General features: G+C 35.4%; 16 protein-coding genes, 1 long non-coding RNA gene and 3 other non-coding genes across 38 annotated transcripts in view; 12 read left to right on the top strand and 8 right to left on the bottom strand.

Annotated features, from left to right (window-relative positions):
- Window positions 1-59, top strand: part of LOC109718627 (vacuolar protein sorting-associated protein 45 homolog) — an 8,938-nt gene extending 8,879 nt beyond the window's left edge. Inside the window, exon 15 of one of the 2 annotated variants that reach the window (XR_002218486.1) lies at window positions 1-59. This exon is cut by the window's left edge and continues 276 nt beyond it. The gene's annotated coding sequence lies outside the window, so the exon portion shown is untranslated. The other variant, XM_020244946.1, reaches the window with a different exon arrangement.
- On the bottom strand, window positions 1,052-5,795 carry LOC109718556 (protein TIC 56, chloroplastic). The gene is made up of 7 exons (XM_020244842.1): window positions 5,216-5,795; window positions 4,579-4,814; window positions 3,734-3,931; window positions 2,908-3,190; window positions 2,448-2,610; window positions 1,568-1,785; window positions 1,052-1,474 (listed from the first exon to the last, which is right to left on the bottom strand). Exons 1-6 carry the CDS (start codon window positions 5,653-5,655, stop codon window positions 1,573-1,575), a joined length of 1,533 nt encoding a protein of 510 aa, XP_020100431.1. The 5' UTR covers window positions 5,656-5,795; the 3' UTR covers window positions 1,052-1,474; window positions 1,568-1,572.
- On the top strand, window positions 5,944-6,015 carry TRNAG-UCC. Its single transcript has one exon. It is a non-coding gene; the product is annotated as a tRNA-Gly (tRNA).
- On the bottom strand, window positions 6,483-21,247 carry LOC109718555 (clathrin heavy chain 1-like). The gene is made up of 30 exons (XM_020244841.1): window positions 20,956-21,247; window positions 20,511-20,715; window positions 19,937-20,025; window positions 19,756-19,834; window positions 19,470-19,597; window positions 18,524-18,622; window positions 18,307-18,415; window positions 17,737-17,816; window positions 17,421-17,648; window positions 17,123-17,188; window positions 16,626-16,742; window positions 15,873-16,070; window positions 15,641-15,757; window positions 15,449-15,508; window positions 15,279-15,365; window positions 15,023-15,106; window positions 14,521-14,655; window positions 14,367-14,429; window positions 14,180-14,284; window positions 13,985-14,097; window positions 13,637-13,889; window positions 12,716-12,852; window positions 11,571-11,849; window positions 10,179-11,181; window positions 9,282-9,767; window positions 8,737-8,907; window positions 8,460-8,645; window positions 7,706-7,828; window positions 7,393-7,503; window positions 6,483-7,109 (listed from the first exon to the last, which is right to left on the bottom strand). Exons 1-30 carry the CDS (start codon window positions 20,998-21,000, stop codon window positions 6,927-6,929), a joined length of 5,139 nt encoding a protein of 1,712 aa, XP_020100430.1. The 5' UTR covers window positions 21,001-21,247; the 3' UTR covers window positions 6,483-6,926.
- On the bottom strand, window positions 23,513-26,890 carry LOC109718553 (circumsporozoite protein). Of its 4 annotated transcripts, none has more exons than XM_020244836.1 (3): window positions 25,977-26,890; window positions 24,538-24,614; window positions 23,513-24,291 (listed from the first exon to the last, which is right to left on the bottom strand). In XM_020244836.1, the coding sequence occupies exons 1-3, from the start codon at window positions 26,778-26,780 to the stop codon at window positions 24,168-24,170; spliced, it is 1,005 nt and encodes a 334-aa protein (XP_020100425.1). In that variant the 5' UTR covers window positions 26,781-26,890; the 3' UTR covers window positions 23,513-24,167. The 4 variants fall into 4 exon arrangements, 3 of the variants coding, with proteins under 3 accessions (XP_020100425.1, XP_020100426.1, XP_020100428.1); XM_020244837.1 differs by having other exon boundaries at window positions 26,022-26,890; XM_020244839.1 differs by having other exon boundaries at window positions 24,538-24,608; window positions 26,022-26,890.
- On the bottom strand, window positions 27,433-30,835 carry LOC109718554 (selT-like protein). Its single transcript, XM_020244840.1, is given in 5 exon segments — window positions 27,433-27,744; window positions 28,761-29,076; window positions 30,330-30,397; window positions 30,517-30,621; window positions 30,623-30,835. Coding segments are annotated over 5 exon segments (705 nt in total). The 5' UTR covers window positions 30,722-30,835; the 3' UTR covers window positions 27,433-27,627.
- On the bottom strand, window positions 31,408-40,369 carry LOC109718550 (multiple inositol polyphosphate phosphatase 1). 4 transcript variants are annotated; one of them, XR_002218474.1, is made up of 13 exons: window positions 40,121-40,369; window positions 38,886-38,973; window positions 37,577-37,879; window positions 37,289-37,447; window positions 36,948-37,088; window positions 36,800-36,856; window positions 36,222-36,360; window positions 34,426-34,530; window positions 34,127-34,320; window positions 33,508-33,549; window positions 33,313-33,421; window positions 32,392-32,457; window positions 31,408-31,859 (listed from the first exon to the last, which is right to left on the bottom strand). XR_002218474.1 is itself a non-coding variant. In XM_020244834.1 (12 exons), coding segments are annotated over exons 1-12 (1,473 nt in total). In that variant the 5' UTR covers window positions 40,255-40,368; the 3' UTR covers window positions 32,067-32,455. The 4 variants fall into 4 exon arrangements, 3 of the variants coding, with proteins under 3 accessions (XP_020100423.1, XP_020100424.1, XP_020100421.1); XM_020244834.1 differs by lacking the exon at window positions 31,408-31,859 and having other exon boundaries at window positions 32,067-32,457; window positions 40,121-40,368; XM_020244835.1 differs by lacking the exons at window positions 31,408-31,859; window positions 32,392-32,457 and adding an exon at window positions 32,521-32,806.
- On the top strand, window positions 41,488-47,387 carry LOC109718689. Of its 6 annotated transcripts, none has more exons than XM_020245043.1 (5): window positions 41,488-41,559; window positions 41,642-41,849; window positions 42,711-42,854; window positions 43,466-43,604; window positions 46,914-47,387. In XM_020245043.1, the coding sequence occupies exons 1-5, from the start codon at window positions 41,501-41,503 to the stop codon at window positions 46,991-46,993; spliced, it is 630 nt and encodes a 209-aa protein (XP_020100632.1). In that variant the 5' UTR covers window positions 41,488-41,500; the 3' UTR covers window positions 46,994-47,387. The 6 variants fall into 6 exon arrangements, with proteins under 6 accessions (XP_020100632.1, XP_020100637.1, XP_020100636.1 ...); XM_020245048.1 differs by lacking the exon at window positions 46,914-47,387 and adding an exon at window positions 44,466-45,818; XM_020245047.1 differs by lacking the exon at window positions 46,914-47,387 and adding an exon at window positions 44,471-44,549.
- On the top strand, window positions 45,224-45,294 carry TRNAG-GCC. The gene has a single exon. It is a non-coding gene; the product is annotated as a tRNA-Gly (tRNA).
- On the top strand, window positions 52,975-58,405 carry LOC109718848 (zinc transporter 8-like). The gene is made up of 3 exons (XM_020245292.1): window positions 52,975-53,780; window positions 56,700-56,849; window positions 57,948-58,405. The coding sequence occupies exons 1-3, from the start codon at window positions 53,103-53,105 to the stop codon at window positions 58,251-58,253; spliced, it is 1,134 nt and encodes a 377-aa protein (XP_020100881.1). The 5' UTR covers window positions 52,975-53,102; the 3' UTR covers window positions 58,254-58,405.
- LOC109718846 (protein trichome birefringence-like 33) lies at window positions 60,346-65,423 on the top strand. The gene is made up of 6 exons (XM_020245290.1): window positions 60,346-60,866; window positions 61,405-61,595; window positions 62,578-62,749; window positions 63,391-63,590; window positions 63,895-64,053; window positions 64,872-65,423. Exons 1-6 carry the CDS (start codon window positions 60,657-60,659, stop codon window positions 65,209-65,211), a joined length of 1,272 nt encoding a protein of 423 aa, XP_020100879.1. The 5' UTR covers window positions 60,346-60,656; the 3' UTR covers window positions 65,212-65,423.
- On the top strand, window positions 69,575-75,215 carry LOC109718844 (protein DETOXIFICATION 44, chloroplastic). 5 transcript variants are annotated; one of them, XM_020245287.1, is made up of 12 exons: window positions 69,575-70,054; window positions 70,461-70,610; window positions 70,868-71,022; window positions 71,558-71,693; window positions 72,056-72,152; window positions 72,302-72,402; window positions 73,026-73,189; window positions 73,621-73,630; window positions 73,725-73,837; window positions 73,948-74,043; window positions 74,472-74,593; window positions 74,666-75,215. In XM_020245287.1, the coding sequence occupies exons 1-12, from the start codon at window positions 69,703-69,705 to the stop codon at window positions 74,715-74,717; spliced, it is 1,548 nt and encodes a 515-aa protein (XP_020100876.1). In that variant the 5' UTR covers window positions 69,575-69,702; the 3' UTR covers window positions 74,718-75,215. The 5 variants fall into 5 exon arrangements, 4 of the variants coding, with proteins under 4 accessions (XP_020100876.1, XP_020100877.1, XP_020100878.1 ...); XM_020245288.1 differs by having other exon boundaries at window positions 73,725-73,841; XM_020245286.1 differs by having other exon boundaries at window positions 69,576-70,054; window positions 73,559-73,630; window positions 73,725-73,841.
- Window positions 75,433-77,414, bottom strand: LOC109718137. The gene is made up of 2 exons (XM_020244160.1): window positions 76,409-77,414; window positions 75,433-76,205 (listed from the first exon to the last, which is right to left on the bottom strand). Exons 1-2 carry the CDS (start codon window positions 77,251-77,253, stop codon window positions 75,566-75,568), a joined length of 1,485 nt encoding a protein of 494 aa, XP_020099749.1. The 5' UTR covers window positions 77,254-77,414; the 3' UTR covers window positions 75,433-75,565.
- Window positions 78,852-89,204, bottom strand: LOC109718209 (SCAR-like protein 1). The gene is made up of 11 exons (XM_020244298.1): window positions 88,763-89,204; window positions 87,097-87,260; window positions 86,594-86,717; window positions 86,205-86,334; window positions 85,821-85,888; window positions 84,434-85,335; window positions 83,904-84,320; window positions 80,403-83,464; window positions 80,194-80,280; window positions 79,686-79,790; window positions 78,852-79,387 (listed from the first exon to the last, which is right to left on the bottom strand). The coding sequence occupies exons 1-11, from the start codon at window positions 88,915-88,917 to the stop codon at window positions 79,334-79,336; spliced, it is 5,268 nt and encodes a 1,755-aa protein (XP_020099887.1). The 5' UTR covers window positions 88,918-89,204; the 3' UTR covers window positions 78,852-79,333.
- On the top strand, window positions 98,598-103,462 carry LOC109718785 (protein LURP-one-related 1-like). 3 transcript variants are annotated; one of them, XM_020245185.1, is made up of 3 exons: window positions 98,598-98,877; window positions 101,955-102,098; window positions 102,197-103,462. In XM_020245185.1, the coding sequence occupies exons 1-3, from the start codon at window positions 98,773-98,775 to the stop codon at window positions 102,233-102,235; spliced, it is 288 nt and encodes a 95-aa protein (XP_020100774.1). In that variant the 5' UTR covers window positions 98,598-98,772; the 3' UTR covers window positions 102,236-103,462. The 3 variants fall into 3 exon arrangements, 1 of the variants encoding a protein (XP_020100774.1); XR_002218517.1 differs by lacking the exon at window positions 102,197-103,462 and having other exon boundaries at window positions 98,794-98,877; window positions 101,861-102,092; XR_002218518.1 differs by lacking the exons at window positions 98,598-98,877; window positions 102,197-103,462 and adding an exon at window positions 101,130-101,791 and having other exon boundaries at window positions 101,861-102,092.
- Window positions 105,201-107,177, top strand: LOC109718784 (protein LURP-one-related 15-like). Its single transcript, XM_020245184.1, has 3 exons — window positions 105,201-105,497; window positions 106,353-106,580; window positions 106,697-107,177. The coding sequence occupies exons 1-3, from the start codon at window positions 105,264-105,266 to the stop codon at window positions 106,838-106,840; spliced, it is 606 nt and encodes a 201-aa protein (XP_020100773.1). The 5' UTR covers window positions 105,201-105,263; the 3' UTR covers window positions 106,841-107,177.
- LOC109718782 (target of Myb protein 1-like) lies at window positions 109,770-114,863 on the top strand. Its single transcript, XM_020245182.1, has 9 exons — window positions 109,770-109,978; window positions 110,705-110,783; window positions 111,060-111,158; window positions 111,640-111,750; window positions 112,308-112,474; window positions 112,582-112,663; window positions 112,786-112,871; window positions 113,279-113,494; window positions 113,839-114,863. The coding sequence occupies exons 1-9, from the start codon at window positions 109,869-109,871 to the stop codon at window positions 114,599-114,601; spliced, it is 1,713 nt and encodes a 570-aa protein (XP_020100771.1). The 5' UTR covers window positions 109,770-109,868; the 3' UTR covers window positions 114,602-114,863.
- Window positions 115,001-118,439, top strand: LOC109718783. Its single transcript, XM_020245183.1, has 4 exons — window positions 115,001-115,522; window positions 116,215-116,356; window positions 116,971-117,046; window positions 118,079-118,439. The coding sequence occupies exons 1-4, from the start codon at window positions 115,258-115,260 to the stop codon at window positions 118,217-118,219; spliced, it is 624 nt and encodes a 207-aa protein (XP_020100772.1). The 5' UTR covers window positions 115,001-115,257; the 3' UTR covers window positions 118,220-118,439.
- On the bottom strand, window positions 116,351-130,159 carry LOC109718787. The gene is made up of 2 exons (XR_002218519.1): window positions 126,167-130,159; window positions 116,351-116,734 (listed from the first exon to the last, which is right to left on the bottom strand). It is a non-coding gene; the product is annotated as an uncharacterized LOC109718787 (long non-coding RNA).
- Window positions 118,527-118,607, top strand: TRNAL-AAG. Its single transcript has one exon. It is a non-coding gene; the product is annotated as a tRNA-Leu (tRNA).

Below are 139,868 nucleotides of genomic sequence, written 5' to 3'. Positions count from 1 at the left end.
TTTGTTTTTTAAGTTCATGGATACTCTAGTATGTGTCTTTTGGATGGAGTGGAATGGTTTTGTGATGGTTGTATTGCTAATATTATAAATGAAGCTTTGTTATTTTGTGTTAATTTCTACTTGTTTTGTTTTGTGATGGTGGGTAATTTTTTTAATTAGTTTGTCTCCATGTGTATTTTTAAAATATCCGAAAGATTATTCATTGTTCATGCTATCTAATATCCTCTCCCGCATAAAAAGCAGATTAAACCATCTCTTTCCAAAAGAAAAATTGAATTGCTCTACTAGCCATAAATCATGAAATTTAGTTCTGCTTGTTAAAAACTCACTAAAATAATTAAATTTGATTAAGTCGTTGACAAATTTGGGAAAAAAATTATTCCTAGATAGGTTGATTAAAAGAAATTAATTCAAAAAATAATCAAAAGTGAAAGGGCAATCAAAAAATAATAGTAATAATAATGAGAGGGGTCCAATGCAAAATTGTGTATGTTTGAGGGGTCACTGTTAATTTTCTCATGTTAAAGCTCCAATTTTCTTGGCCCATTATGGTTTGGAACTACACATCGCATCGTATTACCTGTCCAAAACTGAAAAATTTCTATTTTAGGCCAAAAACGAGACGCTCCAAAAACACACTAATCAAAAGACGCGAATTTGGGCCTTTAATAGGCCAAATGGGCCGGCCCACTAATGGCCCATCCGTGTATATTCATGTCCCACATAACTAGTTGGACCGAGTAGCGGCCCACCTGAAATACGGTGTAAGCCCAACATGAGATGGGCCTCGACTACTTGGTGGGACGGGAGTAACAAAGGCCATAGCCCTTTTGAAATGGGTCCCTTCGCACTTTCCATTAACAACGCCATCTACTTGCGTGTTTTTTTAAAAAAAATTTAATTTGCATTAAGTTTAGCCCATCGAATTAGAATTTGCATTACATTTAGTAGTTTCGTTAAATTTTTAATGATTTTGATTGCTTTTTATGTAAGAATTTGTATTACTTCTGCTACATAACCAAAGAAAAAGACGAGAAGAGACAAAAGAACCTGATGATGAAAAGAAGCTTTTTAGCATTACAATCACACCTCTCTTGATTACAGAAGCTTTCTCAAATACGGCGTACCACAAAAGAAACTATCGAATTCAAAGATCCAAATTTCTAATTTGATAATGTAATACTCAGCCATTAAGGAGAGCGCAAGTAGGGATATACATATGCTAAGGTGATTAATCTCTCAGCACCTCACAGAGGATCCTAGGAAAAGAACACAAGCTATTCGTCCATCTGCAGAGAACTGGCTATTTGCTTGCTAAAGCAATTATGAAGTCCACATTAGCGAAAGGAGGCGAAGAATTGCATTCGATCGTCGGCGCATCAACCGTAAAGAAATAACTTTTCCTCTTCCATCTAAAGAAGGCATATCCTGTTAATCCGGATGTTCTCAACTCAGACAGCATCAAATCTCGGATCTATATCAACAAACATCACGGCTTTTCTGTGATTACTGCTTATTATTGGATAGAAAGAAAACATTTAAGAAAAAAAGTGAGAGCATGATTTACCTTCTCTATGGAGCAGGATGATCAGATGTCACGCGCCGTCCATAGATAGCCTCCTCGGCTTCAGCTCTTTTTTCTGCTTCCCTTTTAGCCTTACGCTGCGCATCTCTTGCGGCTGAATCAGCCCGCACTTTCTCCATAACTACATTGAAGCCAGGGATAGTACGCTCCAACTTGTTGTACACTCTGTAGCTCAGGTTGTAAAAGATTCGGAACAGCCTCTGTTGGAAAAGAAAACATGTAGCTGAAAGTAAGGCCTCATTCCACATCTGCGGTACTGTTTTTTCCAATGCCCGGGCTTCTAACACCACAGCCCTAGGCTAGGCTGTAGTGTAACAGTAAGTAATCTTCTGATGCATTTTTCTCAAACAAGTACCTAATTCTTTAAAGAATCTTCACTTACATATACCCGCACTTGCGCGCGTGCGTGTGCCCCTCGAAATGACAATTTGCACGTACACCTTTTAAAGGTAGTTCATATTTATGTGTATATGGTCAAATGTTCCAATTTTGTGCCTATGACTCTATACATAGTCCATATTTGTGGATATGCCCCTATGCATGAGATCTTTTCATAATGAATAGATGGATATTCACAGTAAAAGAAAAATTCATCAGGCAGAATGTTCAGTTTCCACTGTTGCATTTTCAGTACCAAAGCTCTCAAGAAATGGGGAACACGTGCATCTATGTCATCTTTATAGGCTATGAATTATAGCTTTTGAGTGGCATAAATAAAAATATGGACTAGATTTAAGGGTACATAGGCCAATTGTAACGTTTGCTTGGTCTAAAAGCAATATGAATTGTTAGGGTTATAGTACACAAAAATCCGAAATTTTAATTATTTCATATCCACACCATAAGTATTTACAGGAATTACCTTAACATCTTTGTTCCAATGCCTGATATACGGTGGACCTGTCGTATAGGAGCCAAGAGGTTCACGATACCACTCCCCGTCATAGGTTATTTGATCCATGGCTTGCTCTACACTTAGAACCTCCCATGGCCTCAAACCGGGTATAATTTTTGCAAGACGATCCCTGCCAGAAAAATAAAATAAAATAAAACTCAACTTCCTTTCAGTTACTTAGATGAAAATATCAAGAAAGTGCAACAACTCTAATGAGTAGATAGCAATAGTATGGAAGGACATGAAATAGAAACTTCACTATAGTTTAGTTGAGGCCCTGATTTCAAAATGCACAATAGTTTTGTTAAGATCTACACATTTTTACCAGAAAATTTCAAATCTAATGCTGAAATAAGCTAATTAGATGGCATGTGGATGAAAATGAAGAAACTAAAAATAGAAAGGTATGCATAGTGGGAGACAACACCTTAGTTCTTTGGAGATATATTTATTCGGCATGTGATCCTTTTGCAAAATGGTCGTCATTTCAGATCCACTAGCCCAAAGGAATAGCGCATGGCTAGGGGTTCTTACACCAGGCCATACACCGCCATTGGCTGCAAGAACAGCCATGTCACGCTTCTTACTTTCAATAGCTTCGTCCTGTAATTGCTTGTATGTTTTCTTCTCAAATCCCTTAAGAGGTTTCCAAGGAGGTGTTCCCTTCTGTAATTTGTGAAGACAGGCCGTTGCAGCAGCACCCAATCTGACTGTAAAACAATGAAAAAGGGTTAATGGGTTATGATTCTCTTTTTTGGGGGATTTTACATATATGGCCCTTAAAATCTGCGCGTTTTTTCTATGAGCTTGAAACTGCAGATTCTTACAAAATTTTCCTTGTCACAAAGTGAGTGAATCATATCTAATTCATGGATTTGTATTAGAAACAGTTTTTCCCACAACGGGCATTCCTCTAACTCAAGTGTATCTGTAAGAAAGCAAGTTTGAAAAGGGCATACCTCAAATTTCAGATTTTGCAGGGATAATGAGTAAATTGATTGTTTTTAAGGGTTACATATAATCATCACAGATGATTTTAGAAGGGTAGTTATATAACAAGATATGTAACTGTCTCTTGTATCCTCCGTATACGAATTGTCTTTGCTTAGTTAGAAATTTAAAAGGCTAATTTTCATTATGAATGATATCAAAAGATTATCTAAATAAAACGCGAGAGTTCAAGCTAATGAGCAGATAAGATATTCATGGGTCTTGTATTAGCAAATAATGAATTAAGTAATGATAAGCCATACCTTCCCAAGTGGCAATTGCTTTCTCTAGGCCATAAACCATCCCAATAGGTGCCCATTCATCCATATCCTCACCCCAAATGAACGTGTGTGTATCAATTATTCCACCAGCCCAAGCTGTTTTAAGAGTAATCAGCTCTAGCGGTCCTCTAGTACGCCCAAGCCGATCCTTGTAATACCAACCGCCACTTCTCATAATAACTGAAAGAATTAATTAAGGAATTAACATCAGACCAGATGGATTATTACATTACTATGTAAGACAAGAAAACCTTTCACATAGAAGAATTTGGTAAGCAGCATCTCATTTTTCTTTACTACACCTCACAATTGCAGATTGAACTAGACATTACCGATATTTCTTTTTAAAACAAAAGAGAGATATAAGATAAAAATTAATTCAGTGGGGCAAAAGGGAAGTATATCACGTGAAGTAGAATGGCATGAGTGATTAAGTATGTTCTCAGCAGAAAAACAACATTATTGAATAGCCAAGAACAAGATAACCTAGATATGCATATTATATCTCCCAATTCCTAAGCAAAAGAAATATTTATAAATTGAGATTTAAACATAGAAAGAAGGAAAATATCAATTCAAAAGAAATGTGCAAGGAAGATTCAAACACTCCAACATTTTCCATCGATAAATTTCCAATTGCCAAAAGAAATATCAATTTCAAAGTTTACTAACTTGACTAATTTCCTCTCTCGGACTAACCCTTCATCTTAAAGGTTATTTGTACATACAGCAGTAACCAAAATAGAAAGCAAGGTAACAACTTAACATAATTCACAAACAAAATCATATTAAAGAAAACAAAGTGCTTGGTAAAATGCTCAACTCACAGTCATAGTACCGCTTCTCCAACCGCTTGTACCCAATGGCCTGTGCAACATCTATCGGCCGGCCGGGAGGGTACGGCCTCTGCCTGAACCCCCACAATCCAAAGAAGAACTGCCGTGTGAAGTCCCAGAACTTATCGTCCGACTCCCTTCTCGTCTTGATCGCTTTACGCGGCATGGGACGGCCGTCCAGCCCTGGCACATGTGGCAATGCCTTCCACAACTTCCTGTCTTCCCACCTGCATAGTCACAAGTTTAACATTCGGCATAAATTTAGTTAGGTAGTAAAGTTCTGTATTTGATAAAAATCTGATAGATTCAGGGAAAAAAAACTCTGGAAATACTTAATTCGATACATGCATGCACATCCGCATATATTCAACATCAAAAAAAGATTTAGAAATGGGTGTAATTATCACACTTCCTTTCACTAGAGTAAACAATTCGAAAAAGATATTAACATTCCTCTAAAACGAAATAACAGCATAGAACTTCTGAATTATTTGGGAATAATTGAACCTAATTGATTAGTTTCTCGCAAACTCCAGTAAACACTGATGTACTAATAAACAATTCTTCTTATATCCCTCCTAAATTTTTCCACAACGGAAAAAAAGGAGAGTATTGCATCAACACAAACCTGTAGGGATTCTCGTTCTCCTTGAGCTCCATCTCGTTGAGCTTATCCGCGATCACCTCGGCGCGGCGCAGGAACTGCACCACGGGGCTCTCATTGAAACCCTCCCACCACAGCTTGGCCTTCTCGACCTCCTCGGGGCTAGGGTCTTCCTTCTTCTCGAAGATGGGGTCGTCGGCGAGGATCCGCTCCACCTCCGGCGTGTGGCGATAGTCGGGGCGGTGCTCGCACTCCCAGAAGTACTGTTCCAGCTTCTGCGACAGCTTCCCGGGGGCCTCATCGGTTGGGGCAGAGGAGGAGCTAGGGTTTTTAGGGTTGTTGTTCTTGCCGAAGAAGAGGTTACGGGCGCCGAGGAAGGCGAAGTTGGGGGGGGAGTGAGAGGGTTTGTGGGGCTTGGGGAACCAGCTGTCGCCCCCGAACCAGCCGAGGTTGATGGACGCCATGGGACAGGGCGGAGGGGTGTTAGGGTTAGGGTTAGGGTTTTGGTGGGAGAGGGGAAGGGCTTAGAGGTGGCGGGTAGTGGAGAGAGAGAGCATTTTGGAGGAGGAGATAGGAGAATAGTGAGGGAGCGAACAAACAGGACGGAGAACGAGAGAGCGTGGGAAAGGTTATTGTTCTCGTGGGCCAAACTGGGCCGGCCCTCTCATTCGGCAGACGAAAACATGGGCCAATGTGGGCCAGTAAATTGTTTTTTTTATTTATTTAGAATTTTAGATCAAAATCTGCACACGGCGTTTGTAGTCCAACGGTGAGGATAATTGCCTTCCAAGCAATAGACCCGGGTTCGACTCCCGGCAAACGCAATTGTTTTTTAGTATCTCTCTTTTTATGGTTGGCAGTAAGGGCATATATATTATTATAATATTACAACACTATCCTAGAACGATATTCAATTACTTTTACTAGCAGGTGTTGTTTCCGTGTGTGTGTTTGAAGCGCGAGAAAAGTTGTTAACATGACTGCTACAGATTGCAGCAGAAACGTATTTACTTCAAGTAGGTGATTTTGATTTCCCGAGTCATATATTTTTTATCATTGAAGAATGCTATCTACATTTTAAAGAATAGATATAAATTTTATTCTTCCTCATCTAGGGTCATTATCATATCCATGCCTTGTGAGCTTTCTTGTTCAATAATACTACAAATTTTGAAACCTTTCTCAATCCTATGATGTGAGGTGTAAAATAACTACCCTTTTTATAGGTAAACAACTAGCATTTTCCTTCGATCATTTCACTATAATGAACAATCCACAGACGGGGGAAAAATTACATATTGGTTTATTTTTGTGTTATAAATAAGATATAAAGTTTAATCATGCCAGCATCGAGAATTCTCACAAGCACAGGTACTAGAACAATATGAAACACAATATAAACTAAAGCTAATGATACAACCGAATCATGTCTCACTGTAAATCACCAAAACCTAAGGCTTAATAGACACATAAAATATACCTATACAAATGATACAAAAAGTTCGTACTTCGTACCTAACCAGAACCTATTTCAAAAACCCACTCAAGTTGAACCTCAGTAAGGTAGCCAAAATTCGGTCGAAAGTTGTCCCCTGCATTAAAATCCAAGTAGGAATATGGAAGCTTCACAGTCAGTGTCATAAGAAGAGTCAAAAGCACACCTCGGGCTCTCTCCTCTCTCTGACAATCTCTCTCTCTCTCTCTCTTCTCACATTGTGAAGCAGAAATCGATCTTTTAGTAGGTTCCCATAGGAGGCATGCCAAAAGGGGGCATTGGCATTGGCATTGGCATTGGCGGCATCCCCATCCCACCCATTGGCGGCGGAGCTGTGAAGGGTGCGGTCATGCCGGGCCCACTGCCCATGCCAGGCATTGGTGGGGCCGGCAAAGCAAGAGGAAGCAACTGTGCATACATATTCTGCAAAACAAGAAGAACGAAAGAAAAAACAATGCCGTTATCCTGTGTGCAATAGAAAAGTGGTGTGTTTATCAGGTATGGCTTTTCAAACAGCTTTTGTAATCTAAGACACAGCAGCAAGACATTCGGCAAAAAAAAACATCCGAAACTTTTGCCTAACAAAGCATAAGGCTGCTATTAGGGTTGGAAGACAAAGCAATTCAGATGCAATTTCAGCTGAAGCTCACTTCAGCCCAAACAGCTTAAGCCATGAAGACAACAATCCGGATGCAATTTCAAGTACCTGTTGAGCGACCAGATCCTTTTCTTCCTTCTCTTTAGCTTTCACTTCGCTTTGTGCTTCGATCTTGTCCTTCATTAGTTCGTCAACTTTGCCAGTGTACTCGCGAATAAACTGAAGATAGAAGTCATTTTCTCAGAAAATTTACTGCTACTAGATTACGTACAGGTTTAACGGTAGATAACAAAAAAAAAACCACCAAGTATTGGAAGTAAAGAGTTATTGTTTATATATCGCTATGATATTATATATTTGCATCTATGTTCCAGCAATATTTGCAAAATAATCTGCCCCACGGTAGAAACTCAAAAGTTACCTGCAAGAGGTATGGAAAAGCAAAGTCGATCATATTGTTCATCCATGCGAGTTCAAGGGCAACATCAGGCCGGATCAAGTCATAACAAATGAAGAGGCACGATGCGAAGCATTCCTTCTTTCCCTGCAGTGCAAAATCAGGAAAATCACTAGATGCTTCTTGAAGAGTAAAGAATAGCGTTTAAGAGAGGACCATATTGATAATTTCTTCAACAAGAAAATTCAAACAAAATAATCTTATGAGTATTTATGGTGACAGATGCTGCAAGAAATGTTTCCTCATCAGAACATTCACATGTTTCCTAAATGATTCACCTTTCATTCCGTAAGGAAACAGTGAACCACTGGACCAACTGCAACATACTACCATTTTCACTTTTGAGTGGTTCAAATGTAGTTCTTTACAAAACTAACTGAAGCAATTTCATCTTTTTCTAAATCAGTCAGGACTATTGCTGTTTAAAATGTCAGCAGATGCATAGTACCAATACTTAATTTTGTATATAAGAACAGCAGAAACTACATTTTCAAGAAGTAGCATTTAACCAAAAAGGTTTTACCAACAACTTTCAACAATGAAACATCTTTTTCAAGAAGTAGCATTTAACCAAAAATGTTTTACCAACAACTTTTAACAATAAAACATCTTTTAAAAAAACTTTTATATCTCACTTGAGAAGCATACTACATAAAAAGCTGGAATATTCTTAAAGTTCAATATGCACTTGCCCATATAGTAGCAAATAAAAGCATACCTGCTCAATGAAGTAAACAAGCAACTCCTCAGAGAGCTCGCGGTCACCAGATTGGGAGCATGTCTCCATGGCATCTTTGTACAAGTTGTCTTTCTTGGACAGAGCAATGGACTGCTTCCACCTCCCGGCTTTCTTGTAGATATATGCAGCAATGCGCCTCATTTCGAGAAGCTCGTGTTTTTCAATCTAGAAACAAAAGAAGATGATTATGCAATTTGTTATGATACCTCGATCTCAAATGCAACTAGAAAAATTGCCAAACTTGTGGCAATTTTACCTTTTGTGACAGGCCTATCTGATCAAAGTTATCGTGCATATCGACTGATTCACGTAGGCGTTCATAGTCCTCCTCCTCTACGTAGATTTCATTCAATGCTTCGTTGACAGCAGCCACGTTGTTGCTTTGTACTGCAACCATGTATGGCTTCACCAGATGTAAGTGACCAGCCTGAAACCAAAAGAAAAAAAGAGTGACAGAAGTTAAACTCGAGATGTGGCAGGAACGATAACTCCTAGTGCGCATTTTTCTGCCTAGCTTTTGAAACAACTTCTTTACTTTAAAAGCAGAAGCTTTCAAAAAGCCACAATTTGCTAACAACGTTTCAGGGCTTCTTCCATAGAGAGAATAAAATGAGCAATTAGGGCCCCAATAGCAGAAGCTCCAATTCGAAGCTTCTGCTTATGCTGAAATAAAAGGCAAGAAGTTGCTGATGCAATTTCATAAAATGCTTTTAGTACTTCTTTGAACAGCTCTATGCAAACAGAACTCCGGAATCTCTAGGTGGACCAAACTGGTAAACAATCTTAAATTCCTAAACCAACCTTACGCATTATATCCACGACACGCGTATGGTCCACACGAAGAGCAAGGACATTAAGAAGATCGTTAATTAAATCTGGATGCTCCTGCAAGTAGAAATGCACCGCCTTGTAGTATAACTCAACATTTGCGACTTTAACTGCAACATCTTTGAACTGCATGTGGTCCCATGCGTCGGGCGAATGGTTCATAATAGTGGTCGCCGCATTGTCAAATTCATCATACTGAATATACAGGTAAGTGAGCTCCTTCCAATGTTGTTGCTCATCACAAGCACGAATAAGTTTAGGAATGTTGAGACGGGTTGAGAAGAGTTTAATGTGTTCCATTAGCTTCTCAGGGCGATAACGAGCATAGAGAACTCCCAACTCCGTAAATATGCCCATGTGGGCCCGTTCCAACCCTAGGCCGCTCTCCATGAGAGAGATTAGCTCGTTAAAGCATCCTCTGTTTTGGTAGTAATCACTAACCTCTTCCAAGTCATCAACCTAGAACACACAGATCAACAGATTATGATACAATTTAGCTAATCAGGTCCTTCATACATACCCCTATAAACTTATATAGTTTTACATTAGTGTAAGCCTGCAAAGTTTAAAAATTTTCATGTATGCACTACCAAAACTTAATTTCTTATATATACCCTTGAACTTACAAAGATGCCCTCTTTAAAAAACACATTCTAATATGGAACCAGCTTTTCTCATGAATTGGATGAATCCCCAACTCAATATCTTTTTTTTTTTTTAAGAAAGTGCTAATGAATATTAAGATTTTACAGGTGCATATATATCAGTAAATGATTTTGCAGCAATACATCGATGCAAATACCCTATAATTAATCTAGAGATGAGGCATCAAACGTGATAAAATATGTAGAAAGAGGAAAAAGAAGATACCTGTACAATTATATTCAAACCACATATTTGGGCCAGGCGGAACTCCTCAGCATCAACACAAGCAAAGCAAACCTCTTTCCACGTCTTTGAGCTGTTCGCTTTTCGAGCTGCATCCACTGCACCTTGGAACTGCTTCAGCTTAACAAGCGTGCAAGCCAACTTGGCCCAATTAGAGATAAAAGCAAATATGATCTTAGCTGCTTCATAAAGGCCATCATCGAACAACCGATCACCGACACTTTGTAGATTAGCAACGTTCGGCATAAGGATAAATTCTTCTATTTCAGAAAGCCTATCGATCTTCGCATATGCATAAATTAATTCACCATCCACCTTCGGCTCCTTTGCCTTTTGCCTCACCATTAGCAAATACTTTACCAAGTCGTGGTAGACATTCGCACCCTCAGCAGCACTAATAACATCGAGGAACTGTGTAGCATCATCTGCACGAATGAAAGATTCAATAGCGTCGCTTACTAATCCTTCTCTTAACTGAGCTTTTGCCACCTGGCTCCATACAGCTTCTTCCTCTACTCTAAATGCGAATTCTACTGCTCGCTCTATGCTTTGAATGTTATCCAAAAGGACATTTACTGCTTGAACGTTTAAGTTGAACTTCTTAAAAATGGCAAAGGCTTCTTCGTAAAGCTGGGCTTCAACGGCGACTTCTCCAACTGCAGGCCCATCGAAGTTGTCGAGGCGATTAATGTAGTCCATAACCCTCGAAGGATCGGCTTTAATGGCGGTAAGAATAAGCAGGTTTTGCAGGTTGAAATTCCCACTAAAGGCAGAGTTTTGAAGGACAATCTTTTCAAGGAGCTCAATCAGTTCGTGTGGAAGATCAGCAGTCATGAAGGCTTTGACGGCAGCAGAGACTTGTTCAGGGCTTTTGCTTTCGGGTAAAGCAGTGGAAACAACTTGATCAATCAGTTGTCTTCTGTATTCATTCTCGGGTTGAAGAACTTTCTCCCACAGATCACCATCCATTCTTTCCACCACATATCTGTCATTGATTTGATGAAATCATTAGTGATGAAGATTGTCAGAAGTTTGGATGTTCGGCCAAAATTCAGTAAAACTGGAAAAATAGGAAGCAGTCTGGCTGATAGAAAAGAATATATTAAACTAAAATGTTTGATATAATCATCTTATCTTACAAGTGAACAATTGCTAAATGTCTCTGGTTACTTGAAACATGCATAGACAATTCATAATGTTTTGTGAATTTTTATTCAACACTCACTATCAAATAGCTCGGACAATTTTTCCACCAGTCAAATCAGAGAGCTGTTACAATTTTTTAATTAAAGAAAAAAGAAAAAGAAGATATTGTGACTACGGTCTCAATTGTGGGGGTGGGGTGTGCTGCGGGGGGAAGATAGTTTTACATACCGAGCCTGCAACTTGAACAACGAGTTTTTGTTGGTGACATCTATTAGTTCATCATCACACTGTCCACGTCTATAAGCAACAACAGCAAGGGTAGGATCCCGCTTTTCACAATATTTTCCCACAACACGCGAATCATAGTAGGGATTAGTAGTGAGAAAATGCTCAGGATTGTTGTTGCTGTCTATGATAATCTTCCCCAGAGCATTATGGACGTGCACATCCTGGCTCCCTTCACTCACGAGATGCTCCAAGAATTGGGTAAGTAATCTCAGTCGATTCCTGTACCAAATTTAGCGAAGTCAAAAAAAGTATTACACAAGAGAAGTTGTTAGCTAGAAATACTAAGTATGATGGGCAAGAAAACCAAATGAACCAAGAAAACAATGAACCTGATTTGAAATCTTCCATGAATTTATGATATTTTTATATTACAGATTAAATTGCAGTACACTAATTTCGAACCTTAGACTCTTAGGAGGCAAAGGGAGCACAGACACTAAAAGCACTTATAGGTCAAAGATACTGAATTTTTTTAATTTACCCGGAAATTGAACCGAGTGATATAACTGAATATTCCAGTTTCATATTGAGTTTAGTTTCCATATATGCTCAATTCTGTTTCAGTTCAGATTTTATACAAAGAGAAAATCACAGTTTGATTCTACTTTTCCTCAAAATCCAAACTGAACTGCACCCATTTAATAAGCTGAACTGTAATGGGGTTCGGTTGGCCCATTTCAAGATTAAAACATCAAGGTTTTAAGTTCCCGTTGAACGGGTCGTGCCAACCGTGCCGACAAGATATCAGCACGATATGACTCCCCCCATGCCGATGGCATGACTCAACATCATCTTTTCTTTGAAATTAACAAGTTATCTCAATGAAATACAAAAATGGCTTAACATATACAGTAAGCAATTAAAATATATTAGTGCCAAAGAAAATAAATACTTGACGTCACAATGTGTCAGCACACAAGCATTTTTATGACCGGCACACATTGGCATAGCACAGCACACATAGTGCCATTAAGTTCTCGGCACGGCCCCATACCACGGCACTTAAATCCTTGAAAAACAGTCCCAGCCTTATAGGCTCTAGGATGGTCCAGGCCAATTAGCAGCACTATGTAAGATCCACAAACCTCTTCTCACATTCTTCCACAAGTGGCTCAACTGGAAGGAGAGAACGGACAGAAAGAATGAGGCCTTTAATGAAGTCTTCAGGGCACTCATCATCGAGCAGCTGGCCTACGACCAAAGGAGCATTGCCAGGGTTCACCTATACAAGCAGTAAGAGTTAACAACTTCGAACTCTATGTGGAATAGTTGTTAGTTATCATCTTAGTGCCTTTTTTAACTAGTTTATGGAACAGGTTCTGTATTGGAGAAGCAGTAGTCGGGCTTTTGTTGAAACTAGGGATGTCAATGGATACGGATACCCAAAATTTTATCCGAACCCGAATCCGGAAGGAGCGGATTTACCCGATGCTAAACGGATATGGTTTCGGATATGGATATCAAAAATAAAAACCCGACGGATATAAATTCGGATATGAATTTTGACTATACCCCACCCAACCTGAACCCGAATTTATTTTTACATTATATATACTATGTATATAAAACTTTGATGTTATATTTGAATGTGTATTTTAAAATTTTAGATTTAATGTAATATATTTTGAAATATTGAAAAAGAGAAATAATTGTTTCGGGTTCGGATTTTTGGGTTCGGGTTCAGGTCCGGGTTTCGGGTTTCGGGTTTTTGGTCGGATTTGCGTTCGGGTTTTTGAAAATCTGCCCCGAATCCGACCCGTTGACATCCCTAGTTGAAACAGGCTTTGGCATTCCTAAAAGAAGTTGTGGTAACACAGGGATTTTTTTTATGGATTGAAAAAAGATGTTGGTGCTTCTCCAAATAACTCTACTCAAACATCAATCCTGCAGAAGCAACAGGCCACACAGACCCTTAACTGAGCTTTTTGACTTAATTTTAAGAATTGAATATGCAGTATATAAAAAATGACAGAGTTCCCAAAAAAAGAAAAAAGTAAAATTCTTACCTTTTGTACATAGCCCTCAATATACCGAAGCATGTTATTGGTATACAAGTAGTGTGTCAAATCAGGAACAAAACCAAAACGATCACAAACATTTATGAGAGGCCGTGCATCGGGGAGTTTTGCTTCCATTAGAAAGTTCTTTGTTTTCTCAGGGTCATAGAAATTAGATTCCCTTGTAACCCGTTCAACTTCTTTAATTTGTCCAGTTCTTGCTGCCGCCTCAATGTACTTAAAATGGATCTCTGGATCTTCACTGTTAGGGCAAAAGAATAAGAAAAAGATAATATAAATCGCAGTGCCTAAAAAGAAAGTGACACCAAGGAAAGTTTCACTTGCAGACAAATGTACCTGGAACTCAAATATGACCCCAAGAAGAAGTAAAGACCTTCATAGGACTTAAATTGCTCAAATAATTTTATGCACGCGTCCACACCCAACTGCTCAGAGTATTCTTTGGCAGTCTGAACAAAATATGATATTACAACCAGATGTCCAAAAGGTGACCGGCATTACCATTTGAACAACAGTAAGAATAAGGCTTGCCTGAACAATTATTTGTAGATTTCCTCTCAGATTGACTAGTAAAAGGTCCTTCATGCACTCTAATGCCCACTCCCTCGACAGGGTACCAAAAAACTCCACCAAGGCCTACAAAATAAAGTATACATTATTTAGAGCAGAAAATGAAGGAAAAAAAGGAAAAAAAAAATTGTAATCTGAGATAACAAACCTGTGGCTCAATGGCATGAGTATTCACAATAACACGTTTGATATCTGGGAGCTCTGTATAATGCTGCAAAATAAGAATGAACAATTTAAATAAATAGTCATAGAATATAAAAGCTTTACACAATATTATAAGTAATGCAGGAAAACCATATGACCTGAAGGGCTCGCAAATATAAGCCAGCCTTTTCACACAGCTGAGCTATACGCGGGCGATCATAATGGCTGAACATCCCGTTAGCTAAAATAGCATCAGCAACATTCGGATATGTAACTAGATTGATCTCTAAAACCTGAAATATCAAAAAAGTAAACATAGAAAACAAGTTGGGTAATATCCAATATAAAACATAATTAGTGCCTGTTTGGCCTTTCTAGCACAGCTTTTCAATTTCAGGAAGCAGAAGCTTCTGAAAGCAAGCATTTGCTAGACATATGGTCTAAGATTCTACAATATGGTGGGAGGCTAAAATGAGCTTTTGGACATTACAAGCAGAAGTTCCAATATATGAAGCTTCTGCTGCAGCGAGAAGCTGTTGAAGATATTTTGGTCAAAAAGGCTATTGCATGCTTCTTGAATAACTCTACTCAAAGAACGCTTCTGTAGAAAATTCAGCTGGGAGGAACAGGCCCATATATTGGGGAAAAAATATGTGTTACCTTGGTTTGAAGAAAGGCGTGCTCAGGCAGGTTTGGCTTCAACACATCTAATAAGAAGGCTGTTGCTTCTCTGATCATGTTTCTCTACAGTCCCCCCAAAAAAAGAAAGAAAGAAAGAAAAGTTTTAAAAAAAAAGAAAAAAAAAAAACCCAAAAAGGAACAAGTTAATTTGGAGAGTCAACATCCCGTTTGTTCATGGACTAAATGGTTGACCATCTATATAACTATAAATTATTATTTCAGAATGTGAACTCACCTGAAGAAAGAGATCAGTGATTGTATTATAATCCACTGGACAACCGCCCTCCATTTGTGACATCATAAGAGCAAAGTTAACAGCTCCCTGCCATACAATCTTTGGTTAGCAAAAAAAGCTAAAAGGATTCAACAAATAATTTATCTATGAAATCCATATTTAACAATTACCTGGGGATCTGACCTCAGAATAGTCTGGAGAAGAAAAAGATAATCCGGAGTGTACCCAACCTGTATCATAGAGAAGTCAAATTTTCAGGGGTTACCGTTGGTAAAGCTTAATACCTGCAATTTAACGCTAACGTTTTTTTAACGAGTAACAAATGGAAGACCATAACTACTTGTATGATAATGGAAGACAACCTGCTTGGAGTAAATAAGAATCTTGTCAAACTCCCTTCGTTCAGCGAAAGCAGCAACGACTTTTGGAGTAGCCCTTGCTTTTATGTAAATTTTCAGCGCAAGATCATTGTCCACAGTCTACAAACAGAGAAGTTTCCGAGTACAAAAACACGTCAACCATAGCCACACAGAAGAAATGATGAATGAAAAAGTGAAACAAAATAAGTGCTTTCAGCAAAACTGGCAATCATACCTTGACAAGATCTCCAAGTTCTTCACTGCACTCAAGCTTGTCCTCAGCCAACCAATTCTCCAACAGATTCTTTTTGTTTTGATTCACAACAAGGCGCGATAACTCTAAAGACTCAAAAGCATTTAGCTTTCCCTTAGTTAACAATGTTCCAAAATACTGCAATAGAGGCGGAGTTTGTCCAGCTTGTACAGGAACACTCTGCATCAGGTATAGAACATTAGCTTTCAATTAAGTTATTTTCGAGATTGAGACACTGTTAAAGTTAAATAGAGATAGCAGCTTCTTTACTTGTGAAGAGTATGCAGAATGAAACTCCTAAGCATAGTAAAACTACCTAGAAATGACAGGATTCGGTTTCACTTACTTTTTCTAGCTTAATTGAGCTTCAAACATGAAGACAAAAAGAACAATATTTTGCAACCTTCGAGGCAGATAAGTTCCATGGGGCCTGGTATATTTCATGGGAGTATCCTCTCTTGCATTATTTTGCTATGGCCTCCTGAAGCATTTTCTAAATAGATAGATACCAGGATGACAGTTGGTTATAAACATTGTGTTTGTTTTTTCCACTATTCAGTTTGATCTCTAGCCACCTCATATTGCCCGAAAAAAATTGGGAAACAATGTCGAGGAAAAATTAAATCATACTAGATGCCAAGAACGTAGCTGCTTTGCACGCTACTAAGTTTACTAACTGAAAATATGCAGAAACGAAGCCAAAGAAGAGCACAAAAGGGAAAGGAAGGTAGTTGCCTGAAACTTTGCAACCGTCTCAGGTGTCCGAAGTATGCCCTGTGGAGATTCTGCAGCAAGCTCGGCAGCTTCCTTGTACTTTGTCTGTGAGAACAGTTCCTGGAATCTCTGCACAACCTGCTCACAGAAAGCAAGGGTGGAGTTCCAATATTACATAAACACTGGAGGTAAGAAAATGCACAAAAATGTATTATAAAAAACTATAATTCTCCCTATAAATAGTAAAGCAAATAATAAGAATCATAGGAAGCAGGTATTACAAACAAAGAAGTCCAAAAGACATGTAATAAGTAGTTTATTAAGTAGCATATGCCATCAATTATTGAAGAATTCTTCTTTAAATCTTGTAGAAAACGAAAAAAACAAGAAACAGACAAGGAAAATACTATACCACATTAATTTAGGCATAATATAAATACTTCATAATGAGTAGCTGAAAGAAAAATAAACAAAAAAAAGAAAGACAGAAAACAACGTAAAAATGGAGATATTTTTACCAGGTTCTCTGCTCCTGGAAGATTCGCTCGTTTGGCAATGTTCACAGCAAGCTCCAGATTATTCAACTGAAATTGGCATAAAAATCATAAATGACCTCTTATAATAAGACATTGTTAATAACCAAACTAGTTACAAAATGTGTATAGTGTAGGCAACACCCAACCATATGTCATTTAAGTATAGGTCCCTGAACTTCAATTTGTTGGATTTGAAATAAAATAAGTCCAAATGACTGATAGTTGGGGGGTGTGCCCATATATTTCAACCAACACAAAGATAATTTGCCAGCATACATACTTGACCGCTAATGAAAGGCACAATAGTGGCATCATTGACAGTGGCAAGCAGAACCTGTCCCCTCCTATTAATAGCATAAAAGCCACCATTAGCTGAAGCTTCTGCAGTCAAAAATATAGGATCTGGACTGATACGGTTTCTGTAGACTGCTGCTGCTGTCTCCAAATCATACACAAATAAAAGTCCAAGCTTTGTGATCACAAATATCAAACTGTACTTCTGTGAGATCTGTGAAATAAATTATCTTGATCAATAATGTGATCTTAAGGAGGTAATCTTTCATTTAAAATACAATAAAGTAGGGTGAATTTTCTACCTGCATTGCAACAGGGAAGTCATCAGCAAAATCTGGTGGGAAGAACAGATCTGCTTGTTTCTTCGTAAAACCAGGCTTCCCTAATAAAAAGACAATTTACCTTGAGAATAAGAGGAATGAGGAGGGTAAAAGGTGACGAGAAAGATTCACTTGAATGATCTGAAAAGATTATTTAGCTAATTACCTGGTAGCAAGTGAAAAAGCATAAGAATATTTAAGATCTATTCTCACCAAAATGATGGAGAAGAAGCAAAAAATAATTTTAAAAAAATCTAATACAAAAAACAGAGGGGAAATTTATAGTGAAGTCCCTGACTACACAGGAGTTTCAAGAAATTCCCTAACTTTTCATCTTTTCACATATATCTTTAAGCTATAAATATGTCGTTTGTAAGTGTACCTATGTATAGTCTTTTATGTAAGAAAAACTCAAAAGTGAAGTGGATTTATATGAAAAGATGGAAAGTTCAAGACTTTCTTGAAATTGCATGACAAGTCAAAGAGCTGCACAAAAAATTTCCAACAAACTAGTCTATATTTGAAACACACGCAAGCACACACAATACAAACCTGGTTGTGCACCAAGTTCAATGACATGCAATTTTGAAGTAATCTGTCCAGCGTTGCTGGTCTTTGAGGCAAAACAAATTAGAACAGAGGGTTTCTCGTTGCCAGCAACCTGAATAAATAAGAGGGTGTGCAGCCAACACTGGATGCATAAGAATATGTACCTCAAAGTGCAAAAACCCATCAAAGCAACAAGCAGAAAGGAAGATTCTAATATCACCTTGAATGTAGCAAAGGATGCAGCATGTGCTTCAAGTGCCTGACTGCGCTGCTGGTCGACAGAAAAGAGCTGCATGCTTCCTTTGACCAGTTGTGGTCTCTGTAGTTGACATCCAAACTCATGAGATTCATTGAACAAGACAAGAAAGATCGACAATGGACAAATAAGAAGGTAAATGGCTTGAGTAGCATAAGACTAAGATGAGGAAGCATCAACTATAAAGTAAGCAACAAAAGCAAAAGGCAGCTGTGCAATAAAAAATACGCATCAGAAAGCTCCAAGAACTGACAAAGAAGAGTGGTAAATTGACTTTTCACCTGCCAAATGATTTAAGTGCTTACGAGGCGGAGGGGTCAATTGACCTTGTCAAATGATTTTTAAGTGTTTACAACCAAATATGATAAACTGTCGTGAAGTATGTCCAACCAGTAACTATCAGGCAATAGCCAAATGATATTACGATAAATATTAAAATTTGACCTTGTCAAAAATGTTCAAAAATTCTTGCTCATAAACTGATCAACTTATTGAATCATAGAAAATAAACACGAACAGGGCTACCAGCAGTTCGATTACTACATACCACAGTCTGTATCTCTCATTATAGATACAAAATGATATGGAAAGTTTTGTTGTTACCAGGATTTGTTTTAAGTGAGTATTAATGTTTTTTTTATATTGCGATAGTGCGCTTCAGCATTTATTGGAGTGAAGTTTTAGATCAAGTGAAGGTCTTACGGATCTTGACTACCAATTTCATGTGATAATTTTATGCGATTCTTTTATATGTACAGACATATAGCAGCACGGCTTGATCAATGTTAAGATTTTGTGATCTATAATAAAAGTAATTGCTCACAGAAAGTTCTTGTCGTTGCCATTAAAAAAGTTCCCCTCAAGAATGATGCCGTGTGTCACTCAAAAAATAAAGTTAATATAAGCATACCTCAGGAGCACCTGGCGCAATTCCAATTAAAACTAGCCATTTTTCTGTGGGGTCACAACGGTAGTTGATGATCTGATTATTTGCCAGATTAGCAGTCCTATCGAACATTTTAACAGGTTCTGAATCTCCTGTATATAAGATTTAATAAACCTTTAGTAACATTACTCTAAAAAGTAACTAAAAATCTAGCATGATGATACTGATCATCAAAGTGAAAAAGAAAGAAAACAGAGATTTAGCTTAAACAACGAAAAAGGTAGTGCATGTACTCCAAAAGCTGGCATACCTTCTATTGACCAATGGTACACTGAGGTTTGTGTAACCAGCCCTAACATCTTTGGGGTAATCCACTTCCAAAATACAACCTACACACCAGAATAACAAATCAGTCCGCTGACTAGTGAATTTTTTTCTGCAGAAAAAAACGATACTATTACTCTGTATATTTAAAGTTGTAGCAAGCTTACCTGCTCAGGCATCTGATGAGATTTCACTTTAGTCTTCATTTCAATATTAAAAATTTGTAGGTGATCCTGAACAGTTCCTGGTATTTGAGCTGCAAAATTCATAAAGGATGAGATAAGGTAACCATCCCTTGGATTGAATATTCTCTGATCCATGTATTGTATTGTGCCAACATCAACTTTTCACAGTATTGCTCAATACTTCATCCCTGTCAAGCTAATAACTTATGAAGTGGAAATAACCATAACGCTATTAGGCCGTTTAAATATGTATTTGGTGGTGCCAATCACTGTGTGAAGGATAAGACATGATGTAGTTAATTCACAGCATATATGGAAACAAATCATAATAGCATGTGCGGAAGATACTCGTAGTCGTAGGTGATTCAAATCCTACAAAATTAATCTAAACTATCAAATGCTATTTACTAAGTATCAAAGGGAGACGAAATAGCACAAGACCGAAAGCATTATAAAGTACAAATGAACTCCTTAATCAGTGCAACAGAAAGGAAATAAAACTAGAACAGAAAAGAGAGAAAATGAGCAGACAAAGAAAGAGAGATCAAATCGAGACCTTTAAGAGCTAGAATCCTGCTATTCGGATTCATCAGCGCGGAATCCGCCGTGATAGGCCTCCTCAGCGGCTGCATCGGCATGCTCATATCAATGATCACCACACTGTTTTGGGGCGAGGTCTCCCTGACACAGATATACTTCTCCGATTCCATCGTGACATGCGTGAAGGTGATGAATTGCGGGTTTATGCCGACGCTCGGAAGCTGAAACCAAACAGAGAAGAATCATCACAATCAAAAGAGACGGATCACGATCTCGAAGCTCTTCGACCAGATCAGCATGATGCAAGCTAGAACTCGAGATCAAAACAGCGGCGACTATTCAGAAACCCTATCTCCACCTCTCAACCTCCAATCCGACTTAAAAATCCAAGCCGAAGAGGAAGGAATCGAAGAGAGACAGAGAGAGAGAGCAGTGGACAGTTAACGAGGGGCGATACTCACCGTGAGGGCCTCTCTCATGGCGATCGGGGCGTTGGCCGCCGCCATGGCGATCGCGAGCTAGGGCTTCGGCGAAGGCGAAGAAGGAGATCGCCCCTGGATCTGAGGCTTAATCGCCCCTCAGCGATCGCTCGAGATCGAGATCGAGATCGATATCGAGAGAGAGAGATATCTCAGGAAAAGGAGAGAGCAATGAATATAATAATATCGAAATATTTAAAGCAGAGGAGTGGCAGCGTCTTCTTCTTCTCCCTTTTATTCCGTCGACGGAGGGAGTGAGGACGAGCGTGAATGAGCTGGAAACGGTGGGGTGAAAATGAAAATAATAATAATAGAAAAAACGGTGCGAGTGTCGGTTGATCTGGACCGTCGGTCGAGTTTCGTCACTAGGGATTCGGATTGGGCTTCGAGATTGGGAATACCGAGGTGGTGTGATCGCACCAGTGTCGAATGTCCTGGCTTTCATATGTGACTCAGGTAGCCCACTAGTCCATATTTTCCAACAAATATAATAAAATTGTCCACTTAATAATTTATTAAAATTTGAAATTTGAAATTACTGAGTTTAAAGTTTATTTTTTATATATATATACACGAGAGAAGAAATACTATTCTTAACAAAATTTCTTTCTGATTATTTTTTACTTTTAAAATACGATTACTGTGCTATTATGAGTACGGCAGTTCTCATGTTCATAACTTTCTAGTCATCCATCAAAATTGATAGGTGGTTAGAATAAGAGAGAGAAGAAATTGAGCAGAAATTGGATATCCCAACTTCTCTTCTTTTGAATTTATCTTCAATTTTTTTTTTCATCCATCAAAATTGACGAATGGTTAGAAAGTTAGAACTATAATGACTGTCATGTCTAATAATACAGTAGTCCTATTCTTTAACTCTATAATTATATATATATATATATATATATATATATATATATATATATATAAAATAAAAGTAATCTTATATATATATATTCTATTTCACTTATATTCTGCTAATCTTGCACAATAAAATTTTTTAAGTATAAATAATAGTTTTAACTGCAAAAATATTAGCTTACAGTAGTTAACTAGCCAAAACAAGTCTATAATACTTAAAATATTAATTTAGATTCGTAAGTTTGAGAGTTTAAAATTTATAAAACTAAATTAATAATTCCAAAACTTTACTTGTCCAGCTTTTTATAAATATCTAAAGTGATTCCAAAAATGTATATTTTATTGCTTCCAAGTTAAAGCGACAGCATGGCAAGCACGCGACTCCTCGCTTATTATACGCGACAGTTGAGAGAAAAGTGGGTATGAAAGTAATTAGAAGGGAATTTTCTTACATTTAGGGCATGTTCATCCATTTTAAATTATACGAAATCAAAATAAAGTTTATTGATTTTGATAATTATCATTTATTTGATAGAAATTAAATTTTGATTTCTATTCCACTCCGGAATAAAAATGGTTAAATCCATTTATAGACCAAATCCAACTTTGAATTATAAATTAGCCAATTTTAAAATAAATTATTCACAATCCTCTTTCAACAACACATACTTCCACTCCTTTCATCACTTTCATATCTTTTAATCAAAATTCTTTTTTAAAAATTTTAAATTTTTATTTTGATTTCCATTTCAATAATGAACCAAATATTTTTAAATAATTCTTCATTCCATTTTTCCTTCCAAAGCAATCCGAATTTATTTTTTATTTCTATTCCAATCACCAACCAAATATGCTCTTATTCACTACTCAAATTCTATATATATATATATATAGAGAGAGAGAGAGAGAGACTAGGGATACTGTACTCTTATAAGTCTAAATCCTTAAGCACTTATACGTTTTCGGTCATTAAATAAAAATATATACAATTAGAATGACGGTAATCTTCTAGGAATGAGTGGATAGTTGATTAAATAGTATAATCTAACGGATGGTTGAATAATATAATTTAACGGATGAAAATGATCAAAAGAATAAATCTAACGACCAAAAACTCATAAATACAAAAAAAAAAAATTATACTCACAAAAATATAATTGCTGGACTCTCTTTCTCTCTCTATACATATAAATAGGAAAAACTTCAAAAAAACCTCATGTGGTTTCATAGTTTCTCATTTTGCCCTCCTGTGATTTAAAATATATTAATTTGCCCCCATATAGTTTTTTTTTCTTTTTTTATATCAATTTCATTATTTTTTTTTTTAAATCAGTAATAAAGTTAAAATTAAATGGTACTAAAGTGAATATTTAATAAATCTAGATGAATATCTAAAGTTTTTTGTATATAATTTAATAAAATATTAACAAAAAAGCTATCGAAAAAATAAAAACGAAACCACAGAGAGGCAATTTGATACATTTTAAATCACATGAGGACAAAATAAGAAACGACCAAACCACAGGAGAGTTTTTTAAAGTTTTCCCTATAAATAATACATATGCGCGCGCGCGCCAGCGTGCATACATATTTTTCTAATACTCATCTACTCTTCAAAAAAGAACAAAAGAGTCATTATTATTACATGAATGAATGGTTTGGAGATGCATCTCTTTCCTGATGACCTAAAAAAAAGGGCTCCGTACATTGAAAAGAAATTCAGCGTTACTCGTACACAGTAACTGCACTCTCTCACTTTCCCATCCTCCATACGAGGGTTTGAACCAGTACAACGTAAAAATTACTAGTACTAAAGCATTTAAGTGAAACAATAATACCAGAACCAGGTCACAATAACTACAGGGACCCTGGAGCTTATCTTGGTTGTTGCAATCAAAGGTGGAAACTTAATAGTTTGATGGCTCAAAAACGAATAGCGAAGAAAATAAAAGAATTTAAATTAAGAAACTGATCCAAACAGAAAAGTAGAGGCATGCATGAGCCTTTACAATTACCAACCTCAATGTATTGTATCCGGCACGGGTATACTTACAATTACCAATGCCGGAGGCGAATGGGGTTTTCTCCTCATTTTTCTGCTGGCGATTTGGAGAGAGTGTCAGGGCCAAAATAGAGAACGAATTTCACATTCTCATCCTCTCCAAGGCAAAACTAAATAAAGCACTTCGAGTTGAACCTCGCTTTCAAATCCTATCTCTCCAGTTTCCACCGGAAAACTTTAAATAAAGCACTTCAAATTGAACCTCGCCACCCCCCTTCAGACGAAATCTACGAGGTTTCAATCGCAGAAAAGGAGGACTTCGAAGCGGCGTTTATCCCTTGTGAGGGCCTTTATTGAAGGATGCCGCGCTGTTCTTCCCCACAGGAACAACTTGCATACGGAGAAGAGACGACTTTTTAACTGCCGATAACCGCGGTGATCTAGAAAATTTTGGCCTGCAATGAGCAAAAAATAATTCATACAAAAAATAGGTAGAGATCAGAAGCAGAAGCTGTTCTTTGATGCTTCTGTTTGAGACAATAAGGAGAAGTGAGACGCTGCACCCAGTTGCAGAAGCTTATATTGGAAACTTCTGCCTTAAGTCATAGGAGGGCTTTCAATCATAAAGCAACAAGTGCTTCTTCGAGCAAACACTTTTTCAGAAGCTCCAGTAGGGCCAAACCGGCACCAAGGGCAACTACCTCTTCACAGGGATTCGTGTTCGATCGTCTGAGACTTTTAAGGTGTCTCCATCTTTGGCACGAACATTTTCCTGATCCTGGAAAGAGAATACATTAGAACAAAGTAATCAACATCAAGTATGCAAAAGTAAGAAATCACTATGATTTCAAGGAAGTAGCCCCGTATTGCTACACAAAAAGAAGACAACCAAAACAGAATATCTTAGTTATCACAGCCATGGCAGTGGCCAAACTTTCAACCTATGGAGACCAAAATCTATTGGTTCAATGTTAGAAACTAGAGTTCAGTAATAGTTGGTGATGAACTACAGAGCATAAATTGTTGGAAATCTCAATAAATGCTTAATCTAATATTTTATCATAGGTTGAAATAGCAAATTTGTAAAGCCGAAAAAGAAATATGAAACGGATGAGCAAAGATGATATTGATATGCAATGTTCTCATTTCTCTAAGCAATCTGTATATTTATATCACAATCAAGTAAAATGTTAGCGCACACAGTAGGAAAAAACGAGCAACTTTCGCATAACTGTATTCATCTTAAAATTTGCACTACAAATCAGAGGGTACGACGCAACACTTCAACAATTACATAACATGTTAGACTTCACCAGTTAGTAAAATCGTCAAGGCATTCAATCAGTTGAACTTTCAGATTCCCACATAACATAACACTCCAAGGAAAACATGTTTCAATCAGCAGGGTAGAAATAAAAACATGACCTTAAGTAAAAATTAGCAGATACACAAAATAACAACCCCTAAAAAATTGCCAACAAAAGAACTTATTAAATCTCGAGAAGTTAGAAATCCTTGCCTTAAAAGTGACTATATTGATGGAATGATCTCAAAGGAGGCACTAGATTGAAAATTGGGCATTACTAATGCATTTCAAGATATCACAATTTTTTGAAAAACATGCTTTCCTTCTTAGAATTTTTTTTTTCTGGGTAATCACTAATCGTTGTTAGAACTGATCTACGCTTCCTAACTTTGCATCTAAACAGAGAGAAAAGTTGATGGTCAAACTTTCCCTCGGGAGAGTCTGTAGTGCGATCATATAGGAAGCTTATGGATGGCCGAGAAATGTCTCCAACCCCTTCCATGTCCACAGCAGGTCAGTAGGACTTGGCTTTTGGTTCTTCAGTTCTTTTAACCACTTATGGATATAAATTATCAAGGTATAACCAATGTGAGTAGAAGAAAATATTAAGAAGAGCATTTAATGTTTGGTTCATGTTTGGTATAATTTAGGGGCTACAGAGTTTCTAGCTTGGTCGAGAAGCCTAAATAAGCTTCTATGCCTCAAAAGCAGAAGCTTCTCTGCTTCTGCTGCAGCAAAAAGCTGCTCAAGGGGATATCTAACAAGTTCTTAAGAGATGATGCATTTCTGAGCAAGTATAAAACATCAGAAGAAATTAAAGATGAGGGAAAAAACCCTCAGTTGATCCAAGGATGCGGAAAACTCCTTAAGATCCAGCACCTTCGATCCGAGCTTCGATTGCTCCTTCCCTTTCTCGCCGACCAACCCCACCGTCCTCTTCTTCTTCTGACATGCATTCCAATGCTTCTTCACCCGCACCTTCCACTCCTTCCCCTTCCTGTATATAAGCTTCACCGATTTCCACCCCGGCGAGCTCGTATCGATCACCGTCACATCCGTCCTCCGATACCCGGCGAGATCTGAATCCTTCGACGGCCCCTCGGCCGCGGCCCTCTTCTTCTTCAAACCCTTCGTGGCCTCCTCCGCCACGCTGTTGTCGGCGCTAGACGGAGCACCGCCACAGGCGGCGCCATCGGCGGCCGCGCTGGCCGACGCCGACGGAGGGCAAGCCTTAGGGTTCGCCTGCTTGCGAGAGCTCTTCTTCTTCTTCTTCCTTCTCTCCCCTGGGGTTCCGATCGCCTGCGACGGCGATGGTCCTGCCATGACGAAGAGCTCCGCGAGGACGCTGCTCATGAGATCGAAGAGCGGAGGGTTCGCGGCGGGGGCTGGGCGCCGCCGCCGCCGCCGCTTGGTGGGGGGGTCGGGGAGGGTCGCGTTGCGGGGAGAAGGAGGGTTAGGGTTAGGGTTAGGGTTAGGGTTAGGGTTGGGGTTGGGATTGGGGTTGGGGTCAGGGTCGGAGGAGGAGGAGGCGAGGAAGCGGTCGAGGTCGAGATCGGCGGAGATGGAGAAGCCCTTGGAGGCGTGGAGGCGATCGAGCCAGTTGGAACTCGACTTCGGCGGCGAGAGGGAGCATTGCATTTCCGCTCCGAACTCCACTTCCGATCACTTCGGAATCGAATGGAAACACGAGGAAGAGGAGGATAGAGAAATGGGAAAAAGAGGAAAAAAAAGAAAAAAATGAGAAGAAGATAAAAGAGAGTTGACTAGTTGAGTGAGTGCCTCGGTGGTGATCCGTTAGAAGGAAATTTGAAACAAGCCCATCCATTAAAATTTTCCTTTTTCCCATTTTAATTTTTTTTCTATTTAAATTATATTTTATTTAACTTAGATATAAATATTTTATTAAACTTAATGAGTTTATTAGTTACAGCCATTGATAATGATACCTCTAGCATTATTTGTTGTAAAATTTAGAAAAAATATTTATATAATATTAAACTTAATAAGAATATAAAAAAAAACAGATACCTAATTGCAGTGGACTATACACAACAAAACCATCAACTCCACAATCCAAACCAATACTTCATGCATTTAGTTCAATTAAAATCAGGTTTTTTTTTTTCATAAGTTGGTTTGCTCTTGATTTGAATTTATATATATATATATATATACAAATCAAAAGAGTATAGCAGAAAAACCAGAAATTAATCAATAACTGGCCCTTTTTTTCCCCGAGTAATACACAAGCAGCAACTAAAACCGATTTTGGAGTAGACGACATATGATGTAATATATCAAAGGAACAGCAAAAATTGTTACCATAAGTAAACCAAATTCAGAAACAAATAAAAAGGTCTCCTTTTACAGCCAATTATCTGCAGTGTTAAGAGTAAGCATAATAAAATAAGCACATATCTCACTTTAGTATGTTCAACATCATGCCAAGATGTAGTCTTAATTTCAAAAACTTAACCCTAACCCACTAGGACCAAACTCCTCCAATATTCTTCCCAAACTGAGAATCAGGCAGTCTACTCTTAATGAGTTCTCTCAATTCATACTCGCTAGGGAATCTTTGCTCCTGCAATTTTGAGAATACCTGCAAAAGAGATTTGAAATACAACAAATCAGTACAGAGGGCAAGAATCAAATCGACAAACTACTACCCAATTATGTTTAGTAAAAATGCATCGACTCACCTGAACTACAGTGCATTTTCAAATAAGTACTTAAATTGTGAAGGTTTCGATTTTACTGCCAAACCGTACAGTATGCGTGGTTTATGTTTAGGGCAAAACTGGAAACATCTATAGCAATAAAGACAATCAACAAAGACCTTATCATAAATATATTCTATATCTCATTCAGACGATTGATGGGAAGAAAGCAATCCAGGTAAATAAAGTGTTTAAGGCAACGACAGCAACTGACATTGGGACCAGTTTTTCAATTATCTTTACAAACAGAATATTCATGGCATTCTTCGGAGCATACTCTACCACAATATGAAAACACAGTAGGTTTTAATAAGACAATATATTGGAATTAGTAGCTAATCAAGGCCATCCATTTTTATAGCAGATATCTAGTAATAGATAGGAAGCCAACAGGAGAGATTTAATGAATCCACCAAATAACAAGGAGAGAGTATTCCTCATTGAGGAGAATAATAAGTCAACCATCACTTTCTTTCATTCATATCCAGTTAGACAACAAAGATAGGCACCTATAGTTTCAACAGGATACTTATACACAGAATCATTAACTAAAATTGCTAATCTCTTTGTCAGCATCAATACCTTAGATTGAAACTTTAACCATAAAAAATCACGCAGTCTAGAACAACAAAAAGTGAATTTAAAACTCATTTCACACAAAGCATGAACAACATACTTAAAAAGTGCCCTTGTAACTATCGTAAATGCCCTTCAAAATTTGTGTCAGATTTATCATAAATGCCCTCCAAGAAGAGCATTTATGAAAGTTGAAAGATTAAGTAGTAATCTTCTAAAGTGCTGAGGGTATCGACAATATATTCAAACCTTTTGGGGGAATGATTAAAATTAATCCAAATATGTAAAGAGTCAAGAAAAAAGAATGCAGAGATCTTTTTACCAAGTCACCATTGCAGTAAACTTCGAATGCACCCGAACTCTGAAGGAAGTTCTGTAGGAAATTGCCTAAAAGCCAAGTTGAGGCAATAGCTCCAAATTTATTGGCTTGCAAGGAGAAATACCATGCAGGTGGTGCCATTCCCAATCTAGGGAATATCTGATCGCCGGCCACTATAACGCCAATAGCTCCCATTTGAAGAACAGGGACTAACTTGCCAAGCAAGCGTTTTGGAAGGGGTGGAGGATAATTAGTAAGAATTACATCAATCCCAGGAAATGAAGCTTCCAGCATTTTCTTCATCGTCATTGCAGTTCCCCTGAAAAAAATTAATTAAGAAACAAAAATCATGTGATGATCTTCTTTACAAGACAAAATTCCTGCAGAGAACAGAAAATTTGAATTATCAGTCCCCTGGAAGGGAAAAATTGCCGTCTACAACTAGTCCAACATATCAGCCCATGCACCACCGAGTGAATCTGCTCTCAGTTCATCTCATAATTCAATTCAATCCCCACCATACAGTGAACTGCAGCAACATCAGCAGTGCATGAGCTAACATGGCGCACCAACCACAGACAATAATGCTTCCTCGGAAAGCAAATAACATACAGTTTTAACCCAACACAAATATAGGACCGCTACAAAATTGAGGACAAGAAAAAAAACGTGATGGCATTGTCGACTGGTTAATTTTGGGTGAACTGAACTATATACGCACGATAGAGGAACAATTGTTTGTAATTATTATCCTCACCGGCCTGCGATGATTGGTAACAAAAATCATCTACTACAGTCGACAATAGTATCCATCCCTTGAAACCTCAATCAAAATCCTTTATTACTAGATAAATATTTACTAATCCTGTTGTTGTGACAGCAACAATTTTTCTCTAAAAGCTGATGCTAATAGATTAATATTCGCACCCAAATGCTCTCCACCACAATTTTGTGACAACACATGAATTTTTAAAATAAATGAGACGAAATTAGATAAAACATCTAGAAATATTTGAACTCAAGGCCTCCACTCAGATACCACACGAAACAACCGCTTTTGATTCATTAGAAAATTCATCTGAAAACACAGTTTCAAGCGCAATCCTAGTTTAAAACGAATTCATTCTCCATTAAAACCAAGTAAACAGTAAACAACAATAAGAAAACTATTTTTTAAAAAAATAGTAGGTAAATATGTTCAGAGATCATCTTAATTTTAGGTCTTTTTGAAATAGAACCCCAAACTATTCTTTCCTCTTAGCTTTTAATTCTTTTTACTAAGTTATTTCCATCAGTTAAATTGGCGATTTCATTAAATCCGACGGCAATTCTATTAAATTTAACAGTTCAGAAAATGATTTCAGTTGACGGAACTGCAGATTGCAGATTTGGTTAAATTGTTAGTAGATAGAATCTTACGGATACTTTAATTTTAACAACTCCTCAATTCAATCTTCAATAAAAAAAACAAACAAACAAACAAACTCAAATCAAAATGGTGTTCCAAAATGGCCTGTAATTGATCGGTTCTCCATAAATTTTTGCCCAAAAAGCAACGATGCGAAAACTCACCTGTAAGAGCAAGAGGCGCAGAACTTGAGCTCGACGGTGGTGCCGTAGCCCACCGCCCCCACTCCGATCTGCGGATTCCACAAGCAACAGAGCCCATACAAATCACATGAGAGAGAACGAGAGAGAGAGAGAGAGAGGATTGGGAAGAGGAGAAGATTCTACAAGAAGAAGAAGAAGAAGTATAAACCTGGTGAGGGGAGGGGAGATCGGAGGGGGATTGGAGGAGAGAGGGCGACGACGCCGCCGCCGACGACGACGACGAGGGGTGTTGGTGAGGGTGGGGGTGGGGGTGGGGNGGGAGGGGGCGGCGGACGAGGGGTGAAGAGGTTGACGGCGTCGGAGAAGAAGAGGTAGAGGGGTAGCCCTAGAAGCAGCAGCTGCAGCCGATCCATCGTCGTCGCCCTTCCACTTCTCTCCTCCGAGACAGAAAGAGAGAGAGAGAGAGAGAGAGAGAGAGAGAGAGATTTTACAAACACGTTCGAGAGTTCTGAATCTACTGTTGATGGGGTAAGTGCAAGTGAGACCCGATAAAACTAAAAAGGTCGGCCCAATCCGGCCCAGATTTGGGGCCGGTTACCCCAAAATACAGTACATTTTTATAAAATAACTATTTAAAATTTTATAATTTGCGAAAAAATCCCACCAAATTTATATTTGGTAAACAAACTCTCTCTCCGCCACGTAGGAGCCACGTAGATTTTTCTTCAAAACGTGGTAAATAATTCACCGCATTATGAAAATCTCATCATTCACCGCATTTATTAAAACGATTAATGATTATATGGGATATAAAAAAAAAGTGAGATTGTTAGATGAAAAATAAAAAAAACTGAAATTGTTAGGATTATACATGAATTATTAAAATTTTTATTTAATTGTTAGGATTATATGGATAGATTATCACGTTGTTAAGATTATATGTGATTTGTTAAAATTTTTATTTAGTTGTTAAGATTATATATGGGATATAAAAAAAATAGAAAATAAGCATATAAAAAAAATAGAAAATAAGCAAAAGACGGCGGTGAATGAAGAGAAAATTCCAACTGTAACTTTTATATGGTGAAAGAAGGATTAGTTTGCCAAAAAAAATTTCATAGAGTTAGTTATCCAATTAAAAAATAATCCTCTCTCCAGTATCAAGTTGTCTTTTATGAAAGAGCTTACATATATCGACCATCGACTAAAATTTACTAGGCTCGATCTTAGAGTTTTTTAAGTCTTTGGAAAAAAAGAAAAAAGTAAAATTTGTAATTTAGAGCTCTCCCAATGGATCTACTTGTCGAACATCATCGTATAAATTTGATTTGCGCTCTTTTCCGCGGACAAACTGCAGTATAGCTTTTCGTTGGCTGGCCCGATCACAGCCCCCGCGGCTTCCGGTTGTCGAGGGTGTGCTGAATTCTGCGGCGGCCGGCATCTTAATCTGCACGTCCCTCATCGACTTTCAGAGCAGACTTCACGGACCCCACAGTGCTTATGACTGTCAGTCGATCTCTGTTTAGTTCTAGGGTGCCCTACCGACCGTCCCTAGCGCAAGTGGCAAAAAGGCTTGGTGGTCGGTAACAGAGACCCAAGTTCGAATCCTATTTGATTCACATTTCTAGCTAAGTTTATTTCTAAATGAAATAAACGAAGCGAATAGCATGCTATTTTTCTCTCAAAAAAAAAAAAAAAAATTCTAGGGTGCCCTTAGTTGTTCTCTTCTTCCTCTTCTTTTTCTTCTTCTTCTTTTTGTTTTTTTTTTTTGGTTCTGTGGAGTGCAAAACTTGTCATTATATCTCTATACTAACGCTCTGTTTGGACTGATAGACCCGTCTAGGTAGTAGTACATTCACTAACAACAAGAGCTTCACTAGGAATGGCAGTGAACAAATTTCGATCATGTAGCTAAATTCATTTGCTAAATAAATGAAGTGAGTAACGTGCTATCTTTTTCTCAAATAAAAAAAACAAATTTCAACCATACTACCAAATAAAAGGAAAAGAGAAGAACTCTGAAACAGCCCCAACTTTTGGGCAAACTTGAAATAACCAAACTTGGAAAACAACAAATAGTTACCAGAATAGTTGAACACAAAGCCCTATGGAGGTGTCTTTCTATAGCAAAAGCAAATTTCTTGGTTTCCTGTAACAGTACAGCAGCTTACGGTGAGAATCATCATTGTATAATCTCTGTTGAAGCAAACTAAGTTTTGCCGTAATATTCCTCTAATTGAATTTCAAAGCAATATGAAATTGATTCAACATAAAAAAAGAAAAAGAAAAAAAGAGTAGTCATTGGTTTAGGCGATAAAGGCCGGCAAGGATTGAATTTATTTAATTTAACCTCATACTCTATCATATGCGATATTCTGTTTGAATGAATGAAACATATTTATTTATATATGAATAAGACTAATAACCGAGTTTGCTTAAGACTTATTACTTACATCTTCAACAGATAGTTTGTTTGCAACGATCAATCATGAAGGATTCTGTTTTATCAAACAAATAAACTATAAATCTCCAAAAATAGTTTTTATAGTATAATACTAAAGAAATTTCCAATCCTGAATCAAAATCAATTATTAACCAAATAAGCTATTCCAATGATACAAACAGTAGAGAGATTTTTTTTTTGTTTTGGTTGATAACAAAGATTTCTCACACTTCTAATACCAATCAAGAAAAGAAAAAGATGAAGTTAAAAAAAAAAAATCTCGTGTTAGGTAAAATTAAGTTCTTTACATAATTCTTTCTTCCATCTAAAAGATAAAATCTGAATCAAGAATTAGAGCATGATCTTCTCTTATCCATCAAATACAACGAAGAGTTCTTACCTTAGCAGGTGTAATTATAGATATCTAAAAAATAACAGATCCTTTTCGCTTAACCAAGTAATGAGGAATAACAGAGCATTACAACTCAGTGTTCTTATATTTGGTTGAGGGATTTGATCCTTTTCGGAAAAGAATTCTACGAAGAAAATGCCAGAACTTACAAAAGAAGGACCGAGATTCGGCTGTCTCCACACTGGTATCTTCTAGCTCCAGCTTTACATTGCAGACAGTATCAAAGTCGTGTTTTAGATGGGGATTCACAATTTTTTCCTGCATATATTATTACTTGTTACAGTTAATATAACATATATCATTCCTTGCACAGATATATAAAGAGTAAGATCCATAAAAGATACCTTGAAAACCTCAATCGGGCAGAAATCAGTGTTGCCACAACCCTGGATTCACATGAACAGTACATACATTGGCATAAACAATCACACAAAGTCACACAGGAAGTGCTAATAAGTGTAAAATAAATAAACAAATAAATAAGGAGGACTGCAGGAACAATGTAACATGATTCAACGCGAAAAGGAAAGGGAAAAAAAACACGTAAAAAAATCCTACTTGAACAATAGCACAATTTAAAATGGGAACACGAAGTTTAAAAATTTTGATCACTAGTAATCTTTAGGTCACAGAATATTCTGTGGAAAATGTTGCACCATAAAATTTCGACAAAGTTACTTAAATCAAACAGACCATGAAGTTGGTAACTCAAATCAAAGTTTGCACATATCCAACAGGTTAATGTTTTGGTAGTTTCTGTATGTTTTTACCAACCAAAACAAGGTAGTGCACGATTTTGCTTCTAATACTTATTTAACAATCAGAAGCGAATGGTTTTTAACTTGTCCTGCTATCATATTTGGATACTTGCAAAGAGAATTTTAGAAAGAAAAAAAAATAATAAAAAGAAGGAAATGACACAATAGTACGGAAAAAAGTTAAGAGTATGTCGACAAATCTTACTGGCATTGGAACTGGAACTTCATTGTGTAGGACTTGAACATAGTATTCACTTCTGGAATTATTGCCCGGACATTGAAACAAAACCAACATATTATTTCCAGAGAACGGCGCTACAACACTTCCCCTCCAGTTTCTCTCCTGTGGTGGCTTTGGAGGTGAGGAGAGTGGTTGCTCAGTTTGTATCTTTTCAAACTCTAATCATATAAAAGAAAAGGAAATGTTGGAAGAATAATTGAAAAGGGAAAGACTTCATAGGATGAACAACTTTATGTTGAAAGTGTTCATTAGAGTAATCTAACCGGATCCTTCAAGAAATAGCCCAAGCAGACAGGTGAAAGGCACGACTGTTTCCGCATGAGCGAACCGGAGCCTTGCTTTCTCAAAATTTCCAGGGCTACGATTTTCTGGAAAATCAAATTTTCAAAAAAAAATAATCGGGTTAGAGTGTAAATATGGCTTTTATATATATATATATATATATATATATATATGTATATATATATATATACATATATATATATAGAGTTGGGCTGCTGTGCTCTTAAGAGCACAGCAGCCTTGTGCTCCTAAAGCATCAGCCATCCATCTAAATAGATGGATGGTTGAGATTGGAGGAGCTTTTAAAAGGTTAACCCCAGTTAGATGGTTAACCAACCCATATTTTCTCTCTCCTCTTTTTGTTTTTGTCTTTTTTTCTTTTCTTTTCTCTTTTTCTCTCTTCCTTTTCTCCTGTCTTCTTCCCAGGTTCTCTAACTCCATCTCTCTACATGCTTCATCTCCTCTTCCTCCCCAATCTCTCTCCCTCTCCCTCTCCTGTTGAACCACGGAGCTCCTCCGAACCTTTGAGCGCCACCGGAAGTGGTAAGCACCTCCCTCGTCAAACACAGGCCGCGCCGCACCCCCCAACCCCCGCGCGCACGACCCCACTGCGCGACCTTCCCCTCGGGCGACCCCCCCCACCCCCCCACCGCGCGACCTTCCCCTCGGGCGAGACNGGCAATGTCTCTATATTGTACATTATGTAAAGTAAAGAAATACTACAAATATATATATATATATATATATATATATATATATATATATCTCAACCCGACGACACGAGAATTCTCGTGTCGTCGGAACACGAGGATTTCGTAGTCGGTAGGTAGATTTATCTACCTACCGACTCTAACCTTCTCGAAAATTTTCCAATTGGGGTCAATCTACCAATTGGTTTGGTATAAAAGAGAGAGGAGAAAAACAAAAACAGAAAAAAAGAAAAGAAAAGAGAAAAAGAGAGAAGGAAAAGAGAGACAGAGAGAGCAGGCTCCCCTTCCAGTGCGATTGAGGTAGAGAGATGTACGAAGTAGAGGAGAAGGAGGGGTTAGAGAGAGGGAGAGGGAGAGGACAACTTGGTGCCTCGAGGAGGCTTGGAAACTCGCGGTGGCCTTCACCATTCGTGGAGGGAGCAGTTTGTGTCCGGCGCGGCGTGGGGGGTTGGGGGCGCGCGTGCTGGGGTGACGCGCTGATATATATATATGTATACATATATATGTATATATATATATACATATATATATATATATATAGAGAGAGAGAGTAAGTCTCCTATACTTTCGAAAGTACGGAGACATCCGTGCTTGTAAGTTGTTTTTGATCCATTTATATTCCCCTTCAAAGTGCAGTTTCTTACAAAAATACCTTTATCATATGTTGAGGAGTCATCCAATTCATGTGGGGAAGTTCAGTTTTTATTAGAAAAAGTTGTTAAAAGAGGACAAATATGCAAATTCAGATTTTGCGTGGATATACAAGTGCATAAAGTTAAATAGTTATATTTTAAGTAATCCGAAATTTTATTCCACATCACATATTTATATTTAGAGAACCTTACCCATTTAACTCCAGCATACTGTACAAAACAGCACGAAGGGTAATATTAACATTTTGAATTTTACATTTACTTTCGATAAAGTCATGACAATTGGAGTTCTTTAGTGAAAAAAGGGGTCCCCAGAGATTAAATCATATTAATTTCAAAACAATAACAAGCTCACAATCAGCATTAAGCGAATCAAAATAAAGCTCAAATTCAGGGGATCAAAGTTTACTCTACCTTCTTTAGCAATAATTGCTTGCTCCATTGACTGGACTACATCTCGGAGTAACGGAATTCCCATGCGATAATTTATCGATTTACCATAACCTTTTAGTACAAAGACCTCCAAATCATCTGTCCACTCCAGTAAAAGAATCTGAATATATAAATCAACATAAGCATAGTGTCAAGTGAAGGAACTTCTTTAGGCTAGACTCTTATTTAAATAGCAGAGACAACAGCATGAGGGAGGACAAAATGGCATGTATAAAGATGATGTCTCACAAATGAACTTACATGAATATGAAAAAACGAACAAACATTATCAACTATCCTGGAATCAGCACAACTATCTAGGAGAAGGTAACAAAAACAAGTAGATTTCAGTATTTCTATATGTGTGTGTGTGTGTGTGTGTGTGTAACTGTGTATGTGTGTGTGGCAAGTAGTTCCTTAATACAAATTGCCAGTTCCTCACTGAAGTGCACTGTTTTATTTTATTTGTTTTGACTGTTAAATACAATGCAGTACAAACATAAATTGAATGTAGAATTCATTCAGAATCTTTAAACTAAAGCTTGCTAAATGTCACACACCTCAGCTTTATTAAAAAGTCCACAAGCTTGGTCAGTCATATCTAACAAAGATGCTTCCTGCAAGTGTAAAAGAACATAATCAAATTTTGCCTCAAGAAATTATGGTAGCTCAAACAGTAAATTATTGCAAGATTGAAGAAGATTTTACCTGCTTGCAAAGAAACCAAAGGGAGGCAACATCCTGCCTTGTAAAATTAAGATTGTATCGGGAAACTAGTGAAGAGGTGATTTCATCTAAAATTGGTTCTTTTAGCTTCTCAACAGCAGGCTCCTGATTCTTTCTATATTGCTGGAATGAAATGTAATAAATGAAAATCAATTTTCGACTATAATACAGGTTGAAATAAATTCACAAGTTGTGTATGTAACTAAAAGGATAATAGATGCAGCAGATGCATATGTATATACGCACACTCAAACAATCTTAATGTTGTGTAACGCACAGTAATTTATATTTACACTAGACAGCTATAGATATAATTATGATACCTTATAAGTTTCACAAGTATCAAAGAATCTTAGACAGATATCACTTGCTCGACTCTCACTAATCACAGAGAAAGCACGATTCTGTCCTGGTCCAAGGCTTCCTTTTCCAGTAAATAGCCCTAAACCAAATGCCACGGCACTAGCTGATGCTCGAGGTACCTGCAATATCCGAAATGTTAGAAACCACCTGCGTACTCCACATTAGGACAACTTGCTAAAGAGCCATGAGGTGAGATTTACGAGATAATTTATCAAATGATCAGAAAAAAAGAGTCACACAAAGCTAACCTGCGTCGCCCTTATTGAGAAGATATCAGGGTGATATTCCTCACTGAATAATTCCGAATATTTGTCTCTCACTCTTATACCAAGATGATACAGCTCGTCCTCCCCCTTGCCAGTAAGCTCACCACCTATTTCCCTCCCTTTCCAAGGCGATTCCCATCCTTGCAGCCAGGATGGTATTCTCAGCAGAGGGGAGTTTTCTTCTGATTTTTGTTTTGCATCATTCACAAGAGTATTCAAACGAATTGCCAAACGATCCAACTCTTTGATGCGTTTTTTTGTTGGTGAACGGGTTCCATGCCTTGCCTGTGACACAACATAACAAAAATTTAACAGACTTTAAAGTAATTTCCAGTATGCTGTGTATTTCAGCAACTGCCACTGACACAAAGCAAGAGCAAGGTTTTACATAATATGAGAAACTAGGAGCATAACCTAGACAAACCAGAAGGTAAGTGATGCAAAGAGATGATAATTTAGTGATCAAGTAAAATAATAAGCTGTGATTAAGCTATCAAAAGAAGTTGTATCAACTTCCATCTCTTATTACAAACAACAAGAAAGCTATAAACTTAGGCAGTCAACATACTCCTAAGATGTTTTAAGTAAGCAGTTTTATGATGAGCAGGACATAAAAGAGAGACTCAGGAAATTAACGGTAAGATTCTAAGTACATTCGGATATCAACAATAATAAGAACCCTCATAATTGCATTATAACCTACAACATTTTGATAGACACATAAGAAAACTATCACTCATTTCTTCAGATTATAAAAAAGAATAACGGACAAACAAAAAAATGTCTTATTTTTAGAGCTATTCTAGCTGAAACTGAATCTTGGATTGGTCTCTTGCCCTAGTCATTGGCTGCAGTGAGTGAAAATGAAATATCTCAGTTCTCATTTAACTCTTTATGTCTAAAGGTCCCAGTCATGCTCAAAACTTACTTCAAGAGTCTTTGGAATGTGAAAATAATTCCTTAGTGATGCAATATCACTTAGTTTGTCCAGAATTTGTGATAATGTTATTTTTAAGAAAAAGCAAAACAGTTCCCGATGAATCAGATTAACCATGACATATAACAAACTCTGTCAGGACAAGCAATATTTCCATCAAATTTGAAAAGCAGACAAAATAAAAGACGCTTATATTGAAACAGTTATTCATTTCAATTATTCATCCGCTAGCAAAAGGATATATGTATAGTATCAGCACAAGCTACTCGACTACATCTTTAAAAGCAAGCATACATATTCTGCCGCTATTGAAACATCGAAATCAACCTACAATATAGTTTGCTAGAAATTTACCACAAGATTCAAGTGAATCGCACTACATCCATTTGGTATAGCAGAAGGCACATAAGCACCATTGCTAGAGCCTTTAACAGCATCATATCTGCACAACATAAGGGGATACAAATTATTCTATAGAAGAAATACATACTGCTCTACTTGTTTGGCATTTATCATGACAATATCATATTAGCAACATATCTACCAATCAACAGGAGAAACAGGAAGAGGAAAACACTCCTGATAATAATTGTCAATTTGTTTGATTTTTTTTACTTTTGTATCTTTTTTACCTTATATTGTCAAAACTGTTAGGGCTTCTTGGAACAACTTTTACTCAACCATAGCTTCTGCAGAAGCTCCATAGCAAGAATTTCAATGTCTATCAGCACGGACTGTATTCACCATGCGTTATCATGCCAATAAGATATCAGTACAATACAATTTACGTGCCAATGGCCTAGCTCAAAACTCTTTTTCCTTTAAATTAATATGTAATTTTCTCAATGAAATTCAAAAGATTTGATAAAGATACATAATAAGCAATTTAAATATTTTGTTGCTAAAGAAAATAGATATTTCATGTCATTATTTGCCTACACAAACGTATTTTTTCTGACCGACACCCATCTGCACGGTCTGACTTGCACCACACCGGCAAATTTTCAGTACGATCTTGTGCCACGGCACTTAAATCCTTACTCCAGAGGGCCAAGAAGGCCTAGTAAGATATATTATGCTTTAATAATTTAAATCCTACATAGTTTATTAGCAGTTAAAATCCTTGCTCCAGAGAGCCATGAACCTATCCAACTTCACATCAAACTCAGTCTATAACAAAAAATGTCCAAATTAATCCAAATATTTTGCATTATGATCTAGTTTTTGAAACTGAAACGTCCATAATGCGGTAAATTTTAGCTCGCATCTTCGAACTTTTAGCTCATAATGCAGTAAAATTAGAGGATCGGATTTGTTTCCTCTCATTTCCCTCGTCGCAATAATAAACAAAATAATCTAGCAGAGATATTTAAGAAACTCTCATCCAGATTTTGGGGGAAAAGGAGATATCAATGAGATCTCTACGCTACGAACAACGTTAATATTGATAAAAAAAACTGGTAAGCAGAGTGTAGAATACCACAAATTATTGGAAAAATAACAAAAAAATCGGATTAAACTACGACAATGATGTAGAAAATCTGATTTGATTTGGATTTTATAATCCTAAAACAGAAATCGGAGGAGACCTGGTGACGGTGGAGAGGTGCTTCCGTACATCGAAGAGATCGTCGTCGTCGGCGGAGGAGAGAGGCGAGAGAGTGAGATTGAGGAGGACGAGGAGGGGACAGAGGAGGACGAGGGAGCGTAGCGAGATCGCCATGGTTGAGCTTCGAGATCGAGAGAGAGAGAGAGAGAGAACGCGAGAGAGAGAGAGAGAGAGAGAGAGAGATTTATTCTATACTTCTATGCGGCGAGCGAGAGAGACTGTTGGCTAGACAATGTGCATCACGTAGCCTTGTTTTTAAAGTTTGAAAAAAAAAAAAAAAAGGTTTGTAGATCGTTATGTTGAGGACCAAGTTCGCGGATGACGTGGTGAACCAGGTCCAGGAAATGGCTTTTTTGGGTTTTGCGTGGCGGAATCGCGGCCGAGGTCGGTGTCCGCCAACTAAAAGGCTTGGGTCGAGGTCGGACCAGCTGTGCGGCGGTGCCTTTTTGCCTTTTTTTTTGTGGAAAAAAATGCAAAGATAACCCTGTAGTATCCCAATATTGTGGCTCCGTGCTTCTATGTTCAAACACTTTAGTCCTCACTTCTCATATAGTATTGCGCATCAGTCCCGGAATAAGTTGACAATTTTTAAATTTGTTTAAGCGTAAAAAATCTGTTAATCTTGTTTTTTGCCATAAACTAAAACAAATGAATCAATTATTCTTGATTCTTAAATAATTAAAGAATAATTTTAATACTTAAAAAATTATGCGTTGGCAATAAAGAATATAATGAATAATACGAAAAATAGCGAAATAAATAATAAAATAGTTCTATTAAATAAAACTAACGGATTTGACCATTAAACTCAAACAATTTTATAATGTTTTGATACTTATAATCAACTCAGACACTAACGTTTCCAATTGATTATCAAAACTTTAAATTCTATATTATAAAACTATCTATAATTGTAACCTCTAATTCTCAGAGTATTCCCAAATATTATAAATTACATAGTTGGGAAATATCACACATGCTCTTTAAATTTTATTATAAATGCTCTTACTTTCTAGGAAAGTTAAGAAATTTAATAAAAATGCTTGTTTATATAAATTATCTTGAAAAATTAGACTTTTGTTTTTGTTTTCTGTTTCTTTAGTAATTGAGAAATGAATCAAAAGAAAAGTTAAAATATGTATTTTTGACAAATATAAAGAGAGGTGTCCAATTTATGTGTTCAAATTTCAAAACAGTGCTTTCCATATTCAAAACAATTGAAGGACATTTATTTAATTATCAACTAGTTAAGGGGCTAGTTTCCCAAAATTAGCGGGTTCGCGCCACGCTCCTACCTATATATAAACCCCTCCACTCCGATCGAAATCCGAAGCTCTCAAATTCGAATTCAAATTCACAAATGTCGAAATCCATCTCAACAGAAGCATCCCTCTTCGCCTCCCAGATCGAGAACCGAAGGTGAACAAACCCTAATCCCCCCTCCATCGATCTCCTCCAATCTCACCACGTTTTGATCTCAATCCCTTCCCTACTCCACCAGATTTAACACTGGAACCCTTCAAATTTTGGAATCGATCCTAGTTGCTAAAGATGTGTCGTCACTTTTGGAGATCAGATCGGCTTTGAGAGAGCTCCTCCGATCCCAATCCATGGCGGTTTTGGTAGAAACATCGGTGGAGACGGCCGATGTGAAGCTTCGGATCGTCGAGTTCTTCGTTAGGGCGTTCGCTCTGATCGGAGATGTGGAGGTAAGTGTTGATCTATAACCTCTGGTTTCAATTCTCCTCGTTCGGAATCGATGTGCTAGGTTCGGTTTGAGCTCAGTGGAGCAAGCATATGGATAATTTGGGAATGAGATTTATTTGATGAAGTAGAGTTGTAAAGGGACTTGTGATCTGTGAGGTATGCAGTAGACAGAATTATCAGACATAACATTACCTAAAGAAACTATAAATGTAGAAGTAGAAAGTCCATTATAGACTTATCTAATATAATCATTTTGCAGTTACGAACTGTTGAAGCTTTTGCAGTTGCTTTCTGATCACCTGAAAGAACTCTATGCGGATATTCATGACGATACCAGAAATTATGTTTAGATGCTTGATGATTATCTCATTTGTTTCAATTTATAAGCAAATTTGTTTAGTTCAAGCCATGGAGTACATGATTTGGACCCCTTAGAAACCCTTAGAATAGTGCACTAGTTTTGGTAGCACATTAGCATATAAGTGAAAGTTTGTTTGACGGGTATCTTTTCTTATTCAAGTTTCAAAAAGTAAAACGGAAAGAATTGCATTCATAAATAGTGTTAAACCTAATGTAATGAACAATGGGAAGATATGCCACTAGAAGCTGGTGGGGTGTAAATATGCGCTTAAAGAAATGCCATTGTAGATACTGCAAACTGAGGGTAGTGAAATTTGATATAAATAACACATTGCTCATCTAAGGAGAATATAGTTTTATTTTTTGTGATTTAAGGGCTAAACTACCTTTCCAAATGAGAGAATGCTTAGCTACTAACTTTAAACACCTCATGCTTGGTTTTGTACTCTGAAAATGGAATGTAATAAGATTTTAACTAGAGGCTTACAAATTTATTCATTCAGAGTTGTTTGGCACTGAAGTATGAAGCCTTGGTTCTAAGAGAGGCTATACATCTGAAGGATCGTGATTTGCAAGTCTCATATGAGGAATGGTTAACATTTGGAAGGGATTCGCTTAATAATGGGTTTTACACCATTGCTGTCAGGGTAAATCTGTTGTACTCTTTTCAGATTGTCGCACTGTCTTTCATTTGCAGTCTAATTTTCGTCATAATCACTTATGGCATAATTACTGTTTTTATTTTCTGAGAGAGGGAAAACAGTTTATTGCATTGCTGTTTAGCAGATCTGGTTCCGAAGAAATAGCATACGCAATCTGATTCCTTGAATACCAAAAAATATGGGATAAGATGGTAGATCTAAGATCTTTTATTTAAATAATGGACAAGTTTGCATTTTTTTTAAAACAAGACAGAAACAAGCCATGCTAACTGTAAAAAAACAAGGTGTATAATCGTGAGCTCTATCTTGAATTCTCTGATTTTGAGAACAGAAACAGAGAAATGAAAAATGCAATAGATATCAAATGTTCCATTGTATTGTTTGTTTCTCTATTTAATTCTTTTTCCCCTTTCACACTTTTCAACTGAAAGTTTTGTCTAACTTCTGTTAGTACTCTTGCAGAATACTGCTACCGACATGTAATCTTTTTGCACTTTGATATCCATTCCTGCAAATTTAGAGATTCTATTGTTGAAACAAGACCTTATATTTTCACGTTCATTCAAGCTCATAACTTTTTGTTATTCATTTTGCAGGGATTTGAAAATGCACTTGTGTGCATTAAATCCCACACTAATGTAGATCCAGGACCCGTTGCTGCTCCTGTCGTGGATACTATAAATGACATAAAAAGACTTCGAGACATCGCCACAGCATTAGTTGCATCACATTCTGGTAAGTTCTATTATGCTGTTATATATTTGAAGTATTCTCCCTTATCCTATTGTCCTCTTCTTGCTAGATAGCTACAAAACTTGACAAATAAAATGTTTTTGGAGCTTCTTTTTTAAAAAAAAATTGCTTTATTAAGGGAGAGGCACAAGGTATCAATGGCTACTATTATATATAAAATTATATGATGTTCATCTAGATTACATGCTGCTGGTTTTAGTTACATCAAAGTATCATGCATAAAGCATTTGCATGGTTGAAATACCAGACTTGGTAGGTAGCCAGCTAGAATAAATTTTTAATGTTCATTACACCCAACAATTAACACTTTGATGTTAACCTGCTAATTAAGGAGAATTTAGAAGGGCAAACACCAAACATAGGATTTAAAGGGTGGTCCAAATTACAAGGTAAAATTATGATTCCTTGAAGAAAAAGAAGGATAGTTTTCCTCACATAGTTGACAGAGAAGCTACTGAGTTAAATGACAGTACGTCAACTGTAACTTTTATTGAATGGATCACTCCAGGTACATCTTTCTTCTCCTTTTATCTTTACAGATGCTGTTGTAAAAGCAATAATTTAGCCATAGACAACAAGAAAGGGTTAAGTTCCTGTATCGATGTGGACTACGTGGATTTTATAGATCTGTATTTCACTTAGCTCTCTTCATAGTGTAGATTCTCTGATTTGGTCTATAACTCAAAAAGTTAAATTTTAAACATGTGTCATGTAGATTCTCTGATTTGGTCTATAACTCAAAAAAGTTAAATTTTAAACATAATAAATATGGGATAAGCACTGCAAATACAGAAGATTTAGCTGCATGAGTGGCTAGCTAATGGTATATTTGGAATGAACCAGTTCAGACACAATCAGCTGAGTACTTGAAAAGGAAAGCCATATCAGTAGACTTAAAACCCGGTTTATCCTCAACACACAAAAAAACTGTTGCAAGTTCCGCGTTCAGGTATGGTATTAAGAAGAGGAACATACAAAAACTGTATCATAGTCGAGCCCTCGATAGGGATGTTAGTGGAACATGAGCTCATTTAGACTCTTGATCTCAATGTTTGCCAATTTATATTGATCAAATGCTGCTTCCATTATTTTTTGAAAGATGTCCTGCTTTTATTACCACTGAACTGGATTATGCCTGAACTTTAGATTTCTTTTGTCAAGACAAGCAGTAGATCAAATTAATCCTTTAATGTCACTTTGTGGACAAAAGTTGTAATATGAGAATAATAGGAAGCGAAATATCATTCCCCTTTGCGGTTAATATTGCTGTGCATCAGCAGTATCTCTGTTCCTGAGAAGTAAAGTCTATTTCTCTTCAGTTTCATACATGTTTCTATCAATGTTTCTGAAGACCAGTCAAATCTATTTGGTCGGTCGGTGAAACTACGAATTGATCTTTAATCCAGTCCAGTGGAGAACTGGTTGAACTAGTTAAACCAATGGTTGAATCACTGGACGAGTTATAGTAAAACCTCTTTGGGTCATCACTGATTCAGATCTTAAATTACTGACTCCTAGTAGCTTCCAGTCACAAAGGCCTATTGCTGTTGGCTAAGACATCTTAGAAATAACATTAAAGAAATCTTCTGGTGCTATAGCAAGCACCAGTGGTCTAGTGGTAGAATAGTACCCTGCCACGGTACAGACCCGGGTTCGATTCCCGGCTGGTGCATTTCTTTTTATTTTTATTATTTTTAAATATTTCATTGCAAACATTTTTCAAATCGAAATTGGTCTGCCAGTGTGATGTCGGCCACTGTTTGACCCCTTACTACTAGTCAAGCATTACTGCCTTTGTGTGTTCTACATGGCCCACAGAGCATAGTTTGGCTGTTAGGAGAAACAGTGTTAGGGAAATTAGTGCTCGCGCCCGTGTGTACGTAGTGCGCGTGGGAAAGCGAGAGCTCAGGTAAGGTCTCCATGGACCCGTATTTTGTTTTTTTTTTTTAGAGGTGTGTATGATAATGGAATAACATTTAAAAATATTATTTTTAGCCCATAGACCATAGTTTGCCCGTTAGGAGAAACAGTGTTAGGGAAATTAGTGCTTGCGCGCGTGTGTACATAGAAGCGCGTGGAAAAGCGAGAGCTTAGCTAAGGTCCCCATGGACCCGTATTTTGTTTTTTTTTCAGAGGTGTGTATGATAATGGAATAACATTCAAAAGGATTATTGTTAGAATAATTTAATATTTAAGAAGGAGAGAAACTAAAAAATATATATATATATGATTGGTTTGATATTTTTTATTATTTAGGATCATCGTTTTTGGCCAACCTTTTAAGAATATATTAAAGAATAGCGATAAAAGAAAAAAGTGCAGTTTAGAGAATGGGGTGAAATAATTGATAAGCGTGGAGTAAAATACAGTATGAAGAATTAGATTAAGAATAACTCGCCAAATAGTCCTATTCTAAGGGCGAGGGAAATACCTCTTAACTAGTTATTTCAAAATAATCTAAAATAATTTGTTTTGAGAATAAATTATTTTATCAAATTTAGTTATATTTGACAATTATATAACAGAAAATATTTTATGCTTTGATTATTTTGTTATCTAATGCAGCCTAGGAGTGTGTGTAAAAGACAGATGCATTGTATTCCTTATCTCATTTGTTACCTAATGAAGTGGAGAACCATACATTGACCTAATGAATAGAGTCTTGCACAAGATAAAGCAAAATACTGCACTACTTGTCAAAAGTTTGCACCAATTATCTAGATGTTGACTATTTCTCGATGTGACAGTTTAATTCCTTGTACATCTCGAAAACTAGTTTGGAAAAGACAATAACAAACTCCTATAAATAAGTGACGTGCTAACGTTTCCGTCAATACACAATTTTCAAAAAATCTTTAGATTTGCAACGTTAATATTACGATTGCATATTCCTCTCAAAAAAAATATTACGATTGCATAGTGAGAATTTTAATTACACTATTTTGAATTTTATTTGTACAAGCTAAAATGATATTGCACCGTTTGTCTGTAGGACTATACAATTTTAGTTCGCTTATTTCGAATTTATTTGAACAACAAATAACAGAAGCTATATCATTACTCACACTTTTTTAGAAAAAATTAATTGCATCATTAATAAAACTGTCAGCATTTTCTTTCTCGGGAAGGAAAATTGGTTGGTACGGAACCGAAGGATCGATAAAAAGAGGTTTCCTTCCATCGTTGTCGTTGCATTTTTGTAGAAAACATTATAATATTTGTTGATAATATCACAATGTTAAAGAGTAAGTTGCACAATTTTTTTGAATCACCTTCAATTTTGTAAAAAAGATGAGCACAGAAGAAGAAGAATAATCGAGAAAAGAGGAAAGACGGGGAGACAAATAATGGCACGGAAGAAAGAGAAGTAATACATGCTGCTAAGTAACAGCAAGAAGAAGAAAAAATAAAATGAGTAATAAACACGAAGAAAAGGGAAGCGGGAGAAAAGAGGAGGAAGAAGGAAGAGTCGGGTTGCACTATTTGGAGCAACGGTTGTTGTATTGCTTGTCCGCCGTCCTGTATACGTTTATTTTTAAATATCTATGGTCAACCTTTTTTTTTAAAAAAAAATAGAATGACAAAAAGCAACGATAGCTAATAATACAGCGATACCGCTTGACGTAATTTGCATGAAACATTTATTGTCCGTGGCAATGGGCCATACAGTATTTTATACGTATTTCTGGAAGAGTAGAGGCAGACGGAGGAGGGTATTTTGGTCCGAGCGAATTTTTTATGCAAATTGGCCATTTAGATTTTATAAATTTTAAATTCAAATTGAAGTCTAGAAATCGAATATAAATTTCAATATTTGAATTCAAAGTTTTGAATTCAAACTTAAAAATTGAGTGAAATTGAAAATTAAAATGAAATTTTGATTTAAAAATTGAGTGAAATTGAAAATTAAAATGAAATTTTGATTTAAAAATTTAAATTTAAATTTTATTAGATAATCCAATCCTTCGTGTTTATTTGAAAACACCAGACACTGAATTGAATTATCATTAATCCAATTCAGTTATAATCATAATCTCTTTCAGTCGTCCTTTGTTATTTTGTCCAATGCTACGCTGGCTACTGAACACGCCTGTAACGTAGCGGATGAATTGGAAGAATAATTTCACGTAGCAGCGACTTGTGGGACAACACGCGTTTTTCGTGTGCTTCCGTTTTCTTTACTCCAGTTGAATTTGGAGCTTCGCGTCCGCCGTTGGATTCAAATGGAACAAGCATCGCACGGTATGCACACCAAGAGTTGAATCCATTACCTTCCTTCCCTAATATAAGTAGCAAAGAATTTAGTGATTAGTATTCAAAATTTTAAATACAAACTTTAGTTGATTTATATTTTCAACTAAATTTATTTTTAAATTTATTGATTTTTAATTCTTGCAAATCTAGTCCGCTTTAAAAAGATGACTGAACTATCTTTTTTTTCAAAATGCATAAAATATTTGCTGATTAATTATATTGAAAAGTACAACCAACAAGTTACTATTTGTACATTTTTCTTAAAAAAGCGAGATTTCTTAAATTAACAAGAAAAGAAAAGGAATGGAATATTTTTTAAATAATGCAGCATCTTTCTCAAATTTTACAATATTTTTTTTACATAATACAATATTTATATGAATAGTATAATATTTATATAAATTAATTCAACATTTGTATAATTTATACACCGCTGTAAAATCAAATACTATTTTACGAATAATATAATATATCACGTGTAAATAATATAATATATATATTACATTATTTTACAAAAATACATTGCACTACTGAATAGTTTTGATGCTGCACTAATTGGCAAACCTTTGCGCCATTTACCAAAAATTATACTATTTCTCGATGTCACTATTTAATTTCTTGCAAATTTCTAAAATTATTTTGAAAAAGACATTTGCAGACCCCCAATAAAAAAGTGGTGCATGCGCTGATGTTGCTGTCAAAAAGTGGTGCTCCGAGGTTTCTTTTTTTTTTTTTTTTTTTTTTTNGAACCATCGTCTTAACAATACAAAAACAAAATTAAATTAAATTTAAATTAAATAAGCTATCCGACAATGCAGCTGCTTCAGATCCATACGGCCCACTGCAGCCCATTAATTAGCTTAGGCCCATCAAATCGTTGAGACCCAAGAGCGAAAAAGTTTAGAACATTTATAGTCACATTACTAACATGATTTTTTTTTTCTTTTTTTTTTTTGAGGAGTAGATAGCACGCTACCTGTTTTATTTATTTTATTTTTGCTCTAGGGATGGCCGGTGTGCACCGACGTTTCTGTCAATACATTTTGCTGAGGGCTGTGTGTTTAGCGTGCACAGTTTTCAAAATATCTTTGAATTTGCAAGATTAACATTGCGCATGCACAGTGAAAATTTTAATTACACTACTTTGAATTTTATTTGCACAAGCTAGAATGATATTGTACCATTTGTTCTCAGGGTTGTACAGTTTTAGTTCGTTGATTATCGCACTCGCTTAGCTTTATTTCAAATTTATCCGAACAGTAAGCAGCAAAAAGGTTATCATTGTATGCTCTCCGAAAAACCATTAACGGCATCATTAATGAAATTGTCAACATTTTCTTTCTCGGAAAGAAAAATCTGCTAGTCTGGGACCGAAGGATAAAGGGGGTATTCTTTGATCGTTGTCGTTGCATTTTTATAGAAGAGATTGCATTAACTGCAGCGGGCATTTATTGTCATAGATATGTTGTACATATCTACGGGCGGAGGAATTCTACACTGTTACACTTACACCACGTCATTAATAACAAGTCAATCATATTTCTTCTTTTCAAATAAAAATATAATAGAAATTTTTTTTACAATTATGATGGGATATATATTCTAAAAAGGAGATATTTAATTAGTTTGTTACGCTACATCACTAATATACCTGTTGCATTCTAAAATTTTTCCTACAGGAGAGAGTAGAGGTGGACAGCGAGCTTTTTGGTCCGAGAGCATAAAAATTGGTTCTAATCTGTCAATCTACAAAAAAAAGTTGTCCGGATTTGTAAAATCTCAAAACCAGTAAATTCTTTACCAAACTAGTCATTTTAAAATTTAAATTCAAATTGAAGTCTTGAATCCAAATATGAATTTCAATATTTGAATTCAAACTTAAAGCCCACACCTAAAATAGAGCTTCCATATTATCAAGCACTAACAAAACTTGAAGACCAGACCTAGCAGAGAGCTCCTACGTGTCGCTCTTATCTTTAGTTAAAGATTATAATTATTTTTTAGCTGTTCTTTTTTTTTTAAGAAATAGGTAGCATGCTACCCACTTCGCTTAGGGTGTATTTGGTTCCACGTAAAACTGTGAAAAAAAAATTTTCGGTGAAAAAAAATTTTTGGTGGAAAAAAGTTTTACGTTGTTTGTGTTTGGTTTGTAGGAAAAGAAAAATAATTTTCCGTGACGGTTGTTTAGTTGAAAAGAAAAGAAAAAAAAATAAAAAACTATTTAATATATTTTTTATTATATATATTAATATTATTAATATATAATAATTATTATTATGTTATATATAAACATTTTTATATATATATTTTTTCTATTATATTACATTATATATTATTAATATATAATAATTATCATAATACATTTAATTATTATAATTTATATTTATAAACAAGATATATTTAAATATATTATATAATAAATATATAATAATAATATATAGTTTATATTATAAAATAAATTATTATATATTTATAAATAAATCTATATATAATAATTCTTTAATCCCTCTCTCTTTTTATATATAAAATATATATATACACACACGAAGAGGAGAGAGAGAGAGAGAGAGAGAGAGAGAGAGAGAGAGAGTTATTGGGTGTGTTGGTCCAGCATATGGACCACTCACGCCGGTCCACGAGCTTTCACCCTAAGCTCGTGGACGCCGATGCTTTTACTGTACATGAGCCGCGATTTCTTCTCCAAGTTTTTGTTTTCGATAAATGAGCGCGAAAACGAAAAGCAGAGTTTTCCATCGCATGCTTAAAATAATTTTTCCTTTACACAAACCAAACGTTTAAAAAAAAAAATTTCAGTCGGAAAATTTTTTTTCTGTTAGAAATAAACTTAGCTGAAAATGTGAATAATTAGAATTCCAACTTAGAACTTCGGATATCGACCACAAAATTCTTTGCCACTTGCTCTGGAAACAATCGAATAATAATATATATATATATTATATATATATATATATATATATATACTATGAATTAGGCTGGAATACTATTAATAGTAAAATGTTTTTTTGCTATCAAATTTTTAACCCTTGGATGAAAAATTGTAAGGTCAGAAATGATTTAGTCGGTTTAGATTGTGGCCCCTAGGGTTGAGTGGTCCCCACTGGGTTATAGTATTTAATCCAATGGTTAGAAATAATGAAAAGAGTTGATCCAAAGGCTAAAAAACTGGTAGCAACAATGGGATTTTGCTACTAATAGTAACCCAGTTCATATATATATATATATATATATATATTAATGAAGTTTTACTCCACGCACTCACGAATCTATCTTCATGCTTCCCATTAGTTTTATCCCACACACCTAAAATCTATTTTCATACGTGGGTGGGAGGTTAATTAATAAAACCTATCATGTTATTCTAACGAAACCCTTCCTTGTTACACCCTAACACATACCCTTATATATAAACTTCGCCTCCACTAATCCTCACAACACTGCTACAAACAATGAGAAATGTCCGCTTCTAATGCAGCCTAGGAGTGTGTGCACATGGCAGAGATGCATTGTATCCTACTACCACGCAATAGTCACCCTTTTCTTTTCATTTAACTCGCGCCTCTCAAAGAGGAAAGGACAACAGTGTATAATAAGCTGGTCCGCTCCTTTTGCTTTGCTTTCCTTATTTCTTTTCTTTCTTTTTTTTTTTTTTCTCCTTCTGTTCATCTTAAATGCATGCCTTTTGGTCCTTTTTTTGAGAACCCCCGCTTCGATCTCCTCCCTCCTTTTTAGTTGTTATATTTCCTGCTCCTTTTCCTCACTTGTTTGAGTCCATCAATTGCCACTTAAAAAGGTTTTTGAGGATCTTAAGGGTTGATTATTGCTGGGTCCCTGCAGCATAGCTTACTTGAAAAGTTTATATTATTCCCCAACTTTTCTCTGCTAATCCTTTTCTTTTATTATTATTATTTATTCATTCATAATAGTAAAGGTTATACAATTTGGCCAGATTCAGCCACCTGTTCAGGTGAGTAACTAAGGGAAACTATTTATTGCACCTGGTGTGTGTGCAAATCTCAGTACACTCCACATCTAAGATATATACTATCATTGAAATGTTAAAATTATTATTCTTTTTTTTTAAGAGATGAATTGCATGTTACCTGCTTTATTAGTTAGGTGCATGAATTTAGCTACATAAAATGAGACAGCTAATATCTCAGGAGGACAACGAAATAAAAGAGAAAGGAACTAAAAGAAAAGAGGAGAAAAGAAGCAAAGAATAAGCGTCAAAATAAAAGGCGTAACAAATGCAACATCAACCGACTGTACAGAAATCGGCCTACTCTTTCCCCGGTGCTCTAATATGACTTACGAGTTACGACTAATATAATGAGCAGTAGAGATAGCATTCGTGGATAGATTTTGAAAAACAATATTATTTTTTTTTCTCACCAAACCGTCCATCACATAACGTCCACTAATGCATAAAATTTTAATAATTAAAAATATACCATAATATTTTAAAAAAAGTACTTAAACTAGAATATAAGTCATTTAGGCTTCGTTTAGGGCTGGAGAAAGATTATGTTATATGCAGTGAGAAAGTTCGATGAAAAAATATCTTATTTATTTTCGTACATAATGATTACGATATATTTTCTGTAATTCCATAAAATTTTTTTTTTTTTATATGCTTTTATCTTAACTTTATTTTATTTAGTAATATCAGATACATCACAATTCACAATACCAAATTAAGCCTTACTTAGGGAGATCGTTAATTACACGCAATAATTTCTCCGCGGCTAATTTGTTAACGGATCTCCCGAATCGCTCTCTTGTTGTTTGAACGCGCCGCAGCGGGACCTAATGCTGTACAGCCCCGCAGTCTACGGCGACTTCAGAAGTGTCGACACCGTATCGTCACATCTTCCTTCTTTTCCAACCCCACTCAGTAAGTGAGACTTTTTTAAAAGAAACCTATCTTACTTTTTTTACCTCCCTAAATAACACCCAAAAAAAAAAAAGAAAAAAAAAAAAAATCTGCGGTTAACAAAACCTATCAATTCGGAGATATCTATGTTACTCTCCTATATATGTCGTCATACTAACACAACCCTTCCTTCCTTGTTATTATTATATATATATATATTATACCCTATAACACATACCCTCTTATATTTTCTCTCCCCCACTATTAACGATACTACTACTACTACTACTACTAGTATTACTAGTATTAGTAGTATTACGACAAATTAAACAATGAGAATTCTCCGCTTCTTCTTCTTCCTCTTCGCCCTCTCTCTCATCCCCCTCGCTGCGGGCGACGACGATTGCAGCGCCGGCGACGGCGACCGCGACAGGTCCCGCGCGCTGCCGCTGAAGATCGCGGCCTTCGTCTCCATCCTCGTCTGCGGCGCCATCGGCTGCTGCCTGCCGCACCTCAGCCGCACCGTCCCCGCGCTCCGCCCCGACCGCGACGTGTTCTTCGCGATCAAGGCCTTCGCCGCCGGCGTCATCCTCGCGACCGGCTTCATCCACATCCTCCCGGACGCGTTCGACGACCTCACCTCCGACTGCCTCGGCGGCGACGACAGCGTCTGGCAGAAGTTTCCCTTCGCCGGGTTCGGCGCCATGGTCGGGGCGATCGCCACCCTGATGGTCGACACCATCGCCACCGGCTACTTCAATCGGATGCACTCCAGGAAGAAGGCGGCGGCGGCGCCGGCGCCGGCGGGGGCGGTCGGGGACGAGGCGGCGAAGGTGCGCTATTTGGAGGCGGCGGAGACGGCAGACGGCGCCGACCGCGGCGATTACCTGCACGTCCACACCCACGCCACCCACGGCCACGCCCACGGCCACGCCGTGCCCGCCGCCGGCGACGGCGACGGCGACGGCGACGCAGCGGATCAACTCATTCGCCACCGCGTCATCTCTCAGGTGCGTTAGTGCTTATTTGTCTACTCTTTTCGCTTTCCAAATCACTGATGCCGCCTCATTATTTATAATTTATTTTTGACAATATAATATTTGATTTGGCAAATCGATTTCGTTAAATATAAATTACGTTATTAAAATTATTTAAAAATTAAGTTTTATAATTTTACAGTGTCATTTATCAAGTGATCGCAACTTCGAATATGAAGCTCAAAGGAATCAAATAGGTAGAATTAAGTTAAGTGTACCTATTCATCTTTCTGCACGAATATAGAAAGCGAATATCTTTAGATGCATTCATATAGAAAAGCTGATATAGACCGAGTGGAGAGTTTATTTAAGAGGTTATATAAAAGATTATATTTGATCTTCACTTTAATCTTTAAATTTATTTTATAAATTTAAATTTCACCTTAAATTTGAATTAATATCGTTATCATATTTTGAATTTTATTTATAAATTCAAATTCAATGTAAAATTCTTAAATTCAAATTTGTGACTTTATATTTAAATTTCAAATTTATTTTTTATTTAAAATTGAACTTTAAAATTTAAATTTAAATTTAAATTTTTATCAATTTACTTTTAGCTAAAAACTTCAATTTGAACTTTGAATTCAAACTTTTCTAACTATAAATTCAAATTATTGACTGAAATTTAAATTTTAAGTTGGAATTCAAATTTGCTATTTACATTTAATTTCAATAATGAGTTTCAGTTTGAACTTCGAATTAGAATTATGAATTCAAATGTTCAATTGAAATTGTGATTTAAATTTAAATTATTAATTCAAATTGTGCAACCATATTTGAAGTCACAATTTAAGATCAAAGTGTAAATTAAAGTACGATTCAAATTATGAATTCAAATTTGAATAAATATTTTAATTTCTGTGTTGAACTTTTATTTTAAAATTTAATTTCAATTATGAGTTTTATAACTTAAATTTGGAGTTCAAATTGTAAATTTAATTTGTGTCTTATATTTTAATTATAAGTTCAACTTAGATTTAAGTTTAGTTTTAAATTTTAAGACATAATTTTTAATTCAAAAAATAAATATATATTAAACTTTTTAATTTAAATTGCAAGTATAAATTGTTTTTTATATTTTTACCTCGTTATATATAATTAAAAAATCCAAAAATTATAAAACTATAGTATTCATGTTAAACTTTATAATCAATCAAACAATCGAATTTAAAAGTTACTTTTATAAAAATCACTTTTGCAAAAAAAAATGATTTTTTTCATTTCGACGAATTTCTGGCAACCAAACATGCCCATAGAGTAAGTGGGGAATGAAATTCAATTTCCATAACTTTCGATATTTGTTTTGGCGTAAGTTAAAAAACTAATATAACTCAAATTACGCTAGAACTCCACTTTACATATTCTTGACTTTTCCTTCTACAGTGTCAAACTCAAGTTTCATCACACTCAACCTTCTCTAAAAAAAATTAATTAAATATTAAAACTTCAATTTTACTTTTTTTATAATGTGCTAGAATTACCTTCTTTACAATTGGTTAGGATTACTTTTAAATAATAATGGAGAATTTAATTATTTAATATATTGGATATTATGGGGGTAAACATTATATTTAGGAGGTAAGAGGATTTACTTATTTAAGTCAAAATAAGCAACAAAACTTAAAAATTAGTCATACTAGCATACCAAAATAAATAAAAAAGTGCTTCAATTTAATTTTCAGAATTTATAAGTTACATTAAAAGAAATAATGAAAAAATAATTATACTTTAGAAAAACTCCAATATAATTACACTTGAGTTACATTGGATATAAAGATTCGCCAATCTAAACGTCCTCTTAGTCACAAAATAATTAAAATTGTCCTGTAGAGAAATTTTTACACATGAAATTATTAACTAAACATAATCGCTCCTGTTATTTTGGCCATGCTGGTGTAATGAACTTCTCGGGAGAATAACTCTACTCTAACTATAATTGAGCGATTTATGGAACTAATTTTTAGTAGTTTCCCAGTTACGTAATTTGTTAGGAGAGTAAGTTATTCTACCAATTGTTCTAACTACAATCCAGCATCCTACTGAAAATAATAAAATATCACACCGTGTATTCAAATTTCAATAAATAAAATTTTGGATTTAACACTGCCTAATAATATCTTAATAAAATTTTAGTTTTTTTTACCGTATTTTGAGTTAAAAATGTATGGAGGCCCCTCCAACCCGCTCAAATTTTTTTTTTTCTTTTGAATAAGACCTTAGCAACAATTTTTTTTTTATTTGAATCCTATACTTAGTTTAATTAAAAACTCTATCAAATTTAATAATTTAAATTAAATTATTAATTACTGCTTCATTTGCTTGAGTTATTAAATTTTATAAGATTTCTAAATTTTTGGGCTAAAGTCACTTAATTCCTGAAAAAGAGTTCTTAATCAAAAAACTGAAAGTTTTTTTTGAGAAATAGGTAGCGAGCTACCTGTTTCATTCATTAAGTAAAATGAATTGAGTGTTAAAAAAAAAAAAAAAAAAAAAAAAAACTGAAAGTTGAGGAGGCTATATCAGAATGGCCCATAAGCTGTGAGTCTCTAAACATTTTAGGGTTAGTTTAGTATTTGAGGTTTATCTGACTCTTTTAGATAAAATGGAGTTACGAAAAAAAAAAAAGGGGATATCCTTCTGCGTTCTCCGATAGGACCGCAGAAAATATATCATAACCGATTCATAGTAATATACGGAACGCAATATTACGTGCGGAAACAAACATGATATTTTTCCATCGTACTTTCTCACTAGTCACCGCAAGTAACGCAATCTCCCCACAATTCAAAACGAAGCCTTGCCTACTTTTAATTGTAGATTTTTCATTATTATTATTATTATTATTATTTTGTGAATTTGTTTTTGTAATAATGTGGTTATTTATTACAGGTATTGGAATTGGGTATTATAGTTCACTCGGTGATAATTGGGATCTCTTTGGGTGCATCCGACAGCCCCTCCACCATCAGACCACTCGTTGCTGCGTTGAGCTTTCACCAATTTTTTGAAGGGATGGGCCTTGGAGGCTGCATTGTTCAGGTATATATACATATATAGAGTTGAGCTAAAATACTATCGGTAGCAAATGGATTTCGTTGTCACTCATTTATTTTTGATGATAGAGCCTCCAAATCGACGATTGGCATCATTGAACATAATCTTTGCCATCTGAAGGATCTAGAAATCAAATTTTATGTCTTTTTTATATTGTTCTCTTGTCCATCAAATAGACACAAAAATGAATGGCTGAAAATAAATATTTTTTAAAATATGATGGATAGGAATCTTATGGTTTAGATCAAGAGTATAGATTTTCTTCTAAATAGTTTAAATAATTTTTCAATCAAAATTCAATTGATTTCGATATCTTTATGCCATTAAACAAGAAAATGTCTTATATGGATCATTAAAATTATAAATTTTGAAGCTATTTGATCATTAGGCCAATAATGTCGAAAAGATTTAAAATTTAATTTCGAAGTACTTCAAGTGGTATAGATTATGTTTAACGGTGCCGATCGTCGATTTGGAGGTTCCAGCATTGAAAACAAATGGACGGTAATAGAGCCCGTTAGCATTCCAACTCAACTCTCTCTCTCTCTATATATATATATTAATATGAGTTGAGCTGGAATATTATTAATAGTATTTAAGCTTTTTTACTATTGATCCTTTATATCTGCATGTTGATCAATTTCATTCTTTGTATCATAATATTCAACTAACTATCCACTCAACCCTAAGAGACCACTACTAAATTCTAGAAAACTACTATCATCCTAACCGAAAATAAAAAAGGCCAAATACTATTAATAGTATTTCAGCCCAATTTTATATATATATTCCTTTCTCTTATGTATTTAAATCTCTTAAATAAAATTCATTAAATGCATCAGTAATTACGATTTCTAAAAATAAGTTTGATGTGTTACATACGTGTTCAAACCGCCCCCCCCCGCAAACTACAAATAATGACCCATTTCACAATTGGGCTCTGGTTAAAGTCCAAAACCTTAAGCTTGGGTTCATTGGGTGTGAGTCTAGGTTAGTTGACCACCCCATGTTGGCCCATTTACACTTGTGAAAGTCTCTAATAAAAATTAAAATTTTGACATTTTTTTTGTTCTTTGATTGCAGGCTAAGTTCAAACTCAAGTCCATCATCACAATGGTGCTCTTCTTCTCTCTCACCACCCCCGGCGGGATCGCGATCGGCATCGGCATATCGTCGGTCTACAACGAGAACAGCCCGACCGCCCTAATGGTCGAGGGCCTTTTGAACTCCGTTGCCGCCGGAATTCTGATTTACATGTCGCTCGTCGACCTCCTCGCCGAGGATTTCATGAACCCCAGGGTGCAGAGCAAAGGGAAGCTGCAGCTTCTGATCAACGTATGCCTGCTCACAGGGGCTGGTTTGATGTCTCTCCTTGCAAAATGGGCTTGAAGCGATATATATACATATGCATATACATAAATCCGCCCGAATTGTCGCGAACATTACAATAATATTTTGCTTTCACCTTTGCTCATAATATTTTTGTTTCAACAAAAAACAGAATAGGATTATAACATTTTTCACTTGAAATTCTTTTCTGAGGAGATATTAGTACCTGCAGTTGTTTTTTTTTTTTTTTTTTTTTTTTTTTTTGGTCGTCTGAATTGAATAGTACAACGAGAAAAATTAATCCTATACTAAAGAGCCTATATATAGTGAAAATTTTCTAATGAGGCTTTTTTTCAACAACAGAATAATAATAAAAAGCATTAAAAGTAGAATCCATATTTGCTAGCTATAAAAGTAGAAATAAAAGCAACTTTACGTGTGAGTAATTGGGTCTGATCCGAAAAATTCGAACCTCCTAAGATCAGGGCTGGTCCAAATTGATTTTGAGCATGACCCGTCCCAACCTGACCTGGCGAGAACAACTGCTACTCGGAGGCGTGCCTTGGAAGTGGATTTTCTCTTGTTTGAGTTGTTATAGTAAAGTAGAAGCACTTCACTAGTTCACTCACAAAAGGCTAATAATAATAATAATGATGATGATGATGATGATGATGGTGTAATCTCGCATGCAAAAAATAATAATATTATTTTTAAAAATTTATCTATTAACATTATTTCAACTACTTATCATATTGAAATATTGGTAAAGGGGTAGGTCGATTTTTATAGAGCGGGAGAAGATTGACAGTTATCTATACTTTTTGTTTTGACGCTTTTTTCTACTTTAATTCTAGTTTTTTTAAAATTTTTTTAAATTTTTTTATATATTTTAAATTTTAGCTGTCTCATTTTATACAGTTAAACTTATTTACATAATAAATGAAACATATATAGTGTGTAATTTTTTTTAAAAAAAAAAATAATGATGTAAATAGTAATGGGAGGGGTGTGTTACCTTTTCACCAAGTCACATGCATGTGTCTCTATTCCAAGCTATTGACATTGATATACCCACCAAATCCATCAACCTTTTTTATCACTTCTCACCAAACTTGTACCTTTTCTCTAACTCCTCTATTTTTTTTTTTTTTCTTTTTGTATGTTATGCAACTCACCAAACATAAATATCCAACAAATGTACCAATATGGAAGTGAAATGACAGAGCGATTAATAGTGTTGTACGTTTATGCAGTGGAAATAAAATTAATAAAGTTATTTACACTAAAATCTGTTTAAATCTAGTCAGTAAATAAAAATCAAACTCAATTGTGCTCTGATATCAATAATTATCCTAATCCTTGATTGGACGAGTCAGTAATGACGGGTTTTGCGAGCCAAGGAACTATTTTTCAAAAAAGAAAAACATAATAAACCAAAAAGAGTTAGAGGGAGTAATGACTAACTTAGTCAGATAATGTGGCTTCTTTATTAAATAATTCTGAACAATAAAATGATATTTGTTGGATGACTTTTGTTGACCTCACCTTAATAAGACTTCTCCTTCCTAATAATTAAATTCTCTATTGTTATTGTTTGTAAATTTTTCAAATTGAAGAATTTATTTATAAACCGAAATATTTCGCACTCTTGTTACTGCAAAATTTTTGCTAATTAATTTAAGTTGGGAGGTTTTTTTTCTCCTATATAGTTTATTTTAATTAGTTTAAAATCATAAAAAAGGACGATAGATGGATCATACAATTGTAAAAAATAAAAAAATGATTAACCGACCGTCTCTAGAGCAAGTTGCAAAGGATTTGGTAGTTGATATTCGAGACCCAAGTTCGAATCATAGTTAATTCATATTTTCAGCTAAGTTTATTTCTAAATGAAATAAACGAAACGGATAGCGTGCTATCTATCTCTTAAAAAAAAAAAAAAACATGATTAGATAATTTTTAAAAAGGCTCTAGCAACATAACAAGGGAGCAAATGAACGTACAATGTATATCTCATTCACCCTAAAATGAAGATATTTTTAATTAGCCACGTCAGTGTGATTAGCAAAACATGTTCTTAGAATAAGTGGGGTGTACGATATACATGCTTTTCAAGGTATACAATAACTTTTTTCTTAATGGGGCATGCATTTTTTCTCTGGTGCCTATCCATTGATAGTGGACACTTGCTCCCACATGTCATGAACTCATGATTTCCTAGCTTCCATTTTAGCTGCATCCGCCCCCACCCCCTCCTCCCCTTTCCCCCAAATCCCTCCCTCTCTCTCTCTCTCTCTCTCTAATCCACTATAATACTTGGATCCCTTTAACAAACACAACACCTTATCAGCTCTCTCACAAAAGAGAGTGAGAGAGAGAGAGAGAGAGAGAGAGAGGGTGGGGGCATAATAAGTGCTAATTTGATCTGGCTTGGAAGAAAGAGGGAATTAAAGAGCTAGGCCAATGAAGCCTCCTCTCCTCTCACAGAGAAATAAGAGGCATATATCTTCATATCTCATCACAGTATCATTCATCTTATTCGTCGCATTCCTCTACGGCGAGGATCTGAGCTGCATCCTCCGCCTCCCCTTCCGTTCCGACCACCTCTCGTCATCGGTGCCGTCGCCTCATCATCAGCAGCAGCAGCAGCAGCAGCAGCAGCAGCAGCAGCAGGTTGCGTCCTCTCTCTTAATTTCTCCTAAAAAAATATCATGAAGTATATATGTAAGTTGCCCCTAAAAAAAAAAATCAAGAATTTGTTCAGTTGTAGAGAGAATTTTGTACTGCAACCAAATTTCACGAATTTTTTTTGTGATGCGCTGTAGTCGAGTTTATTGTTGATTCAACGTGGAAAATGAATGGTTTGGACCGTTCCTGCTGTGCAAAAATATCATGGATTCAATTAAAACAGTACTTTTTTTGTTTTCATTTTCTAAACAAATCGTTTTTGTGTTTACGATAATAATAATAATAATAATAATAATAATAATAATAGGGATAGTATCTAATATGTCCTTTAAAATTTCAAAAATATTTTATTTGTAGAGGATCAAAATACCCTCATTAATTTTGAAAAATCTCTTCAAATATTTCTAATTTTCTAATGATTTACTAATGGGACTAGATTTTAGAAGAGTATCTTGATAAGAGATAAATAAGCAAAAGCTCCATAATAATAATAATAACTATGGTGCGTTTTGGATTAGAGAAGGATGATCATGAGGTCAAGGGGGTTTGCAATGTCTTCGAGGGGAAGTGGGTGTATGACGAGGCGGCGCGGCCGTTGTACCAGGAGGAGGAGTGTCCGTACATCCAGCCGCAGCTGACGTGCCAAGAGCACGGCCGCCCCGAGCGGCGATACCAGCACTGGCGGTGGCAGCCGCACGGCTGCTCACTCCCCAGGTTAGTTTCATCACTATTTTAAAATTCGTGCAGCTACTCTGTCTATATTGCTCTCTTTCTAAATTTTAAAATTTGTGCAGTTAATATTATGCTTATACTTTCTTTCCTTCGAGAGTAAATTTTACAGTAGATGGTATCTATGTACTCTCATAGTACTGCAAAATCATTTCTACAATTTTGACATTGGAATATTGGAATGAACTAATTTGTCGATTAATCGATTTGAGCGGAGTTTCCAATGAATAAACGGAGCATTAATTGTTTTTTAACTTAAAAGAGATCGTCAAAGTTAGGTGGAAGTTAGCTCAACGTCGGCAGGTTTTGGAGAAAAAGTCAAGAAGAGAAGTTCAAAGGAACAAAAAACAAATAAATGAAAAGCATAGAATTGGCATTAACTTTTAGCATACATTACCATTAAAAATTTAAAATTTAAAATTTAAAATTTAAACTTCAACTAAAAAATATTCTCTGCAGAAAAATTGAATCCAAATATTAAAAAGAGGAGAGAAAGTAAAGTGGACGTTAATAATTGTGCTTGAAATGGTCGACCACAAAGTTACTTTTCCATGTGATGATCCAATTAATTTTGCAAACACTTTCCGTTGTCAAATCACACAATTCACACAAGGTCGCTCAAATTGGCCCCAATGCAACACCACCCAATTCTTTTGGGCATTTGGATTTTTTTTTTTTTTTTGGCCCTTTTCGGAGGTGGTGGGGTAACGCCGTAGTGGAAAAGGATCAAATCACCAACCTCATCTTGTATTTGGTCAACCACTGTGTTGTTGTTTTAAATTATCATTATTTATGGCCAAATCCAAATCAAATCAAATAAAGTGATTCAATTAAGTTTGATAATTCAGTTTGTACCGAATAATGCTCGCCTTTATTAGCGAATAAATATTTGGTTCTTCCAATTAAGTAAAAGAAAGAATGCGATGTAAGAGATCTTACATCATAAGGGAACTCTAAAATGTTGCAGCTTCAATGCGACATTCATGTTGGAGAAGCTGCGCGGCAAGCGCATGATGTTCGTCGGCGATTCCCTCAACCGCGGCCAGTTCGTTTCCATGGTGTGCCTGCTCCACCGGATCATCCCGGAGGACGCCAAATCCATCGAGACCAACGGCTCTCTCACCGTCTTCAAAGCAAAGGTATTAATGATTGTTTATTTTTTTAAAAGTGATTATCTATTAAATTGTCTAATCGGTTACCAATATTGGAAAATTATTTTTGCCAAATAGAGTAAACGAAATTGGACATAGTATTTACATTCTACTCTGGAGTGTGCGAGCAACATTTCTCGGCCAAACTAGCATAGAGTAGCTCTAGTGCCTAAGCTAATAACATCCTTTTATAGTCTCGTACATAATTTTTTTTTCTCTCTGCACACATGGTGATCTCATTGTCCATTTGATGACGTGACACATCTGGCCTATTCAATCTGTCATCATATGGACGGCACGGTGCATTCTGCTGACGGATGGACGGGTGGGATCGGCCCATGTCCAGCACTGATATCTTTGTCTTTTTCGCAGACTTCGAAAGTCTCCTCAGGAAGAGAATTTAATTAAACTACTCATCACGTCTAATGCACGGATTTTAAAGCTAGAGTGCGTTGTTAATAATGCATTATATGTGACAAACGATTAATATATACTTTTATTTGAAAATTTTCACCTGCGACTGCGATCCGAAAATAGAGAACTAAGTGTAATTAAGCAAAAGTTTGAGGACCATCCATGTCAAAAAATTTGAGGAGTTTGTTTGTTTGTTTGTGTGTGTTTGTGTGTAGGAGTACAACGCGTCGATCGAGTTTTACTGGGCGCCGTTCCTGGTGGAGTCGAACTCGGACGACGCGGTGGTGCACCGCATCAGCGACCGCATCGTGCGCGCCGGGTCCATCAACAAGCACGCCCGCCATTGGCGAGGGGTCGACCTCCTCGTCTTCAACACCTACCTCTGGTGGATGACCGGCTCCAGGATGAAGATCCTGTAAGTTCAATTATCTTTTGCCCACCATCTGTTTGTGAAAATGCCCCAAACAGCTTTTGGGTAAATTTCTAATAAATGCATGTTATTTGGCGCATTTGCTTTACCATCATGTGATTTTAAAAAATTATAAAATAAACCACAAAGTATACAGTGTAAATTGAGATTTACTCAGAAAATAAATAAAACTGGAATAGTGAGTCATTCTGAAAAAAAAAAAAAGAAAAAAAAAGAGACAAATATAATGAATGAAAGAAGTGTCAAACTAAAGTTACAATTTTGTTTGATTTTTTTTGGCTTTTTTCAGGAGAGGATCTTTTGAAGGGGACATGAAGAATATTACGGAGATGGAGACGGAGAACGCGTATGGGTTGTCCCTGAGGAGGGTGGTGAGGTGGGTGGACAAGAACGTGGACCCACAAAAGACCAGGGTTTTCTTCGTCACCATGTCTCCCACTCATACACGGTACGTAGACTTGTAGAGTTATTAAAAAAATTCATCATTAATTTTTTAAGAAATTGTTATACTTCTTTCTCAAAAGATAAAATATATTGACTTGAGACACTGAGATACAGTAACGTGGTGTCACCGTAACATAGAAGACCACCGTAGAGTTGTTCTTCTTCTTTCAATTTTGGTTGGTTGGTCGCATTTTTTGGCCCACAAATGAAGTGATTAATTTGCTTTTAGGTTTGGGGTCTTGTCAATGTAGACCCAATAAAAAGCTGGTCCTAATTTGTTGAGTAAGTAGATGGAGAGACGGTTCTCAAACCAAACAAAGAATCCGTTTGATATTGAGTGCTTTGCGCCATAGTTGATCAAAAAAAGAATTAGTTCGATTAGTGTGATTTGTTGAAACTTATTTTGTAATGAGAATTTTTTTTGTCGTAATTTTTCATCGGCTTGCAATGCATTGCGGATACAATCTCAACAAAGTCTTGAATATGACCCTGCACCTTCCAATGGCAGGTGCAGGGTCACACCTGAATTTTAAGAACACATCCCAACAAGTTAATGTTCATTAATTGGTAATTAGCATGTAGATAAATCATATACTTGAATGCAAAAGCAAAAAAAGCACAAGCCAGGAAATTATGTGCATTATATGTGTTCTTAAAATTTTACAGGGAGAAAAAGCCATTTGCTGCATATGAGATGTAAACTGGATATTGTTTGTTGATTGACACATTTTTTTTGATTTTTAACTTACAATTCATATTCTCAGCTTAAGATCAAAAAGCCTATTGTTTTATTTGAAATTTAAACAAAAAATCATTTGTTAGGAGCCAAGAATGGGGAGGCGATCCTGACGGGAACTGCTACAACGAAACAACTCCGATCACGGATCCGACGTACTGGGGGGGCAGCTCGAACAAAGGTATAATGCAGGTCATTAAGAAGGTATTCGCCACCGCGCACGTCCCGATCACTCTCCTTAACATAACCCAGCTCTCAGAGTACCGCAAAGACGCGCACACGCAGATATACAAGAAGCAGTGGACACCGCTGACGCCCGAACGGCTCGCGAACCCCAGGAGCTACGCCGATTGCGTGCACTGGTGCTTGCCCGGTCTGCAGGACACCTGGAACGAACTTTTGTATGCTAAACTCTTCTTTCCTTGATTGTTTCTAAATGTTTTCATTGTGCAGCACCACTCATTGTTGTTATAGAGGAGATGAATAATATGTACCAGGATGGGGTTTCAATTTTTTTTTTTTTTTCCATTTTTTGTGGTTATTTGGACCAATTTGGTTGATGGAGAAACAGTGAGAAAGTATGTGTAACAAAAACAAATTAATCTATGACAATGAACATCATGATCTTTCTTGAATCTTGTGATGAGATAAAATTTAAGGGGTTGTGTTTTTTTGGGAGTTGAGGCAGTTTCAATTTTATTTTATTTTTACTGTGAACTATATTATGACCATTAATTGCATTGAAGATCTTTTCCATTTGCACAGCATGAATGGATGAATGGAGGTAGAGTAATTAATAGCTGTAGACCACAGCTATTTGCTTCTATATCATTTTCTTGAAATTTGAAAGTGTAATATTTTTCGATATGCATGTTGAATAATAGCTGAATCATATACAACATGCACCGAGTAGAAAAAATAAAAAGAAAAAAAAAGAGATGATAAAATGTTGTTAACTATTCGAAGAGAGGAGGTTTAATATTAGTTGTGTGGTATCCAAAAAGTAAAAATTTTATAAGAAATGGCCCACAATTAGTATTAACGTGTAATAGTTATATTGCATAATATATACTCCAAATCAATTCTATTGTATCACATATATCAAATAATAAAGAGTCTGTTCAAACTAATATAATAACAACTTCATATTGAAACAATATTTTTCAAAAAAATTTATTCTTCTAAGAAATAACTGAAAAAAAAAAAAAAAAGGCCCACCAAAATGCTCGGTTAGATGCACGTATCGCCTTAATATGACGTGGTGGACCGGGTCCATTTGATAATTTCTTAGTACGGAGAGTCAACGCGTTGTGAGACACGAGAGAGGCAACTGAGCCATGAGCCATGAGCCATGAGGCGAGGTCCAAGTTCCGAGGCCCATACACACATCGTAGCCCACAAATGTTTACTCTTACACTCACATATATCCTATGCCCAAATTTTATGCTTTATTATTTAAGCATTTTTAAAAAAAATTAACAAAATTTTGATATTAAAAAATATCAAATGATACAAAAGTGTTAAAAAAATAATAACTTTTGAATAATAAAAATGTAAAATTTAGGATAAACTTCAAGTACCACCCCTATGGTTTCGCACCTTTTCACTTTAGTACCTTGTGGTTTAAAGTGTATCAATTTAGTATCTTATGAATTTTTCAATTCGACAAGAAATAATACGTTAAATTTAATAACTTAAGTGGTAGAAAACATTATATTCAATTCTCATTTAACATTTAAAGTGAATAAAAATGTACACAAATTTATCTTAAATATAAACCATTTTGAGTTGGCTATTCAATCTTTCAAAATTTGATTTACAATTGAACTTTTCAGTCAGTTAAAGACACTTTCATTTCAAAATTTAAATACAGCGCTTATCATTACATATTTAGTTAGTATACTTTATACAATTTTTTCAACTAATATATTCATTAAAGAAAGTAATTAGTTTAAATTTTAAAGTCAAAATACCATCGATTAATTGACTCAAATAAGATAAATTAAAAGAATAAATAGTAAAATTTAAAAATTTTTAAAAAATGTAAATAATTAATTTAAATTAAGTTATAATTCAGATTAGTTATGTATACTTTTAACTTTTTACCTTTGCAGTGTTGCAAAATGCACAAACCAAGGCATGCATGATGGTTTTAGGTAATCACATTATGTGCTTTGAAAATGTGAAGACCCAATAATCTTTGTGCCCTTCGTGGCACAAAATTGGAGAGTGTTGTCTCTTTAAATTTAAAACAAAGGAGTGCTCTCTCTCTCTCTCTCTCTCTCTCTCTCTCTCTCTCTATATATATATATATATATATATATATATTATATACATACCATGTCAAAGAGATGTGACTGGTGCAATGACCTTCTCACGTGCTCTCCACATGCATGCATTACCATGCTCTCCTATAAATACACCACCTTGGCTCCAATCCTTTCTCATCCTCCTCTTTTCTCCTGCTTCTAAAGTTGTGCACCTATTAACTCAACCTCCTCCTCCTTTTCTTCTAAAGCTTTGTTTCTCTCTTTCTAAATATGATACATATGTACTCTTTGAAACATGGAACAGAGAAGTATGGAAGGATCTGTAAAGCTCAGGAGGGATAGCGCCAAAGACGATAAAAAATAGAGCGGAACTTAACGACCATCAAATTTTGAGTTTGAATGGTTAATTCCCATTCGTCTAATGCGCTATCCATCCTGAGTTTCACGGATTTTTCTTGCTACATAAGAGAAGGCATGTAACTCATGGTTCACGGTTGTAACGCTTTTCTATATTTTCTATCTCTCATTCTATCTCGATTTTTATTTTTAAGTATAATTGTTTTACTTGTCCATTGGATAGCGTTTTTATGTTTGATTCATGCCATATAAATCAACCTTTAGCTATATATATAATTAATTAAGCTCAAGTTTAAATTTCAAGTTTAACAAACAACTTGAGCTTGGCTGGTAAGAGAGACAGAAAAGTTTAACAAACAATTTGAGCTTGGTTGGTAAGAAAGAAAAAAAATAGTTTACTCTGATAAATTTCAGAAAAAATGGTTTCTATTGTTTGGTTCCACAAAAAAAGAAAAATAATTTTTTATATAGGTGTTTGATTGGTAAAAAAAAAAAGGAAAATAAAAAATAATTTTTTATTTTTATTTTTCTTATTTGGTTAGTTGAAAATTTTGGTATATAAATGCTTTATAAGACAAGAAGGCGAGATTACCAACATTTTAAAATTTAACAAAATACTCACAAACTTTTTACAATATTAATAATAAATAATTAAATAAAATAAAATTTACTATAGAGAGAGAGAGAGAGAGTCCGGCTACTATACTTTTATGAGTATTGACTTTCTTATACTCATAAATTTTTCGGCCCTTAGATTTATTCCATTAATCATTTTCATCCGTTAGATCATATTATTTAACCAACTACCCACTCAACCCTAGGGGACCACTATTACTTTAAGTAGGAACCACCATCATCCTAATCACACATCACATCAATCAACGGTTAAAATTTTATCAGTACAAGGGAGTCTATACTCATAAGTGTATAATAGCTCCCGCCTATATATATATATATATATAGAGTAAGGCTACTATATTTTTATAAGTACAGAGCCTTTCATACTCATAAGTTGTTTTCAATAATAGAGCTTTCAAATCGACAATCCATTTCGTTAAATATGATCTAGAGTATTTGAAATTTCTAGAAAATAAATTTCGTAATTTTTTGAAATCATAATAAAGTACATCAAGCGAACATAAAATGAACGGTCAAAATCGAACGACATAAAAAATGGATGATCGGATACTTTAATTTAAGATCGGAGTTATTGATCTTTATCTAGATAGTGAATAAAATTTTCTATAAAAAATTCAATCGATTCTAATTCTTTTACAACATTAAACTAGCAAGTATTCCATACCGACCATTAAAAATTATCAATTTTGTGACCTTTTGATCGTAAGATAAATGATATCAAAAAATTATAAAATTTGATTTCTAGAAGTTTTAAATGCTTTAAATAATATTTAACGGTATGGATCGTCGATACGGAAGCTCTATCATTAAAAACGACTTATGAATACGACGTCGATCGTACTCATAATAGTATAGTAACCGAACTCTCTCTCTCTCTCTCTATATATATATAGTTTAGGAAGATAAAGATGCCAGTGAGAGATGGTGAAAATAATGGTTGTGTAGTAAACATATACGAATATATTATAAAAAAATTCTTTTTTACTTTTCCAAACGTTCGTAAGAAAATTTTTTTTGTTTTTCTAAAAAAAGGGAAAACGAAAAGAAAATTTTTTTGTGAAATATGAAATATAATTTTTCAAAAAACCTATTTTTTCTGTGAAACAAAAATACAAAAAATTCAGCCTAAAATAAATTTTCTGAAGTGTTTTCCAAGGAACCAAACGACTAATACATATCACTTATGACACTTTGGGATCGTTTGCCAACATTTAAAACAAGCAAAATAATTAAACAAAACATTTAACAAATCAAAAGTCCTAAAAAATATGCTACTAATCTTAATAGCTATTTTGTTAAATTTAAAAGCTTTACTAGTATTAAGCTAAATAAAAAAAATGTTGATTCTATCCATAGTTTACTCTGATAACTAACAAGAGGTTAATTTAGTTTAAAGGGGTGTAATTAAAAAATTTTAGAATTTAATGGTCTATTTTAAAAATAAATAAAGTTGAAGGGGTATTCTTACATATTTTCCTTCGAAATAATTTATTTATGCTCCTCTAAGATAAGAGAGAGAGAGAGAGAGAGAGAGAGAGAGAACGATGATAATAAGCCAATGGTTATTAAATAACATTGATAATTTTTTTTAAAAAAAAAGGAAAAAAACCAACCAATCAGAGCTCAGAGAGTTCTCCCACCCTGCTCGGCCATGGCGGGAAGCGTCTCCCTCCGCCTCCTCCTCCCCGCCCCTCGCCACTCCCAAACCCTAACCCTAACCCTAACCCCACCCTTCTCCCCCTACATCAAGCCCCAAAACCCAAGCTTCCTCTGCTTCCGAAAGCCTAGACCCACCAAATCCCAACAGAACCTTAAAACGAAGGAGAATCGATCCCCAAAACCCATTAATTTACCGTTTCTGAGCCCATTTTCGAGATTTTTGGATCGAATTAAGGGGGATGGGATTGGATTGGAGATCCTGAGCATTGCTCTCCCGGCCGTGTTAGCTCTCGCCGCTGATCCGATTGCGTCGTTGGTGGATACCGCCTTCGTCGGCCATCTGGGTATGGGAATTTGATGTATTGTGGTTAATTTCCTAATCTGAAGTTCGTCTTGTTTACTACTCCAAAGGGTTGTTTTTCTTATTTAAATATTGAATTTTGCTTTATTTTTGGAAGCAAGTGTCGATTTTTGAACTTGATTGTGTTAATTACGTGTTATTTTGATTTGGAATTGTGCCAATATGTTTAAATTTTGTGCTTAATTTCCTAACTTGAAGTTTGGCTTGTTACATTTGTTTCAAAGGGCTGTTTTAGTATTTAAATATTGAATTTTGCTTTATTTTCTGGCATTTAAGTCTCAATTGTTAAGCTAAATTGCGCTAGCTTTGTGTTCTTTTTTATACCAAATTATGTTAATTATGTTTAAATTTTACTCTTTTTCTTTTTTTTTTCCCTCAATTTATAACAGGGTCGGTTGAATTAGCTGCGGTTGGGGTTTCGGTTTCGGTGTTCAATTTGGTTTCAAAGCTGTTTAATGTTCCGTTGCTTAATGTCACTACATCTTTTGTTGCTGAACAGCAGGCATTGGATAGCAATGCAAATAGTGATGCTGATGGAGGTAAAACAAGCATGGGAAAATTTCAAAATTTTGGTTAAATGTTTGTTTACTCCCCTGAAATGCCAACTTATCAAGTACGGTACCTGATTTTTTAGCTACCATTTGCGGACCATTCGTTGCCCAGCGAAGGGCAGATAAGAACTTTACTGCGCATAACATGATGACAATTCATAATGAGCCGAAAGATAAGAGAGATGGAGGCTTTGTCCGCCTTTTTGTGTTTGATAACTGATTATTTGAGTTAATATTGTTTATAGGGGACAAAACTGTGCGCCTTGTGGATGGAGAAAGAAGGAAGTTCCTTCCGACAGTTTCGACTTCTTTGGCATTGGCCGCTGGTATTGGAATGTTTGAAGCAATTGCATTGGCCTTGGGCTCAGGTGCCCTAATGAATATCATGGGTATACCCGTTGTATGTGAAAATAAGCAAATCTTTTTTACTTGAATATTGAAGGCCCTAATAAAATTAAGCTAGTCATATGTTCTCATTTCCTCTTGTCATTTGGTGTTTATTTTATTGGTCATGATGTACTAATAATACAAAATCTAGGTCTATTCATGATATTGGAAAGTTATGTGCTTCTTTTAGCTCTGATTACGTCCAAGGGGGCTAAAGTTAGTATTCATCGGTTCATTTGATTTGAACTTTTCTTAGGAGTATAATATAGTCTGTAGGCAAATTTTTTGCTCAAACTGTATTCGCATAATTAATAAATTAGCATAACTACTGGAGAAACAGACAATGCGCACAGTTGTATAATTGTTCCTAATGGAACTAATAGTTTAGGGAAATAGACCTTAGATTGATGATGGTTTATCTTTAATTTCTGGTTATTCAAGCCAGTGTTGATATTCCACACTAAATTTAATTGGGTTATATTACCATATGACCTTTTTTATAAATATCTCTTTCCTATCAGATGACACCACCGTTATGGTCTAAACAGGATTCACCAATGCGGACACCAGCTGAGCAATTTCTTTCATTGAGGGCATATGGTGCTCCACCAATTGTAATTGCACTTGCAGCTCAAGGCACATTTCGTGGATTCATGGATACAAAGACACCACTATATGCTGTGGGTAAGTGAACTTTGAGTTTTGACCTTACCTCCTTTTATCTTTTCTGCAACCTTAAAGTATTGTTTATTTGTACTTTAATGGGTGAAATGCATGAATAATCCCTCAATTTTGCAATATTGATCCTGTTTGTCATCTAAAATACCTGACCTCTATTAAGTGTGTGTCTAACTCTTTTCCTGTAAAATGACCAATTTAACTCCGCTTTGTATAAACTGAAATGGTGAATCATTTTACAGAAAAGGATCAAAGCATCCTTTTATTGGGAACCTGTCTCCATGATATCTATCTAGTACTGAGCTTTTGCAAAAATATCCCTATTCAATAGTCTACATGTATGACAGTATGCTGTTTACACTTTGCAGGTGTTGGCAACCTATTAAATGCAATACTGGATCCAATTTTGATATTTATTCTTGGGCTAGGCGTTAGTGGTGCTGCCATAGCCACAGTGATCTCTGAGTATGTTAAAGCCATCATCATGAAATTGTTATAAATAAAATGTACTTTCCTCATTTGATGCTTCATTGAGTTCTTCTTCAAGTCTATCATATATTTCGAACGTAATTATCTCATGCTCTTCACTTTATACTATCATTCAATGTTACTAGGTATCTGATAGCCTTTATCCTCCTGTGGAAGCTGAATAGGAAGGTGATACTCATTTCTCCAAATATTATCAATAATGGAATCATACGCTACTTAAAATCTGGTACGGTGATTTTCTTTTATAATTTAAATTGAGATTAAATATACGCATATTTTAGAAATTTTTGGCCGACCAACTATTCCCCTAAATTTTTGAATAAGCAAATTCAGATTTAATAGGAAACTTAGTATCATAATTTGAGAGTTGTGGTAGGGTTAAAGTTCTCCCAGCTGTTGACGTTCTAACAAGGACGAGTTTAATGAACCTGCGAGTTCTTTTGGCCTGTAGCTAAGAGAGCACATTCCATCAATGGAAGGTTCTACGGACATTTCTTCATCTTGAAGGTGAGAGAAGTTCATGAGAAACTATGCCTATCTAGCCTGACTTTTAAAACACCTTCTACTCAAAAGGAGTCTCGTAGAGCATCTTCAGCACACTGACTTTGCATGATGTTTATGATCACGCAGCTCACCATATTGTTTTTTTGCATGGCATTTTATGTCTGAACAGGTCTCATTCCAGAAACTCCAGCTGGGCAAAACAGGCCCATAATTGCTTTAACATACTGACATACACCGGTTTATTAGACAAAATCCACTGAAGTTAAATACTCTATAGAGTCTATATCAATCAGTCATCAACTTGATTGACTATATAGGAATCATTTTAATTCCATTCTTTTGTAGGTGCTCTTTTAATTGGAAGAACAGTTGCAGTTCTCCTAACTATGACACTTGCAACTTCTATGGCTGCAAGGGAAGGTCCTGTTCCTATGGCTGGACACCAAATATGCCTGCAAGTGTGGTTAGCTGTGTCCCTCCTCAATGATGCCCTAGCCCTAGCTGGTCAGGTTCGTTAGTCGCAAGGTTTAGCATTTTTGTGTCCTTTTGGTCCAACTTCTAGAACAGATTCTCTACTTGAGAAGTGTAAGCTAGGAGTTTAGCAAACAAAAAGTGAGAAGTGTAAGCTACGAGTTTAGCAAACAAAAAGTGGATGCTCTGATCTGAATCTTCTGCTTCTAGCTTAAGATGGAAGTAGTTGGGTGTATTTGATAAAAAAGCCATTAATGTTCTTTTCACAGCCCTACTTAATAAACCATTTTCTACAGAAACTCCAACTAGGCCAAACAGGATATTAATCAACGGGAAAATTTTTATATATATCAAACGGCCCCATTTGTGTATCTATTTAAAGAAACCTCATACACATTGTTTCACAGGCTTTGCTTGCAAGTGAATACACTAAGAAGAATTACGGACAAGCCCGTCTTATTGTCTGCAGGGTCTTACAGGTTAAAAGCACTTCAGCATCAATTTTTTTAGTTATTCCATCCTTGTTGAGTGAAGTGTAAATACGATTCTCATTTTTTACCTAAATACAAGCAGATTGGAGCAATAGCTGGAGTTACATTGGCTGTCATCTTGTTCTTTGGATTTGGGACCTTTTCGTTCATATTCACCAGCGATCCAGAAGTTCTTGCCATTGCTCGATCTGGAGTGTGGGTAATGCTAAAACCTAACAATATGAGGCCGCCCTGTAAAAAATGCTGCTGATGTAGAATTATCTATTCTTATGAGTTGAGAGTTCTTTTTTTTTTTTTTTGTGCAGTTTGTCACTATTTCTCAGCCGATCAATGCAATTGCTTTTGTGATCGACGGGCTATATTATGGTGTCTCGGATTTTGCATATGCTGCTTATTCTATGGTCTGGATATTTATTCCTTCTCTCACTCTTCATGCTTTAGCGCTCTTTGGCTTAACCTCTGGAATAACATCTCTCCCCTGAAAATCAGCAGCCAGGTTTTTAGCAAACATAAAAAGGAGAAAACGAAAAAGAAAATGGTGTTTTTTTTGTGACAGAAAGTTGAAATGAGTTTGTACGCTCGAAATGTGGTGGTTCTAATTTGAAACTTTTGCTTTCACTCTAGCGAGAAGGTGTTAGGGGAACTTTCATGTAAAAGTTGCTACTTATGAGTACTACAAAATCTCTACTCAAAAGGCAATTTTAGCAAGTTCCAGTCAGGCCAAAGAGGCCTTAGTTTGCTTTCCTGCTTTCTTCATAAAGAAATTTCTTAACTCTCTCTCTCTCTCTCTCTCTCTCTCTCTCTCCATCTATATATAAATTTTTCATAGTTCTTTGTGGGGATGGTCTCATCGGTGTTCTTATTGCTCGCTGCTCCTGCTTTCGGCCTACCTGGGGTTTGGACTGGACTGGTTCTTTTCATGAGCTTGCGATCAATCGCGGGATTTTGGAGGTAAATAAAACCTAATCACAATTTACCAAACTTGGGTTTCAATTTTATGGATTTGTTGTTTGTAATTTCCAGGTTAGGAACAAAAAGTGGACCTTGGAAGGTGCTCTGGTCTGAGACAGATTAAAGATGATAAAAGAAGTAACGAGCGCATAAGATTACCGCATGAGTCTCACAACGTTTTGAATGAATAGATGGAGGACAACAGGAGGAGGACAGAATCCACAAGCAGAAGCTCCAAATAAAGCAAATGGAGAAGCAAAAGTTGAAGTAATAGCCTTTGGTACTTACAACAGGCACTGAAGCTAAACAACTGGGTGAGTTGTCGAAAATAACTAGCAACCGTCATCTTACACTCTTTTCTTCCACACACAGCACTATTCTGGATTCCCAGTAAGCTCTCCTTTTGTTTTCATTGAGGGAGACAAAATTGTGCATTAACTTAACAATGAATGCAAATAGGCCGATGTACTTATAGTCATATTCTTGTAGAGAAGAATGATTCTAAATTCTGATGCATACCAATGTCCGAATTCTGAAGCAGAAATTTAGGCTGCTTTTTCGCTGTAAATTGATTCAAGCATCCTACTAGTGTTCTTCTTTCTGTAAGGAGGATCTGCTCTTACTTTCTGTGTATGCACTTGGTCTTTAACTACTATAGCTGACAAAGTCAATATGCTTATCGAACTGACGAAAACGTGCTATGTGACTTCAATTTAGATTGCAAAAGCATATGCCGGATATTTGCATTATCCGAGCTTAATTATTTAACAAAAAGTTTGACAAAGAATCTTAAAGTCTACTGAAAGATAATAAAAACTATATATTCTCACTGGGAAAGATTGATTCATACATTACAACTACATGATTCCCAGTATATATATATATTTATTGGCAGTAATCTACAAGTCATCACTTCCCTGGTATGATATACATAGCTTCATACAAATATAGCTTACTAAGCAAAGTTCTAGTCTATTTTTCTATGGTAAGATAAACCAACTCCCTGAACTCCAACCTCCTAGTTTCACTATAAAATGTTTTGTGCTTGTTGGGCCAATAGGTCAACCAAATCTTTCCTTTAATCTCCCACTCCATTGTCTTCCCCAAAGCTCCTTCACTAACTTTCCAACACACTCTCTCCCCATACTCATCCCCAGCAAATATAACCCCTCCTTGCCTTGTGAATGGCCTATAAGCACTTGTGTACCTATTTCTAAACCATGATCTGGGCTTGCATAAGGCTAACTTTGGTGGTTTACAAGAAAACACCTCTTGTCCATTAGTACCGTCATGAAGAAACCAATTCAAAATCGCACTATCTCCGTAAACCGACTGCTCGAATTTCCATGGCTTTAAGCTCATTGTGTGTGTCTCGGTGGCGGAAATGGTGATGCCGAGAGAGGCCGGTGCATCGAATGATGTCTCAAGGCCCTTCTCAAGGCCGACTTCATGGATCGGGTTGTCGGTAGATTTGCTTACTGAAACAGATATTATGTCGGATTGGAGGGTCGGAGTGAGCTGCAATGAAATGCGGGAAGGGAAGTGCTTTTCCTCTGATCCATAGCCTTGCTTCGACATCAGGGTTTCCGAAATCAGGGGAATCACATCACACCTGGTTATAATCATCAATAGATAAACTATGAGAAACAAGGTGCCTTACAACCAAATTTTTCTAAAATAACCAATTTCTATAATAGCTTATGCTTTTAGAGATATATATCGACTTCTCACATGTTTTTTTTTTTTTTNTGAACTTCATTACATTTCATACATCCACTAAATGTGAAGATAAAGAAGAAAACTAGCTTTACATACCGTATGTTATCGACGTTCACCATGACATCAATCCAATTCTCCTTGAAGATCACTTTGTATGAGAATTGAAACACACTTTCAAACTGTTGGTAGTCCAATGAGAATTGTAACCTCTCCTCCTTAGTACTACCACTTGGATATTCAACACTCAGAGCTACCATGGGGCAATAGAGTTGAACTTTCCATAGCCTCCTCGCCGATAGTGCATACGAGAACAAAGGGGAGGGCGGCATGAAGTCGTTACTCGATGGTTTGAGCTCTCTTATCCAATTGGTGATCCCAAGGTTCACCGATCTCATCCATTGCTCCTCTAGATTCGACCCAAGAAATCGCATCAATGGCTTCGATGCCGCTCTCAATCTGGAACTCACCAACTGCACCCTCAATGTGTCGATAAATTCACGACGCAAGTGCGGAGGAGCTTCATATATGCAAACTAGTAGAGAAAGAGTGGTGAATGCTAGATTGAAGATATCAGAAAAATCTTGAGAAATTTGTATTTCTGGCTCTCTATAAGGAAACTTGTTATTAGGCCCATATTTGAGGACCCCTTTGACGATATCGAAGAAGAATCGACGAATTGTATCTTCGTCAAGGCCATACATATCACTTGGTTGGAAAGAACTGCTAGTCCAAAGAGAGATGGGCAGATTGAAATCTAAACAAATGGTGAAACTAATTTGTGGGGTTTGATTTTGGAGGTTTTTGGTGACTAAAAGATCAAGAGACTGGCTAGTTAAGTGAGATGTGCAAATATGAATAGAGAGAGCATTTGTCTTCCATTGGTTGATTGGTGGGAGGCTTCTGATCCATCCCCACACATCAGGAACACAACAAGAAGCCATGAGAGAGAGAGAGAGAGAGAGAGAGAGAGAGAGAGAGAGAGAGAGAGATGAAGAGAGAGAGAGAGAGAGAGATAGACAAATGGATTGTCAAATTTGATTCTCTGCATCATGAAATTTAAGAGCTTTATAGAGTTGGACAGCATGGTAAAAGTCCTTGCAATGAAAAGGAAGTTGAAAACAACTAATATTCTCATTTCCCTATCATGCAAAACCTAGATAAGGAGGAGTAGAGCACATTCTAATTATGCACATCATTGAGATGTGCAAGAGAGAAGCATATGTATTTTAAGATAGAGAATGAACAGTCGACATGTACATCAATACCCTCTCTTTGTTCTACATGTAGAAAAAGCATAAGCCCCCAAGTTAATGTTTTGCTTCCTGGGTTAGTTTTTAGCATTTATCCTCTCTTATTATTACTATTATTATTATTATTTTTTTTTTTTTCTTCACTCCATTAACTTCATCAAGGTCCACACCTTGCGTGATATGGCTCTTTAAGTATTTAGGAGAACTTAAGTTGAAATTTGATGATGTTTCCATGTAGATGAGGCTTTTCAAAAGAGGAATCTTTAACTTTTGAGAAGCTTAAGACTCTTTTGTCTAAATTAGGTGGATGAGATAAAATAGAATATGATTCTTCCAACAGAATCCTTGTGTTAGAGCAATAGAATCTCCAACTTTCGACGAAAAATTGGATATTTAGTTAAAGGTATACCTCTTGAGACCTTATAAATAACAGCATGTGAATTGTAGGCTTCTTTGGTGAAGCCTGCAATTCTGGTTATGCAAGAAAGAATCAACTGCCTGACCTCAAGAAGATCTAATAATTTGTGAAATCTTTTCCTTTTTTTTTTCTTTGAGAGAGAGAGAGAGAGAGAGAGAGAGAGAGATTATCTATTTTACAATTGGTAATGTGTCAAAGCATATTCGGCGAAAAATTCGTCTCTTTCTCTTCCATCCAAAATTTCTATTATCTGTCATTGCTGAAATTGTAAGTTCAGAGGCTAATTTGTCTACATGAAAGTTCGAGGACTAAATTGCTAATTTCTAGAAGTACAAGGACTAATCATGGCCATCAAATATACCTTGTGTGGTTACATTAAAAGCCAGAGTAGAAGCTTCCCTGATTATTTTGGTTTCTAATGCTCAAGTCCATGAAGAACATATGCATAAATAGTGCAGTGATTCTGCTTTTAGCAAGGAGAATTAGATGCTTATATGCTCCAATTAGAGTTCCACTTTGACACACAAAAAGGAGAAAAACACACAGAATGAGGGATCAATTTTTCTTCAATTGTTATTCTTCTTGGCATCCTCTTTAAATTTTGATTCTTCAACAATTTGTTAAAATTAATAGCTTCACTGACTATCAGTCGTTAACAATAAACAATATCTGTAGTCTCATCACCTTCAAAGTGTTTCGTGACAATTAAATTTACGAAATCATAGTTAATAATTCACATCAAAAGAATCCATACTTGCAAAGAGCACAGATTAGAAAAAAATATATAGTTACGGGACCTACACCAAAATGCCTTGTAGTTGAGGTTGTTCCTAGCACCAGGTACAACAGTAGATACTTCACTTGCAAAAGAAACCAAAAAAAAACATATGCATCTGTTATTGTAGAAGCATATCTTGCTTGGGAAGCACTTTTCCCTTAAGCTTGCATTGACAGGAACAAAAGCTCTGTGGGGTACAAATTAGATATACATTACCACTTTCTACATCCCAAAAATTACAGAGATTTTACAACTTAAAACAACTACAAGAGCATAGCCTCTTTGAGACTTTTGACTACCAACTAGAGCTTCTGCAACTAATTAACATGAGACTAATTACTAACATATTACAACGGAAACCAAAAGAAAGGGGAGGAAAAACTAAAAAGAAACAAAAAAAGGAATATTTTACACTATTGTATGAATTTGTTGTCCTAGACTCTCATTGATTCTTCAGCAAAATGCAGACATTTATGACGTTGCTCGATGGTACGATTCTCCCGGTGGAAAATTTCCCGTAGTTTAGCATAGTTCTATAGAACGAAAATCCTAGAGTGCCACGAAATTATCACGACTTACGAGTCACTCCAATTATCTCCATCATCATCTTCATCACTTCCCGCAAAAGCCTATTAATATACAAGTAAGAGAGGAGGAAAGGAAAGGTGTTTCCACATAGATAATTTACTATTACAATTTTACAAATTCTGCACTCTTTTCTTCTTTTTTTTTAAAATCTAAAACTTTAGGCCAAAATTTCCCTTTATGGACTGCAATGCCCCCTAACCCAGATTGAAATGAATCCCATGCTAAGATTACGGCCAGGGCCGTTCTGGCCTATGACTCCGCAAGAGGATAATCAGGTCCAAAGTTGTTCAAAAAAAAAAGAAGAGAGAGAGAGAATTTTTATGCAATTAATGGACTAACCTGGCGAATTGCATTAGCTTTCTCTATGATGGCAGCGACTTTCAGGTTTGTTGGAGGGACTTTAGTGCTTTGTGTTGTTACAGTAGCTGGCTTTAGATTGAAAGCCTGAAAAAGAGTAAAAAATCCAATAGATAAGAAAAGCACAGAGATTAAAAAAGAATATAATAGTAGGAACATCCCTTCACCTATAAGGTCATAAGGAACAGGTCCCTGTATTTTAGTTTATTTCTTCTGTCACATTCTGTTAGTTCTTAACAGTTTCCAATCAAAAGAGTTACCAATACTTCCATCAAGCAACAGATTATAAGTTACAGAATATAAGTTACAGAATATTCCATCAGAAAAGCACTAGAGGTTGTTAAGTTCCGAAGGAATTTGTTTACATCAAATAATATGCTAGATGAGGGGTCCAAATCCACAATATTAAAATTCAGGACCTGTTTCCAAATGAATAATATGATAGCCAGAGTCTGTTTGCCCAAAAGGCATAATTCTCCAGCGTACTGACCTTATTTCTGATCTGTTCTAGCAATGAATTTCTTTCATCCGACTTTGGCTTATCCGAAGACTGAACAATTTCTGATACCTTCCTCAACTGGACAATCATTTATCACATTAGGGAACAGGAGGAAAGAATGAAAGGAATAAAGAAGCAACAATAAACTTTTAATTGCTCGAAGACTTATCAAGTTGCGAGCATTTTTTTGTCATAATTACCGTGCTTCTGTCGTGAGCAGCAACAGCTTCAATAAGTGGGTCTCTTGGCCTATTGCGGATTGAATAAGGTCTCCTGCTGATTTGCTCGTCTTCCATAGTTGGTACAAACTGAGAAATTTGATTCTCATCTAAATAAGTCACATAAGAGGAAATAGGCAGTTGAGGCACACTGCCCCATCCCGACAATAATGGCTTCTGAAGAACCCCAATTTCACCTTCTGAAGCTCTACCATAATTATGCAAGAAGGGGTTCTCAGGTTGCATTGTTTCTCTATCTACAGTTATTAAACCATTATGCCAAGAATATTGAGAACTCATCTCATCACTAGGTATGAATGGGTTTGATGCATGCGATTTCTCAAAATCAACAATCGGTGGTAGCTCAGATAACCTCATTTGTCGTGTCTTTTCTTCTAATTTTGATATATCATGCTGAAGATTACCAAATTCTCCTGTTGATTGAGATTCATAAGGATTTGGTGGCTGAACTGATCCATCTTCTGGTGGCAAACAAAACTCACTCTTCTTGTCCTCATTCGACAGAATGTTTTCATCAACAGGTTTAAAGAAATGCCCGTTAAGCTTTCCTGTTCTCCATTGAAGAGGGGGAAGAGGTGGCAGTTTTTCGAAATTCTGTAACGAAAGATTTGAATTTGATTCATCAGTTTGCAGTATGAATGATAATTCGGTAGCTTTCCCAGAACTGGACATCATAGTACTTGGAAAGGATATTGATGCAACTGTTGAAATGTCTGGCACCAAAGAACTTGGAACGACTTGAGAGTCGGAGTCAGAAGAGAGGGAAACTTCTGTCTCTGGAAGAGATATATCCAATCCAATGGTATTTCCCTCCCTAGAAAAGGCATAAGACTGTTGTTCTAAGTCTTCTTCCGATCGTTTATCATCATGCATATGAGAATTAGAGCAAGGAGTAAGCTGGGAATCCAAGGCAGAAGAGAGAGAAACTTCCTTTTCTAGTTCTCTAAATTTGGAAAACTCCAGAGGAGATAAATCCAATTCAAGGTTGTTTCTCTCACTAGAAATAGAATGATAAGCGGACATAGTTTGAAGAATTTGAGAATCAAACTCAGAAGAGAGAGAAACTTCCTTTTCTAGCTCTGTAAATTTGGTACTCACAGGAGGAGCAACGTCCAATTCAAGAGCATTTCTCTCACTAGGACGGGCATTAGCAATATGTTCTGAATCTTGTTTTGATATTTCATCATCGAGTTGAGACTTGGAGCAGTTTGGATCATGTTGAGGCTCATAGGAAGAGAGAGAATATTCCCTTTCTTCTGCAAATTTTGCATTCCCCACAGGAGAAATATCCAGCTCAAGAATCTTTGTCTCACTAGAAAACATATGAGACATTGGTTCTGACTCCTGTTGTGATATATCATCCTCAAGGAGCTGAGATTTGGAGCAAACTGAATCAGGCTGAGAACCAAAATCAGATGAGTGAGAACCTTCCGGCTCTAGTTCCATTAGTTCCACATTCTTTAAAGGAGATGTTTCTGATCCAACAGTTTTTCTCTCTCCTGAAGAGATATGTTCAGAATTTTGTTCAGATATTTTATCATCAAGCGCATGAGACTTGGAGCAGGTTGAATCAAGTTGAGAATCCTCATCAGACGAGAGAGAAACTTCCTTTCCTGTTTCTACAACTTCAGCATTCTCAGAAGGAGATATGTCGAATTCAGGCATCTTTCTCTCACTTGAAAATTCATGAGACTTTGGTTCTGAAATTTGTTCCGATGGCTTATCATCAAGGATATGAGAAACTAACTCAGACGAGAGAGAGACTTCCTTTCGGACATTATATTCGGTGTTCTCGGAAGGAGATATATCCGATTCAGTAATCTTTCCCTCACTAGAATAGACATGAGAGTCTTGTCCCGTATCTTGTTTTGATAACTTAGTATTGAAGCCCATAGAAGAAATATCAACCCCAATATACCCGTCCTTTTGATCTGGAGAAGCCAAACCCAACTCCTCATTAGCAGAAATATCAAACCCAAGATACTCATCTTTTTGATCTAGAGAAGCCAAATCCAACTCCTTGTTAGCAGAAATATCAAACCCAATATACTCATCCTTTGACTCTAAAGAAGTCAAATCCAATTCATTGTTAGCTTGCCACTGAAAGGCTTCCGCATGAGGAGGGCTCGCAGGCTCCCAAAGGTCATCAGTAGAATGAGATAAATCATCTTTTGTTCCCTCATTATCATGTTGGAGAGAAATTTGTGAAGTATTATCTTCTTCTTTTTGGTCTAACAAATATACTGGAGTTTCATTATGAGGACAAAAGTCCTTGGCAACAAAATGATCAAATAAATCATCATCAAATCTCTCAGATTGCCGAGCTCTACATAAAGCTGATGGATGTTCTTCCTCCTTAGATGAGAGAGACATAGAAAAAGTATCATCCAAGTCCAATTTTTCAACATTCTTAGAGCTTGATGTCTCAGTAGGCTCCACATTAGGCTGATTCAAATCTCCCGCACTCATAGCAGAATCCTTTTGTAATTCCGAAGTAGAGATAGAAGAAAGATCATGATAATTACTGTCGTTCGCAACAACAGAATTTTTAATTAATAAGTCATTGCTCCAAAATAGTTCTTCTAATTGCTGAATATTCTTCTCATAACTATTTTCTGGATATTCATCTCCCGATTTACAAGTATCAAGATTATCGGATGGTAGAAGGCAAGGGAATGAGATATCATTTAGATTGATTTCTATAGAATTTTCAGCACCATCTAAAACTTCACCAAATTGAATAAAATTGTCCAACTCTGTAGCTGAAAATCCTATATCTTCCGTAAATGACCTCTGAGGCTCCCCAGCAGGCACATCTAAAGGAAGCGGCAAGTGCTCATTGAACAGTAAAACTTTTTCATCAAGGTGTGATTGAGAACAAGTTTCCGATTCTTGAACAAATTCTTCAAGCGATTGCTCTTCACTAATTTGCACACGAGCCTCATCAACAATAATTCCAGTTTGCTTTTGAGGAAAATGATCAGGCAATCCAGATGGGATATCAATGTCTTCTGAATCTCGTTCTGCAACATAAAATTTATTCAGAGATTTTATCTCAGTTGCAAGAGAAGAGAGATATAGTAATTGAAAGCAGAAAGCATCATGAATGTGCAAGTAAATGGAATCTTGCAACCTTTTGGGTGAGTTTCAGTTTGGTCTGCAATCTGTTAATTGTTACAATTGGGTCCAGACTTTGCTTTTAGCTGCACTCTTTTCTTTGCCTGAACTTCTATATCAGATAGTGCAGAAATATCCATGTAACCATTACCTGACTGCTGCATGCATAACTTGCATGTGATTTTAAATTTCTCGTATGGTAATTACAAGGGAGTTTCCATCAAATTTAACCAAAGTTATGAAATGTAAGGACCCAGTTGTAACATTTAAGGTTGGGGGTCAAACTGAAGCCTCCTAAAAATGTTGGGGAGCCATACTGTAATTTAGAGACACAAATTAACTTACCATTGAAGTCTTTCTCATTGTCATTAGCACACTCATGATAAGGGCATAGTTCATGAGATAAATCTGTTTGGAACACAACATTTTCCTTTTCCGCAACTAATTCATCAGGTGATGAAATATCAGAACCGATTTCCGAGGAAGGAGAAACATTGGTCAGCAGCATGCTCGTATCTGCATGTCCTTCTACTTCTTGATTAGCTGGTTTTGGATGCTCTTCTACTGTGGATAGAGTTGACGAATGCAACAAGTCTTCAAAACGGCTTCCTAGAAGGGCTTCTTCACAAGTAATTTCGGCTTGTGTGTGTGACACATTGTTTGGAAGGTCTAGTGTTTCAGCAGTAGCTTCGGTAGTAAGCTTTTCTGTGTGCTCTGTAGAATGAATCTGTTCAGAATGATCTTTACACTTAAAAGGTACACCTGCCAGCACAATCAAGTAAAGGATCACATAAATAAAAGAGCATTTGAAGAAACTGGCAAAGAATAAAATAAGTAATAAGTTGCTTGAGAGCTTATAATTACACTATAATTACCATCCAAACTTTCAATTGCCTGATTATCACTTGATTGGACTTCACTACAATTTGAGATCACATCATGGTCTCCAGTTCCTAATCGAGCTTCGTTCTCAACGAGCTCTGTTTGAGTCTCACCATTAGTTTCGCTAAGCTGACGTTCTAAGTTGGTATCAAAATTGGAAACAACATTGACTTCACCAGTTGGTTTTGGCGCAGTGGAATCACTTTGAGAATCTGAATCAGAAGAGATTGTGATTCCATTCCTGAATAAATCACTCAACCCTGATGATTTGCTCAAGTTTTTCTCTGAAGCTGATTCTGAAATTTGAGCTTGCAATTCTTCCTGCTCTTCTTTCATCTGGGAGTTGATTCCATGAGGTTCTACAGCTTTGCTTTCAGCATCCGTTTCAATTTCTGATTCCATAGTATTAAGGGCATCAACAAAATTTTCATGTTCACTGCCGATCTCAGCAGAAATATAGCTTTCAGCACCAGTTTCCATTGAATTTTCTGCATTGGAAACAAATTTGTTTTGCTCCGAAATTTGAGGACTCCTACTTGTCTTTTCCACTTCACCAAATTGCTCTAGTTGTTTTCCGGACAATCCAAAATCATTTCTGTTTACAGTATCCAACTCATTTATGGGCACCCCATTCACTTCTCTAGGGGGAGACTCAATAAGATTGGCATTCACAGTCTCTTGTAGTAGAGGAGCCAAATTGATTGGACCATTTGATTTTGTTTTCATGGCGGATTGCCTCATAGAATCTTCAAGCAGAATTTTCTGCTGAGATGAAATAACATCTAGAAGAAGCTGTTCAGTATGGCTTCTTTTAGTCTTCTCCAACTCCAGAAAGTGCTTATTTTTCAACTTTACAGCTTTAGTTGGAAGCTTTTCCGAAGAAATTGGCTGCACACTGCATGTAAAGCAAATTTTAATTTAAAATATACATGAAATGGGAACACAAAAAAAAATTGATGAAAAGAGATATTTACAATAAAATATTTAATCACATTAACATATACACCTTGAAGAACTTAATTTCTAAGAAATGAGCTCTCATACTAAAAGAAATACCCCACCAATTGGATAACTCACCAACTTAAGGTATTTTCGAAAGAAACTGCAGTCTCAATGGTATATATGAAAAACAGATTTTACAGGGGTATTTGCGAGTAGATGTTTTTTTTAAAGAGGGGTATATTTGTAAAAGCATCTACAAAAAATTAGCACAATAACGTGAAATTGTCCCTGGTAGGGTACAAGGGACAAGCAGCTTTTTCAAGAAGCCAATTATAAAGTTTAATTGTCTTTTTGTGTGACTTGTGTCATTAAAGCATTTTCATTACAAATATGTTTGATTTACATGATCAATTTGCTAATTTAAGCAGAACCACTTACTTAGAATTAGGGTGAGTGACCAATAAAGACTCAAGGGTTTCACCTTTCCTCCAGCGCAATGCCTTCTTCTGAAATACACAAGAATAAGGTGAATTTTCAAAAAAAAATCTAGGTGTTAATAGAACTAATTGCCTTTAATTTAAGCCTAAATTGAAGATTTATGGACATAATTTCAGAGGAAAAAAATAATAATAATAACTTCACAATGTTCTGAGAGATATTCTAAAATATCAAGCATAATAAATAATCATCTGACATCCTTCGGAGGGTAACATTCACAGAAAAAAAGGGATTTTACAGGACACATGTAAACAAAATGATATTGCGGTTATATTAATATGTCAAAGACCCTTAGGATACAAATCTGCTGTTGAACAGTTTTACCTTGATCTTACGAACTTTCTTTTCTCTTGGAACATCTGTTTCCATCACGTTGGAGGAGGCAAACTCCGTCTTGAAGAAAGATGGATCGGAGTATCTCTTTAAACATGCTCCAGCACCAGCAACATCAAACCTACACGATTGAACAAGAAATGATCAAGAGATATGATCTGATAAAAGAAAAAAAGTTCGATAGCAGGAAATGCCCTATAAGTATCATAATTTTCATTTTGCACCCATGAAATAGGGTAATTGTATGGATAGCCTTTTACTATGCTGATAGTTCGACTTTGTCCCCATACATTCCACTTAGACAGTTACTATGAATATTGTGGTATTTATGTGGGTTTCCTGCATTTTAGTAAACTAAAAGGCAAATATTAGTAACATACTTGTCCAGTGTAAACAACTGAGGAAGGCCACGGCATTCTTCGTAAGAGTCCAAAATAAAGCGGGGCATATCTCCTTGTGTGATTAAATTCTGACCCAGTTGAAGATTAGCATGCCATTCAGTACCTGCATAAAAGGTCATTATAAGAATCCTTAAAAGAAAGAGCATGCAAAAACCACAAAGATATTTTAGTACAAGTTAGTTTGATAATTCAATAGCTTGCAATGTGATCCTTCATAAATAGTTGAATTATGAGAGATGCGATAGTCATCAAACAACAATACATATACACCAAACCTACATTATTAAACCATGTTCAATTACATTTTCGCGGCAGCTACTAATATTTAGCTTGAAGCAGAAAAAAAGGGAAAATCAAATCATTCAGCATATTCTAGTCTGAGAACAATATCTGAAAAGTCCAAATGGAGCAGCAATACTAAAAGGGTAATTAGCACAATTTTTACTGAAAAGAAGAAAGAAAGAAAAAAAAAGGACGCTAACCATCATTGTACTCAATGTTTGAATTACTAATCTGAGAAAGGAGGGCTTTCTCGACGGATGGGAATTCAGCCTCTAGCTGCTGTACACGAAGCATTAATCCATGCCCTCTAGAAGCAGTGGCCATCACTTCTTCATGCAATTCATGAAAAATTTCTGCAGCAAATCTATTGCAAAAAAAGCGAGTATTCATATACATATAAACTAGTACAAATATAAATCACTTAATAGTGCAGATAAGAATGGCAGTCTTATGTACGATAATACCAAAAAAGGCTAAGTAAAGAGGACAAAAAAGAATCAGGAAACATGTTTTGTGGTAAGTTTACTAAGAACTAGAGAATAAAATGTTATAGTAGAGATCAAAATATTTGATATGTGCCTCATCTCAATAATTAGCAAAAAAGGAGGTGGCCACATTTCAGGATTTGGGGTCTACCTTAATTATCTTGTTAACAACTAAACTCTTTGTATTTCCTTGAGGGGCAAACCATCATTTAAATAACAGCTTACTAAAACTAGAACAGAATATGTTTGACCTTGCTGTAGGGTGCAATATTGTTCGACAAAGTGTTATTTGAGTAATGTTGCTATGGGAAGTACTATAATAACATCCCCTCGACATCTGTTTTTGGCAAAGTTAGAAGCTCCGAAGAGGAGCTTCTGCATTTGGACGTCGAAATCTCATTTCCACTTTGCAATTGACACAATTGACATGCTGGTTTAACAGGCACTAATCGCTAACCAAAATACGACCCTTTAAGTAGCTGCATTAAATTCATGCTAGCCAGAAAATGGAAAAGTTTGTGCTTAATTTTTATTCCTGGTTTCTCTTTCTAATTCCTTGGATAGAAACTTTTCTCCGTCAATCTAAATACCCCTCATATTAGAATCAATTTGGTGCCCACTCCTCAAAATGTCGATAAAGCTGTCCCAAAAAACACAACCCTCTGGTTCTCATTTTATATGGTGATTTTACTATCTAAAAGTTGGTGATTATTAAGCATGCATGAAGCTAGATAGAAAAAGAAAACAAGAATTCCCCACTTAATTAATTATGCTAACAAGGATGCAAGCTAAGCTAGAGCATTGCTCACATTCATATATCCTAAGAAAATGTTAACAATAACATTAAAGTAGTAAAAAAAATCGCCTAAAATTCCAATTTACCTACAAAATCCCCATATCCACCACCAACCCAACACCAGAAAAGCACAAATAAGCACTAAAAGGAGCCCAATTAGGATGCGTAGAAATGGAAAGACAACATTTTTCTACGTTACATTAATACAACTAACAACACAAGCAAAATTAAAAAGCTCCTCACACTCATTTATCCCACTAAAATGCTTAAAATAGCCCAAAACTCCCAGTTCCTTCCAAATTCCCTCGAAAATCCCCAATTCTACCAACAACCCAACAGCCAAAATCCCCAAAAAAGCACAAATGAGAACTAAATAAGCCCAAATAAGCTGGATAGTAATGGAAAGCCATCTTTTTCCCACAATTTATGCATTCTACCAAAGCACACTCCCAAACCCTTCCAAATTCTCAACAAAATTCTCCAATTTACCACCAATCCATCACCAAAAAAAAAAGAAAAGAAAATCCATAAAAAAAACACAGATAAACACCAAAACCCCCAAATTTAAGCTAAAATCAAGCTTACTCGGCGAGATCCCCGAGCTGACGCAGGACGCCGACGAGCCCGGCCATGGCGACGCCCTCGAGGATGGCCTCGGGGTCATCCTTCTCCGCCGCGCGGTAGAGATCCGGATCCGATAAGCCGTACTCGTTCCGTATCTGGTACCGAATCATCGGCATCTTCTAGGAGAGAAGAGAAGAAGAAAAGAAAAAGGGAGCTTTTTCTCTACTTGATTCGGGAGAAATGGGGTCGTCGTCGTCGTCCTCCTCCTCTTTTTTTCTACGTTTCCGCCATTAATAGCCGAGTGGAGAGAGCGACAGAGATGAAAAGAAAGAGAAAGCGAGAGATCTTTTCATTCGTTTTTATTCCACTTTTCTCGCTCTTTACTTTTTTTTGCTCTTCTCTCATTTGGTTTATTAGTTTGGGGGGAATTTTGGGGTGACGTTAATGAGTGAACATTCAATCAGATGTTGCCGAATTCGAGAGCAAAGGAGAGAAAGGAGAGGAGTGTAATGAAAATATATATAGTGCATCTGGTATGCTTCTGGAAATACAGAGCGTTCCGTATTTTCAAGTTGTTTTCGATGTTCGGACTTTCGAATCGACGATCGACTCCGTTATATTTGATCTAGAGTATTTGAAGTATCTAGAAAATAAATTTTGCGATTTTTTGATAATATTTGCCTAATGATCGAAATGGCTCAAAATCAACTACTGAAAATAAAAATCTTACAAAATATGATGATATTGCATTAAAATTTTAGATCAAAATTATTGATCTTGTTTTATACGGTATAAAGAATTTTCTATCAAAAGTTTATATGATTTGAATACTTCTATACCGTTAAACTTGCAAGCGGCTCATCACGATCGTTAAAATTATTGATTTTGAGCCCCTTTAATCACTAGGCAAATGATATCAAAAAATCACAAAATTTATTTTTTAGGTATTTCAAATACTCTATATCAACTCTAATAGAGCCGATCGTCAATTCGAAAGTCCGAACATCGAAAACAACTTAGAAGCACAGAGGACTCCGTGCTTCTAGAAACATACCAGCCCACTCTATATATATATATAATATATTATATATATATATATATATATATTATATATATATATATATATATATATTATATATATATATATATAATATAATATATATATATTATATCCACACTTATTAAAGCATGTGAATATACTAGTATTTAAATTCTAATTCGACCCGTTTAGATCCAGTGTTTTGAAAATCGATCCAATCCATGAAGTTCGAAAATTAGTTGCTTGATAAAAAAATTAATTCAAATTTAAATTTTAACTCCTTAATCAATCTAGTTCAACTCAAAAAAAAAAAAATTTAATTTAATCCAGCGTATCTCGAGCATTTCAGTTAATTTGGATGAGACTACACCTAAAATCTAATACACTTAAAATAAAGTTTTCAGATTTATATGTGCAAAAATCAACTTTACATAAACAATTCTAAAAAGTTTACAAAAAAAAATTAAAAAAATTATAAACATAGCGCTAATTTTTTAAAATAATTTGTGTATGTTTAGAGAAGTAAATATGCAAATAAATCCTTAAATTTTGTTAATGTATTTATATATAGTAACATAAAGATGTGAGGGTGGGCCTCCACTCCACCTTTGATTGCGCCCAACAAACCCGTGACGAAAAAAAGCGTTACACCAAGGGAATAATTCAAAAAAGGGTTACAGTGAATAACAAATATTACTATAAAGTTTAATTTTTATATATTATTTTTATAAAAGTCCTGATATTTTTAAATATATTCATTAGAAAAATTTAGTTAACTATAGATTAAATACTTAATCTGATTAGTTTTTGACATTTTTATTTTTATTATATTATATTGTTATGACTTTTGAAGAGACATATTTATGATGGTAAAATTAAAAATATAAATAATTATCTAATCGTTCTCTAATGGTAATAAATCAAAATGATATATTTGAAAGTATTAGAACTTTTACGAGAATAATATATAAAAATTAAATTTTATAAAAGTATATTTGTCATTAACTATATTTACAGAAATTTATGTGAAATTAACTCTTAATAAAATGTATATTATTCATTCATTTATTATTCTTTCATTTATTGATGCGGCAAAGCACATAACGCTCGCTCAAGTTTCCCCCACAGCGTACTGCGGTGTGGGCCCCACTGTCGAGCGTATGTCCATGTGAGGCGCTCTTCGGTGTAACGGAAATGTATCACACAGTTACAAGAGAGTGACACGCGTGAATGTGTTGGGCCGGTCCATGGAGGCCCAACTTATATGGCCCGGCCCAATAGTGAAAACTCACGTTGACTTTTCAACTTGACTCGAGTCAACGGTTGACCACTAAAAGAGTCAACGGTTGACCGCTAAAATTGCTCTCCCGAGAATAAAGTTTATGATTAAACGTGAAACCTCGGGTGATCTCATTACGTCAAATCCACTTAAAGGTGCTAACGGGTCGGATTTATAGTATATTTCAATTCGAATCCAATAATAAAATATTATTGAAATGCAGATCAGATGAAGTGAAATCAATCAAAGAAAACGATTACTTACCACTGTAAATAAGGCAAGATTCGGGTTAGATTTGTTTGGGTCTAAAGTAAGCTAATTATACTGAATTTGAAGTTGTTGACTCTGAAAATTTGGATTCAAACCTAACTCGTACTTTCCGTTTGATAAAATATATATATGTTTTTAAAATGTTATTAGAAAAAATAATGAGCCGGATTCTTCCTAAATTTGATGGTTTATTTTTTGCAGCAGAATTAGAAGGTTATTTCTTGATTGATCACAACACCCTTGTGTTTTTTTTCTCTTTTTTATAAACACTCTCTCTCTTTTTCTCTTTTTCTTTTCTTCTATACCTTCTCGAAGGAAAATAATTGGTTCTTATTAAGTTACATTATAGGCAAATATACTAACCGGTCAAATCAATTTGGACCAACCTAACCCATTTACAACTAGCAAATGAATTGTGATTAATTAAATCACAAGTGAAGTTAATTACGTTTAGAAGTCCATTACGGCTTTAAATATCTATTAACCTATATGAATTCCTAATATTTTTGACACATGGCAAGTTTTATTTCAACCTCACCTCCTATTCAATGACCTTGGCTTTTCTCCTCCCTTCCTCTCTATTCAATAATCTCTAATCAATTTACTCTTTAATTTATACGTTACTTATTTTTCTCTTCAATATTTGTCATTTCTTCTTCCCCTTAATCCAAAATGCAACATTTAATTATATACATCATATTTTACTAATGAGTGGGTTTTGTAACTCCAATCCACTCCCCACCTCTATTAATCCCCACGCCCCCCTCTCTTTTGCATGGCCTATTATTTTTCATGCAAAAAAGAACATCATCTAATCCCCCACCCCACACTAATCTAGCTCTCTCTCTTATTGTGTTAATGAAGATGATGAGGACGATGAAAAAGAAGAAGAAGAACATGCAAAGAACATTGTCTCTTTCAAAAAGCATTGTCTCGCAAAGTCGAGCCATGGCTCATATATATAAGTGCCCACTAGGTTGATTTAGCTGCGTTGGAGCTAACTCTTTTTTATCTTTCACAATGAAATGTTCAAGAGGCACATATACGATAAAATTGTATGTCTCTTATTGTATTTTGATGATTTTAAAAAAATTATATAAGTTTTTAACTATAATTTTATTTTTTTAGCAGTTGAATTTAGTCATGCAAATTGTCTGTATTTAACATGGTATGGTTTTCTATACATCAATAAGCTGTAAATACAAATTTTATTAAAATTTTAAAATTTTGTTTCTATTATTTATCTGCTACATCGTGCGGGTCTCTACACTAGTGAATAATGATGATACATTAAGATAATGTTTTAACAAAAAGGTGTTACACTTTTGACAGTGATAGTTAATTGAACCTTTCCTACATATGAGTTGTTATCACATGAGTGAGGCATATATATATATATATATATATATATATATATATATATATATATATATATATATACTTGGCAAGGGAGTAAATGGTCAAACGAAGGAATTAGAATATTAGGAGCCAGGTTTAATACATTTACTTTTAGGTTTGATACTTTAAAAATGGACCCTACTAGAAGCTTGTAAGAGGATAATTCTAATTCTAATTCTAATTCGATCATTATTTTACTAGAAAATGATCATATGGTCAAAGCAATTGACATATGTTTTGTATTTTACTTTGAAAGAGAGATTTCACTAAATTGATCATATACACTTACTAAATTATATTCTTAGGTTCGTTTGAAATCTAGGATCAAGCAAAATAGGATATGACAAAAGGGCAATATTGAAGGATGAGAAATTTAGCGACCCATAAGGGGTTAGGGGTCTTAAGAAATTTAGATTACTGAACCTAAACGGGTTAGATTGTTATGCTGGGATATAATTATTGAATATCACCGGATAAATTGGGATTGAAATGAACTAGATTCAAAATAGTCATAGTCGTAGCCCCTCCCCATTTCCCAATATTTCCCTCTCATTTTATTATATTTTGTCTAATCTTAGCTAGGTACGTAGCAAACGAGCACTTAGATATATTTTTCTTAAGAAAAAGAAATAAATAAAAATTGCAGCATAACATAGTGAATGAACCCTCAACAATCTCACTATGATTAACCACCTCCCTAAGATACTCACCTACTAATTAATCAAACTTGTTTTATTGATGGGCCAAAATTGGGCCTCCTATTCACCTACTAATCTTCAACCATTATCTTATCTTATCTTATAGTATTGACGGACCGCCGTTGGAGAGTATTCAAGAATTTTGGGCCTACATAGACCTCTTTCGCAATTTTCCAACATTTTGAAAACCACAGCATAAAGCGGATCGGGTCGGGTCTAAGAATTCGAACAACAAAAACCAAGTAGCCTTATTTGCTTATTTGGATGGGCATTTTGGTTTAGTTTAGATTCCAAACTAGCCTTCTTAGGGATGAGTCCAAATGAGAAGGGTTGTGTTGATGGGGACTCTTCATTCACCTACATTTCCAAAAGTGTAATTAATATTGGGTACCTTGAGCTCCAACTTAAGGGTTCATGAAGCAAGCACTTCTTCAGCTAGCTTGTTTCCAAACTTTTTCTCTCTATGCTTAATTGCCTCCCAGCTTCTTTAGATGTGCTTGTGTGTATATATATATATATATATATATATATATATATATATATATATATATATGAGAGAGAGAGAGAGAGAGAGAGAGAGAGAGACCTGTCCACATGAAACATGGAACAAGGTCTCTACCATTTGTTTTTAGTAACTTTAGCTGTAACAAGCAAAATTATTAGATGACGACAAAAAAAAAAATTATAACCGGCTAATTCTAGGACAAGTGATAAAAGATTTGATGGTTGATACTCGGAGTTTCAAATTCACAATCTAGTTGCTTTACATTTCCAACTAAATTTATTTTTATATATAAAAAAGGAACAAGATAGACAGTATACAATATTTATATCTTAATAAAAAAAAATGACAGTTTATAATATAAGTAGCGAAGGGCTTGATACTTAGTATCAGAGATCTCAAATTCTAAGTCTAATTACTTTATATTTTAAATTAAATTTATTTAAAAAAAATATGAACGGAACAGATAGTATATTATTTTTACCTAAAAAAAATTCTTTTTCTAAAGTTGCTGCTGGCAACTGTACAAAGGACTAGTACCATCTGCTGAAAATATTATAGGAGAATCATTTGGTTCTTGTCTTGGATTTCTCAACTTCAGTGCCATTCTGATTAGGCAATGTCCCCTACAATCATCTTCTGTAGGACCGTCCTCTCTCTCTCTGTTGCCAGTCCATGTCTTCCAGAGAAAGCATAAGTGCGTGAGAGATTTTTTTTTTTTTTTTGAAAGAGAAATGTGGTATACTATTTTTTTCATTTATTTATTTAAAAATAAATTTAGTTGAAAATATAAATCAATTAGAATTTGGACTTGAGACTTTGAATATCAACCACCAAATTCTTTGTCATTATAAAAACAATCGGTCTGCATGAAAGAATACTAATTTAACAAAAGAAGTAAATGATAAGAATTTAACTTATTGAATGGTAAATACGGAAGATTAAATCTATATCATCCTATGAAAATTGAGAGGTATATATAATTGATTTTGATATCATATTATACTTCTACTATTTAGAATATATATATATATATATAGAGAGAGAGAGAGAGAGAGAGAATCCGACTGGGTGCTTCTAAAATATATATAGAGAGAGAGAGAGAGAATCCGATTGGGTGCTTCTAAAAGCATTATATGTTTGGTGCTATCAAAATTTTCACCATTAAATTTATTTTTTGATTGTTTTCATCCGTTAGGTCATACTATTCAACCAATTACTATCCACTCAACACTAATAGACCACTATTATCTTAACTGCACATTTTTTCATCCAAAAGCCGAAAATCCAATAGCACTAATTACTTGGTTCTATTAGAAGTATTTCGATCTAATTATATATATATATATATATAGAGAGAGAGAGAGAGAGAGTTGGATTAGAATACTACTAGTAGCAAAGGGCTTAATTACTGCTGATTTGTTTTTAATAATAAAGTTTCTAAATCAACAATTATTACTATCAAATATGATCTATTTTGCATCTACTGTCATGTATGCATTCCCAGCTTTCTTTCCAATAAACTTCATAGGGATTGCAATTTGTTGACATGCTTAATGCAATCTAAAGGAGAAATCACCTTTATTTGTAATATCCCACTAAGACTTTTGCTCAAGCAGTAGTAGTAGTGTACCATCATCACACATGAGCTCCAAGTTCACAAAGATCAGACTTTTGGGACACCCATTAGGGAAAAAGAGAAGAGAGATTGGAACCAAAGCAGCTCTCTTGTACTTGTTGCCTCACTGCTTTACCTTTCATGAAGAAGTAATGATTACAAGAGCATTAATGTGTTCTCCAAAGGTTCTTTAACACAATAATGATGTAAGGCTGTGGAGTCATTTGGATGCATTAAGTTGGAATCCACTGTGGAGTCAATGTGATGTAAGGCTGATAAATGATTAGATCATCACCCTTTTGCACCAAAAGAACTACAGGTAATCCACCTGGCTAGTGCTATATAGTAGGTCCACAATGCCATCTTGTAAATCAAAAAAAGATTCTTTTTTTTTCTTTTTTGAAAGCATAAAAAAGGAAGATTTTTATTTTTACATTTGTTTTTGTCTTTTTTTGTGTGGTAGGCATGACATATGAAGCCCAAACATGACATATATCATGGGTATAATAAAGTAACTACTGCAAGCTATCAAATATAAAAGCTAATTAATTCTGTTGGTTTAGATTTATCGGTACATATCAGCTCTGTATTCTAGATTTTTATTCTACGGCTATCTTTCACGTGTGAATACTAGTAACGTAAAAGCTAAACTCTAATAAGTTTGAATAACTTGATCACCAAGTACGCGTACGTATACTCTTGATTTTTATTTTATACAAATTATTTCTCACACGTGAACAACTAAAATTTTTGTTATTTACTATACATTTTCTCATTTAATTTGTCTGCTCTTTTATTTGGTACCTCAGTACTTGATCTTTATCTTTTACAGTTCTAGGAGGATCTTTGACCAAATAAGGAAAATAATGGCATTGCGTATATAGCTTTGTACTTAAACATGAAATTGTATGTGAATTTATTACAAGACATTAGTAGGTTTAGGTGATACTTACAATGGGTACTATATTTTCAACTTAATTTGTGTTTCAAATATTACAAAGCTACCTTCTTTTCCTTATTAATTAGTCACAGTAATTTTCCCCTAATTTCTAGAATTTACTTACCCACCAATGGATCTATATATATATGATCCTTGTAATCATGAGAATCAATATAATGATATATGGATTCAACTCAACAGATCATGGGAGTCAAATAGTTTGCTTTTAACTTAATAGAGTTTGCTTAGTTTTGATGGTCCCAATAATATGTCCTTTGTAGAAGAAATTATGAGTCACAAATTATTTCTTCTTGTCCTTTAGACCTTCTAAGTCCTCATTATGTTAACACTAATCAATATAAGAAATTTCCAACTAAAGGAAACCTAACCTAATTATCAAAAGACGCAGTACAAAATCTGAGCAGTCACATATTTTAAACTACATTTGGTTAGAGTTAACTAAGTACCATATATATATATATATATATATATATATATANACTTAGTTAACTCTAACCAAATGTAGTTTAAAATATATATATATATGTGCGAATTTGGCTCACCTTAGCAAATAAAACCACTTTAGTTATGTCATTAGGATTAATCTATTATCATTCGATTCGCGGCACATGTCCAAATGTCGGACCGCCCCTTTTTAATGAACTTATGGGACCTAGCCCCTACAACTTTATTCACAAATTGTCGGACGGCATTCCTTAATTATTAGATCAAGATCCGATGGGCCTCAACTTCGGTCGACAGTTGTCTTAAGATCACGCTCCCTGTGATTTTAGCACTTTGGTAAATATTAATTTGTTAAGTTAATTACAAGTGATTAGTAAAATTTTCTAGAGCTCGGATATATAATAGTGATCACACTCATCTCCCTAACGTACACGCAGTAATGCATGGTTAGAAAAGAAAAAGAAAAAGAAAAAAAGAACAAAAAAGAAGAAGAAGCTGTAGCAAGTGCAACTTTTGGTACCATGTTTTCACTAGAGATAATCAGATTTGTAGAATCGTGTCAAATTCAATCAATAAATAGCGACCAAATTTGATAAATTTATCTGTTACTAATAATCTTGAATTTATTGAAGTTATTTTCTTCGCTTTTCTTTCACTTTTGCACAAATGTAAGGCGACACATGAATTTATTAATATTTTGTCATTTCAGGGCTAGAAATGCTTTGTAGGTGGTAAATTGAAGATGCTCTCCACATGTTCTCCATGGCCAGTGCAAATAAATAAGGTGGTTGTAGCTTTGTTAAAAAAAGTACCTTGCCCACCTCTTTGTATCATATTCATATATAGAGGTAGCTAGAGAAACTACCCTGAAATCAATGAATCATCCTGCATATTGCAACTATGTGTATGCAGCAACTATATATATATATATATATATATATATACTTGGGGTATTCGACTCGAAGTGGTTGTTTACCAATTAAGTATTTAACCATAAGTCAACAAAAAATCAATGGCCAGAACCTACTGTGTTGGGTTGGAATTTGATAGGATGGATTCTTGTTTTGTAGTTTGGAATATTCAATATCACATTAATGGTTCAGTCGAAACATTTAGCTTTAATTCGTGTGCATTTGAGTCACAGAAACAGCGTAAAATTCTTTCGTATATAGATATATCTAGCTAACTGTAAATTAAGTGTGATTAATTAAAAGTTGTGATTTAATTAATTTCCTCCATCTTGTCTTCTTCTCTTTTTTTCCCTTGTTTTTTTTCCTTCAAGGCACATGCATCAACCCAATCAGCATGTGATACATGTAACTCCTTCCCCAGTGGGTTGCATGTCCATCACTTCTGTGATCTATCCAAGCCCATCACTACCAAAGTTTAGAGTATGTGTACACTTTCATGTTAATTGCCACATCATAGAGGGAATATCAAAAAACAAAGAAACAAATATGAACCTGATCATCACTTATTTAATTTGTTCTCACTCCATGGTCCCTACCACAACTTTTTTGCTGGCCTGGATCCTACCATTCTAGTAAAAGACATGAAACCATGAGAGAGAGAGAGAGAGAGAGAGAGAGTTGTGCCCTAACTCACCCCTATATAAAGATATGCTGAGTAGCATAATATGTTCGATCTACAGATGATAAATACATGTACATATGTACTACCTAGCTATATATCTAGTTTCTTTTTGTAAAAAGGCTTGATGAGGAGGTGAGTTGTGCAGGATGGAGAAGCAGGGCACGTGCATTACTATCTACTTAACATCTTCATCACAGATTAATGAAGTATATATATTAGATAGTTCTTCATGTGCCCAGCTTTTCCACCAAGCACACCCCACCTAATCTACAGCGCAGCTGATCGATCTCCGCATTGCGATCACCGCGAATATGTTCGGCCGACATGCCCCGCGGTAAGATCATATGTAGTAAAAACTTGTTACTCTTGTTAAACATTAGAGTTCAATAATTCATGCATACATGCATCATGACCATGATCGAGGAAGCGCAGCTAATGTACTCTTGATTCTATACATCCCAATGTTTTTTCGTGTTCTTTTCTTTCTTTCTTTTTTTCCCCTTGATCGAGGGGAATATTATGATACTTGAGTTATATTATTTTATTAAAATCAGGAATTAATAACTTAGGAAAGATAAAAAGATGCCTGGTAGCTATGTTACTTCACCATCTCCCTCTCTCCCTATACATATATATATATATATATATATAATGAATATATTTGTATTGAGTAGTGCTCGATCTAGCTATTCAAAGATTATAAAATGGGCCCATGTAATAAAATGCTCATTTTTACCATTCAAGCTAGCATTGCACGGCCAACTACCATTTTTTTGGTTGACCAATCACAGCAAGTCATCATTTATCCTTTCTCTGAGCAACATGCATGGTGCTTTTTTTTTTTTTTTTTTTTCAAATAAAGAGAATATGCGGTTTTAAAATGATGATGATAATTGTGCTGCTCATGAGTTTGCATATTATAATACCGACCGTCTCTAGAGCAACTGGCAAAGGGCTTGGTGGTTGGTACCCGAGACCTAAGTTCGAATTCTAGTTGATTCACATTTCTAGCTAAGTTTATTTCTAAGTGAAATAAACGAAGCGAGTAACATGCTACCTATATATCTCTCAAAAAAAAAGAAAAAACTCTCTCTACATAATTTAAATGTGTCTCGAATTCCTGGACCCGACTTATGGTGCATGTTCCCCTTTTTATGGTGATTCATGGTAGGAGGGTACTAGGTTTATTCGAGGACTAAGGTCTTTTTGTGATACGTCACTATCATCTTTTCTACTCTTATGAAATTTTTGATCCATCTTTATCAGCGAGTGAATCACGTAAATTGCTTGTTTTTTTTTATTCATGATCGTTTCTTTTGTTTAATTATATTATAACCTTTTTTCTTCTTTTTTTTTAGAAAAAGGTAGCACGCTACCCGCTTCATTCAATTAAACGTGAACTAAGCTACATGGGTGAGACAGTAGGGCCTCGAGAAGGGCGAATAAGCGAAAAAGCGAAAAAAAAAAGAAAAAAAAAAGAAAAAAAAAGGGCCTAGTCGGAGTTCGATGGGCATGCCCAAATGCTAGTTCTTTTCGAATTTTTGATTCAAAATTTAATTATCTTCCCATTTTGTTAATGATAATGATGTTGTGTTCATTGCCTTGAAATCACCAATATTAGGAGGAAATTTTTTCTAGCTAATATAATAGGTTTCTGCTGCAGCTGGTGAGAATTACTAATTAGAATTTTGCTTTCGAGGGCTTGCAAATTTGTATCACATTTCCAATAAAAGTTTTGACATTTTATTCTCTATAAGTATCTAACTACTGCTTCTTGAATTAGTATCAAGCACTGCAAATAGCAAAGGGTTTAGTAGTTGGTATCCAAGGTCCTAAGTTCATATCCTAATTGATTCACATTTTCAACATATTTATTTCTAACAGAAATAAACAAAACGAGCTACCTATCTCTCAAAAAAAAAAAAGTATCAAGCGCTGCGAATTATCAATCTAATATTTGGCGATCATGAGATCGTGCATGCACTTGGGATATTCTTGATCTATTAATCAAACCTTGTAATTAACTACTACTTCTAAAATCTTACAAATGACGCAACTTGATGATTAATAACTCACTTTTTCAAAAAAAAAAATAAAATGAAAACATAGTGAATGAACTCCAAAGTCAATAAATTTAATTAAATTAAAACTTATTAAATTAATTGTTGGTTATTTTTTTCTTCTTTCCTTAGAAGAATAGAATCTTGATTCTTATGCATTTAAAATATATTTGTCATAGACAAACGTTGGATATATGGCAAAATTTAAACCTTACTTTTTTTTTTTCTTAAACAGGTTAATTAGTACTCCTTAACTAATAATCATCAATCTAGTGGTACATTTTTATAATAATTTACCTAAATTTAAGGTACAGGTAGAATATAAACAAGCGAATAATATGCAGTTGATTTAACGTTTAGGTTCTATGAGATCGAGAGATGGGAGAGTGGACTTAGTTATTGTTTGGCACAATGATTAAGAAAATTAATGTATTTTTTTGCATTTAAAAAGCCAATTCTTTGAAAACTCAATCCCATGCAGGAAAGATGTTGAACATGGGCAAGGAAAGAGAAGTAATGATATATATATATATATATATATATATATATATATATATATATATATATATACACTTACCAAATTTAATTGAATGGTAACGTTAATTACATACTTATTCTTACAAAACATTGCATTCTATTTTAGCAAGAATCGATTATTCTCGAGCAAAGTGGGATTTCGATTTGAATCACGATCGACCTAACTCTACTATAAAAAATATCAACCGACTGTTCTAAATAGTAGAGATGTTAAATCAAACAATCACATTCGTCAAGAAGTTTAGGTTTCTATCAACTTTTGATACATTAAGGACAAGCACATAACTATGGGAATTTAAAGTGGCATATACAGTTTAATTATAGGTATGAATGCACCCATATATGTTTAGACCCAGTACTACTCTTTGTTTGGTTGCATTATTCAATTAGGATATTTATCCAATTTTCAAGTCAAACAAACAACTTATTTAATTTAGCCCCTTGTTTCTTCTTGTTTCTGCTGTTTGCATGGACCAAGTCGATAAACATTTCCAATTAAACTCTACGTATCAACCCTAAAAATGCCTCTCCAGCCATTTTTGCTCCATTTATACTTCAAGTGCTTCACAACCATGTAGTACTCTCGGAGATGTTGTCGGTTTCACCGTTGCCATTAAGAATATTGGATGTGGCTTCCATGATTTATTCAAGGTGATTTTTAAGAATATAGTCGATTCAACGATTGGAGTGTATATATCTGAACAAAATTTTGATGAACAGGCATGATTGAACATCTTTAATCCTAAGTTTTCTGTGACGGCTCCATCCTTGTCGAGAAAAAGAAATAGACTGGAAATATCATGCTCCTTTGCAGATCGGCTTAACAGACGGCGACTTCGCAGTCACGAACGCCAACAGCGCCATGCTGCTCAAGGTCAAGTGCGTCTTCTTCGCACTCCATGAGGACCGCATCCTCGTCGACACCGCAGGCAACTCCCTTCTCTCCATTCAAGCCAAGGTCTCTCTCTCTTTTTTTTTTCTTCTATATTTTAGCAAAATAATACTCTCACTAATTCTTTTTTCGACTCGTACTAATATTTAGTTTTGATCTTATAGATATTAACATGCATGGCACGATCGATGGAGAGTGTTTAGAGGAAAAGGCACTGAAGAGAAAGATTTGCATTTTAATTAGTGTGAAAAAATCTGCAGAAATTCAGTTTAAAACTGAGATGTTTACTTAGCCACGAAAACAAGCGAAGAAATCTGCGATTTTAAGATCAACAGTAGCTATTTCATAAGATCGTTCCCCATCTACCTCGGTAGAACGAACACCGTTATCATACAAGTGCCTTTTTCTTTGGTTCTGAGTTATAAAGCAGCTTTTCTATTCGAGAAGTAGAACACATGCACTTTAAACAGGCAAATCAAACTCATGATCATACGAACTTATAGGATTTTGTACTGACTCTAATATCATATTATCTCATCGATCGTGATCGTCAATGAGATTGACACAAAGGATTCGGATTAATGAGTTCTTCGCGCATTTTTTTTTATTATAAAAAGATAGCATGCTATCCGTTTTGTTTATTTCTTTTAGAAATAAGCTTACCTGAAAATGGGAATCAATTAGGATTCGAACTTAGGACTTCAGGTACCAACTACCAAGCCCTTTCTCATTTCGCACACATTTTTATACGATCCTATTTATGGGTTTGCATAACATTTCGTTGTGTGATACCGACTATTCCAAATGTAAGTGGCAAAGGAATTGGTGATTAGTACTGAAGTCCCAAGTTCGAAGTCTCGTTGCTTCACATTTATTTATAGTTAAGTTTATTTCTAAAAAAAATGAACGAAGCATGTAAAATACTACCTCTCTCTCTCTAAAAAAAAAAAAAAAAATAAACTTTTCGTTGTGTGATCATGTAAAGCCATATATGTTGTAAAAAATGTGACACCTATTTATCATATATATATTTTACATGTCCCAAATGTGTACTCCTAGCATTAATTAATTTCGGTTACAAAATTTCAGAAATTCAAATTGGGTCAATCTAAACCCCAAGCCCAACCCGAATATACTTTGGGCTAGCTTGCACTCGATCTTTCTCGAACCCAGCCCAATTTCAAAACCCAATAGGCCACATTTTTTGGCCCGTTGTCGTTGTAGGATTACTACCTTTTAAGCTCAGGTCTAAACTAATTATTCAAGAGATTAAAAGGAAGAGTAGTAATATTCAACCATAAATGTTGATTAAATAATTTATCTAAAATGATTTTAATTATAATCACTTGTGTTATGTATAGACTAGTTAGGCTTAGTTTGGTATTGAGGTTTATCTAACGTTATTAGATTAAATAGAGTTAGAAAAAAATATATAGGAATATGCTTCTACGTTCTCCGGTGGGACCGCAGAAAATATATCGTAATCGACTCATCACGATATAGGGAACGCAATATTACGTACGAAAACAAACGGGATATTTTTCCATCGTCGTTTCTCACCGCACGTAACGCAATCTCTCCGCAATCCCTAACGAAGCCTTAGTAGTTATTCATCTTTGTATGTGTACAATAATTGTTCTTGTCCCTATTATTAAACTCATTAATCAATCGTTTGATTTGAAAATATTAAATGGTGGGATTGATTTTGAAGATGATGTTACTTGATTATGACGCTAATGAAACAATTATTGATAGGGCAAGCATTTGACCTATTATATATTTTGCATATGACACCATTTCGTCAAAATTCCAATCATCATATAATTAAAATTCAATGTCTTAATTGAAAAAAAGAAAAAAAAAACATTAGTGGTAAGTTGTTGATTATTTTTCTAACACATTATGTTATATCTGTGCAAGCGTGATACGGATGTTACGGAAAAAATTAAATTTTTGTGAAATCCTAATATTATTATTTTTATATCATAATTATTACATTTCGGAAGGAGCCCTCCCCCACACTTGATTAAGGAGTTGGAACATTTTCATTGGTCAATAATGCACAGCTCTGAAGATATTTATTTATTCATTCATTACTTATTTATTTATTTGTTTAGAGAAATGCCCTATAATAAAAGAAATGGGAAAACTTCAAAACCCCCCTATGGTTCCGTAGTTTCTTACTTTGCCCCATGTGGTTTAAAATGTATCAAATTGCCCTCCTGTGATTTCGTTTTTATTTTTTCGGTAGCTTTTTCGTTAATATTTTATTAAATTATATACAAAAAACTTCAGATATCCATCTAGATTTATCAAATATTTACTTTAGTACCCTTTAATTTTAACTTTATCATTGATTTAAGAAAAAAAATAATGAAATTGATAAGAAAAAGAAAAAAAAGAAACCACAGCGGAGCAAATTGATACATTTTAAACCACAGGAAGGCAAAGTGAGAAACTATAAAACTACAGGGGGGTTTTTGAAGTTTTTTCTAAAGATATTGATAGCCTAGGAAAGATCACCACCACTTAGAATAAAGCCCACCTACATTGGAATAGAGAATATATATATATATATATATATATATATATATTTTGAGAGAGATAGGTAGCACGTTACTCAGCTCCGTTTATTTTATTTTATTTATTTAAAACAAATTTAGTTGAAAATATAAATCAACTAGAATTCAAACTTGAGACCACAGATATCACCATCAATTTTTTATCATTTGCTCTAAGAACGGTCGATAATAGAGAATATATTTCGACGGTAAAAGATGGGCAAAGTTGTTCTCATTTATTTATTTATTTATTTATCTATTTTTTAGCTGAAGCTTTTGCTTGGGTGCGAGTACACCACAGAGTTTATATTTTGTTGATCTATTAGTTTATTTATTTATAAAGCAAGATCAACTTATTAAAAAAAAAACTTATATTTCTTAAATAGTTTAAATAAAGTAAAGAATAGAAATAATTCTTTTATCTAAAAAAATTTAAAAAAAATCGCCACTTGTGCTGTGACAACCGCGTGGACCAGAAGAGGTCTCCCATTTCGTTTATCCTTCTACTTTTCTTTTTACAATTTTGCCCCTGCTGTTTTCACAAATTTACGAATTTGCCCCCCGCGGGGGATTGATTTGAGCGCCTATATATGTACACACAAACCTCCTGGGTGGTCAATTCACACGTTTTGCGTTTCCATTTCCGATATTGACGCCGTTAGGGAGGAGGATGGCGGCGCCGTTAATGGGGCCGGTGGCGGTGGTGGGGCTGGAGTTCTGCGCGCCGTACGCGGTGCCGTTGACGGTGACGAAGAAGGCGTTGAGCTTGACGGACGGCGACTTCGTGGTGATGGACGGTAACGGCGCCGTCCTGCTGAAGGTGAAGGGCGTGTTCTTCGCCTTCCGCGAGCGCCGCCTCCTCCTCGACGCCGCCGGCAACCGCCTCCTCTCCATGCAGGCCAAGGTCCACTACACAAACAAACATTTTCTCTTTATTTCTTTACCGATATATATTATCATATCATCATTACTTAGTGCAGTTCAATAAAAAAAAAAAATTAATACGGAGATCCAAAATTGTAGTTTACCTTGTTTTTTTTTTTTCTTTTCTTTTCTTTTCTTCTGATAGCTTGCTATTTCTTACTCAATTAAGTCAATTTTGACAATAGAGCTGTAAATTCGACGTTTAGAGCGTTCAGAATAATTAAAAATTAATTTTTTTATTTCCTAAAATTATTGTCACGCCTGTCAACAAGAATATAAAATAAACGGTCAAAATCGAACAATTTTTTAAAACTAGAGGGTCGAGTTCTTCGATTGAAGATGAGAGTTATTGATTGATTTTGCTATGAATAGTTAATAAAAAATTTTATCAGAAGCTCAACTGATTCTGATTGTTTGATATCATTTGCAGTTGTTAAGTTTGGGGTCTTTTGTTTTCTCCAACAAAAATAAAAAGAAATTTAAGTCAATTTCTTGCTAATTATTCTTCATTTGCCCTTTGATCGTGCTTCTCTATAGCACTTTTTAGTTTTAAAAATCATAGTGTTCAATCAATGTACCGATTGCTCGAAGTTAATCGGATTCAGATTTAGTCCTTGTTTGTTGTGGAGGAGCAGCAATCATTTGTTTGGCAATGATCTTTATAGCCCTGAAATTGGGAACTTTACTGAACTTCAGATTTATGTATTTGTACATTTTTTGCGAAATTATGATGCTCATTAGCTTAATTTTTGAGAAATAATCTAAGTTTAGGATGATTAAAAGGTTATGCCGATGTTTCAACTGTTACTGAGTCTTAGTTGGTATGTTGTTGTAGATATTAAGCATTCACGATCGGTGGAAAGTGTTCAGAGGAGACAGCTCCAGCGAGAAAGATTTGCTCTTCAGCGTGAAGAAGTCGGCGGTCATCCAATTTAAAACCGAACTGGATGTCTTTTTAGCTGCGAATACTAGCGAGCTAGTTTGCGATTTTAAGGTCAAAGGAAGCTACTTTGAGAGATCGGTCGCCATCTACCTCGGTTCGTCGGACACCGTAATTGCCCAGGTTAGTGCCCATTTGCCTCAAAATGTGAAACGAATTTCCCGAGAAGCACGCGCTTAAGCTATACTTAAATTTGTTTTATCGTTCATTCTCAAGATCACGAAAAATCGATGCTGCAGGTAAGCCGTCAGTACACGGTCAAGAACGTATTACTCGGGAGGGACACATTCGGGGTGACGGTGTATCCGAACGTCGACTACGTCTTCATCGCGGCCCTCATCGTGATTCTTGATGAAATCAACAGAGAGGGCAGTGATTCTTGATGAAATTTACAGAGAGGGCAGGGACGATTAAGTATTTGTGTTCTTCACATCATTACTCATTGCAGAGCTGCAGTTAGTTTCTGCTTTGCTACATTACATTAGCTAGATTAGATGTGGTCATGTAAAAGCCGCCTTAGTTGCAGTAGTTTGTGTGGCAAAATGTTATAGTTGAAGCACCCTTAGAAGCACCTTCATGTGTGAGTAGTGTAGATGCTTTTGCTTTTGCTTTCTCTTATGGTGAGTGATCAGGATTGTAAAATTGGAAACTTGACCTTGATAATAATTCGCCTCGCTACTACGACTTGGTACTATGGCATTGTCAAATCTGTTCGTTCGACATTTGGTCCTACTCTGATTCTGCACTTAATGGTCGACTTTACTGTCTCCCTGGAATTTTTCAGAAGAGCTGTTTGAGTATAGTTGTTTGTCCAAGCAGTTCTTCTTTGAATTCCAAAGTAGAAGTTTTGAATTTCTGCTTTTGCTTTTGGAGTCTCAGTGTTTATTTCAGCTTCCAACTCTAGTGAGAAGTTCTCTTTTTGTTGTTGTTTTGGTGCTTAATTTCTTGCTTTTGCAACTTGGTTGAGTAACTTGGGAGAGAACAAAAAAATGTGAACTCAGAAGGGTATGTTGTTTATACTTAAAGAAATGGGGATGTACTTGTCAATATGAGGGTTGCTTACTTCATCGCTAATCTGTTAGTTTTATCACATGAAAAGTGTCTGTTTTAAACCACATATATGGGGGGAGAGAGATTATTCTGCTTTGCACAAGTGACCAGAAAATTGCTCCCATTGGAATTTTCTTTTCTTTTTTATCTTTTCTGAAAACTAACTCTTTCATGACTTTGTTTCCAATCGGCATTGTTAAAGTTTTTGTGCCGAAATTATTCTTTCACCATTGTTTGTTTGATAATAAATAAATGATTTCGGAATTGTTTTTAAGCTTCGTTTTGGATTACGAGAAGATTGTATTACGTGTTGTGAGAAAGTACGATGAAAAAATATTATATTTGTTTCCGTACGTAATATTGCGTTCCGCATATTACGATGAATCGGTTATGATATATCTTCTACGGTTCTACGGTCCCATCGGAGAATACAGAAGTATTTCTATATATTTTTTTTCATAACTCCATTTTATATAACAGCAGCGTATGATAGACCTTAACACAAAACTAAGTCTTATTCCACCTTTTCCGCTCCGCTTGTTTTATTAAAAACTTTTCGTTAAATATATAAGAGGGTGAACTTAAAAACTTCAACAGTTAATTTTTTTTAACATCTTTTAAATTATCCATTTTCCTCGTAATTGACTTCGTCACAAGTTACAAATAAATTTAATTTACAATAAACCAAACAACGAAAGTGCGCATTTAGAGGTAAAAATAATTTCAACTCTTCTCTCATAATAAAAAGAATTAAAACAATAAAAAATAGGATAAGAAAACGCGGTTGGATGCTCTCCGCGTTAACCTGATTTTAAAATTTGAATCTATATAATATAACTAATAATCCATTGTTTAAAGGAAAAGTCAAAACCTAAAACTGTAATGGCGTTAAACAAAACTTTTTGACCCGAAAAGCTGTCGAGTGGAATGAGCAAACCCGCGAATCCATGCTCACAAACCGCCTTTTACTCTTATTCCATACATTTTATTCTATTCTATTCTTTCCAGCTTATTATTATCCTTTCATTATTCTTATCCTTATTCTCTGTCTCAGTTTTAAAGATAAAAAGTCGTATTAGTGGTACTTAAATTTATATTTATGATACCTTAATTTTGTATATATTTTTTTTATTTAAAAGTTATTCTGTTCTATTAAATTTGTAGAACTAGACTACTCTTATGCTTTCGAAAGTACGGAGGTATTCGTGTTTGTACGTTGTTTTCACTGATGAAACATTTGATTCGACAATCGGTTCGGTTAAATATAATATACACTATTAAAACTATCTAGAAATCAAACTTTATAATTCTTTTGACTTCATTTGCCTAATGAACGAGTAGCTTCAAAATGAACGACTGAAAATAAAAATCGCATAAAAAATAATGATAAAATATTCAAATTTTAAATCAAAAATATTAATCTTACTATTGATATTAAATAAAATTTTCTATTAAAGTTTTATATAATTTAGATTGTTTTATATCGTTGAATTTAAAAACATGTTATATCAATCGGTAAAATAATAATTCTTGACACATTTTGATCTGGTTTCTAAATAATTTCAATAACATAAATTATATTTAACAGAATTGATTGGTCAAATTAAATATGCTATTTTCGAAAATAATTTATAAGTACCGAGTTTTCTATATTTTTGAAAGTACAGAAAATGTACTCAAATTAATATCTATTTTACTTTGTATACTGAAAGTCATCGGGCTATACACGGAGAGAGAGAAGTTTGGGTCAAATTTTACTTTGCTTGTCAAACTTTCGAGCTCAATAGTACAATCATTATTATTATGTATTTATTATTGGCATAAATAGGTTGCTAAGAAGAGGGGTTGAACCGAGTCACAATTGAGACATATCGATGCTGTGTGTTTATGTTTAAAGTAAATTGATTGCTCTTTTTCAATAACTCAAATTCTTAAAACAATAAATGATCTTACGAATTTGATTCTTACGTACTGTAAATTTTAAATGAATGGTTGGTTGTCTTGTCTTAGACCTAAAGGTTAGCGCTAATGACAAAATAATTAAAATAAAATGCGATGAAGTAAAATTTTATTAAGAGTTTGTGATTTGGAACATCAAATTTCAAAGTTTTACAAATCAAAAAATAAGAGTTCGACTAACTGCCTAGCTGGTGGTGTAATAAAGTCCATACAAATATATGATTTTGTGAGGGTATGTACGTAAAATCGTCGATGCATTATTTCTCCTCCTCTTGTTATTTTCTCCCCCAATATATAAAAAAGCTTCTAAACCCCGTCTCCTTATTCTTCTTCTTCTTCCTCTTTCCCTCTCTCTCTCTCTCTCCTCTTCCGATTCTCGGGGGGTACGAAGGAGAAGCGGCGATGGCGGCGTCGGCGAGCGTTCTCGTGGACAAGGCGACGAGCAACCTCTTGCTTGGCCCCGATTGGGCTATGAACATGGAGATATGCGACTTGATCAATTCCAACCACTGGTATCGAACTCTCTCTCTCTCTCTCTCTCTCTCTCTCTCTCTCTCTCTCTCTCAAATCCTAGGAGGGTGCCCTAATCCTCGGTCAAAATCGGCTTTGGTTGTTTGTTTTTTCGTCCGTGCGGTTTGGCTTTCATTGATTGTGATGGGGTTTTGGTGATTGTGAGCATTATAGTCCGATGTAATTCGAAAAGGAAGGATTTTTACTTGGAAAAGATATGGTTTTGGGGGTTAATTGATTGGTTGTGGTAAGATGATTCTCGGTCAAAATCGTTGACCTTTTTTGATTAATTGTGATGGGGTTTTGGTTGTTGAGCTTGCTGTTGTCATATTCTGATAGAATTTGGCAAAAAAAAAAGGATTTTTATTTAGGGGGGAAAATTGTAATTTGTGCTAAGATGATAATGGTGTAGCCCGAGAATAAATCCTAATTCTTAGTCAAAATCGGCTCTCTCGTCGACCTTTTATTTTTCCTTTATTTTTCTGGGGTGGGGGTTGGTTTTCATTAATCATGTTTCTTTTCATTAATCAAATAATAAGTTTCATTACGAAAAACTTGTAATTTTGGGGCTAATTAATTTTTTATGCACTATTTGATATTTCTAGGTACATTTCGCATGCTATGTATTTTCCGAGTTGATTTTTATGCACTATTTGATGAAGTTAGATTCATAACTAGTTAGATTACGAGTGGAACACTCATGTTTTCTGTTGTTGTTCATGAATCAGGCAAACAAAAGACGTGGTGAAAGCTGTGAAGAAGCGGCTACAAAGTAAGAACCCTAGGGTTCAGTTTCTCGCTTTAACGGTATGGACCAAGCTATTTATCAAACTGTATGTTAATGTTTGCAAATGCTCGACGGTTCATTTACATATCTTGGGTGTGATTAAAATGCAAACTTCTAATTGAGGGTTTCACCGAGGAAAAAAAAAAAAAAAACTAATCTTGGCATTACTGGTAACTTATAGTATAATTATTGGATGAAGTGTAGCCGATCATGCAAATTTTCTTTATGACAATAGTTTGTGGTTTTTTGAATCAGACAGCTCAATTTTCTTCTAATAACTAAGGAAGTCATTGCAGCTTTTGGAGACAATGATGAAGAACTGTGGTGATTATGTTCATTCTGAAGTTGTCGGGCGCGATATTCTCCAAGAGATGATTAATATTGCCATGAAAACAGTAAGCCTTGTCATTTGCTTCTCCTTTTTCATTATCATATAGTCATCATTTGTTATGACTCAACTTTTCATTTACGTGATCAAAATTTTATAAACAATGTCTGAAATTCCTTTTGGGTCTTTCATTTCATACTTGGTTTTTAACCTTTCCTTGAGGTTTCACTTTCCCTTTCTGACTTCTATCTTAGTCCTTCGATACGAATACCCTTTGTTTAAAATAGCAGGCGTTATCTGACAAAATTGTGCTAAATAATCAAAAGTTAAACTACTTTTTACCCCTTCAAAATGGAAGGTCAATATTTCATTCGCAATGAATGTGCGTAAATCCTATTATTTTCTAGGATTTGAATGGACTATTTAGATGAATCGGTTCGAGTAAGTGGCTGTAAACACATAGTGGGACAAGTTTATCTGTTTCTCGTAATTTTGAATGTCCAGATATTACTGTTTCTTATCAATTAATTTCTGAATATCCTTCACAGTCTGATGGGCAAGTGAGGCATAAAATTCTATTGCTTTTGGATTCTTGGCAAGAAGCATTTGGACCTGGAGGGAGGCACCCCCAGTATTACTGGGCATACGTTGAATTGAAGGTCGGCAACTGTTATCTTGCTTTCCTGCCAACTCTTTAAAGTTTTAGTTTCTTAAATATGAATCCTTCAAATAGATGTCTATTCCTAATAATGAACCTTGGTAGAGACATTTAAATGGTAGAAATTAGGACTTATTTAATTGTCTTCTCAAGTAACTGTAATCATACCCTATATTTGTTATCATTCTTAATTAGCATCCATTAGTTACTATTTTAATATGACTGTTACCAAATTAATCCATGTGTTCATTAAAAATCTTGCAATACAAACTGTAGTATTTTATGGTTTTTAACCTTGGAAATTTCATTTTTGTTTACTCTAATCAGATGCTCTCTTCTTATCAAGAATACTAGGACTGACTTGAATGTTTAGTGATGTTTAAAGTTTCTAATCTGTTCTTGGCTGTGGCTTTGATCAGCTCCTTTTTTTTTTGTATTTTCTTAAATTCAATTTTCTCAAGTTAACATCTTTCATTGCTATTGCGAAGATCGTGCCAGCGTCAATCTCATCAAAATGAACCCAAAATGCAACTATTTTATTCATAAAATGTGATGCAGAGATACGGAGTAGCGTTCCCTGACCGTCCACCAAATTCCCCGCCAATACTTACTCCTAGTAGACTTTCAACAACTTCACCAAGATATTATCAGCCTCCCTATGGTTCATCGAGCAATTCTTCTAGAAGTCTTAATGAAGTAATGGCATCAGATGTGGCAAATCTGAGGTGGCTCCCTGTTCATATTAATGCATTATTTCTTATGCTATTCCCTACTGTGTCTAAAATCACATTCCTTTACGATATATTTGCTTGATTTATTCCTCTTATCTCAGTTTATCGCACTTGAAGAACATTAGAAATGTGTCGGAGCTCTTAAACGAAATGTTGCGAGAGGTGAACCCAAATAATCGGGAGGTAGGTATTCTATTATTCCTTTTCCATTAAAATTTTTTATACCAAGTATTGCAAGTAAGTCTTATCTCGCATATAACCCAGTTCTATTAGTTAACTTCCCCTTCTCCTGCCACACTTTTCAGTCTGTGAAAGATGAAGTAATAGTGGATCTTGTCAATCAGTGTCGTACCAACCAAAAGAAGATAATGGAGTTGGTTAGTTCAACAGGGTAAGACCTCTTTGGATGATTATCTTTTCTGTAAGACCTCTACGGGTGATCATCTTTTATATGTACTGGTAAAGTTTTATATTAAGTAGAACAAGCTCATTTCATGAAAATTCACCCTTTTTCAATTTTGGGAAGTTGATCTACAATTTTGTATTATTTTGTTCTGCTTTTTTTTTTTTTGTTTTGCAATTTTTGACTAGAAATCCTTTCATGAACTAGAATAACCCTGGCTGGAACTCTGGGATTTATCACAAGAAGGGCCAGGGTGTATCAGTGCATAAAAGAAGATTTTAGGCAACAGAATAACTCATCATGTATTATACAAATGTGATGTTTAATATATATATATACATATTTAGTACTTTCACTTTTATATTGCTTGCGTTCATATATTGCTTAATTGACAGTGATGAGGAGCTCCTGGGGGAAGGCCTTGCCTTAAATGATAGCCTACAAAGTCTACTTGCAAAGCATGATGCAATAGCCTCCGGCTCACCTTTACCAATCGAAGCACCTGTGCATCGGCCGATCCCAAAGGAACCTGTGAAGATTACCACTCCTGCAATCAAGAAGTTTGAAGATGAAGCGGATGACGATGATGGTTTCGCCCAGTTGGCTCAAAGGTCTACAAAGCTTATTTTGGAATACTTTTGGGCTTGTTTCGCCCACCTGAATATCCTGCAAAAGTGCAGTTTGAAGGATCTGTTGAAAGAAGAGCAATTAGCTTTTTTAATTTAAGTTTCTTCTGCGGCTTCTTGCTGCAGCAGAAGTAGAGGAACCAAATTGGAGCTTTTACTTTTGGGGTCCGGAAAGCTCGTTTTAGCTTTATGCCGCTGCAAAAGCTTCAAAGAATTTTCTGCATTATGGAGTAGAGAAGCGGTTCAAGGAGCTAAGCCGAGTTAGATGACCACTTGGTTAATTTCTGTCGTTGAATTCTTCTAAATCCGATGTTTGATTCTACATGCAGGAACTTGAGGGCAAACAAATCTGCACAAAATGATGATCATGAAGTCTCATCGAACAAGAGCGACCTTACCTCTTTAAGCACCAATGCAAGCACTTCGGACGAAGCCTCATCCTCTGTTGCGAGCAACGCGTTGGTCCCGCTCGACCCACCTATTTCTCCAGTTAAAACTATCGACAAAGAACAAGACATGATCGACTTCTTGGCCATCACTCTATCCGAAAACCCTAATCCTTCTCCAGCACCAATCCCAAATGAATCTCCAACTTCAGCTCCCCCGATCGGGGTAGGGCAACCTTCCGGCCCCCAGCCTTTCCCACAAAACGAAGCATACAATCCCTACAACAGTTATGTTGCACCTTGGGCTCAAAAAGCCCTTCCACCACCTCAGCCTCAACCTTATTATACATACAGCTATCCTCCCCCGCCATGGGCTTATCCCGGAAGCTCGAACCCTAGTGCTACTCCATCAACTTCTTCCTATCAAGTCCCAGCTTCTACTACAGTCCCCACACCTCAGCCTATGCAGCGATACAATTCATTTGGATCATCAGGCGCGGCATTTGGATCATCGGGCGTAAATAATGTACAGACTACAGCACCAGAACCTCAGGCGAGCGTCAACTCGAAACCCTATTATATGCCCGATAGGCTATTTGAGGATTTGATTGATTTAAAGAGCGTAAGAAGTGGGAATAAGATGAGCAACACGTCGACTGGCATGTCGGGCGCGTCTGGTCAACCGATGATTGGTGGACGGAAATGAAAATTCTCGTTCGCGTATGATACAATTGGATTGGCGAGTTTTCTTTTCATGGTTTCCCATGTATATTTGATTTTTATATGTATATTTATTACATTTTCTTAACATTTATCTGTATTTATAATACTTATCCTGTAGTTACAGTGAACATGTATGACGGTTTAGCTGGGATTATTTCCTGGAAACATTGTTTACTGATTAATGGGAGTTTCTTCGGATGGTGTATATACTGAAATGGTCTATTTTTTGGGTGTTTTTATTTTAATATGAAATGTGACGTGGTTTATGTAATTTTAAATCTTATGAAACTTAGAAATATATTTTTTTCAAAATAGTAGCGGTTATTTGAATAAGAGATGGATTGGAAGGTCAACCGCTCGAGGTGGTCCACAGATGACGTGGTGGACAGAGTTCACATAATAATTCCGTGCAACAGGGCGAAATCGGCCTAATTGGGCTGAGACTCGGCCCAGTTTATGGATATTACTGAGATTACTGGGCCCGTAATGGGCTAATAGAAATAAACGTCTTTTGCTAGCCCAACCCAAATCCTCTTCTTCTTCTTCCTTCTCCAACAATCCAGTCTCTTCCTCTCTCAAACCCCGGTTCCCGCCTCCTCTCTCTTTATTGAGCTCTCGAGCTCTCCCTGCACCCCATCAATGGCGAGCCGTGGGAGCGAGACAAGGTCGAGGACGAAGCGGAAACCCTTCTCCGACCTCACCAACGCCCCATCCTCCTCTACCTCTGCCTCTACCTCTGCCCTTAGCCGTTCTCTCCTCGAACCCAACCCCAAATCGAATCCCCAAGCCGAACCATCCGAACCAAACCCTAACCCATCCCCCAGGCCCAACGATAATCCGAGCGTTCCCACTTCTTCTTCGTGTTCTACGCCGAGAGCTAAAGGCCTCCTCTCCTCGGATTCTGGTGAGCTCCCCCTCTCTTTAGGGTTTTGTGGAGTTTTGGATTTGGATAATCGTTCCTGATATGTTGTGTTGTTAGCGGCATTTTTGGAATTAATTGGTAATGCTCGATTGAGTAAGTGTAAAAACCAGATTTTGGTGCCATTGGTGTTCTTCGGACTGCTGGGGGTGATGGTATAGTGATGTGATTCGTAGAAGATTCATGGATTAGGCATTCTATGAACTTTAATAGGTAGGCTTGATTTAGCTGAGAATAATTTGTACTCAATGTGACGAGAATTGGCTTTTTTTAGCTAATTTTTGAGGATTTGGTCTCTCTACTATCCTACTCTTGCATGATTTGGTCAGTTATATATGCGTATATTAGTGCATAGCATGTTTGCATTATAGTTATGCTTATGTCTATTTATATAAAGACACAATTTTTGTAAAATATGTGATTATCAGTTGAAATATCTACAACTTCCGACAATTTTAACTTACGATCCAAGGTCGACTTTCCATATAATTTTTCTAGTTCTGAATTGGTAGCTTATACTTTCTGACCACGTGCTTATAACATTTAATGAGGTTGATTCTTCTCTTTCTGCACCCAAAATTATAATCTTCCTGTCTATCGTGTTCTCACCAGCACTAGCGAGTAGCGAATGCGACAGTAGTTAAATTATTGTCAAAACCGTTCACTTTTATTTGCAGTTCGTGATGATTCAGATTTTGAGAAAGTAGTTATTTCTACAATTTACACACGGCGAAAGACAGTTAAAAGAAAGTCCACAAGCAAAGCAGTTCTCTCAGGGTCATCAAGTTGTCCTCCTATTGGAAGAGTCAAAAGTACCAAGTAAGTATTCTTGATTTGTACGAATCAAAGAACTACCTTTGCTTCCGGTTATGCTTTATTAAATTTGGACAAAAGAGGAAAGATGGTGAGAATTGTGTAAATGTAACTAGGGGTGGTTCTCGTAGGTATTGTCCTATCAGAGAACCTTGGAAATACATATCTCATGCTTTCCCCAATATGTTGGAGAATATTTGTTGTTCACCTTTTTTTTCTTCTGTTCTGTTAAATACTCTAGTTGTCAGGAAGCAGTCCATCAGGAATGATCTGGTGGAATCTATGAATGACACCAAATTTCCTCCTTGGACAGTTTGCAAAAATGCCTGTGGGAATTTGGCTGCCCAAAACCTCTTTCTATAACAAGCATTCTTGTCCAGCTACCTGTAACATCATATAAAAAGTTTAAAATATCACAAACACCCTCCAGCAAGGGTGTATATATATTAGAGTGTCTGTAAGTTACGGCAGCATTTGTGGTATTTTATACTTTAAAGGAGGCTATTTGATACTTAGGAGCTCTTGAGGAATAAAACCTGCGAGCATCATGATGTCTCTTAGTATTAGTAATGTTGCAACTGCATTAACAGAATTATGTACATTTTACGTCATTCAACTAGGGAAAACTCGATGGCTGGAGATGGCAACTCTATTCGACCTATGACATCCTCAGTTCCCTGTCGAAAAGCCAAAAAGGTTTGCCCTTGCTTTTTTCCCTCCATCTTAATTTAAATTTTTGTATATACATGCGTTGCCCTAGTGATATTCTCTGTTGGCGATGAATTCGTCAAATTAGCAAATTTATGCTTTTGGATTCTTAATGAATGAAGCAGGTAGCTTGCTACCTTTCTCTCAAAAAGAAAAAAGCAAATTTATGCTTTAGGTTGCTTTCTTGAATTGAAAATATCTATCAGATAAAAGCTTGTGTGTAAGAATGCTTTGTGAGTGATAAACAGTCAAAAACATTGTTATCTTTCTAGAAACTATAGCGATAGTGTAGGCCTTTTTTGGGTTATGATTACTATGGCTTATATGAAGGCTTCATTAAATATCTGCAACATTAAGATATTTCTGATTTAAAACCTCCGTTAGTCTTTTTTTAGAAATTTTTTTTTATTTTGCAATAGATAGGGAGCATAAAAATGTTGTATCAGTGATTTGTAGAAGGTAAATGTCAGCTTAGTTGATATAGGTCCAGTTGTCCAGATGAATCTCATATGGCTTTGTAAGCAGCAAATGTTAATATTCCTATGTAGTTGCACCATACAAATATCTTAGATTTCTACTTGCTAACTGTAAGAAAAGAAATTTCATATCAAACGCATCACTACTTGGTCATCGCTATTGCTATGATTATTTCATGTCGGTTCTCATATTGAGTTTAGAATTCTTGTTTCCATAGTTGCGAGCAGTTTTGATCTTTGAAGCCTACGAGGGATGTAGGCTATTAACAGTGGGGAGCCGCTCACTTATTTCCTCCTCTTCTTTTATGCGTGACAAACCAAGATTAATAAATCAAGCATTTCACAAGAGTAGACCATTTAATTACATTAGGCTCTTCAGTATGGTGAGAAGGAAATTGAGGCACCTTAGTATCCAAAAGAGATGATTTAGTATTACATTTGTTTCTTCTGATATGTTACTATGAATTTTTAATGTCACACATTTTGTAATGTACTATGTTTTTAATGCATTGCAATTCTTATTTTGTCCTTGATATTTATGCAGAAGCAGCGTGAGAATACATACGAAGCTTCGAGGAAGCAGATTTTACCACCAGATTTTGTGGAGAAGCAGAGAGCGTATTTCGCAGAGATCGATTCATTCGAGCTGCCGGAGGAGGAGGTCTCGGAGAGTGAGCTGGATTAGCCGCGTGAAATGACGACTGTGCACTTCTATAACATGCTAGTGCGGTAGGAACTAATCTTTGTACAGCACATGTATCAAAGGTAACTGGGGATTTTGGCCATGAAGGCTGTTGTATGCGTACCCCATTGTAAAATTGCCATGTAACCCTCAACATTTTTGGATGTATCCTCCATCAATTTCATTCTAATCCGTGGGGAATTTCTATTGATTTACTTTCCGTTCAGAGGAATTTCACTGTGTGATGCTTAGCTATTAAGCGTATGATAAATAGATTATTATAAATGTAGGTCGAAATCACATCCGACAAGTTGAGATGGCCGAGTTGGTCTAAGGCGCCAGATTAAGGTTCTGGTCCGAAAGGGCGTGGGTTCAAATCCCACTCTCAACACAAATTGTTTTTTTTTTAATTTTTTGGTCATTATAGAATATATATTATCCTATTTAATTATAGATGCTAAGTTTTTGCCCTTTGAACCCACTTTCAAACGACACAAATTGTTTTTTTTTTAGTGTTTAAAATAAAAGGAGAGGTATTAAGGGAGAGTGTGGTTCTGGGATTGTAACCATAGGAAAATACGAGGAAGAGAACAACGAGAAGCAGGTGGAGACAAATTAAGGAATGGTGGGTTTTTGTTCGGTTGCTGCTCCTTCTCGTGTTTATGCCGAGGTTTGAGAACTGGATGCATCTTAATTTGGAGTCACATTAATTAAGAAGCTAATTTCAGAGTCGGGGAAAAGATTACCATACAAAGTTTTGAGGCAACAGTACATGAGCGAGAGAGAGAGAGAGAGAGAGAGAGAGATCGATCGAGATCTTAGAGAGTAAGGCGTTGAGATCGATGTTTGATGAAATTTGTAGTATCTAATGGCGATCACCTGGACATAAAAAGCAAAAATCCGGAGATTCAGTTGGAGGTACTTTTCCACGAATAGCACACCAGAAGATGCTAAACGCGTCGAGGACGTTAATAGGTTACTGGAGTATATGTTGGCCAAGGTACGTCGTACAGCTCATTTATTTCGGTAGGGTTATAATCTACAACTCTATCATCAAAGGACTGACTTTTCTCGACTCGTCTTATTACTTTCTCTTTATTTTTTAACTAAAATCCAAAAAGGATTTGAGTAAGATTTTAGTCAGCCCTTGGATGAGAGGTTTGACGATTCTCTCACCCTTTTTTGATTGTAAACTTAGCATTTTTATTCTCAGATGCTAAACATTTTGCATATATGGATCCAATCATCTTTCTCCTCCTCTTTTCTAAGTCCCCTCAAACAGCAGAGAAAAATTACAAAAAAAAAAGAAGAAAAAAATAAAAGAGCTCTGCATTTCTTAAGATCTCAATAACATTAATGCCAAGATCCAACACTTCTTGTGACTACTTTCTTTCTATTATTGTTTGCTGTAATTTGTGCAAGAAAATTTGTACTTTTGTTTTCTGGATTTGCAGTCTATTTTGAGTTAATTGAAAGTTAATGTTGTCTATTTCAAAAATCTATTTGGCAAAGTAATTGGTGTTTTTATTTTTATTTATTGTTCTGTTTTCTTTCTCTATCTATCTTTATGCTAAAATAAATAGATATTTTGAAGATCATTAAAAAATGCTTTGATTATTCTATAGGTTGTGTTCTGCTATGAAGATATTTCTTTTTTGAGAGGAATTGGGGGAAGCGTCAATCTTGATGGTTGGCTCCTGGAATATTCTTCCAGATTATTATTTTTTCTTGATGGTCTACTTCTCATGTTATTGTCCTATTCTTTTTGTAGCATCAAAATATTTGCTTCGTTTTATTTTGTAAATTGTAGAAAATCTAAGCTTATGCAGTTGGAAATAGTGTTGGAATGTGATTGATCGTGAGATGTACGCGCGCTTAAATTGGATGGTTTTTATGCATGGATGGGAATTCAGCACGTTGTTCGTGAGTTTATGAGTCAAAAATTGGTAGCTATATATTCAAAGTTGTGAAGCAGTTGCCGGGATTGAATCAAATTTGAATTTTATTTCAAGCTAGGCCATGGCACCCATCAGAGTGAACTGATTTCGCATTTCTTGACCCCACAAGAGTAATTAGATTTTCTTTTTCGGCGATTCTCTTTGTTCTTAATAGCTTTTTTGTCATGATTCTGAGCCCAACCATTGCAAAAAGACCAGAAGTTGGTTTTGTATTTTCAGTTCATCACAAAAGAAAGGACTCACAGAGCCAGGATCGCTAACGGGATCACTAACTAATACTATCTTCTTTTTTTTTCTTTTTTTTTTTTTAATGTTTGATTTGAGAGATTGACGATATGAAACGTTCCATGGACAATCCGAGTCGATCCGGTAAACTGCTAGGAAGGTTCTTATTGTCTTTGTTTTTCTTGCCTGTCACTCAAGTTTTGGTGTTGGCTATAGCTCACTGCATATAACTATTACTTTTGTTGATATTTTACTCTTTCTAAAATTTTACTATAATGCTCTCCATTGTGAACTAATATTTTAATACTGGCATACTATAATTTTATTTACTTATGTTCATATTTTATTATTTATAAATTTTTTACTTTAGCAGTAACTATCCGCCGCATCACGCAGGTACCTACACTAGTTTAATTATTAAACTAACAACTTCATTCGCTTGACTGTTAAAATAGTAAAAATATTTATTTAATTAATATGACTTGATAAATAAATAAATAAGAATAAGAATAAAGCTCTATCTCTGTAGACGCGTGACGGGGCACGTGGGCTCCTTTGTCTTCATGCATGGCTCCGCTCTCCGCGTAGAATTAGTAAACTATTATTATTATTCTATTAACAGGTAACCAAAAATTTGGTCAATTGACATCTCATTGGGTCCGTAAATTCTAACCGGAATCTGATTCATACATGTTCTAACCGGAGTCTGATTCAATTTTTTTAAGAGAATGAGAACATGCTACTGATTTGTTCATTTTTTTAAAAAAAATTAACTAAAATATGAAGCATTTGAAACCCTGAATACCAACCATTTAGTATTTTGAAACTCGGCTTAGTATCAACCTTTGTCTTATGCTGACCGCAAATTAGTGGTTTGATTAAAGCCCTGTTCAGATATATGAATATCTTATTCTGAATATAATTTTGATTTATTTAAAAAATTATAGTATTTGGTAGATAAGAAGTGTGATTAAACGTATAAAATGGAATAACATATTTACTTTTTAGTTAATTTTTTGAAATAAAATAAATTATCTTGTCGGTGAAATATATTATGATCTCAAATTATGGATGGAAAAACCTATGGAGGACCAAAAATTATTATTTTTTTTTTATATCTTACCGTAGATAAAAAATTTTATACCAAATTAGTTTTTAATGTAACGCTGGTTAAATATCTTATTTGGTATATTCTTTTGAATTACTCAACAAATTTGTACATTTCAACATTTGATTGATAAGGATCATATATAAAAAAAAAAAAAAAAAATTAGACTTCAGGTCATTTTTTATAATAAGATAAATCGATCACCTCAATGGTGAAATATGCTATCCTAATAAATCATAAATAGTTGAAATGTACAAATTTGTAAAATTTCAACTTTTGCTGATAAGGATCATTAATAAAAAAAAAAAAAAAAAAATTAGACTTCAGGTCATTTTTTATAATAAGATAAATCGATCACCTCAATGGTGAAATATGCTATCCTAATAAATCATAAATAGTTGAATTTCTGAAGAAGCAAAAAATTAAACTAGAACAGTGATTGGATTAGAATTTGTGAAATATGCTATCCTCAATCAGATTTTGAAGGAAAATGTGNAAAAAAAATTAGACTTCAGGTCATTTTTTATAATAAGATAAATCGATCACCTCAATGGTGAAATATGCTATCCTAATAAATCATAAATAGTTGAATTTCTGAAGAAGCAAAAAATTAAACTAGAACAGTGATTGGATTAGAATTTGTGAAATATGCTATCCTCAATCAGATTTTGAAGGAAAATGTGATTGAATTGGAATTTGTGAAATCTACAAAAAATTTGGCTGATCAGCTTACGAAGGGATTATCTAGAACAGTGATCCTAGAATCGTCGAGGGGGATGGGGCTTAGCCCACAATAGAAGTTACCGGCAACGGCAACCTAATCTGTTGCAGATTCAATGGATAGAAACAAGTCGAACAGGTAGCTGTGAGGAGTACTGTTTTTATATCCTCATCCCTATGGCGACAGTGCTCATATCTGCAAGTGGATAGGAAGGGCATTGGCCCTGAATGGCTCCGAGACCTATAAGGCAGGGTATGACCTTACAGATACCTTTTGAGGACTTACTATATGTGTGGAGTCGTGAGGCTACGACTATGGGAAGAGGGCGATTCCCTAAAACACACACGAAGTCATACTAACGCATGGCGGTAAAGCGCTCACCCGTTTAGAACCTAAACAGCTGTACCATGTGTGCTGTTTATGGAAATCCGATTCACCAGCCTTGGTTCAAGGCGAAGTCCACCATTGTGCCCTCGGATGTACATAGACAAGCACTAAGTGAAGGTTCAAACCCAAAAGGTACCTTTACCTAATACATGGTATAAAAGATTCAGCATTCTTTTGAATTGTTTTGAATTTCAGTTTATTTGCTTTCTTTATTTCAAGTTTTAAATCATGTGGGGGATTGTTGGATTTTATTGGATTTATTTATGATTTAAAACTTGTTAAGATTTTATTTTTCGATTTTATCTTATTTTAATCCTTATCTTTATCTTTATTCTAATCCTAATCTTTTTCATATAATCTAAGGCTTATCTTGTCCTACTCGGATTTGACGCGATGAACAAGATTCTCGCCTTGATTATAAATATGGGGTGAGGTTGCACGAGTTTATGGATAATAATAATCCAAGCATACCTAAACCCTCTCGTCTTTTTCTACTTTCTCGCTATTAATTTTTACCTAGTTTTTGTTGCTGGATCTAAAGCTGGTTAGGTTCGTCTTGCGCCGCCTTGGAAGCGTGCCGACGGTGTGGAACGTGGTCGTTGTATCGTTAGGAGTAATTGCCGGGAAGCCTCGCACGTGGAGGGGGCAATTTCGCTTCTAGGACAGTGCTCTGCACGTCTCGATCCACAGGCTTTATCTAAACCTTATCTTTCAATATTTTTGTTTAATTTTGTTTTAGAAGTTTTCTATATCTGAAATTGAATTTTCAAATTGTTTTAAAAAGAATATTATAATAAAAGATCAGAAAGATTTTTCCAACATATGTATTTTAATTGACTTTTCAACAACGCTTAATTAGAATTACACTCAGACGGATGATGCATGCATATAAGCGTCACGCCCGTGAATTGAGCTAGAATACTTTTAGAAGCACCAACCCTTTGGTGCTTCTAAATTTCTAGCTTTTGGATCTATTCTTAAATTACTAATAGCCCTTGGATTAAACACTATTCTACCCACCACCATCTATCACTATCTACCATCATCATTCCAAATTTGCATCTTTTCATCCAATAGCTAAAAACTCAAAAGCACCACCCTCTTGGTACTTTTGAGAGTATTCTAGCTCAACTCCACGCCCGTGAACTCATTCAAAATTATGCGCTTTGGCTTTTGAACTTGGCGATCTAGTAATGGACCTGTGCTAGAAGCTTAAAGCTATAACTTTTTTGGTTTTTCAAAACAATGAAGGAGATCTTCTCAAAGAAAAAAAAAAAAAAAAAAGAGGAGGTGCAGATTAATTGACGGTGAATTAAGTTCCATATATTCTTGTTATTTTTAAGCAGAAGAAAAATAGAGATAACAAATCAGAGACATGTGTATACCCACAGTCAAATTAAGTGTCTCACCTCATCCGATTAGCACAATTCTTTTGTATACATTAGTCAAAAAAGGGGTTTTCCCTAGGGCTGGCAAATGAGCGAGCCGGCTCGTGTTCGACTCGCGTTCGACTCGATATTTGGTTCGCTCGAGCTCGACTCGAAATTAAATGAGCCGAGCTTGAGCAAAAAAAAAGGCTCGAAATTCATTTCAAGCCGAGCTTGAGTATTACTCGACTCGTTCGAATTAGGCTCGAAAAGCTCGAAAAGCTCTAATATATATATATATATATATATATATATATATATCACTACAACAGAATTAGGTTATAGGGACACATGTTTGGGACACTTTTGAGTAAGTGTCCCATTTACGCTAAAACTTAAAAAAATATCTACTTATGCCAAAATATAAAGCCCAATCCAACCAAAAATAAAAGATTGCTCTAGTCAACCCACCACACCCATTCCATTTGACCCGATTACAAACAGAAAAGAAAAAAAAAAGAAAAATTAATTACCATCTTTCCATCTCTCTTTACTCAATCCACTGAAATTCTAGACGAAGTAGCCTTTCCTGTTGTCCCCTCCCCACCGCAGCCAACGAGATAGATTTCGGCGGTTGCTAAATGCTTAAATAAGTTTTTGGTAAATTAGCAGCACTCTTTTAGGTTATAGCGACACTCTTTAACTGTCACTATATACCTAGCGACCCCACATATAGCCACACTTTTTAAAAGTGTCGCTAATTTTAGCTAGCAGCACTTTTTTGACACATACCTACATTTAAAGTGTCGCTATAGAACGTTTTTGTTGTAGTGTGTTATATATATATATATATATATATATATATATATATATATATATATATATATATATATAGCTACTATGCTATCGAAGTATTAGAAATCTGGTGCTTTCGATTTTTTGATTCTTAGATCAATCCCTTATATCGTTTCTTATCTTTGGATTAATATTATTATTACCTTGTAGGGACCACTCAATTCTAATAGTATTATTTAATTCTAGGGAGACCGCAATCATCTCAACCATACAATTTTTACTCAAAGGGTCAAAATTCAAAAACATCAAATCCTCTATATTTTCGATAGCATAATAGTTCTACACTATATATATATATATATATTATATATATATATATATATATATATATATATATATATATATATAATTAAAAAATATATAAATATAATATATTTTAATTATATATATGCTGAGTGAATAATCTGAGTTAGTTAAAATTGGGCCAATATTGGCCATAAAAACAAACCTAATAGACAAATAAAAGAGCAAAATTTTACTAAATTATATATTTTTTCCTTTCTTTACTCTTCTTTCACAGAGCTCTAAATTTTCAATATGTTTCTCTCTTTCTCTTTTCTGTCTCTCACCCTAAGTAGCAAGTCGGAAGCCCTCTAAGTTACCACGTAACATCATATGCCCGCCGTTGCCTACCTGCTATAATTGTATGCTTGAGAAAATATACAAGAATATTTTTAAAGTAAAAAATTATTATTCATATAAAATTTTAATTTTAGTTATATATGATTGGATAATTTAATTCAATATTCATCTATATAATTTTTTTTATTTTTGACTGCATAAATGAAAATGAATAATATAGAGATTGAAGGCGGAAGAAAAAATATGTGAATCTGAAAAAATTAGATATTCAACTCATAAATTATTTTTTTTCATATTATAATACTATATTTCATATAATTATTTTGTACTTTGAACTATTAGACATATTTTTGTATCAAATTATAGATAATGTTCTATACAAATTAAACTATTGATCGTATAATGTTGAGAATTTCAAGCGGCTCGTTTAGGGCTCGAGCTCGCTCGACTTGAAATTAGGCTCGCTTGAGCTCGGCTCGAATTAATTCAATCCAAGCTTGAGCTTAAATTTAGGCTCAAAATTAATTTCAAGTCGAATTTGAGCTGAGATAAGCTCGCTCGAGCTCGGCTCGTTTCCACCCGTAGTTTTCCCCACCAACCAGTGGCCCACGGACGTACGCTATACGAAAATGCTCACTCGTACACTCAGACTTTGCTTCTGTTATAAGCCACCCCCCACAAATCGGGAAGAAGAAGGAGGGAGGAAGAAGAAAAAGAGGAGGAGGAGGAGGGGGAGGAGGTTTTTACCTTTAGTTTGCGTATTCACAGATAATCAGAAGGCCTCCCTTCATTTCACCAAATGCCGGACGAATTTCATTCAATTACTACTCAGGTCTTGTTCTTCGCTTTTTTTTGAGAGAGAGCTAGATGGTCTTGTTCTTCTGCTGCTGCACCTGCAGTTTCATTTCATCATAGGGTTTTTTTTTTTTTGGGTTGGGTGGTGGTGGCCGGTGCTGAACTTTTGGGTGGGTTGGGGGGCGGGGGTTGTGGTGGTGCTGAACTTTTGTTGGGGGGGTGGGGGATGTGTGGATGGTGCTGAACGTTTGGGGGGGTGCGGGTGGTGCTGAACTTTTGCGTCTTATAGTCAAAATTATAAGCCTGTGATGCATCTATAAGTTTTATATCTCTCGAATTGTGCTCTTCATTTCGTGATAAACCTTTTGAGCTTGCCAAAAGTGAAAGTTTTGGTTAATGAATTATCTCATGATGCCTAATCTATATATAATGAAGCTCTCTTTCTTCTCTATCTTCTAAATATGTTTGCTAATTTCCTGTGGCCCATAATTTGCATACCAATTCATGCATATATATATATATATATATATATATATATATATATGTAACACTTACTTGTTTAATCTAGCTGCAGATAAACCAACAGGGAGGAAGAAATGGTGGAGAAAATGAACAGCAAACTGAAGTGGTTAGGGACCAGTTGAAGCAAATCATATTGTTCTTGCTTGCGATAATATATATATATATATATATATATATATATATGTAACACTTACTTGTTTAATCTAGCTGCAGATAAACCAACAGGGAGGAAGAAATGGTGGAGAAAATGAACAGCAAACCGAAGTGGTTAGGGACCAGTTGAAGCAAATCATATTGTTCTTGCTTGCGATAATAGTCATGGCTTCTGCGATACCCTTCACATTTTCAAAGGGAGACAAAGATATAAGAGCCATGCATTCCTCCACAGTTATCAAAGCCTACAATTTCCTCATCTGGCTTACTATTCAATCCCCCATCTTGTTGTTGTTCTACACAATGCGTTATAATCCAATCGACCGAAACCGGAAGATATACCTGATAAGCGCCATGACCATATCTTGTGTACTTTTAATTGTGACAAGCTTTTTCTCCTTAGTACTCCAGAACAAAGACTGTGCAGGGATGAGTCTTATTGTAATTCCTGTGATCTCTATCATCGGCTTCCTTGGATATACGGCTACACAAAATGTTAACGACCACGACAGTGCCGACCATGAAAGGTATATCCTATGTTTTAATTTATAAGTTTCCATAGTATTGTTAGCCGAGAAAAGATAGTATATATATCTTATATTTTTTTCCTCCAAAAAAAGATAGTATTGCTAGCCTAGAACTTTTTTTTCGGATAAAAGTTTTACTTCTACTCTTATTCTTATAAGGTGAACTCAATTAGTATCTCACGTACTTCTCGTAAATGTACCAAATTTGCTCACACTGTTATTGGATGTTAGGTTTATTGAGAGAAAGAAGACTTGGGTACTAAATTTAATGATTTTTGACAAAAAAAAACTTGGCGCTAAAATGTTCCTTTAATTCTATTTGTCAAAAAAGTATCAATACTGCAAATAAGTTGTGCTTCGAAAAGTTGAAGCTAAGCTGTAATTTGCTCTTTAATTTGAATTACATACGTGAGTTTAAAGAATACTCGATCTAACATTTATGTCATTTTTTCATCGGTAACCTTACTAAATAAATAACGGAATCGGCTAATTAAACTTATATTTAGGTCATTTTTGAGGGGTGATGCATGGCAGCCTCTAGCTAAGTTATAGTTAATGGTGGGGTTTTCAATTAACATGCATATATGTTGCACATCTTCAACAGCTACAAACCGGAGCGAGAGAAGGCCTTCAAGTTCGCTACTACTATTGCAACTATGGCCATCACCGTACAAACGGGTATGATTTATGCTTCCTTCAACAGCCCTCCGCTCCGAGCATTGCAAAGTTTCCAATCGGCGCTAAGTCTCTTCTTCCTGATCTCCATGGTTGGCATCTTCACTATGCTGGCCACCTCCATCCCCTTAACTGTTCATTACTCCTTTTGGAGAGGGATCATTTTAAGCTTTGTGAGATACAGCAGCGCTGCTATTTTGGTTCTCCTCGGGCTATCAGCCGCTGCGCTGGCCATGCAGTTCTTGGGAATTTTGGTCGCGGGCGTGTTCTTGCTGGTGCTCGCCCCTATCTGCGTATACTTCACCCAGGACCGTATCGGTATCGGCCTGATAGATCCAACTAGCCCTCGACCCTTATACCATGACCCACGCTCTGCGGGTGTGATAAGGGACGGCTTTGCAATTCTCATCTCAATCAATGTTGCCCTACTCGCAACCATATGCGTGGCGAGTGTGGGGGACGTACCAGAGCATTATTACATGAGTACAGGGATAAGAGTCTGGGCATTCTTCCAGCTCTTGGCCATCGTATCCGGCCTGATCTGGATAGGCCTCATGTTTGAACCGCAGGATGGCGAACAGCAGCACGACGAAGCATGGCTTTCGATCCTTGAAGTTTTTTACTATGTTAGTTTGCTGCTGCAAATATTTATGATCATGGCGGGGACGGGGATGCTCTTCCTTGTGCCATCTTAGGCCAAGGGCACGTTTAGTTAGTGTCTTGTAATCCGGTTTGTGGTGAAAAAGTATATATACATGGTGATTTCTAAGTCGTTTGCATAATTTTGTAACTTGACTTTGCTGTCTTTTACGTACAGCAGTATTGCGGACGTGTTTTTTCTTTTTTTGAGAGAGATAGGTAGCACGCTAACTGCTTCGTTTATTTTATTTAGAAATAAATTTAGTTAGAAATGTGAATCAACTAGGATTCGAACTTAGGTCTCGGATACCAACCACCAAACTCTTTGCCACTTGCTCTAGGGACAATCGGTACTATTGCAGAAGTGTTGATTAGAGTATTTATCCTTTGCTTTCTTACTATTTGTGTTCGATGACAATGCATTTGTATCGACCAAGTAGCGTCTAATATATGATTAGTTGAGAATAAGTAACATTTTAAAGCTTGCATTGTTGGTATTAAAAGTGATTTAAAACTTCTAATTTGCCCATGGGGTTCCTGGCAGCCCAACTCTCTATAAGCCTTGCTTGGGAGTCCGTGCTTGGGTTTCCACATGAGAAGTTTAATACTACATTGAAAACCAAAGGCATGGTGTGGCTCTTTATATACTCCCTTATTCTCAAGCTAGTTGTTTGAGAGAACATCAGAGTAGAGCTCTCGGCTAAACACATGCGAGCACGAGCCGGGGCGGGCGGGCGACGCGTGCGGTCCAGGCACCGAGTTTATTTATTTTTTGTAAGCTCTAATCCTAATCCGTATTCGTATCCGTATCTCGTAGGCTTATCTTATGCTACACGGAATTAATGAGTAGGAGTAAGATTTTGCCTTGTATATATTTATTGGAGGAGGGTGGATGAGTTGAATAGAGAATGAGAGCTTACCCTAATCACTACTTATGCTTCTTCCCGCTATTAATATTTTACACTGGTTTTCGTCGAGTTTTCTACTATTTTCACTGGTTCTCCCAAAGCTTGTTGGGTTCATCTTGTGTCACCTTGGAAGCGTGCCGACGAGGTGGAACGTGGACGTTGTATCACTATAAGTAATTGTCGAAAAGTCTTGCACGTAGAGGGCCAATTTCGCTTTTACAACAGTGGTCTGCACGCCTCGATCCAAATGCCTTTTATAATCTTTTTCTTTACGGTATTTATTCTTTAATTATTATTAAAGAATATTAAATAAGAGATCAGAAAGATTTTCCAACATGCATGCCCTGGTAGGTTTCCCTCAATTATATGGATAAGGTAAGCGACCGCCGTGGTTGAATAAAACTTAGATTTAAAAAGTTAAGACAAAAGTCACTAGCGAATTAACTGATTATGTCATCCATATCTAAAGATACTTCTTGAGATAAGCTTAGCAATATTCATTTATCGTTTGAACAAAAAGAAAGTGTATAACTCCTTCGAGGAGATAGAGAGAAAGAGAGAGAGAGAGAGAGAGTGAGTGTGTGTGTGAAGAGATATATATTGTGGACGAAGAGAGAGAGAGAGAGCTAGAGAGCTCTGTGTATGAGTGTGCGTGCGTGTGAAGAGATCTCTCTCTCTCTCTCTCTCTCTCTCTCTCTAGTGTGTACTGTGTGAATCGGGGCGGAGAAAGAGAGAGAGGACGCGTGTNCCCCCCCCCCCCCCCCCCCCCCCCACAATTAACCAAACACCTTTCATGCACGTAGGTTGATCAACTCAACTCAACTCCTTGCACGTATGTGTGGGCTTCTGTGTATCCTCTGGTGGATGTTGGGCCCATTAGTTTGGGTTTTAGTGGAGCACTTTGGCCCCCAGAATCCCAGCCTAATCTTCTATCAATGAGCCATCCGGTTTTCTTACTGGGCCGTGGATCCGTGGACATCGAAACTGCACTTAACATGTTTTTTAAACTCTGCATTTGGTCCACATCGCAACACTCTTCGCCCCTCATTAGGGCTGGCAAACGAGCGAGCCGGCTCGCGTTCGACTCGTGTTCGGCTCGATATTCGGCTCGCTCGAGCTCGACTCGAAATTAAATAAGCCGAGCTTGAACAAAATAAAAGGCTCGAAATTCATTTCAAGCCGAGCTTGAGTATTACTCGGCTCGTTCGAATTAGGCTCGAAAAGCTCGAAAAGCTCGAATATATATATATATATAGGCCGGGGCTACTATACTCTTATGAGTATAGACCCCCTTGTACTCATAAATTTTTAACCGTTGATTGATGGGATGTGTGGTTAGGATGATGGTGGTCCCCACTTAGAATGATAGTGGTCCCCTAGTACTCATAAAAGTATAGTAGCCAATACTCATAAAAGTATAGTAGCCGGACTCTATATATATATATAATATTTATACATATAATGTATTTTAATTATATATAGGCTTTAATTTAATTTGGGCCATTATTGTTGGCCCATAAAATAAACCTAACAAGTACAAACGTGCAATTGAGCCCAACTCTAAATTTACATAACACACTCTCTCTTTCAGACTTTCACTGTTGCACATAACCCTAAAACATGATAACATTCAAATTTTCAAATCCCTACTTTTTTTCCTCTCTCTCTCTCTCTCTCTCTCTCTCTCTCTCTCAGACCCTCATCGAGTCAAGAAGTCACCCTAGCTCACATTTCTTATAATTATTTTGTATTTTGAACTATTGGACATGTTGCATCAAATTGTAGGTAATGTTCTATAAAAATTAAACTATTGATTATATAATGTCGAGAATTTCAATCGGCTCGTTTAGAGCTCGAGCTCAGTTCGACTCGAAATTAGGCTCGCTCGAGCTCGGCTCGAATTAATTTCAAGCCGAGCTTGAGTCTAAATTTAGGCTCGAAATTAATTTCAAGCCGAATTTGAGCTGACATAAGCTCGCTCGAGTTCGGCTCGTTTCCACCCCTACCCCTCATATGCACCTCTCAAGAATTTGGATAATTTTATATTTACAAATAAATTTTACAACGTTTTACACATTTGGTTACGTAGCAATATTTAATTGGCAAAAAGGTACCATTTATGAGGTCATTGTTGTAATTTACAAGGCAAAGAATGAAGTCTAACAACTAAATTTAAATTTTATAAATTATTGTACAAGTTGTTTGTAAGAATTAATAACATTTTTCTGACAAAGTAATCTCACCGTCCATGATTTGCCTTGTGTAGAGATTTTCTTTTGCGACTGCAACAATTTGATTTTAGTTTTAGTGGCAGGTCAATATGATGATAAATTTTTATGATAATGCACTAATTTCACTAGATCTGTAAATTGATAATTGACCAGCGTGGCCACCATCCAACTGCTATTTGTCAGTGTCTTTGTTCAATAATTATCTTCAACATTTCCATCAATGTGTGAAGCGGGTAGCGTGCTACCTTTTTCTCAAAAAACATTTCCATCAATGTGGGACCCTGTACTGTTAGTCCACGATGGCTGGCTGACCAAGGCTAACTCAAGTCCACATAGACCTAAAAATGTGACAAAATTTAATTACTAGGATGCCACAACGCATTCACCAAAAAGTTTAGGTCTGTTAGCTCTGAGCACGTTAGTTCGTTTATTTTTTTTATTTATTTTATATTATTAATTATTATGCGGCAATATTTTTATGCATAAATTGTTGGCTTTAATAAGCCAGCATTCTTTCTTACGGCAGGATGTCAGGTTAAATCAAATCATGCTCGAAATGGCATGAAGTTGATTGGACTGAATCATAATTAATATCCGTAGATGTGGTGTTAACTATGTATTTCTAATAGTTCGAATTTTTGGAATTAATGATTAGCGCCAAAGACACTGAAGGGGATGAACTTTGTCATATTCGAAGAAGTGGCGTGAGGCTAGTTCGGCCGAGTCACAATCAAGATCTGTAGACCTTTTTGGTCACTCACTAAGACATGCCATTCAATGACTTCCGACCTAATGCGAATTCACTCATCCGAGCCGATGTATCTTAAGCTGCCCCCCTCGGAAATCATCTGAGTTTACACGCACGACACAATGACCCAACTATTTTTTTGGTAGCGTTGAGCCGTCATACTTGTATCCCATTATATAAATTGGCTTCTTTCCATTAGCCTATCTTGTTCACACGAGCTAGTAACTCAATTCAACCACGCCACTTAAGCATGCAACCTAAGTCACCAAACCATCACATCCGATGCTATTTTTTCGGAGAGTTACGATCCCCTACTCTCTAATGTTTTGAAGAAAAATGAAAGCAATAAAACAGAAAGTAAAGATACTTGATTTAATGACAAAAGGCTTAAAAAGGTGACTAGGGATGCAAAGGGATTCCGGTTGCGGTGCAGCTCCTACCCCGATCCTCCGAATGGGGCAAGGAAATAAAAAAAAAATAAATAGATTCCGGATAGAAAATTGGAATGATTTTGGTGATCCGCAACAGATTCGGGATAGAAAATAAAAAAATTTAATCCTCTCAGAATCCGCCCCGCCACCCCGAATTAGCCCCCAAAACCGTGTATATTTTAAGGAAATACTCCCAAGAAATAATGTATTCAGAAAAAAAAAAGTCTAAAATACAAATAAGTTTACACACTTATTTTTCATGTATTTGAAATATTTGAATTTTTATTTTAAATTATAATTAATACTTTTTATTTTTATAATTGATGTTGTTAATTACATATATAATTTAACAATATTATTCATTATTATTAAAAAATATTAATAATATTATATTTTGTAAAAAAAAATTAATAGTTAGCTTGGACGGATTCGGGGCGCCGGCAGAAGATGGTTTATAATTAAAATATATTTTTTTAACCTGTCACAAATGCAGAGCGAAAGGCGGAGCGAAATTTTGATAATCGGGCAGGAGGCGGAGCGCCAGCCCCTAAATCTGTCCTGTTGGCATCCCTAAAGATAAGCCATAGAGGAAACAGTAGCGATTACCAGGGTACATGAAGGTATATATATAATCAAAGTGAATCAAATCTTTAATCTCTGAACCTTTTACTTTCTACGAGCAATTGCTCATAACTCAAGAATTTCCCCCCCCCCCCCCCTTTTACCGCTTGAATATTGATATTTTGAGAAAAGGAACTGCATGTACTATTCATTCATCGGCATGTTGTATAGTATATAATAATTAATATTATATATATAATAAGTATTATATATTATATAATATATATATAATATATATATATAATATATATATATATGTATGTATGTATGCAAAAGTCTCCCCATTAAACTCAAAGAGTAAAGCATATTTATGTACGGTAAATAAATTAAACAATAATATGCTAGATTCATGCCAACTAAATGCGTTTAATCGAATACCTATGCCCAAAGAGAAAAATAATTTCCTTGGACAAAAAAATAAATTTTTATACATACCAAAGGCGGAGAAAGGATGAAAGAATAAGCATACCTAAATAACAATGTGAAGGAACGTTGAGATAGAGCAATGAGGCGCATGAATCAATTTTTGGTACCATCGACATATATAGAGAAACCGCGGGGCCTATATATAATATAATTATATATATATAATAAATATATATATATATATATATATATATATATATATATATGTAGGGTCTGGCTATTATACCTATTATGAGTACGATCGTTTTCGTACTCATAATGTTGTTTTCGATGATTAGAGCTTCCGAATCGACGATCCACACCGTTAAAACGTTATTTACAGTATTTAAAACTCCTAAAAATCAAATTTTATAATTTTCGACATCATTTACCTCACTATCAAAGGTCACAAAATTTGGACAATTTTTAATGGTCGGTATGGAATACTTGCTAGTTTAATGGTGTAAAAGAATCGGAATTTATTGAATTTTTGATAAAAAAATTCTATTCAATACCTAGATAAAGATCAATAACTCCGATCTTGAATTGAAGGATCGATCATCCTTTTAGGACGTCGTTTGATTTTGACCGTTCATTTTATGCCCGCTTGATGGACTTTATTATAGTTCGAAAAGTTACGAAATTATTTCTAAAAATTTCAAAATATTTTAGATCATATTTAACAAGTGGATCGTCGATTCGGAAGCTCCATCATCGAAAACAACTTATGAGTACGAGGCTCCAATACTCATAATAGTATATAGTCCAGATTATTATATATATAATATATAATATATATATATATATATTATATTATATAATATATATATATATATAATAATGTAGTAGGCTAGAATACTTTTACAAGTATCACCCAAGTGATACTTTGTGTTTTTAGCCCTTGGATGGAGAGATGTGAGGTTGAGATATGGGAGTAGGTGTGGTAGGGAATAGTGTTGATCCAAGTTATTTGTAATCAAAATAGAATCCAATGCTAAAAACGTAATATACAACATGGGGAATATACTTATAAAAGTATCCTAGATCACTCTATATATATAAGATATAATAATATATATATATATACTCTTCGTCCTTGTCTTTGGATTTATTGCTATTAGCTGAGTGACAAATAGATCTATACATCAATCGCGGGGCCTATATATTAATTCATTCTTCCTTGTCTTGGATTATACTATGCTAAGCGATAGTTACAGTGACAATTAGTAACTATACATAATAGATATTTTCTAATCTATGTGCAGATTGAAAGATTCCTGTAGAAAAACTTGGGGTTAATTGAAATAGAAAGAGAGAAATGGTTTGGACCAGCACGACACTTAATAATAACAATTAATTTCTGCTTAAATTATTTCCCTGACGTACACCTGTGTATAAACATTGCGTTTCTAGCTAGCTACACTATGGTTTTTATTTTATTTAATCCGGAATATATAGAAAGTTCAACAAAGTCGAATTAAAAATAAAGGGATGCTTTCATTAGATATCAAGAAACAATTAGCAGCATGCGGGCATTTGAACATATTTGCGCTGCTTCTTGGAGACCAATCGGTACATCAATATTTATTATGTCTCACCTTCAATTAATCTCCGTCCATAGAGTAAAAGGGAGAATTAAAATTGGAGATGTTATGGATTGTTGCTTGGCTACATTGCACTATTGAAGCATGCTGTCCTACTATTCATCTTCCTCTAATATATATATATATATATATATATATATAGTTGCTACCTTTCTCTCTCTCTCAAAAAGAAAAAAGCAAATTTAATGCTTTAGGCTGCTTTCTTGAATTGAAAATACTATCAGATAAAACTTGTGTGTAAGAAAGCTTTGTGAGTGATAAACAGTCAAAAACATTGTTATCTTCTAGAAACTATAGCGATAGTGTAGGCCTTTTGGTTATGATTACATGGCTTATATAAGCTTCATTAAATATCTGCAACATTAAGATATTCTGATTAAAACCTCCGTTAGTCTTTTTTAGAATTTTTTTTTATTTTGCAATAAAGATAGGGAGCATAAAAATGTTGATCAGTGATTTGTAGAAGGTAAATGTCAGATTAGTTGATATAGGTCCAGTTGTCCAGATGAATCTCATATGCTTTGAACAGCAAATGTTAATATCTATGTAGTTCACCATACAAATATCTAGATTCTACTGCTAACTGTAAAAAAAGAAATTTCAATCAAACGCATCACTACTTGGTCATCGCTATTGCTATGATTATTTCATGTCGGTTCTCATATTGACGTTTAGAATTCTTGTTCACATAGTTGCGAGCAGTTTGATCTTTGAGCCTACGAGGGATGTAGGCTATTAACAGTGGGAGCCGCTCAACTTATTTCCTCCTCTCTTTATGAGCGACAAACCAAGATTAATAAATCAACATTTCACAAGAGTAGACCATTTAATTACATTAGCTCTTCAGTATGGTGAGAAGGAAATTGAGGCACCTTAGTATCCAAAAGAGATAATTTAGTATACATTTGTTTCTTCTGATATGTTCTATGAATTTTTATGTCACATCACTTTGGTAATGTACTATGTTTTAATGCATTGGCAATTCTTATTTTGCCTGATATTTATGCAGAAGCAGCGTGAGAATACATACGAAGCTATCGAGGAAGCCGATTTTACCACCAGATTTGTGGAGAACAAGAGCGTATTTCGCAGAGATCGATTCATTCGAACTGCCCGAGGGAGGTCTCGGAGAGTGAGCTGATTAGCCGCGTGAAATAGACTGTGCACTTCTAAACATGCTAGTGCGTAGGAACTAATCTTTGTACACACATGTATCAAAGGAACTGGGGATTTTGCCATGAGGCTGTTGTATGCGTACCCCATTGTAAAATTGCCATGTAACCCTCAACATTTTTGGATGTATCCTCCATCAATTTCATTCTAATCCGTGGGAATTTCTATTGATTTACTTTCCGTTCAAGAATTTCACTGCGTGAAAAAATAGATTATCATGAATGTACGAAGAAAACAATATACAGGAAAGTTGAGATGCCGAGTTGGTCTAAGGCGCCAGATTAAGGTCTGGTCCGAAAGGGCTGGTTCAAATCCCACTCTCACACAATTTTTTTTTTTTTTTTTTTGAGTCATATATAAAATATATATCCTCTTTAATATATGATTATTATAGATCTTTGTTTGTTTTAGTGCTAAAATAAAAAGGAGAGGTATTAAGGGAGTGTGGTCCCTAGGATTGTAACCATAGAAAAATACAAGGAAGAAGAGAACAATGAGAAGCAGTGGCAAATAAATTAAGGAAGGGGTTTTGTTTGGTTGCTGCGGCTTCTCGTTTTATGTCCTGACTTTGAGAATTGGATGCATCTTAATTTGAGTCACATTAATTAAGAAAGCTTATTTCAGCAGTCTTCGGGAAAAAGATTACCATATAGGTGAGTTTGTTCGTGCTATTTTTTATAAAAGTTTCTAGTAATCCAATGGAATAAAAAAATATGACGGTATTGGCTAAACGCACTAAGTAAATCCTAGTTGGTAATATTGGATCACATTGGGAATAAGATCACCCCAAAGATACTAACTCATTCCTTTGAGGGAAGTGGTGGGTATCCTCATATTAATGGATTGAGATAATCATAATATGTCTAATCTTTTCTTTCTCTTACCCGCCGCTAATTGATATTATTTTTCGTTACACTCTAACTTAATCTCTCTCTAAACTTATTTTTCTTCTCTAAAATTCAACTTTTTCTCTCTCTAAACTAAGCTTTCTCTCATCCCTCTCCTTTCTAAAATTTCAACTCTCTCACTCTCTCTAATTTCGACTATATTTTTCTTTCTATTTTTTTAATTATGCTCTCTCTCTAACTTATACTCTTTCTCCCTTTTTTCTAAAAAGATATTCAAACTTTTGGTAACATTATCTAAAATTAATTAAATAAATTAATTAATTAATTATATAATTTTTGTAATATTAAATAATATGGCTAATTAATATTACTGTGCGAACCAAACATAAAAATTCCACATTCTTAGTAATAGAATGAATAGAAATAAGATTCTAGAATATCTTTTATTCCTAGTAATTTTTCATAATGCGAACCAAACGCACCCTAAAAGTTTTGAGGCAACACATGAGAGAGATATCTAAGAGAGTAAAGCGTTGAGATGTTTGATGAAATTTGTAGTATCTAATTGGGATCACTTGGACTTAAAAAGCAAAATCCGGAGATTAGGTTGGAGGAACTTCCATGAATAGGATACCAAAAGAAGCTAAACGCGTCAAGGACGTTAGTTACTGAAGAAGAAAAATGCTATTTGTACACTCCATCAGAGGTGTACAAGTTACACTCTATTCATCCAGTAGGCGAGGTGTAGGATGTACGTCCCCTTTTGGCTTTTGGCGAGCCAGTACAGCTCATTTCAAGTTAGTAACAAATGGTTGTGCTTAAATTCAAGTTAGGGTCGTGTATAATCGAGCCTATTTGGAACTAGGTCCTACGGGCCAATTGTAGTTAGCTATAGTACAAAATTGCGTGGTATATATATAGAGCCCAAAGGGTTTTTCTTTTTAAATACTTAAGGTCGAATAAATACGGCCCAACGAAAACATGCTAGTAATTAATTATTGATCAATTGCATCAACACGTCTAACAAAATATCAATTTATTAATATTATATTTAATTGTTAAACTAACAACTTCATTCGATCGACTGTTAAAATAATAAAAATTTAATTAAGATACCACTTAATAAATAAATAAAAAGATTTAATGCTCTATATTTGTATACGCGTGACTGTGAGGGAGACATCTATTAATCTATTAAATTATATGAATCCACAATACGTTTTGCCACGTGGCAAGTTTTCTTTCACCTTCACCACCATATGATTCTTTCTCTTTCTCTCCATCAAATTTTTAATTAACGTATCTAATTAATACATCTAAAATAGCCTACTACTACACTTTCAATTAATGTATTTAAATGGTTCCATGTTAAGTTTTTTTTCACCTTCACTACCATGTGATTCTTCGCCTTTTCTTCATCAAATTTTTAATTAACGTATCTATTTAATACATCTAAAATGGTCTACTACTAAACTTCCAATTAATGTATTTAAATTCTCTATTAAATTTTTAATTAACGTATCTAATTAATACATCTAAAATGGCCCACTACTAAACTTCCAATTAATGTATTTAAATATTCCCCCTGTCATTTATAATTCTCACCATTTTATTTCTAATTAATTTATTATGATCCTTCACTTTTCCTCCACAAGACTTCTAATTAATCCATCTTCGTCAAGTTTAATTTGTTTATTTATTTTAATTATTTTGTATGTACAATTTTGAAATTATCAAATGAGAAGCTCAAATAACAAGTTGGAGAAAACTGCGAGGAAATCAAGAGGAAAAAAAAAGAATGCTCAGGTAATATAGAATTTTTTTTTTTTTTAAGCATAGTAGATAGTAATTTTAATTGTTTCATCAGGAAAAATTTAATTACTAACATTGTTTTCTATATATACTTTTCAAAATTATGTTCATAAGAAGTTTTAAAATATTACCTTAAATAACTTGAATGTGTACTCTTATTTGCATTTTAATCCAGTCTTCTGATTCGGATGAAGAAGAGAAGTGAAGATTTTTCCAGCAAAACTATCATAAGATCTAATTTTTATAATATTTGAAAGATATTTAATAGATATGTGTAAGAGACTTATTTTATTTTGAACTTTATAGCATGAAATTTATAGTATGAATTTTAGAATTTGGTAAAATTTTAAAGTTTCT

Source organism: Ananas comosus, linkage group 12 (genome assembly GCF_001540865.1).
Source record: "Ananas comosus cultivar F153 linkage group 12, ASM154086v1, whole genome shotgun sequence".
NCBI classification, from domain to species: Eukaryota; Viridiplantae; Streptophyta; class Magnoliopsida; order Poales; family Bromeliaceae; genus Ananas; species Ananas comosus.
This window is presented reverse-complemented; position numbering and strand designations above follow the sequence as displayed.

Excerpts from the sequence above, each read along its gene's own strand:
- LOC109718556 (XM_020244842.1), bottom strand. The coding sequence starts at position 5,655 with ATGGCGTCCATCAACCTCGGCTGGTTCGGGGGCGACAGCTGGTTCCCC. Across the intron at positions 3,191-3,733 it reads AGCAATTGCCACTTGGGAAG|TCAGATTGGGTGCTGCTGCA; the intron begins GTATGGCTTATC and ends ATTGTTTTACAG. Across the intron at positions 1,786-2,447 it reads ATTGGAACAAAGATGTTAAG|AGGCTGTTCCGAATCTTTTA; the intron begins GTAATTCCTGTA and ends CTTTTCCAACAG.
- LOC109718555 (XM_020244841.1), bottom strand. The coding sequence starts at position 21,000 with ATGGCGGCGGCCAACGCCCCGATCGCCATGAGAGAGGCCCTCACG. Across the intron at positions 20,716-20,955 it reads CCATGAGAGAGGCCCTCACG|CTTCCGAGCGTCGGCATAAA; the intron begins GTGAGTATCGCC and ends GTTTGGTTTCAG. Across the intron at positions 14,285-14,366 it reads CTCATGCCATTGAGCCACAG|GCCTTGGTGGAGTTTTTTGG; the intron begins GTTTGTTATCTC and ends TTTATTTTGTAG.
- LOC109718553 (XM_020244836.1), bottom strand. The coding sequence starts at position 26,780 with ATGCAATGCTCCCTCTCGCCGCCGAAGTCGAGTTCCAACTGGCTCGAT. Across the intron at positions 24,615-25,976 it reads CATCCTTGGATCAACTGAGG|GATCAGGAAAATGTTCGTGC; the intron begins GTTTTTTCCCTC and ends TTCTCTTTCCAG. Across the intron at positions 24,292-24,537 it reads ACACGAATCCCTGTGAAGAG|GCCAAAATTTTCTAGATCAC; the intron begins GTAGTTGCCCTT and ends TGCTCATTGCAG.
- LOC109718550 (XM_020244832.1), bottom strand. The coding sequence starts at position 40,254 with ATGGCGATCTCGCTACGCTCCCTCGTCCTCCTCTGTCCCCTCCTCGTC. Across the intron at positions 37,880-38,885 it reads CGATTCACTTGAATCTTGTG|GCAAGGCATGGAACCCGTTC; the intron begins GTAAATTTCTAG and ends GTTGTGTCACAG. Across the intron at positions 36,857-36,947 it reads TTTGGTTTCTTTGCAAGCAG|GAAGCATCTTTGTTAGATAT; the intron begins GTAAAATCTTCT and ends TTACACTTGCAG.
- LOC109718689 (XM_020245048.1), top strand. The coding sequence starts at position 41,501 with ATGTCGAAATCCATCTCAACAGAAGCATCCCTCTTCGCCTCCCAGATC. Across the intron at positions 41,560-41,641 it reads TCCCAGATCGAGAACCGAAG|ATTTAACACTGGAACCCTTC; the intron begins GTGAACAAACCC and ends CTACTCCACCAG. Across the intron at positions 42,855-43,465 it reads TTTACACCATTGCTGTCAGG|GGATTTGAAAATGCACTTGT; the intron begins GTAAATCTGTTG and ends TTCATTTTGCAG.
- LOC109718848 (XM_020245292.1), top strand. The coding sequence starts at position 53,103 with ATGAGAATTCTCCGCTTCTTCTTCTTCCTCTTCGCCCTCTCTCTCATC. Across the intron at positions 53,781-56,699 it reads GCCACCGCGTCATCTCTCAG|GTATTGGAATTGGGTATTAT; the intron begins GTGCGTTAGTGC and ends TATTTATTACAG. Across the intron at positions 56,850-57,947 it reads TTGGAGGCTGCATTGTTCAG|GCTAAGTTCAAACTCAAGTC; the intron begins GTATATATACAT and ends CTTTGATTGCAG.
- LOC109718846 (XM_020245290.1), top strand. The coding sequence starts at position 60,657 with ATGAAGCCTCCTCTCCTCTCACAGAGAAATAAGAGGCATATATCTTCA. Across the intron at positions 61,596-62,577 it reads CACGGCTGCTCACTCCCCAG|CTTCAATGCGACATTCATGT; the intron begins GTTAGTTTCATC and ends AAAATGTTGCAG. Across the intron at positions 63,591-63,894 it reads GGCTCCAGGATGAAGATCCT|GAGAGGATCTTTTGAAGGGG; the intron begins GTAAGTTCAATT and ends GGCTTTTTTCAG.
- LOC109718844 (XM_020245286.1), top strand. The coding sequence starts at position 69,703 with ATGGCGGGAAGCGTCTCCCTCCGCCTCCTCCTCCCCGCCCCTCGCCAC. Across the intron at positions 72,153-72,301 it reads ATAGCCACAGTGATCTCTGA|GTATCTGATAGCCTTTATCC; the intron begins GTATGTTAAAGC and ends CAATGTTACTAG. Across the intron at positions 74,044-74,471 it reads CATATGCTGCTTATTCTATG|TTCTTTGTGGGGATGGTCTC; the intron begins GTCTGGATATTT and ends AATTTTTCATAG.
- LOC109718137 (XM_020244160.1), bottom strand. The coding sequence starts at position 77,253 with ATGGCTTCTTGTTGTGTTCCTGATGTGTGGGGATGGATCAGAAGCCTC. Across the intron at positions 76,206-76,408 it reads GTGAACGTCGATAACATACG|GTGTGATGTGATTCCCCTGA; the intron begins GTATGTAAAGCT and ends GATTATAACCAG.
- LOC109718209 (XM_020244298.1), bottom strand. The coding sequence starts at position 88,917 with ATGCCGATGATTCGGTACCAGATACGGAACGAGTACGGCTTATCGGAT. Across the intron at positions 84,321-84,433 it reads GGCAATTGAAAGTTTGGATG|GTGTACCTTTTAAGTGTAAA; the intron begins GTAATTATAGTG and ends TTGTGCTGGCAG. Across the intron at positions 80,281-80,402 it reads CTGCTCACGACAGAAGCACG|TTGAGGAAGGTATCAGAAAT; the intron begins GTAATTATGACA and ends ATGATTGTCCAG.
- LOC109718785 (XM_020245185.1), top strand. The coding sequence starts at position 98,773 with ATGTGCCCAGCTTTTCCACCAAGCACACCCCACCTAATCTACAGCGCA. Across the intron at positions 98,878-101,954 it reads TTCGGCCGACATGCCCCGCG|ATCGGCTTAACAGACGGCGA; the intron begins GTAAGATCATAT and ends GCTCCTTTGCAG. Across the intron at positions 102,099-102,196 it reads TTCTCTCCATTCAAGCCAAG|ATATTAACATGCATGGCACG; the intron begins GTCTCTCTCTCT and ends TTGATCTTATAG.
- LOC109718784 (XM_020245184.1), top strand. The coding sequence starts at position 105,264 with ATGGCGGCGCCGTTAATGGGGCCGGTGGCGGTGGTGGGGCTGGAGTTC. Across the intron at positions 105,498-106,352 it reads TCCTCTCCATGCAGGCCAAG|ATATTAAGCATTCACGATCG; the intron begins GTCCACTACACA and ends ATGTTGTTGTAG. Across the intron at positions 106,581-106,696 it reads CGGACACCGTAATTGCCCAG|GTAAGCCGTCAGTACACGGT; the intron begins GTTAGTGCCCAT and ends TCGATGCTGCAG.
- LOC109718782 (XM_020245182.1), top strand. The coding sequence starts at position 109,869 with ATGGCGGCGTCGGCGAGCGTTCTCGTGGACAAGGCGACGAGCAACCTC. Across the intron at positions 111,751-112,307 it reads GGGCATACGTTGAATTGAAG|AGATACGGAGTAGCGTTCCC; the intron begins GTCGGCAACTGT and ends AATGTGATGCAG. Across the intron at positions 112,664-112,785 it reads TGAACCCAAATAATCGGGAG|TCTGTGAAAGATGAAGTAAT; the intron begins GTAGGTATTCTA and ends CACACTTTTCAG.
- LOC109718783 (XM_020245183.1), top strand. The coding sequence starts at position 115,258 with ATGGCGAGCCGTGGGAGCGAGACAAGGTCGAGGACGAAGCGGAAACCC. Across the intron at positions 115,523-116,214 it reads CCTCCTCTCCTCGGATTCTG|TTCGTGATGATTCAGATTTT; the intron begins GTGAGCTCCCCC and ends TTTTATTTGCAG. Across the intron at positions 116,357-116,970 it reads GGAAGAGTCAAAAGTACCAA|GGAAAACTCGATGGCTGGAG; the intron begins GTAAGTATTCTT and ends TCATTCAACTAG.